The sequence below is a fragment of the Larus michahellis genome, chromosome Z, assembly GCF_964199755.1.
Source record: "Larus michahellis chromosome Z, bLarMic1.1, whole genome shotgun sequence".
In the NCBI taxonomy this organism is placed as follows: Eukaryota; Metazoa; Chordata; class Aves; order Charadriiformes; family Laridae; genus Larus; species Larus michahellis.
This window is the reverse complement of record NC_133930.1, coordinates 45,648,000-45,792,178: the sequence shown is the minus strand read 5'-3', so window position 1 is coordinate 45,792,178 and position 144,179 is coordinate 45,648,000. Positions and strand designations below refer to the sequence as shown.

General features: G+C 39.0%; 1 protein-coding gene across 3 annotated transcripts; it reads right to left on the bottom strand.

Annotated features, from left to right (window-relative positions):
* Nucleotides 1-41,901: 41,901 nt before the first annotated feature.
* LRRC2 (leucine rich repeat containing 2) lies at nucleotides 41,902-107,945 on the bottom strand. 3 transcript variants are annotated; one of them, XM_074569852.1, is made up of 10 exons: nucleotides 107,812-107,945; nucleotides 98,380-98,525; nucleotides 88,382-88,592; nucleotides 80,716-80,872; nucleotides 68,810-68,946; nucleotides 65,095-65,148; nucleotides 48,628-48,773; nucleotides 46,304-46,459; nucleotides 44,354-44,490; nucleotides 41,902-42,910 (listed from the first exon to the last, which is right to left on the bottom strand). In XM_074569852.1, the coding sequence occupies exons 2-10, from the start codon at nucleotides 98,502-98,504 to the stop codon at nucleotides 42,861-42,863; spliced, it is 1,173 nt and encodes a 390-aa protein (XP_074425953.1). In that variant the 5' UTR covers nucleotides 98,505-98,525; nucleotides 107,812-107,945; the 3' UTR covers nucleotides 41,902-42,860. The 3 variants fall into 3 exon arrangements, with proteins under 3 accessions (XP_074425953.1, XP_074425954.1, XP_074425955.1); XM_074569853.1 differs by having other exon boundaries at nucleotides 107,816-107,910; XM_074569854.1 differs by lacking the exon at nucleotides 65,095-65,148.
* Nucleotides 107,946-144,179: the final 36,234 nt, after the last annotated feature.

Sequence of the window (144,179 nt, the reverse complement as noted above, 5' to 3'; positions counted from 1 at the left end):
TGCTATGGTGTTCATAGCTCTCAGCACAGGCTGAGAGAGTTGGGGTTGTTCAGCCTGGAGAAGAGGAGGCGCTGGGGAGACCTTACAGGGGCCTTCCAGAGTCTGAAGGGATCCTACAGGAGGGATGGGGAGGGACTCTTTATCAGGGAGTGTAGCAATAGGATGAGGGGTAATGGTTTTAAACTGAAAGAGGGGAGATTTAGATTAGGCATTAGGAAGAAATTCTTTGCTTTGAGGGTGGTGAGACACTGGACCATGTTGTCCAGAAAAGGCCACTTCCCTGGAAGAGTTCAAGGCCAGGCTGGAGGGCACTTTGAGCAACGTGGTCTAATGGTGGTGTCCCTGTCCATGGCAGAGCAGTTGGAACCAAATGATCTTTAAGGTTCCTTCTAACCCAAACCGTCCTATGATTCTATGAAAATTTCCTCATAGTGTATGTTTTCCCCGCGACACTATTTATTGCAAAACAGCTTCTACTTCTTTAGTCTTTAATAGAACAAAACTTACTCAATTTCAAATATTTTATTTATGATATAAAGAAAGTTTAAGTACAATGGGTACAAAACAACAGCAATCCTGTTTTTGTAAAATACTGACAATGCATTGAAATGTTAAAGTACAGGTCAGGCATTGAGTACATATTATACATTCCTAGCATTCCTGAAAACATCTGAAATGCTCTTCTGTAAAACAATACACCCAGAGAGGCGCAGGAATGAAAACTGCCCCCAGACACAAGCACTGCAATTTTAAGTTCCAGAAAAAAAAGTGAACTGCAGCATTGACAGAAATGAGAATTCATGGGAAAACCACATGCTACAAGAAAAATAATAAGAAAATAAGAAAAATACAGAGCTCAGGATAAACATATCTATGGATAGACAGATAAAAATACGCATATATATATATGCATATATTAATGCTGACAGAAAATGTAATATATAGTTCTGATGTTTGTTTCAATATTTATTTGACAACTGTGGTGAGTTAGGACCTATTAGATTACAGTAGGGTATTAAATTTGTCTCCCTGTAATGTTCCACAAGTAACACACAGCATGAAAGTAGAAATTAACATATATCACAACTACTACAGTGTTAAATGTTAATTAGGTTTTCTATCACAACTGCAAATATTTATTGGCCAAAATTCATGTTAGATGTGCTTGAAAAAAAGATGGGAAGAAGTTGTAGAGGTGTTTCTGTTTTTCAAGAAATGACACGGTCATGGGAGTCAGCACCTGGGAGAGGGGAAGAGAGGGAGGGAGGCAGAAACAGAGAAATTGGTGAAAAAAAACTTGATAACAAGGAGAAAGAAACAAAAAAGATGCTGAGGCCCTGATCCAAACAAACATGAATTCCACTGATGGCATCTCAGACATTTTAAAAGCTGTATTAGTTCAAGTGATTTTGACATGAACTACAGAATTTGGCTAAAAGTTTGGGTTGTTTTCTTTTTAAAATAAAGTGGAACCTTTTACACTCCTGATTTGCACTGCCCTAACAAAATTACAACTAGTCTTGAGATGGTGAGCAAACCAGTTTTTTACATTCAGATTTACACTTGAACTGTAACAGTCAAAAGTTTAAAGGATAAATATAAGACATAGATCCAGGCTTAGTACTTCAATAGTCAGCTCTTTTGTCTCTTATCAGAAGGCATCATTATAAAAAAAAATCTATTTGAATGTAATTACTTGTGAACAGCTCATATAAAGTGCGTTTTGAAGATGTGATAAATAAGTGTGCAACACAATTAAAAAAGATTTTCACAAACAGATTTTTCGAGACTAATTGTGTCCACAGAGACAATAGTTATCAAAAAAATCACCAGTATTTCATGGAAAAAGTATTTAATTTTACCTGAAACATTTCTGCTTTAATTTTCTAATTAAAGTTTAAAAAAAAAAAACTTTTTTTTTATTTTACATTGTGACATCATAGAATCATAGGGTTGGAAGGGACCTCTGGAGATCATCTAGTCCAACCCCCCTGACAGAGCAGGGTCACCTACAGCAGGTTGCACAGGAACGCATCCAGGCGGGTTTTCAACGTCTTCAGAGACAGAGACTCCACCACCTCTCTGGGCAGCCTGTTCCAGGGCTCTGCCACCCTCAAAGTAAAGAAGTTCCTCCTCATGTTTGGGTGGAACTTCCTATGCTCAAGTTTGTGCCCATTACCTCTTGTCCGGTTGCCAGGCACCACTGAAAAGAGCCTGGCCCCATCCTCCTGACACCCACCCTTTAAGTATTTATAAGTGTTGATAAGGTTCCCCCTCAGCCATCTTTTTTCCAGACTGAAGAGACGCAAATTCCTCAGTCTTTCTTCATAAGAGAGGTGTTCGAGTCCCCTGATCATATTGGTAGCCCTTTGCTGCCCCCTCTCCAGCAGTTCCCTGTCCCTCTTGAACCGGGGAGCCCAGAACTGGACACAGTACTCCAGGTGCGGCCTCACCAGGGCAGAGCAGAGGGGGAGGATGACCTCCCTCCACCTGCTGGCCACACTCTTCTTGAGGCACCCCAGGATGCCATTGGCCTTCTTGGCCACAAGGGCACATTGCTGGCTCATGGTCATCCTGTTGTCCACCAGGACTCCCAGGTCTCTTTCCACAGAGCTGCTCTCCAGCAGGTCAGCCCCCAACCTGTACTGCTGCATGGGGTTATTCCTCCCCAGGTGCAGCACCCTACACTTGCCCTTGTTGAATTTCATAAAGTTCCTCTCTGCCCAACTCTCCAACCTGTCCAGGTCTCTCTGTATGGCGGCACAGCCTGCCGGTGTGTCAGCCACCCCCCTCAGCTTTGTGTCATTGGCAAACTTGCTGAGGGTGCACTCTATCCCCTCGTCCAGGTCATTGATGAATATATTGAAGAGGACTGGACCCAGTACTGACCCCTGGGGAACACCACTCATCACTGACCTCCAACTAGACTCTGTGCCCCTAATCACAACCCTCTGAGCTCTGTCTTTCAACCAGTTTTCTACCCACCCCACTGTCCATTCTTCTAACCCACTCTTCCTAAGCTTCCCTATGAGGATGCTGTGGGAGACCGTGTTGAATGCCTTGCTGAAGTCAAGGTACACCACATCTACCACCCTCCCCTCATCTATCCATCCAGTCATGCCATCACAGAAGGCTATCAGATTTTCCTCCACATGCCTTGAGATGTGGAGGGCATCTGAACGCCCAGAACGAGCTGTTCCATTATCTTTCCAGGGATGGAGGTGAGGCTGACCGGCCTGTAGTTCCCCGGCTTCACCTTCTTGCCCTTTTTGAAGACTGGAGTGACATTGTCTTTCCTCCAGTCCTCAGGCATCTCATCTATTCTCCAGGACCTTTCAAAGATGGTGGAGAGCAGCCCAGCAATGACTTCCGCACAAATAAACTTTAAAACGTGGCTGAAAAAGCATCTGGTCTAACAAACTAACATAGTTTGCAATCTTTTACAGGTACACATAGCTTTAAGCATCAAAAGAACAAAAAAAATATATCTAATTCATTCACACCATGTATGCAGATTTGTATTTCTTGAGTCAATTCACAGTTTTCTCCTGATTTCACATTATTTTCTTAAATTTCAACATAAATACAGATCTAGAAATTTAATTGGATTATTCCAATAGTCAATTTTATCTCTTGAGCGGTTTTAGTAGTTTCAATGAACTTAGACTTCATCAAGTGGGAAATAACCCTTTAGATAGCTCATGAAGTCATACTCAAGAATATTTTTTCTCTGACATATTTTAAAATTAATAGATACTGACCACTGCTTCTTTGAACAAATTTTGTGTCTTTCTTTATGCAATCATTTTAGACCAAAGCATGAAACACAAAAATTAGGCACGGCACTGGAAAGCAGACTTCACAGGTGGATTTCTTTACTTTCAGAATACAAGTCGTGATAATACTTTAATACGATACGGAAACATTCCTACCAATCCATGCATTTTTTATAAAATAGATATTAAGTGTATTATTTAAACAAGTGTGTTTGTTGAAGACCAAAATATAGCAAGAGCATCCTGGTTTTGTATAGTATCATATTGGCCCTGAATTAACTCATTGTTTAAAGAGAAGTCCAGGCTTAAAAACAAAATTAATGCCAAGAACTTTAACAAAATTATGTCCTAAAAAACTTAAGGTTTCAGTAAGACAGGAGTCTCTAACTGCATTTTTCCTAGATGGTGTAACAGACTTGCCAAAAATAGAAGTGTGCAAATTTACAGCAAGCTAACACAGAAAAAAATCATAAAAATGTTTAAGAACAGGATGGCTAGTGATCTGAATGTTCAGAAAAAATCTTCCGGTCCACTTCTGACTCTAGAAATTTGTTTTACTGAGTTTTTTACTATCCCAACAAAAGTGATAGTGCCAACAAAAACCTGAGCTCATTTCAGAATTCCCTTCAAGTTTGTAACCGTAATAACTTCTTGTTTCCAGCAAACATGGAAAAATGGGTTAGTACTTTGACATGAAAACAAGACCAAATACTACTCTAAGCATGACAACTGACTTTTTTGTGTTAAGCTTTACGTTACGGCAATAACTCACCCAGACAGTTTTTCAAATTATACTTTAAATACAAATAAGGCTTTCCCAGAGCAACATATAAGTCGTGTCCTTTCTGAATTCCCAGGAAACCTCAAGGAAAAAGCTATCTGTATTAAACAAGTATTCAACTCTTAGAGTTCAGCCAACCTACATAATCAGGCAAAAAAAAGCTTTTAAAGAATTTACAATAAACTGGGAGACATCTTACATTCATGGAGGAAAGAAAACTTAAAAAAGCAGAAGAATATTAGGTGTGAATACTGACGATTTCCAAGCTGTACATGCTCTCAAAATGGACATTAGGCAATCTATTACTGGCATATGTTTCATGTGTGGACATACATACGAATGTATGTATCAACTGATAGAACAATACCGGGAATAAAGCTATTAATAGGCACTGACAACCTACAGAAGCAGAGAATCATAGAATCATAGAATGTGTTGGGTTGGAAGGGACCTTCAAAGGCCATCTAGTTCAACCCCCCTGCAGTAAGCAGGGACATCTTTGACCAGATCAGGTTGCTCACAGCCTCATCAAGCCTGGCCTTGAGTGTCTCCAGGCATGGGGCCTCCACCACCTCTCTGGGCAACCTGTGCCAGTGTTTCACCACCCTCGTTGTAAAGAACTTCTTCCTAATGTCTAATCTAAACCTACCCTGCTCTAGTTTAAAACCATTGCCCCTCGTCCTATCACTACATGCCCTTGCAAGCAGCCCCTCCACAGCTTTCCTGTAGGCCCCCTTCAGGTACTGGAAGGCTGTTCTAAGGTCTCTCCGGAGCCTTTTCTTCTCCAGGCTGAACAACCCCGACTCTCTCAGCCTGTCACAGAATAACAGAATCACAGAATGGTTCAGGTTGGAAAGGACCTTAAAGATCATCTAGTTCCAACCCCCCTGCCATGGGCAGAGACACCTCCCACTAGACCAGACTGCTCAAAGCCTCATCCAGCCTGGCCTTGAACACTTCCAGGGATGGGGCATTGACAACTGCCCTGGGCAACCTGTTCCACTGCCTCACCACCCTTACAGTAAAGAATTTCTTTCTGATATCTAATCTAAATCTACCCTCTTTCAGTTTGAGGCCGTTACTCCGTGTCCTATCTTCATTCTCCTGTCTTCAGAGGAGAGATGCTCCAGCCCTTTGATCATTTTCGTGGCCCTCCTCTGGACCCACTCCATCAGGTCCACGTCCTTCTTGTGCTGAGGGCTCCATAGCTGGACGAAGTACTCCAGGTGGGGTCTCAAGAGAGCAGAGAGATAGAATCACCTGTCTCGACCTGATGGCCACAGTTCTTTTGATGCAGCCCAGGATGCAATTGGCCTTCTGGGCTGGAAGTGCACATTGTTGGCTCATGTCCAGCTTTTCATCCACCAGTATCCCCAAGTCCTTTTCTGCATGGCTGCTCTCTATCACATCATCCCAGCTTGTATTGATAATGAGGATTGTTCTGACCCAAGTGTAGGACCTTACACTTGGCCTTGTTGAACTTCATAAGGTTTGCTCGGGCCCACCTCAGTAGCTCGTCGAGGTCCCTCTGGATGACATCACATCCCTCTGGCCTGTCAACAGCACCACTCAGCTTGGTGTCATTGGCAAACTTGCTGAGGGTGGATTTGATCCCACTGACTGTATCGTTGATGAAGATATTGAACAGCACTTATCCTAGTATGGATCCCTGTGGGACACCGCTTGTCACCCCTCTCCATGTGGACATCGAGTCATTGACCACTACCCTCTGGATGCCACCAGCCAGCCAGTTCCTTATCCACTGAACAGTCCACCCATCAAATCCATATCTCTCCAACTTAGAGAGAAGGATGTTGTGGGGGACCGTGTCAAAGGTCTTGTGCAAAGAATAGTGCAGACGAGATTCACAATTAAAAACATAACATTTATGTATGAAGTACCATACCTTGTAGCACTGGTGATTGCAGACAGAATATTAATTTGCAAAGGGGCTGAGCCTTCAGGATAATTAGAGATAGAAGCAGACATAATTGACTGCGTTATCACAGAAACAGAAGAAAAATCACTGTGAAGTGGAAACCATAGATATAAGTGAAAAATTTATCCAAAAAAAAAAAAAGATCAAAACGAAATCTACTTAAATATCTTTTGCACAAAGGTATTTTAAAGCATATTTGAGTAGGAGTTTTAGGAATATTAATACGAAAAGAAAGTTTTTACTCAACAGACAAAAATCTCTCCAAACCTGCAGATAGTTTTAGGCCTTTTATTGTTTAAAATTATGTGATGTACTTTTTTTCACTTTTTTATATTCTACACAAAAAAAATGTAAGATACACTGTAGAGACTTCCTTTTTTAACTGAACTAAAATAAATGTAAGAATGTAAGAATACAAGTATCCTTTTTAAAATTCCCTCAAAAAATGGTTCTCCTTCTACCATCTTAACATTAAGACTTGTCACACTTTGTCCTCTGTTATGAAAGATAGACTTAAAAAAACCCAAACCCCTGCACCCCAAAAAAACCCAAACAAACAAAAAAAACCCCACCCAGACCCACTGGCAGTGTTGCTAATAGTATCCACACAACTTTTTCCAGGGTGTGGAATTCTAGGTTGAATTTCCCTTTAAAATAGTTTAAAATAGTTTCAAGGTTAGAGACATCAATCCTACCATTCATTGGATTGCAATTGTCATATCATTCATAAACTTGTCACAAATTTTCCTCAATGAGATCATCACTTCTTAAGGCACATTTATATCATAATCCTCTCATAAAATAACCTCCCCTCAACAGAAACATGTTCAATTAAACAAGTTACCTAAGCAGTAAAAGACATTACCCAGAACACCATGCTTGCTGAAACCAGTTTTGATATCCACATTTCCAAGACTCTGGATTATTATAATTACTCTTGTATTACTTTTATCCCTTCCCCCCAAAGGCAATGACTCATTCCTGTCAGAAGTTTTAAAATAACTTCTTCTGGATCTAAAAGCAACTGCTGTCTTTAAGATCTTACAAATTTGGGGATTTAAATGGTTTTTGAAACAGACAATATCCTGATGACTGCCTGTAGCCCAGCAAGGCTCCAGACAGTTTGAAACTGACCAGGAAGAATCACACCTGGGATAGCTAACATGGGACTTATTACGTAAGAGAACTTGAAATAACTCTAAGAACTTGAAAAAACTCTAAAACCTTGAAAGGATTGTAATCGTTCAAGTCACCTGAGCAAATGAGCAAATGAGTTACCTGAGCAAACACAGAACAACATATTAAAACCTTATCCAAACTAAAATTGTGTCTAAAGAGTAATACATTCAAATGGGATACAGCCATTCATAGTGGTAGAAACAAATTTGTAACAAATTCAGAAAAAAAATATACAGAAAAAGATAATCCAGTTGACTCCATTGGCGACAGTCATAAACTCCTGAGGATAATTGTTTCAAAAATATTCCTCAAGGAGATTAAATGACAGATCCATAGAGGACCTTAGAGCAATTATACTTTCCACAAAATCAGAAACACAAGCCTAAAAACTCTTGCCCAAGCTCACGAATATTTCATTTTAGGAGACAGATTCCACAGACATCAGAAGATCTGCTCAGGTGTATTGTTAGATCTTCTGGGTTTTTAGTGGGGAATAGATTCTCTGAGACTGACACAGTTCCCAGAAGTATCATCCCATACCGTAACATCTGGGGAATGAAAAAATGAGGCCTTGGCCATCCCATTTGTTTTAGTTTTGTGCAAGGGAGTTTAGATGTCCTGCATCAGGGTAAGAAAGAGGTCTCTGTACACTCCCAACATTGATTTCAATACCAGTTAGGCTATTAAAAGAATGGCACTTGTGACTGGGCTGCACTCAGCTATTTAAAGTGATGCAACAGTATAATTAATCCGTCTTAATTTACAGGTTACATTTGGCTTACACCTATACTTGTTACTGACGGAAACTCAATTTGTACTGCAAGTTTTTTAGATTAGAGACTGTCTTTCCCACTGGATATTTTTAACAGGCAGGACTAAAAGCTTAAGCTTCAGAACAGAAATGACTGTAACAGCAGCAGACAGAGCCCACTTGTGAATCAGCTTGACATTTGCTCTAGACAGCTATTTCAGAGCACTGTTGTTTAACTTTGGGCCACATGATTAGAATCATAAGTACTTACAGGAAGAGCCTCTGTCCAGAGCAGATAAATGACAGATATTTCTGCATCAAATTTACAATGAAATATTTTTGCAGTCTTTGGAGTGATGGAGACAAGGGGAAAGAATGAAAATGCCTGTTCACGACCAGTTTCTCCAGTCTTGCTTTCAATCATTTTTGAGAGTTTGACATTTCATTATCAAAAGTGCCAACTATGATTTTATTAGTCAGCAAAGCCTCAGTCAGCAAAGCTAGTCTGGTAAATTTGGCATTATGAAGAGTTAGATAGTGCTTCACCTTATGGAGCTGTAAACATCAATGTTACTCTTGCCAGTCTTTTCTAAAGTGAATATGACAGCTGTGATTTCTTTATATGAAGTATAATACAATAGCAGGTTGAACAGCTGGATAGGCTAGAGCTTTAACTGTTGACAAGGTTCTCTGAAATATTAAATGAGAAATTTATTTATAATATAGGCTACTTTCTTTCCAGATGTAGCTAAAAAATCTCAAAACTAATGTTTTAAAACAAATATATACTTGGGGGGGTTGTGTGTATATGTGTACATACATTTATAACATATATGATGGATGATTTTCTTCATTAATCCATATATACAGGGGTGCACGCACGTGTGTCTGTATACAGCCTCTCATATACATACTGGCATTGTCCAAATGACTCTTTTTAAGGCTCTGACACACACGGGTCATTGACCACCTCTGTAGGGAGCATCTTCACTCTTGACTACCCTCTTGGTAAATAAATATCTCCTAATATCTAGTTCGAACCTCCCCTGATGCAGCTTTGAACCATTCCCACTGTGTCACTGTGTCACTGGATCCCAGGGAGAAGAGCTCAGCACCTCCCTCTCCACTTCCCATTCTCCCATTCTCAGAGGGAATTCCTCTCAAGGAGGTAGCCCCTCAGCCTCCTTCTCTCCAAAACAGACAAACCCAGAGTCCTCAACTGCTCCTCACAGGACATGCCTTCCAACCCTTCCACCAGCTTTGTTGCCGTCCTTTGGACACATTCAAGTACCTTCACATCCTTCTAAAATTGTGGGGCCCAGAACTGCACACAGTGCTCGAGGTGAGGCTGCACCATCTCTAAATACAGTGGGATAATCACCTCTTTTGACTGGTTGGTTATCCTGTGCTTGATGCTCACCAGGATGCAGTTTGCCATCTTGGTTGTCAGGGCACACTGCTGACTCATATTGAGCCTGCTGTAAACCAGCACCCCAGATCCCTTTCTGCAGAGCTGAACATCATGGGTACCTGTAAATGGTCAGTCAGAAACATAAATACTGTCAGAAATTGCTCCCTGGGCAAGGCTGTTTTACCTCTCTAAATACCTGCAGTAGTAGTAGATGGAAACCCTTTTACAGAAAAACCCAGAACTAAAATACAAATCCTTCTTCCAACAGATTGGAAAATCACTTTCCAATCTTCCTTTCCCTTTCCAGTCTACATTAATACAGGACAGCATTTTTCATCTTCAGTTTTGAGCATTAGCAAATGCTAGAGGGAAGGGATATCATCCCGGGGGAACCTTGACAGACTTGAGGAGTGGGACCTCATGAATTTCAAAAAGACCAAGTGCACTGTCCTGCACCTGGGTCAGGGCAATCCCTAATATCAGTACAGACTCAGGGTGAAGGGATTGAGAGCAGCCCTGCACAGAGGACGTGGGGATATCTGTAGATGAAAAAATAGATATAAGCCTTCGCAGCCCAGAAGGCCAACCGTATCCTGGCTGTGTCAAAAGGAGCGTGGCCAGCAAGTCGAGGGAGTTCATTTTTCCCTTGTACTCTGCTTTCATGAGACCCTCATCTGGAGTACTGCATGCAGCTCGGGCATCCCCAGCACAAAACAGACATGGACCTTTTTGAGTGGGTCCTGAGGGGAGCCACAAAAATTATTAGAGGCCTGGAACACCTCTCCAATAAAGAAAGACTGATAGAGTTGGGGTTGTCCAGCCTGGAGAAGAGAAGGCTCTGCTCACGTTGCAGCCTTTCAATATATAAAGCGGGCTTATGAGAACGACAGAGAGGGACTTTTTACCAGAGCCTGCAGTGACAGGACAAGGGACAAAGTTTTTAAACTGAAAGAGGATAGATTTAGATTGGCTATGAGGAAGAATTTTTTTCCAATAAGGATGGTGAAACACTGGAACAGGTTGCCCAGAGTAGTTGTGGATGCCCTATTACTGAAAATGTTCAAGGTCAGTCTGGTTGTGACTTTGAGCAATGAAAAATGTCCCTGCCTGTGGCAGGAGGGTTGGACCAGATGATCTTTGAAAGTCGCTTCCAACTCAAACCATTCTATGAATCTAGATAAGCAGACCCTTGAGAAAGAGATTTGAAGTTCAAAAATTCTAACATAAATAATTTGCTAATCAATTAGGGAAACTGCAAAAATCCATACTACTCAAAGTTTTCTCTTCCTTTTCCTCTTCTCTCCAATGTGAAATTTGTCAGCTTAAAGAAAAATATTCAAAGTGTAATTCTGATTCAAACAGGTCAGGGCTACTTATACAGCATATTCTGGCCTGTGCCCAAAGCATAAGCACATTTTGCCTAGATCCCCTAAGCTTGCAAAGACTCCTCCACGTCCTTCAGGAAATGTATTTTTTTTCGTACCTTCAGGCCTGGGAGGACTTGATCTCTCAGTGGTGCAGGCACCACATGACACTTGTGCCACTTGCAGGAGTGGCAGCTCGTAATCAGTTTCCCACTGAGCAGGGAACACAAGCTACCCAACAAATTCAGTGTGCCACGAGCAACAAACAAAGGTCACTTGGGAAGCCTACTTTTAAGGACATTTTTGTTGGGGAGGTGGGGTTAAGGAAAAGAAAGAGACTGACTGAAGCTTTAGACAGCTTCGGCACATCCTTATCCCAATACTACATGATTGAAGGACTGTATGTGTCATAAAAGGCAAGTATTACATGGTTCCAGCTTCAATAAGCATATAAAAGGTGTCTACAAGGAAATTAAAATCTATAGTCCTCTAGTTTCATGACAAATTTCACTGCTAATAGAAAATCTTACACAGAATTAGAATCTTTTACTGAATATTTGCACCCCCTGCTAACCTTGGCCACATTTACCAAGGATGATCATCATACTCACCTCATAAATATTTACGTGACCTATAAAAATGTTTATAAACTCACTCTCAATTCCAGTAGCATCTTAGAATACATTCTGCAAAACATCTTAGCCCATTTAGTGCCCTGTAGCTTAACGGCTAGCAATGCAAATTCTTGCCAACTATAAAAAGTACAGATAAAAGATAACTGAGCAGTACAGCTGTGCCTGTCACCAGAAGAGCATAAAGAGTTTTATCCAGATGGTGTCTCTGAAGATATTTTGACAGTCATGATCTCACTTAAGACATTCCCAGACTCCTCAGTGGAGAAACTGGCCAATTATAACATGGGAATTGTTAGGAAAAAAAAAAGAACAGAAGTTAAATAATATTCATGTAAGTAAAAAAAAAAAAAAAGAACAGAAGTTAAATAATATTCATGTAAGTTTTCTAAATATAAAGCTAACTGGTGCAACTCCTAATGTGGTTGAGCAAAGCTGACCAACTTTCTTGGCTTCAGAGCTGCAGAGTCAGTTTGTTGGCCCCAAAAAGGTAATATTGCTTTTGTAGCACTAGAATATCAATAAGTATGGGTCATCATAGACAGCAGTTTTGCTCCTGGAACCGCTGCCAAGAAACTTGCTTAGTAAACACTAAGTCCTTTGATGCAAATCCTTCATAGTCTTAGGTGAATGACCATCAGCAATTTTGAGAGAGAAGAGATTTTAAAAAAAAAAAAAAAGAAAAAAAAAACTAGAAAAAATAAAAACTTTCAAAGCACTATTATTGCAAATCAGACAATTATATTTGAAAAGAGAATGATATCTGAACTATTATTTTTAAAGTTAATTAATGGAGCACTGTAGCAGCAGCTGGCAAGGGAAAGCCTATGGAAGTCAAGTTTAAGACTGGCTTGGTATCTTCAAGAGAGATCAGGAAGTTAAATATATAGCTATTAGACAACTTACTTTGCATAGCTGCAGCTCTGCTGGACACAATCTGGCTGTTGTGCATTTCATTTTCAAGAACATTTAAGAACAACGGTATTACCTATGTCATTATTTTTTTTCAGTTGCTGCAGTTCAAGTTAAACATAGATAAACTAATAGCTAAACAGATCACCTACCTGTAATTTTTTTTTTTTAATTTATAGCCTTAAATCACACCAAAAAAAGAAGCATTTATTTTCGTACCCACAAAGTGCCTATTCATGCCTCATCAGTAGAACAGAAAGATTAAGGGTAGCCAATCCTGTAATTAACAAGCACAACAATCACCCTGATTTTCACATTTGTTAGAAGACATATTCCAGATGGGCTCAAAATTAATGACACTAGTTAATAAGTGTACATCAACGTGCTCTTCTATTCTAGTTTTTTTCATAATACCTCAGCCTGTTGCTATATTCCTGCTTCTTTCACTGAGCTGCTGGGATGCATTTTCACTTCTGTACAACCTGTCAATAACATCTTAAGACTTTTTTCTTTCTGCTGTGAATATCATCCACAGCTTCATTTCAGTACCATCTGCTATACACCTTAGGACTCCCCCAAAAAAAGCCTTTTCCTTCAAAACAACAATAATTTGGAGGCATAAAATCCCCTACTGCATAGATATAATTTGGAAAACGTCACACAATCACAGATTTCATTTAATGCTTCTCCACAGACTATTTTACTTACCTTTTTTTTCTTACTTTTTTTTTTCCTTTCCTTTTATTAGCATTTTGAGCCAAAGAAATCTAGATAGAATTGCTCTCCCTTACCTGCTGATTTGAAAGTGATAAAACATGAAGAGACAGCATAAGGACGGCATGTTAAATTTTCTGTGTCGCTGATACTCTCTGTTGTTCGGGTATTTATGAAGGATGGCCTTCTTTCTGGAAACCTTTGTCCTCAGTTCTCCGGTTTTTAAGGACAAGCAATGAGATAAGGGTAAAAATTCTGGTGCTGAACTAGCAACTGGTTTGAAGACAACTGAGTGATGACAAGGATAGGTAAATTATTTTTTATGTCCTTTGAAACAATGTTTAGAAATATACTCAGGTTTGAGGGGTCTGAAAGGAAATTATCTATTTCAGAAATTTCCCTCAAATCTGAAAAACAACCTTTCACAATCCTCTAAGATATTCTATATTGGAGAAATAAAGTATAGTCACATCTTCAAAAATGCTTCTGGGGCAGCCTTTTCATGGCTCTGGGCTAAGGCAAAACTAAGCCTCATGGAGCCAGAGGCTCAGCACAAGGCTGAGATATCTGTACTTCAGGTAATGGTACAAGTATATAAATTGTGTCTGAAGAAGTGAGTTTGAACCAGAAACATCTAGTAGTTGTTGCACAGAGCTTCATACAAAAATCAGGGTAAACCAACCTGTAAAAGTAAACCAGACTGCAAAAGCACTGATTGATTCCAGTATACAAGGTGGCTCAGCTAGATCTTTTTTCTTCTGCACTCTGCACTATAACGCATCCACAGACAAACTGAGGACTTGGGAGCTTTGTTTAGTTTTCATTACTACCCAAAGCATATTCTAGTGTTGTATCTGTGCCCATACGGAGTTTTTGCCTGTTCCACAGTTCAGCATTACAGAGCACAAATACTCACTAGACTGGATTGCACTGGTGCTAAATTAGCAGTGTTGCTGGCACATGGCACTTCATTGTGGCCAAATATCCCACACACCCACACAATTTCATTTTCTTTCATTTGCTTATTTATGTAGTAAAGTACTAAAGGAAAAATTAAATTAAAATAGAATCATAGAATCATAGAATCTTCATGGATGGAAAGGACCTTTAAGATCATCGAGTCCAACCAAACACACACAAAAAAAACCCCCTACAATCTCACTCACTAGAACATGCTCTGAAGTGCCAAATCTAGACGTTTCTTAAACACCTCTAGGGATGGTGACTCAACCACCTCCCTGGGCAGGCTGTTCCAGTGCCTGAACACTCTTTCAGTAAAGTAATTCTTCCTAATATCTAATCTAAACCTCCCCTGCCGCAGCTTCAGACCATTTCCTCTGGTCCTGTCATTATTCACCTGGGAGAAGAGGCCAACACCCACCTCTCTACAACCTCCTTTCAGGTAGTTGTAGAGGGCAATGAGGTCTCCCCTCAGCCTCCTCTTCTCCAAGCTAAACATGCCCAGCTCCCTCAGCCTCTCCGCATATGACTTGGAAAATTAACTCCAGCTCTGCTGAAAACATAACTGGATTCTTGATTGTTCTGTCAAGTCCTGACTGAAAGTACACTGTACTTTTTGTATATTATAAAAAGAGAACAGCATAACAAGATTATGATTTAATGCATTGTGTGAGGAGATATGACTGGCTAAGGTACCTTGTCTGCTTGAAAATAACCAGAACTGTGGTTACGGTCCAGCAAACGTACTTTCAAAAGTACGTCCCAACTGTCATGATGTAGAAATAAAAAAAGGTATTCCTCATTGGTTTTTTATTCTCTTTTGATTGGTTGGTCTGTTGGTTGGTTGGTTAGTTGGGTTTTTTTTTTTAGACAACTCTACTACAACATAGACTTAAGAGTTTTGTACTTAATCTTGATCTGTACCATGTCACATACAGGTTGGTAAGTTTGAATAAGAATCATAGAATCGTGGGATTATTTAGGTTGGAAGCAACCTTAAAGATCACCTAGTTCCAAACCCATGCCACCGGCAGGGGCACCGTCCACTAGACCAGGTTGCTCAAAGCCCCATTTAGCCTGGCCTTGAGCACTTCCAGGGATGGGGCGTCCACAACTTCACTGGGCAACTTGTTCCAGTGCCTCACCACCCTGACAGTAAAAAATTTCTTCCAAATATCTAGTTTAAATCTACCCTCCTTCAGTTTAAAACCCCTCATCCTATTACTGGACTCCCTCCCTATCTTTCCTGTAGGCCCACTTTAAGTACTGGAATGCTGCTATAGGGTCTTACTGGAGCCTTCTCTTGTCTTCTAAATGCCATAAATTTAAACACAAAGTGGAATTTGTCTTGGTTAGACATGCACACAGAGAGTTACATTATACAACCAGCTTTAAAACAAGAAGTCATTTTATTTGCAGCTTGGTTTGAAAAAAAACAAAGTTCCCTTTGATCAACCGTTCAGTTTGTATCAGGCAATTTTAAGGCCTACAAAAAGTAATTTTATAGCAAATGAATGAATATGGCAACTTAGTCTTCACAAGAAACATGGCAAGAGTTTCCTTGTATCCTTTACAAAGGAAGAAATGCAAACAAGGGATCATTTTGTTATCTTCCTTTCCTCTGCCTTTCTTATCCAAAAGATGTAGGACATCTCTAACATACAATTATAAAAAGGAAGGTGAAAGAGTTCAACCACAATTGAAACATGCCTTCCCTGAAACCACCACAGAAGTCTGAGTGCCATAGCTCAGCTTTGTTTCTGTAGGCTTGTTCTAAATTTGCTGTATGCACACACATTGACACTACAGGATCTTCTTTTTGCTAAAGAGCCTACTACGTGTTGTTAAACTCAGTTTTGTAGAGCTTACTCATTTTTTCACATTTTTTTTTTTCTTGTTGCAGTATCAGTATATCTTCTAGCTTAATCTTTCCCATGAAATGTTTCATTTCTCTTTAGAGCTTTCATCCTATGAAACAGGAACACAGTGAGCTACAGACTTGCTTCATTATTTAGAAAGCACCCTACTTCCAGAAATTGTCTGGAAATAGATTTCACAGTTACTTCAGGCTTTCCAGTTTGGCATTGTTCTTTTTGCTGGGTTTCTTTCTCCCAGGAGATTTTTCCGTTCTGCTCTGCAAGGAAACTTTGGGCTAATGGCAGGGAAATGGAAATATAAACTAATGCTGAAATTTAGCAGTACTAGGTACTGAAAGCTTGGGGAATCAGCAATAGGAGATAAAACATTTAGCTCCTAGGTAATTTTTTAGCTTGCAAAATCCAAGTCAGCAGCAAGCCTGAAAAAGCTGCAAGAAAGTAATGTTTATATTAAAAGCACATGGGTTGCACAGGTAGTTTTCTGACAATCCAGTCAGTGCACAGTACAGAATACCCTTATCAGATACCATAACTGAAATTTGGACCCTTGCTGCAGCTTGAGAAAGGCCACTGGGAAAAGAATTAAGATTTCTTGTAGCTTTCAACAGAAGAGAGGAAATCAAACACTGCTACATTTTCATTATTAATATTTGCCTTTTGAAGTTGATAATTATGTCAGCATTCATGAAATAAAATTTCCAGAAATATATCTGTATTTCATATTTGATAGAAGTGCTGCTCAGCTAAATAAGTGTTTACATATCAAGACTTTTCTCAGCAGAGGGTTTTTTAAAAAGCTTCAGGACTTAACAGTTCACCTTTTAATTTGATGATTTTTCAGAAAGCAAGTTGCTGCCTCGTGTTCTTGAAATAAGTTGCAGCCTTGTGCTCTTGGGCAGTTTCATAGACATCTGTGTCCCTTAACATTACTTGCCCTTTATCTCTCACTTCTTGTTTCAGGGCAGTAATATGCTTCCTGTGTTGATTCAGTAGTTCTTTCTTTCCACATCATGAGTAAATTTTTTTCTCTGCAGAGAAATACTTCTTGTTTAATCTTCCTATATTCCTAATAAATGAAGACACAGCAGGAGATAGTAGAGAAATAGTGAAACTGCATGTTAAAATCAACAACAAACAAAATTCTCTTTGATGACTGCATTTGAAAGTATTAAGAAAAGGATGGGGGAGGGAACTAAACATAAGATATTTTGGTCTTTTTTATGCAAAGAATTAATCTTTTTAAATTCTATGTTACACTATTACCTAACTTGAATTTTTTGATAACCCATTAACCTTTGCCTGGTTTAGTGGAAACTTTATAAAAACGTATCCTACTTTCAGCCACAGTGCCAGAAAGAAGCTCTATCACTGCAACCACATTTAGACCATATGTTTTCGGTATATGTATTACACGTCCTAAGTAGATCCTAAACAGGTGCTATATAAGGTGTCAGTTTAAAACAATAAACGAACTTATTAACTATAAAGCTTCCCTGAAACATATGAATTTCTCATACTTAGCATCTGAAAGCCACTGCTTGAAGCAAAGAATGCACTAAAGTCAAATTTCATTTATCTGAAATTGAATATGAGTTTATGTTTTAATCTTTTAATAAATTGAAACAGTTATGTCTTAGGTGGTAATTCTATCTGACCTCAGAAATCACAAGCACCTTTGCAAGAATTCGAAACAGGTACCCACAGAATCCTGTACGCAATAAGGCAAATCATCACATTGATAAAACACGAGTCTCATCATTTCATTGATGAAGAATATAGGAGTTCCTGACTGAAAATAGAAGAAAATTGCATAGAAGAGTTTGAAGAACATTTGGAAAATAAAGAAGAGAAAAACTAACAAAACACGAACACAGAAGACAGCTAAGTTAACCTATGACTATAATTAATGCTTGAAAACATCAATTGACTTGCACACTTTCTTTTTTACTAAGTTATAAATATGGAAATCCTGTCTAAAAAGTTGGCCACCAACAGAGTAACCAATTCATTTTATGATGAATTCTGCTAAGTAATAACAAAATCAGGAAACATTTATTTTGTGTCAGCTTCAGAATAAATATAAACTCTTCCATCATGTGCCCTTAGTTAGTCTGGCTCCTAGTACAAATAAATGCTTGTTGAAAGTGGGAAGAGGAGGAAGAAAAAAAAATCTCTTGCTAGTTGCAAACAAGTCTCTCTGCTCAATTAAAATTTAAACTAAGTGGAATAACTGTACATACGGTACGCATAATAACAACAGTGGTAACATCCTGTCCATTTCACTGTAATGGAAATCTACTACTGCTGCTAATGGTATATAATAGCACCAAATTAAAAGAATTGAATGAAATAACAGGTAAAAAATCCAGTCCCTCAAGAAGCCTCATGCAAGCAGAGCATTTGTACCCAACAGGACCTCAGAAAATAAGTTTGTGACTGTAAAATGGAAGAAGATTTAGCAAATAAGGACATCCTTCATTGCACAGGATGTGTGGAAATGGAGGAACTAAGGAAACCTTAGTTTCCTAGTCTTTGCAACAAAATTCTCCCAACATATAGGGCTCAAGATCCAATTACAACAGCGCCAGATTTCTAAGCTTCTTGAATTCATGACGGCAACACAGTAGGAAAGAACCACAAATTTTGAGTCACGTCAGATTATATTGAATATCATGAGCTCTATGATTAAAAGATTCATAATTCTGGGCTGCTCATGAGAATCTGACACCAAATTTTATTGCAACTCTTGCTGACTGACTAGCAAAAATAGCTGTGATTCTGCCATAGATAATATATTTTTTTAATTATTATTTGAAACATCAGTACCTATATTAAAATTTTCAGCCTATTTTGCAAACCTGGGCAGTTCATTTCCCAACAAAAGACAGCAGTTCCGCATCAATTAGAATGCTCAGAAATTATACTTACTGCAAAATTAATGGACTTAATCAACGGATATCTCATTCCTCAGTATGCGATTAGCTGACTAGTGTGATCATGCATCCTATGCCATTAGGCCCAGGCATCTCAATATTTGCTTCCTTGATGTCCATTCTCTCTTATTTATTTAGGCCTGGTAATACAGGTTTTAGAAAAAGCTGATGGTCTTTATGTCTTTAAACAGCTTTCAACTGATTTAAACCTATTTTTTTAATAGGAAAAATATGTTCTGAGCTACCAAGACACACTCCCATCCACAAGACAATTTACAAGCATGACCATAAATTGTTTTTAACCAGAGTTAGATGCAATGTGAAAAATTATGGGTTTAACCATAGTTAGAGGGGTTGTGAAAAGGAATAAACCATTTATATGGCATTTTTCATTAGATTTTCCCATCAGTTTCCGCAATGTGATCAAAACCATTTTATTTTTTTAATGGTTTCTAACATTCAGACTTCTAATCACATCAAAATTGAAAATTTCAACTTCCATAATAGGATTTTATTACAACTCGTAGCCAGCTTGCTTCTAACCTGTAATTCGTTGGTTTCACAGAATCATCATTTTACATTGATTATTTAACTCTAATTCTGTATGTAGAAAACCTGTTGCCCTAAACTTGTTTGGATAGCAATTTGTTTTTATTCTTATTACCTCTTATATTTTGCTCTGGAAAGGGTTTTTTTGTTTTGTTCAAGACTTTTCGTGTACAAAGCAGTTACAGCTCTTCAAATGCATAGCATGGTCTTCTAGACTGGAGGGCTGAAGAGAGGGAAAGAGGAAAGGAAGCAAAGAGAGAGAAAGAAGCACTAAGGCATCAGCCAGTCAGTCTTAATTGATTAGGTTACTGTCAAATCTTTATTTCTTCTTCCTCTTCTGAAATAGTGATTTCTTCCTGAAGACAAGTTGCATTTACATTTGTGAGGCAAAGACACAGTAAGCATGGAAACAAAAAGTTCTGACATGGCTTCAGGAGAAAGAGTCTGCTGGCTGTAGGAAGTTAATGTGGAAATATCTGATAGACACTTCATAGTTATTCAGAAATAAATATCTAATAATTATGCAAATCAAACTTGCCTCAGTCAGAGTGCAGGGATTTGAATAACTGAGAAGTAAACATACAATTATAGGTCAGTAGTGGCAGAGCATTGAAGTACTTGAGGGGAAATGTTTCAGTATCAACTGTATTTAAACCAAAAATTTGGAGTAATTGAAGGCAATAGATGCAGCATGCTAAGCCTAAGTCTACTGAAATATGAATCCTATGAAAAATTTCATTTTACACATCAAAATACAGTACTAATCCTCAGGTGCTGAAAGCCTGCATAGCTTCACTGATTGAAATGGAGCTACACCAATTTCTATAGCTAGAAACAGAGCACTGATAGAATAAGTCAGTGTGCTGTGAAATCAAGAAGAAAATGACATGGAACCAAGGAAAAAATTCTTAGAGAATTACAGAAATTTTTTTTTAGCTTCCCTGCAGCATGAAATGTGGTTTGGAGTTGACATCACCTCTGGTGTTGTGGAGTTCTGGTCAATTCCCTACAGTATCAAAGCTATAAGTATTGGCATCATCCTGGTCTCCCCAGTTCTCTGCTTGTGCTACACACCAGGGTTCACAGGACTTACATGGTTCGGGCTTAGTGGCAGATGTTTGGGCAAAATGTTTTGCCTTCACAAGATGGGATTAAATAATTTAGTAATGCCTTCTGGTATAATCTTTCTGCAGCTACAAACATAAGTGCCTGGACCATTTAGTTCGATATTAAGTTTCACAAATGCATAAAAAGAAAGTTTGAAAGATAAATATTATTTTTACTTGCATCACAGTATCCTTCCACTCAAAGAAAAGAAAGTAGGAAAAACACAATGTACCTGCCACTCTTTTAATTTTTATTTTAATTTTTTTTTTAAGTGACTAGAGCACACCTTGTTACAGGCCCCACGACACTGTATGTGCTAATTTTCAACTAACTACTAAAGGATCGTATGATCTTTTGAATATCTCTTCAGACCCTGAAAGCTTGGAACTCAATTCCTGTTCATGACATTTAGATTTGTCTTTTCTCTCAGCAAGATCTTCATTAAGGTTTTCCAGCTCAAATATCCTACTTTCTAAATTATTTAGTTTCTTGCCAAACATTGTTTCCATCTCTCTTTCACTGTTCATGCTGGAATTGATGCTAACCTTGAACGTCAAGCAGGAAAAGGGAATTAATGAAGTCACGTAAACATGTTGGATTTTACAGACGCTTCTGAAACCATCTAGTAAAAAGAAAGAAAAGCATGCCAGACTCAAGATAGAAAAAAAAAAAGATTTTAAATACCACATACATACTCTTTATTTGTTCATTGGGACAGGCAACTGGCGGACAGGGAAAGATTTCCCTGAGTGAAAGATAATAACCTTTGTTGGCACCTCATACATCATACTACAGAAAACATAGGAATTCCCAGCATGAGAAAAGTGACTTTGTCCTTACCATTAACATTTTTTACTTTTCTGTTGAAAGTTCTTGTGTGTACTTAGCTAATAAAGAGGTCTGTCCTTTTGTTTGTTTATTTGCTTGCTTGCTTGTTCGATTGTTTTGCAAAAGCCTAAATAAACTTACAGGATGATGTCTGTTTATATAGCTGAAATACGTCTAAGAGCAACAGAAACAACATTATCATGTCAATTAACAGTGTAGTATCAGGTTAATCTTGTTTATTTACTCTATGAAGGCTGTTTCCTACCCGTTGGGTTTCATCTTTCTTCTCAGTTTCTCCTCCAATACACTGCTATTCTGCTAGCAGTTAAAAACACACAACACAAAAGCATCACAGAAACTACACTTGTTAAACATTTCAACCAAAATGTGCAAGTTCTCTCATTTATCAATATCTGAAACATACACTTCACAATTATAAACTATTGGTTAAGATACAAATCCACTATATCAAAATACATCTGTAAGGTAGGGTCAGAAAATATAGCAAATATAAAACAAACGAATAGTAGAAAATGCCACATTAAGTCAGAGAATATGCACCATACACCATATAAGTTATACTTTATATCAGCACTGATTTTGAAAAGAAAATATTTTCTTTTCTTAAATTGAAACAGATTTTTTTTAATAGAAGAAAGAATTTAACTACAAGAAAGATATTTTGAGCCCTGTTATTCAGTTATGCCACAGTATCTTCTTTTCCCTTTGACCTCATACTAGCGTTTTCCTACTCGTGCTTTCATTATAGCAATTAATCCTACTATGTGGAACGTTACTGTCATAACATTTAGTGCAGAAGCACTAAAATCAACTTTCACACTCATCTGAAAGCTAGTATAAAACACTGGGCCTTTTTTTCCTTTCATTCAAGTTCATTTTAAAAAATAAAATATTGAACTATATGAACAGTAAATACTGAAACAAGACCTAGCTAGTATCTTCTGAACTAACATTTGGCACCTGCAGTGCATTGGCTGACAAAAGCGTAACTTTAAATATGCAGTTTCAGGCCTTGCTTCAGTAATTAGGAATGTCTCTTAAGGTTTAGAAAATAAACACTAGACCACATACAAACAAGGGCAAGGCAAACCACATCAAACATCACAGTGTAATGTGATGTTGGGAGCCAGAGACAGTCTCACAATTGCAGTGCACAGCTCCACATGTGTGTGTTAGGAATGACTTGTGAGTCTCCAGCCTACAAGGAGATTTTCAGTAGTGGCTGAAATGCTGTTCTGAGCATTTCAGTGGTGGATGAAATAGGAGAAGCTTTCCTTTGGTGAAAGCAGAGGGATATAAGATCCCTCATATCTTTCCTAACTTGAGCTATTTTTATCAACTGTTAACTCAAGTTCATTAGCACATTTGTAAAAGCTCTTCCTGAACATCATAATCATGATGGTCATCAACTACTTGTTGTACATCTAGGACAGAAGCTTCTGTTTATTAAAATAATATAAATGGGTCACCTGTATAGAACACAAACTCGTCTGACAACTGAGGAAGACGCATTACGTAGATCTCCAGCAGTGGTAAAATAAAAGTAAAAGCCCTCAGCCTTTGGACTTAAAGCAAAAATAGCTTTATCTTTCATTAGTGGAAGAAGAAGGCTTAGTTGCAATGTACTGTGAAGAATTCTCTGTAGAGGGACAGACATTGCAGATGACCAAAAAATGACTGCCTGTTGCCAAAAAAGCAGGAAGGAAAGAGTTGAGAAAAGAGATTTGTTAGCATATGGAAATAGAGTGCAGGAAGAAAAAAAATCAAGCCTTTAGCATGGTACTGGTGTGAGGACAGAGCAAACAAATGCTGTAAACCTGAATTACAAGAAAATGCAAAGGACAGAGGAAGACAAATGTGAGATTACAATAACAGATTTGCCTGCATTAACTGAGATCTTTATACTATATGACCAAATCTAGATGTTGCATCTTCAAAGAAAAAATTCTATTTCTTTTTTGATAACAACTCCCAGCAAAGAATGAAACTGATCTTAATGAAGCGCTTGATTATCATGTTCTTGCATTACTGTAACAAACTGACGATTTGCTGTAAAGTGCAAAACTGCACAGGGTGCCCTTGTTATTTTTCAGTTGGAAAGGAAAAAAAAAATCTAATATTCAACTGACTAACAAAATTCATTCTGAAATGTTGAGAGTCCACAAAATTAACATTTCTAAATGGTATTTGTATTTATCATTGTACTGGTTCTGGCCAGGATGAAATTAATTTTCTACGTAGCAGTCCTTACAGTGCTGTGTTCTGCATTCATGGCTCCACCAGTGCTAGTAACGCACCTGTGTTTTGGCTATTGCTAAACAGTGTGTGCTTGCGTGACATTAAGGCTTTCTCCCTTCTCCCCCTGTGAGTAGGCTTGGAGTGGGAAAGAGGCTGGGAGGCATGTAGCCAAGACAACTGACACATATGACGTGCCATATGACATCTTGCTCCGCAATAAAAGCTCAGGAAGAGGAGAAAGGAGGGACCTTTGTTGTTCTGGCATTTGTCTTCCAAAGTAACCATTTCCCCTGCTAAGGTCCTGCTTCCCAGGGAGTGACTTCTGCCAATGGTGCATGAAGTCCTCATTTTGCTTTCCTTGCTCATGCAGCATTTGATTTTCTTATTAAATTGACATTGTCTATATCTGTGAGTCTTCTCACCTTCCTTCTATTTTATCCCCGACCTGCAAGAGTGAATGAGAAGCTGGGTGGGAGTTTGAGTGCTGACAGGGATAAACCCACCACACTTATTCTATGATTTAACATGATTTTTTCCACTGTCCGTTTACTTTAATATCTTGTACCATTGTTTATTTTCTCTGATTTAAATTTGAAAATACTTTTTGCCTTTCCTTCCCCTTTTTATTTGTCTCAGGAAGAGTGTGCTTGAAAATTTTAAAAACACAGGATAATTCAATGAGATAAATGAAACAACAATATATATTTGTTTTGACCACTCACAAAATAAATAAAGATTCTTGAACAGAATAATAAGTTTCATTTTTTGTTTTGAGGGTGGGTGAAGGCATATGTTTAAGGTTTAAGAAACATTTAAAAACACCCGTATAGACTCTTTACAGTATTACAAACAAGCACAAGGACTTACCTTTGACCATAACTCAAAACTTTGTAGCACTATCATCTGTGTTTTTAAGGTGGAATATTTCATGAGAGAACATACTAGACATGCACATTATTTTAAGAGTCGTTGCAATAATATCCCTTCTTTTCATAAAACTTTTCCTAAAGCAAAAAGAGATCCTTTGAAATGAAGCACGTTCATTTTACTTCATTGCAAATGAATGGATGAAGTACTTGTAGAAAGCTGAAATTGAGAAGATGGAGACTAGCACTAGTTCTGTGAGGTAAGGAGTTGGTTAAAATGGGAGTCATGTGGCTTCTCTTTGATCATTTCCAACATGATAAGAAGAATCCAGATTTGTCAGTAAGCAACAGCATGATGATAAGTCACTAGCCACAGAAAACCAGCGTATTTTTCTGGGTAGCTGGCAAAATGTTAATGTTGCTGCACACAGCAGTGCTGAAACATAGATGTTTCAGCATATGTTAAACTTACTCTGTTATTCATCAATGAAAAAAAAATAGTTACCAAACAGAAAAAAAAAAAGGTTATTCAAAACAATCATACAGAGTAAAGCTCCTAAGATCACTGCAAATACCGTGAAGGGAGAGCAACAGATCTTATCAGAGAAAATGAGAATGGTTTAAGAAACAATGTTCCTGCCAGTGTACATTAGAGAATAATATACAAGGAGTTACTGAATGCCTTCTTTCTTCGGTCTTTACTGCTCGGCCCAGCCCTCAGGAGTCCCAGACTTTGAAGAAAGCAACGGGGAAAGAGGAAGGCTTCCCCTTGGTTGAGGAGGATCAGGTGAGAGATCAATTAGGTCAATTAGATATTCACAAGTCCATGGGCCGCAATGGAATGCACTCGAGAGTGCTGAGGGACCTGGCAGAAGTCATTGCCGGGCCACTCTTCATCATCTTTGAAAGATCCTGGAGAACAGGCGAGGTGCCTGAGGACTGGAGGAAAGACAATGTCACTCCAGTCTTCAAAAAGGGCAAGAAGGAGGAGCCGGGGAACTACAGGCCGGTCAGCCTCACCTCCATCCCCGGGAAGATGATGGAACAGCTCGTTCTGGGCGTTCAGATGCCCTCCACATCTCAAGGCATGTGGAGGAAAAGAAAGCTATCAGAAGTACTCAACATGGATTCACCAAGGGGAAATCATGTCTGACTAATCTGATAGCCTTCTGTGATGGCATGACTGGATGGATAGATGAGGGGAGGGTGGTAGATGTGGTGTACCTTGACTTCAGCAAGGCATTCAACACGGTCTCCCACAGCATCCTCATAGGGAAGCTTAGGAAGAGTGGGTTAGAAGAATGGACAGTGGGGTGGATAGAAAACTGGTTGAAAGACAGAGCTCAGAGGGTCGTGATTAGGGGCACAGAGTCTAGTTGGAGGTCAGTGATGAGTGGTGTTCCCCAGGGGTCAGTACTGGGTCCAGTCCTCTTCAATATATTCATCAATGACCTGGACGAGGGGATAGAGTGCACCCTCAGCAAGTTTGCCAATGACACAAAGCTGAGGGGGGTGGCTGACACACCGGCAGGCTGTGCCGCCATACAGAGAGACCTGGACAGGTTGGAGAGTTGGGCAGAGAGGAACTTTATGAAATTCAACAAGGGCAAGTGTAGGGTGCTGCACCTGGGGAGGAATAACCCCATGCAGCAGTACAGGTTGGGGGCTGACCTGCTGGAGAGCAGCTCCATGGAAAGGGACCTGGGAGTCCTGGTGGACAACAGGATGACCATGAGCCAGCAATGTGCCCTTGTGGCCAAGAAGGCCAATGGCATCCTGGGGTGCCTCAAGAAGAGTGTGGCCAGCAGGTGGAGGGAGGTCATCCATCCCCCTCTACTCTGCCCTGGTGAGGCCACACCTGGAGTACTGTGTCCAGTTCTGGGCTCCCCGGTTCAAGAGGGACAGGGAACTGCTGGAGAGGGGGCAGCAAAGGGCTACCAAGATGATCAGGGGACTCGAACACCTCTTTTATGAAGAAAGGCTGAGGAATTTGGGTCTCTTCAGTCTGGAAAAAAGATGGCTGAGGGGGAACCTTATCAGCACTTATAAATACTTAAAGGGTGGGTGTCAGGAGGATGGGGCCAGGCTCTTTTCAGTGGTGCCTGGCAACAGGACAAGAGGTAATGGGCACAAACTTGAGCATAGGAAGTTCCACCCAAACATGAGGAGGAACTTCTTTACTTTGAGGGTGGCAGAGCCCTGGAACAGGCTGCCCAGAGAGGTGGTGGAGTCTCTGTCTCTGGAGACATTGAAAACCAGCCTGGACGCGTTCCTGTGCAACCTACTCCGGGTGACCCTGCTCTGTCAGGGGGGTTGGACTAGATGATCTCCAGAGGTCCCTTCCAACCCTATGATTCTGTGATTCTGTGATTCAGTGACAGGAAAAAAAACTATTTAAGGCCAGCCTTGGTACAAGACTAAACAAATACTGACTGGATGAAAATAAGCAGGGAGAAGGAAGTTTCTAACTGTCAGAGTACAAGGCTTGACAGCAGAATTTGAGAGCACTGGTAACATATGAACTCAGGAAAAGGGTAAGGAAATGAGCTCCTGCAATTTTCAGCTGGAACATGCTCATTTCAAAGAGAGACTTTACAAGCATTAGTCATGAGTGAAGTAGGCCTGGACTTGAAGGATATGCCTTCCAGTCCTACATGTCAAAACGCCACACTGCCTCTAGCACAAGCTATAAAGGTCTTTTAGAAATAACAAACTTGACGAGACACACATCACTTGGATATTAAAACAGTTTGCTGTTTCTTGGAGAAAAGGAAAACAAGTATTTTACTTCCGAAATATTCTTTTGTAATTACAAATGAATACAAAAATAATGAATACCCATAATCTGAAATATGCACTGCAAGTTATTGTCAAAGTTAAATTCTGTGCACCTAGCATTATACAGAACAACACAGTCTCTGCTATTTTAGAAAGTTAACGTGTGCAGTGATAAAGAAACCTTTTGCTAAGGAAATACATTACAGTGTGACTATGAGATGCTATAAATCACATATTGGTTCCAGCTGAAAGAAAAAACATGTCATTGTAGTAATAAGGAGCACAGTATGCAAACATTAAAAGAATAAACCTGAAAACTTTTGCCAAAGACTGCAGAAGGAGAGAGAAGAACATTAAAAACATAAAATTTTTGTCTGTTGAATTGTGTCTGTGTAATAAGCTGTTATGGTATTTCACGTACTGCTTGGCAAAGGAAAACATCCATTCACTAATTATGTAAAAAGTTATATCCATCAGAAGACAAGCTGATGAAGCAATTTTTACAATAAGACATATCAGTCTTCCCACAGCATCAACAACAAAATGTTATTAAGAAATATGTATACTGAAATGTTAGCATAATTATATAATATAAAAAACTATAAAGCCAGACAATTTTATAAGTATTTAAAGTGCAACTTGTAAAATGTTTAAGATGCCACGAATGACAAATCTTTCAAAACAGTCAATGAGCAGGCAACTTACTCAACGCTCAGTTAAGAGCAAGCACTCAAGCCTAGAAATAAAATTATTAATGTGGAGAACCAAGTCCAAACTTCATCAATACATTCACTTAATGACTGGTAATTTTGGAATGACATCTTAGAGGATATTTTTTTAAAAAAACAAAAATCATTTGGCATTTTACATTAACACCTATGCTGGTTTACAAAAACACTAAAAAGAAAAACAGTTCCAATATCCAGACAAAGTAGAAAACAGCAGCTGCTGACTTGAGCTACCTAGAGAACTTTTCTGCCACTACCCAGCCACCTAATTCTCTGACTGCTTTCTTTTGGTATCTGCAGAACTCTTCACCAAACATATCAATATATTTATTATATATTAATAACATCAATTTATAATTTCTGTTGTGAGGAAGAACTCCATTTTCAACATCACAAATGGCAAGAAAATATATTTGATTTCTAAAACGGCTAAAAATATGCTGTAAACATCTGTAAACTTAATAAAAAACAATGAAAATAGATCTGATCTAAAAAGCATGGTTGAAACAAGGAAAATATAAATTTATTTTTTTTAAAACTGTCAAGAAAAGCAATATGATACCCCTGTGAAATTTATACAGCCATGACATAAGTCAGGCTACACCCATAGTGCATTAAAGCTATAGTAATTAACAGGGTGTACTCCCCTGCCCTTTTGCCATCATGCTATAATTTCTGCAAAACCTTCCATGTAACTAGGGTGGGGTAAAGGGGGAGCAGAGGATTGCTTGCATTTTTAAAAATAAGTCTCAGCTTTGAAGTTAAATCACCAAGCTTCAAAAACTTCATTAAAGGACAGTCAACAAGACTGATAATTCCAGTATTCTAACAAAGGGTGGCTTCAACTGTGTGAAACACTCCACTGAAGCAAGAAAACAGAGAAGACACCCATTTGTGGGGCAGGGGCATCTGTAAGGTAGTTTGGCTAGAAATCAGTCACAGGGTACCTACATTAGGAGTTAAAATCACTATGAACCCAGGAAGAACCTAGAGTCTGCAGGATATTTATATCTTGCAAATCTAAAGAGATTGCCCCATAGACCTGAAGGAGACAGTAGTAGCAAATGCACAAGCCAGAGGGAAAGTGAAATATTTGTCCTGCTCCAGGACCATTCAAAATCATCTGATCAATCGCATGTAATATAAGCATTATACTGTGAATTTACCTTACTTTTTGATTTTGTCATTTTATATAAAAATTCTGGGGGAAAAGAAAAGCCCTACTTATCCACCCACACAGTGCATTTGATAGTCTGTTCCACAGTGATGGATGTTGCACCTAGATACCTTAAACTTACTTATGTTGCCAAATAATCCCCTTCAATCAATTTTATTGCTACAGTATACTCACTGCTGTAGTCTGCTTCATTCAACAGTTCTACTACAAATGTCTGATTAAAAAAAAATTACGTGAACGTAAAATTCATGCAATTTTCTTTAACTAAACTAATCTGGACAGACATTAAAATTCAGACACGTGTGTAGTCTAAGGCTTGTTAATGTAAAAGAAATTAATGTATATAAGTGTATGGAATTTCCTGAAAAATTCTACTATAACTTCAGAAGTCAATGTAGATCTTGGGAACCCACTGATTTCCAAGGCATGAATTATATGAAATCAAAGTAATCACCCAATTTTCAGATAGCTTCCCTTCTAATAAGCCTTTCTACATCTAAAGTATGACAAGGCTATAAATTAAAGTGCTAGATACTACAGTAATCTTCAGTAGCAGTAACACAGGGGAAGAAAATCTTTGTGTTCTACAGTGTACTTGTTAAACGTGATTCCTAACAATTTGATCAAAGCCTCCCTCAAGTAGTTGTGAAAAAAGGAATAATAAAAGTATGCAACACATATTTGTATACCTCTAGGCCATAACGCAAATCCCAAGGATAAGGCAGATGGCGATACACCTAGCATTTGTGCTCCACAAGACGCTTTCAGCAGCTGCATGCCAGTCCTGGGCATACAGCTTTTCTCTAGCCAAGGAAAGGACATGAAATGCCAATAAACTGAGGTGCCAGCAACCTGCTCTCCCCAGCCTGTGCTCATACCAGTGCATGTTGCAGAGCCACAACATGCAGGATAAAGTAAGAGATATTAGGATTACTGGGTGGGCTGGAGTTCTGCTTTGTGAATATGAGGAGGTGTCTGGGGACAGGTAGCCAGTCTCCCACGGCAGGAAAGAAGACAGAGCAAGGTATAGAGTAGGGGTGGAGAAAGGGGCTGGAGACTTCCACTTGGCTCCTACACGTGGCAGTGGCTGTCAGCTTTGGCTCCTTGAGCCGCTTCTTTGTTCATGCTGCGAGTCGTGCCTAAATATGTCACATTTAGGAATCTCTGAACCAGACCGGAAAGCAAGTCTCCCCTGCACTCTACTGTCATTTCCTCAGTGATCTGTTTTCAGGCAGAAGACAGGAGAGCAGCTAGTTTTATTGTCACCACAGAAGTCATCCAGATACATCACTTCTCTCACTACCTGCCTTTACAGTCAGCCTCTATGCTCCCACCCATGTTTCCTACAAATCGTGTGTAGCCTGCGTCCAGCTGAGCTGGAAGTGGTCCTGTGTTCACTCTTAGCACTCCTCATTCTGCATCTGTGCGTGTGACATGGCTACAGCAGTAAATGTCCTCATCACATTACAAAAGACAGGAGAACTATACTAAGTCATGGAAATTTCTACCAACAGAGGTGGTTGCCACACTTTTTATGTACAAGTACAGCCTGCTGCAAAATTAAAATGGAAATCTCTTTCCCACAAAGGTGGGTGCACAGAGATTCAGGATAAATTTCCTTTCTGATGCCCAGTGTGTACTACGCCTTAATATAAAGACTTGTTGAAAGATAGCTGCCTAAATTGTATCTCAAAGTGACAGAAACAAGAAGGAGAAAGTAAGTCTTCTGGGCTAAAAATCTGTCTGAAACCTCAGAAAACAAAGCTCATATAAGTTTGGAGGCATGCTATTTTTTTATAGACCACTGATAAATGGTAAGTTAATAAAAGCCTTTTGTGCTGAATGTAGAATTTAAGCTACCCTGCCTAGAACAGATGGCAGACAGTCTTTTTTACAAGAAAGCGACAACCTATGCGACTGTGAAACTTGGCACCGTTCTCAAAACTGCACAGATCCTACAGCCTCTACTGTCCCTACATTGCAGTGCTTCTGCTAGCTAGTCAGTCCTTGTTATTTGCCAACAGATGCTGAAATGTTACCTAGAGAAATAGCCAGATAAAACCAAATTCTAACTATCTGGCTGCACATTACGTTTTGCCACAGTTGTTGCTGCATCTGGGCACAGGCTTCCAGGACGCTTCTTTTGGTCATAATGAACAAAAAACATTTTTCCAGGGAGTTGTTTAAGAAATAGCTTTATCCCTGGTTTTGTTTTTGAAATGTAGCTAATGTTGCAGGCTAGACATTAAAAACATTAAGCAAATAAAATAATTTTTTTTAAAATTTTTTTTTTCTTAAATTGAAGTGTATTTTAAAGCTATATAATACACAAGGAATAAAATAGTAAGGGTGCAATGTAGGGTGAGGCATGATGAAAAGGTAAAACAAGGAAAAAACATAAAAACCATATCTGATAAAGGTGTTTGATAAGGACTAAACTGGACTGAAATAGCCAACACAGCTTCAAAGTACAGTAGCTCATCCAGCCTCCGTTAAGCTGTTGTTTTGGTTCCTCTATCATTTGGTTCAGTTTTCATAAAAAATACCTCTGTCGGTAGGTTAGAGGAATAAAAACTGTGCTTGCATTTGTAAAGACCTACATAAGACATGAAGCTGGAGAGCTAGAAAAATAATCCATTTCTAAATAGAAATTTGACAATTTAGCCAGAGCAATTATAGGGAGGAAAGAAGTACATAACTTATATCCGAATTCCAGTGCATCTTTTAAATAAAAAAGCTTTTTGAGGTATTCCAATATGTACTGAGAACCCTTTGGACTTGGAAGAACACACCTGTTTAGGTATTGCAACATTAATAAGAATGGCAGGTCATAGGTTCATGAGCCTTACAGCATTTTTCAAGGAATAGATCCCAGCAAAAACTTACACTCTTGTATCAAAATAAAGAGTGGACAATTTTTCCCACTTTCCCAAGGAAACTATATCCAGAGACTGAAAAACAGCTCCAACTACAGTTGCTAGAAATTGCAATGCACTTCGAAATGGAAAAGTCATCCTGGATAAAGATATAAATTTCTGATACTTTTTGAAACTTCTTTCTCGGGTATCATGCAGCAATTATTTCTCTAACAATTACAGCCACCTAAAAGAACAGTTGCCCAAAAAACAAGTGAAAACTTTGAAGCCTCAGACCGATGTAATATATCAATATAAATTGTTTCCAGAATACTGAAACGTACAGTCATACCTTCCAAACACTAGAAGCTTACTCTGTTGTAACCTATTTGGACTTTCCCTCTCCCAAAGTCTCAAGCTTCCCCCCTCCAATCATTTGTCCTGCAAATACCTCATATTGCCTCCCAGAGATTTAGAAAATCAAACAGGAGAAAAATACCATAAAACTGGAAGATATTAAAAAAAGCAAACATTGCACTTTGGATTGCAGTAACACATTGAACCATGATCTAAAAGCTCCTCATATTTCAGACTGGGTTTTAATATTTTTATTTTTAATACCAAAAGAACAACCTCTAATAAAAGCATAGCATCCAAGCACACCAAACCAATTGTCCAGTTAGACACTTGTTCGCTACCTTTACCTGAAAGCCCTGTAGTACTAACAATGAAGAAGGGAGTACTGTAAAATACAGGACATTTGGCCATTTACTGTGCAGTTTCCAACAGTCTAGGCCAATAGCAAATAAGATGTAGTCCAGAGGTCATGCATTAGCAGGAAATCCAGGGCTATGCAGGCCTTCTCACCGTGCAGCACCAAGGGGTACCCAACAGAGGCCTGAAATATTCCCATAAGGGTGCAAAATGACAACATCATAGCAAACTTCTGCTGAATTTCCTTATGATACTCACATGTATTAATCCAAAAATCTGATGCACAGTACAGCCATACTGGTTTTCGCAGATATAGAGGGAAGCAGTTCTAGCACAGAGGAAATTGCTCTGTTTATTGAAGTAGCTTGTAATATGTACAAATGGTGATGAATGTCAGGTAGTATTCACTCGTGACTTAAGATATTATTTCAGTCTAGTTTTCCTGAACACTAGTGCATTATAGAAATATTCAGTCAGGATTTATATTCAGGGTGTTGGAGTTGACAACATAGCAGATAACACTCTTCCATTAAATCTGCCATACTGAACCTACACCCAGGCCATACAAACAAACTTCCAGGAGTGCTGAAACATTACAGCTGGAATTAGCCACATGAGGCAAAGCAGCTTGGAGGGCATCCATTCTGTCGCTGGGTCACAGAATGGTTAAAGAGGGAAGGGACATCTAGACATCACCTGCTACAACACTTGTACTCAGGCAGGGTCATCTGGAGTAGATGGCCCTGGACTATGTCCAGAGAGCTTTTGAATATCTCCCAAGCATTGACAGTCTAGCATCTCCCTGGGCAACCCGTGCCAGTGCTCAGTAACCCTCATAGTAAAAGAGTGTTTCCTAATGTTCAGAAAGAATCTCCTGTGTTTCCATTTGTGCCCACTGCCTCTTGTCCTGTCACTGGGCACTACTGAAAAGAGCCTGTCTCCATCTTCTTTGCACCCTCCCTTCAGATATTTATATACATTGATAAGATCCCCCCGAGCTTTTTCTTCTCCAGGGTGAACAGTCAGCTTTCTCAGCCTTTCCTCATAGGAGAGGTGCTCCAGTCCCTTAATCATTTTAGTGGCCCTTCATTGGGCTATTTCCAGCATGTCCATACCTCTCTTGTAATGGGAAACCCAGACCTGGACACAGGACTCCAGGTGTGACCTCATCAGTGCCAAAGACAGGGGAAGGCTCACCTCCCTTGACCTGCTGGTAAGACTCCTCTTAATGCAGCCCAGGATACCATTAGCCCTCACCTTCCTGTGCCAAGGGGACATTAACTTAAGTTCAACTCGGTGTCTATCAGTACCCTCAGGGCAGTTTCTGCAATGCTTCTTTCCAGCTTGGCAGCCCACAGCCTGTAGTGGTGCATGGGGCTGGTTCTCCCCAGGTGCAGAACTTTGCAATTCTCCTTGTTGAACTTCATGGAGTTATTGTCAGCTCATTTCTCTAGCCCATTTCTCCAGCCCATTTCTCCAGCTCATTTAGGTCCCTGTGGATGGCAGCACAACCCTCTAGTGTATCAACAACTCCTCACAGATTTGTGTCATCAGCAAACTTGCTGAGGGTACTCTCTGATGAAGATGTTAAAACAGGATAAAACCCAGTATTGACCCCTGGGCTGAACCACTTGTTACTGGCCTCTAATTAGACTTTGCACCACTGATCACCACCCTCTGGGCCTGGCCATTCAGCCAGTTTTCAGACCACCTCACTGTTCATCCAGGCCACATGTCAACAGCTTGACTATGAGGATCATATGGGAGACAATGTCAAAGACCCTACTGAAGTTCAGGTAGACAGTATCCACTCCCCTCCCATCATCTACCAGGTCAGTCATTTCAATGTAGAAGTTTATCAAGGCAGTTCCTGATGATTTTCTTGTTCTTAATACGCCTAGAAATTGTTTCCAGGATGAGCTGCTCCATCATGTTTCCAGAGATCAAGGTGAGGCTGACTGACCTGTAGTTCCCTGGCCCTCCTTCTTGCCCGTCTTGAAGATTAGAATGACATTTGTTTTCCGCCATTCTTCAGGCACTTCTCACAGTCACATGATTGATCAGAGATTATTGAGAGTGGCCTTGCAATGACATTAACCAGATCCCTCAGCACTCATGGGTGCATCCCATCAGTGCCCATGGACCTAGGTATGTCCAGTTTGCTGAATTATTCCCTGACCTGATCCTCATCCACCAAAGCTTTGCTCCAGCTTTTCCCCCTGGTCTCTGGGACTTGGGATACCTGAAGGCCAGTCTTGCTAGTAAAAACTGAGGCAAGGAAGGCATTCAGTATCTCAGCCTTTTCCATGTCCTGTGTAAAGGTCCCCACCCCATTCAGCAATGGGCCTACATATTCTCTAGTCTTTCCTTTGCCATTTATATATTTATAGAAGCCCTTCCTGTTACCCTTGACATTCCCTGCCAATTTCAACTCCAGGTCGGCTTTGGCTTTCCTAGCCATGCTTTATTCTACATGCTTGGATAGTGTCTCACTATTCATCCCAGGTTACCTGCCTCTCCTTCCACCTTCTGTGTAGTTTTTCATCTTTGAGTTTTGCCAGGAGCTCATTGTTCATCCACACAGGCCTCCTGGCATTTTTACTTGACCTCTCACTTACTGGCATGAACTGCTCTCGAGATTACAGGAGGTGATTCTTGGAGATCAACCAGCTTTCTTAGCCCTTTATTTCTTCCAAGGCCTTATCCCATGGGATACTTTCAAGCACATTCTTGAAGAGGCCAAAGTCTAATTTCCTGAAGTCCAAAGTTTTGAGCTGGCTTTTTATTCTACTCCCTTCCCTCTTAGAATCACAAACTCCATTATCTCATAGTCACTGCAGCCAAGGCTGCCTTCGAGCTTCACATTCCCAGCAAGCCCTTGCTTGTTTGTGAGTATGAGGTCCAGCAGAACACCTCTCCTAGCTGTATCTTCTATCATTTCCATCAGGAAGTTTTTGTTGATTTTCTCCAGGGAACTCCCGGATTGCTTATGCCCTGACGTCTTGTCCATCCAGCAGAAATTGGGGTAGCTGAAGTCCTCCACAAGGACCAGGGCCTGCTAACATGAGGCTGCTTCTAGTTGTTTGTAGAAGGCCTCATCCCCTTGTTCTTCCTGATCAGATGGCCTATAGCAGACACCCACTACAGTGTTACCCATAGTAGTCTACTTGTTAATCCTTACCCATAAACTCTCTTTTTGCTCCTCGTCCATCCCCAGGGAGATGTTCATGCATTGCAGCTATTCTCTCACATAAGGGGCAGCCTCACTTCCTCATTTTCCAGACTGTCCTTCCTAAAATGCCAGAATTCTTCCATTGCAGCACTCCAGTCACACAAAACACCCCACCACATCTCCTTGATGCAACCAAGATCACAGCCCTGCAAACACACACAGTTCTCTAATTACTTATATTTATTCCCCATGCTGTCTGTATTAGTGTGTAGGCATTTCAAATCAGCATGTTGATTTCCCAGAAACAGTCTGGGAGGTTTCCCCATAGTGGTGTCTTTTAGGCATTTCTTTGCTTATATGCAAATACTTCAGCCCTGTTTTGTGAATTTTGTTCCCTTTCACTCACACAGCTCCAGTCCTTTGTACTTCAGTGTCGTCCATCACTCCACAGTGCTGCTGGTAACTCTCTCCCTCTCCTGTCATTCTCAGTTTAAAGCTCTTCTTACCAGGCTAACCAATGTGCTGGCAAAGATACCTTTGCCTCACTCAGTTAGGTGGATCCCATCTCTCCTGAGCAGATGTTGATCATCAAAAGGGGTGCCATGGTCATAGAAACCAAACTCAGCTGGCAATGACAGCTCTGCAACCAATTGTTACCATGTAGTCATCCATTTTCCCTCACCAGCAGGACTGAGGATCCCACCTGGGTCCCACAACCCTGACTATCACCCCCAGAATTCTGTAGTTACTTTTGATACTCTTGAGGATATCCCTGCTAGTATTACTCATACCCATATGGGATAAGAGTGGGGGTAATAGAGGGTGGGATAAGCTTTAGCAGTCTCTCCACAACATCCTAGATCTATGCCCCCAGGAAGCAGCAGAAGTCTTTGGACAACAGGTCAGGCTGGCAGGTGAGTGCCTTAATCCCCTTTTAATTGTTAGATAAATCATATAGATTCTAGAATCATAGAATCATAGAATCTCATAGAACCATAGAATGGTTTGGGTTGGAAAGGACCTTAAGGATCATCTAGTTCCAACCCCTCTGCCATGGGCAGGGACACCTCCCACTAGACCAGGTGGCTCAAAGCCCCATCCAGCCTCGCCTTGCACTCTTCCAGGGAAGAGGCATCCACAGCTTCTCTGGGCAAATAAGAGAGTGAAAGAAAAAGAAAGAGCAGGAAAGGAAAAGATGGGTGGATCAGAGTCCTGAATTCTTTCCCCATCTTCCCTGAGCCTGAAAGCTCCAGATAGTCTGGCTTAATACATTATAACCTTACAGTAGTCCAAAGTAAGAGGAAAAGGAGCTACAGGACATCTTCTGGGCAGGAGCTTTCCTATAGCAAGACCTTCCAACATATGCAAAACTTACTTATAGCATAAAAGCAGATATATGCTAATCATTGTCAGCCATATCATAGTGTTGTCAAGGGTCACTTTACTGCAACTAAAATACTACTGCTTTCTTTAAACCCCCATTCCTTAAATCATGTGCTACCTTGAAATGCCAACCTGTGCTTTGATGTACAGCTCCCATAGCTACAGAGAAAGGAACCCTGGTGATATGGACTTTTAAATACATTTTTTAAATGTAAAACCAAAACCAGAAAAAAAAATGAAAAGCTCTATCTCCTTTAGCTACCTGGTTGCATCAAGTGTTGCCACTCGTGGTTCCTGCAGTTGCCAATGTCTAACCACGGAACTCACCTTCTCTGAATGCACTCTGAGCAGACAGCTGACCTCCTCTACCTCCCTGGGGCCAGGGCAGACCACAACAAACTTTTTGACCAACATATTTTCAAATAGTTATCTTGATAGAAAGTAATACAAATACCACGGGTTGACATACCATTACGGTTTTTAAACCAGGAAACACAGAATAAGAATGAAACATTGAATAACCTTTCATGCCATTCATAAACCTGTAGGGAGCCAAAGAAATATGTTGTGGTGTTCCTCTGTGCAAAACACCACAACTAGTGTACACATGAAAAAGCTGACATGTCCCAGGCACAGACAGCAGCTCCAGTAGCTCAGAGGAGTACCACATGTATTTATCAGCTTAAGGCCCTGCAGTGTAACACATTATGTCATTACACAATACACATGGCCAAAGGCTGACTCAGCCTCAAATTGTCCGGACCTGGGTAACAAATGAAAAAGAAAATGTAGTGTTGTATATGTAAATCTGGATTCAAGTGTTGCTCTTGTATAGCCTATCTGAGCTGATATCCATCCTTACAGATCTACTCACCATGTTTTGACAGCTAATTTAATTACTTCATAAATGTCACTGTTGATTTCAGGAAAAGGCTGGAAGCATTAGTGGAAAATAGAAGCTCTGAACATAGCAGAGGCAATACTGTTTAAGATGTAATTTCTTTTTAGATATAAAATGCATCTTTACTAAGATTTTGCTGAACCTCAAATAGTTTTTTTAGGATTTGGCAAGGAGAAAACAGAAAGTTCCAGGGAGAGGTAAGAGAGATTAAAGATCCTTTCATATTAATGCCTGTCAGCACATAATGAAAACACCATGTAGATCCCCTGTTTACATTAAGCAACACCCACAGCTGTTAATGGACCAGTAAAGTGAATAAGAGAGCAAGCTGTAGGATAGAATATAGTCACAGCTGCAATCAGCCCAAGTAACAGATTCAGCTATTGGACAGACAGGAAGCTTTTCCTGAACTGCTCAACATATAGAAAGATTACCCAAGAGGTAGATAAACAGAGTTACAGTTCTTCTATTTATTAAGGCTAGTTCAAATGAGGCCTCAAAATGAGGAAAAAAACCACCCTGCTTTCCAATCTGCTCCCATCCTCTATGAAGCAGGAGCTACTCTGTACTGAAATTATCCACAGATCAGGATCTAGCAGGATCTAGCAGATACTGAAATCAAGTCACATCATCAAGAAAAGAGCATTCCCTGTTTATTATTTTGCTCATTGCTTCCTTTGCAGAAAATAAACACAGTAAAACAGTTCCAATGGTGTGTAAATGTTTGAGGGGAAAAGAAAGAAAATGTTGTCCAATGTTAACTGTAAATTTTAAGGCAATATCTAATACAAGACTATGTTATTCCTAGGTACCCACTAATTAAATTTCAGGTTATTTGCTTTCATTATAAGTTTATCTTACTACCTTATACTTTGCTATACTTAAAAACAAGGCCAAAACAATGCAGCACAAGGAAAAGGAACACAATGGAAAGTAATTATCTGATTTACTTTTACACATTGAGCCAGCGAGTATTCTGTAACACACATTTCAATTGCTCCCAGTCTTTCTGCGTTTGAATAGCAGCTACTTGCGAAGCAGAAGGAAATGGTTGAGGTTTAGTGACTGTCATATTTGGCAGCTTGTCACAGCCAATAAAAAGGCGGTACAGAACACGTGCATGTTCATTTTGCAGTTCAGAATTAAAAACACGTTGTTTTCTTTTAGGTATCTAAGTGTCTGTCATAAAAAGCTTGAAAACAGCATAAATTGCCATTAGTACACATAACTCCTTTCATTCATAAAATGATTCACTTCCAAAAATTGAAAAAGAACATATGCAACAGGTCAATAACAGAATTCTCTTATCTGGAAGTTTGGGGTTTTTTTATTAAAAGATAATACTTTTAAGTAGAACTACCAGTAAAACAAGCTGGGTAGAAAACCAATAAAATTAGATCAAATTCAAAATGAAGCATCTTTTGGCACACAGATTTTGTACTGCAATGGATGACACTACTAAAACCGTATTTAACAGTATGTGCTAAGTATGTTCTCACACTATTTTTGCTGTATAGGACATAGAAGTAGAACTCAAATGCAGTTATGCTGAAATTAGGAATTTCAGTTATAGCTGACATTACCCACTGGACATCTTAGGTGTAATGGAGACAGTTGTATGTGTACACCATCTTCCCCTTAAACAGAGGTACTGGACAAATTCCGTCACAAAAATAATCCATTCTTTCTGCGGTAAAATTTTAGGAAGTAATGTTCTACAAGAGCCAGGAATAAAATCTCTTAGCCCTGCAGGGAAGTACTTGGGGATACTGGTGGATGAGAAGTCGGACGTGAGCCAGGAACATGCATTCGCAGCTCAGAAGGCCAACTGTATCCTGCATCAAAAGGAGCATGACCAGCAGGTCAAGGGAAGTGACTCTTGCCCTCTACTGTCCTCTTGTGAGACCCCACCTGGAATACTGCATCCACATCTAGAGTCCCCAGTACAAGAAAGACATGGACCTGTTAGAGCAGGACTATGAAAATGGTCAGAGGGCTGCAACACCTGTCCTATGAGAAAAGGCTGAGCGAGTTAAGTTTGTTCAGCCTGGAGAATAAAAGGCTCTGGGGAGACTCTATTGCAGCTTTTCAATGTATAGGGGGGGGTTATGAGAAAGATGGAGAAAGATTTTTTTACCAGGGCCCATAATGACAGGACAAGGAGTAGCAGTTTTAAACTGAAATAGGATAGATTTAGGTTCGATTTCACAAAGAAATCCTTTATGATGAGGATGTTGAGACACTGGAAGGTTTCCTAGAGAAGCTGTGGATGCCCCATCACGGGAAGTATTCAAGGTCAGGTTGGATGGGGCCTAGAGAAACCTGACCTAGTAAAAGATGTCCCTGCCTGTGGCAGAGGGTTGGACTAGATGATGTTTGAAGGTCCCTTTCAACCGAAACCACTCCAGGATTCTATGAAAATTAGATTCACAGAGGTTCAAAGCCAAGTTGGGGAACACCAGTTTGATCTCCTGTATACCATTGACCTTGCATTTTCTGTGGCTTAATTGTTACAGCAATTTTTAAATGAAAATGTTAACCTGGACTTAAATAATTTATCAGTGTTTTGTGAGTTATCCCATGGTTGCTCTTACTGAAACACAGGCCTTTTTTTTCTAGTTCAAATCTGTGAATTCAAGTTTTAGTCTTCTGCCTTATGTTTGTCTGATGCAGTAAAAAATCCTGTTTCGAGACTGTGATTTTTCATTGATAAACATTGACAAGCAAATGGATTTGTTCACTGTTCAATGAACTTAAAAATGCATGTTTTCTATTTATGCTAATGGTTTTCTGCTGAATGTTCCCCAGTTTATCACTGTTATTTGTGAACAGCAGAAATCTTTCAAGTAAGACTAGCAGCTAATACAACTTCTCTATTCAAGTACCTTCTGTTTATATATCCAACAATTTTGACACTAGAATTTGCACTGGGAACTTTTATTTAGTTAATTACATTTGCACCCCTAGTTTTTCTTAAAGTTACGACTTTTTGAAACTTTCTCTTTGTTCCAAGACTTGCTTAAAATCAACATTAACACCTAGAGACCAACTCAAGAGGGTTTCAATTAGGATAGTAATACGACTGTAGGAGTTTGTGACTGGAATAAATAACACATCTAGTATTTACAAATTCTCTTCTTTCAAAAGAATGAATACTAAAAGGTTAAAAAGTAAATAAAATGTCGAAAGTAGTATTTTTTATATGGAAATCTGGAGGAAAACATCCTTTGTTGCTTTACTTTTTAAATATGACTCACTTAATTGGCAGTCTACTGCACAAAACTCATAAGTTTAGGACTATTAAAATTCTCTACTTTCAGTCTAATTTGAGTCTAAATTCTCAAAGTCTCAAGTCTTTTTAGATTAAAAAGTATTGTTTTATTAAACAAAAAATAGTCTGATTTCTGAAACTCTACAGTATATACAATTATGTAATTATACGTAAACATATTATGAAATAGCAAGCAACATAACTTCAGCAAACTCGTTGCTACACAACTTGGAAAATTTCAATAAATATCCACAAAATCCTGTAATCTGAAACCATTAGTAGAAGACCTTTATCATCATTTTGCTGATGGTATTCGTTCACGCTGCTCAGTCCTTAAAATCTTATTTAATACACTGCTATGTTATAAGACTGTTTAGCGCAGAAGTTTCAGTCACGTTGGTACTTGAATTCACAAACAAGTAAAAGCTTATAATATGCCTGAAAAAAAACCAGCAGAATTGCTACAGTTTCTACATATAAAATTGTTGATACTTATTTAAACTGAAAATCCTGAGGAGGACAATTTCCTTGAAGAGCAGAAAGTAAATGCAAACAACTATGTATGTGTTTGTACTTTAAATATTGTAAAGAATTTAATGTGCTACTTGGTCTTAAGAATGCAACAGATGACATTTGTTTTCTAAATTAATCCTTCCCCTTTTGTAAAATAAAATATCTTTTTAAGATGATGATTTATGTTCCACTGTTTCCACTACAATGTATAATGTCTTCATCCTGAGGGCATCTATCCATACTTTATTACAATGAATGGTTACTTTTGGAAGGAACATACGTAAATTAGTGGCTGTTGCTGTGGACTTGAAAATAAATATGTTGATTTAAAAGGTGAAACAGCATCTTATGAAGGCTCTTCTGTTCCTTCTTTTATCTGAAGTTACTGGGAGCAGCTACAGTAACAAATAAAAAAAATTGTGATGATTTTTAAGTGCTTCTGGCCATCTATGTTTTCCAGTGTTTCCTATTCAGGTGGATAAAAATAGAATTATTCTGATATTCACTTGTGATTTAGAGATTTTTGATCTTCAGAGCTGAAGACTGAGTAATACTTTTGTAGTGTAGGAAGGGGTCAAATCTGTGAAAAGAGAAAAAAGAAATACATCTCAGATTTCAGCTATCTAACCCAGCACAAATAAATGGAGCCCTTACCTAGAAAAAGCTAGGTTTCATTTTATTTCAAAGTGATCTCTGTGCTGTCTTTCAGAAATTCTGCTGGCTTGTATTATACAGAGGTTGTTCCTTCTCCAGTCCACTTTTCAAAAGCAGGTACTGGCATAATCTATAGCACAAGAATTCAGAAGCAGGAAGTGCAAGAGTGATTCATGATCCAACCTCATCATAAAAAGCATGGAGATAAGTTTTGTCTAGGAAGGCAGAAAAGTGTATCCCTGAGCTGCTTTGCGCCCAAGGAGTATAAAGTTCACCTGTGCTTGACAGGGCCAAATGCAGTTTTCAGGCAGCCTGGCAGCCATTACCTTAGACTCCACATTTCACAAGTATGTAAATACAACTCCATCACTACTTATTTCATGAGTATCTCTAAAGCCAAATTATGATTTCAATTTTTCCTCCATTCCTTCTCTCCATTTAAACTGCTATTTCTACCATTATCAGAATCTGGGACTTTTATAGCAGACTTCACTTTACAAGGAGAGTCTTGAATACTCAAGCATGCAACTTATGGACATTAAGGAACAAATGCCCATTATCAGAACATGAAAAGTATTCTGCAGCCACATCCTGTGGCCTTTCTTTACATTTCTTTTTCACCAGGTCTTGTAGGACCACTGTACAGACTACTTACCTGAAATGCAAGAAAGGAAGATACCATAAGATTCATTCCACAAAAATTCATTTCTACACACAAATTCTCAAGGAGATTTAAACAGACCCTATAGGGTATTTTGGCTCACAGGAAATTTTGCCTTTGTTTCCTAACACATTTTACTAAAGAGGACTCAAGAGGTTGCCAGTAAATATAGGTTGGAATAGCAAAATAAAGTAATATTTAAACTTTCAGGTGCTGTGCAATAAAGGCAAAAGCAGTGATTTTACTACATTAATTTTAGAGTGGTTAAACAATTAGAACATTGATATAGATGCACTGTTAAAGAACGTTCTATCAATCCAAAGAGCATTTCATATATACGGTCTGTTTCATTTTGAGAAGGAGAAACATTTCTGCAGGAATTCAAAACCGCTAATGCCAACCCCAAGAGAGGTAAATAAATCTGGAGAATGACAGTAGTCATTGCATACATTATCACTCAATTAAGGTTAATGCATATACAAACACACCATTAATTTTGTATGAATTTTTTCAATATCAAGTGTTTTATTTGGGGCCTAAACTTTTAACAAAACACATTCAACATTTTAATTTTTAGTTTTATTTAACACCATAACAGACAATTACAGTTTAAGGGTTTATTGCTTGTACTCTTAAAAATTAGTGTTCCTAATGTATGTCTACGTTTATACCCAAGAGAGAAGGAAGTTTGCTGCAAGTTACACATACCCCTTTCCTTTAGGTCTTCAATGTATGCTTTCATAAATTCTTTCTCAAACTGCTCCCTATCACGTTCACTTTCTATGATTTCTTCAGTGTCTTCACATACAATAGTCTCAACTGGGCTGTCCTTGAGACTTATGAATCTAGAGAGATATTAAAACAAGAATACATGCAACAGGCTTCTGAATATCATTGGCCAATATGAATGACATTTTAGAAGTTGCTACTATAGCCAAAAGGGTAAACATAAAGAACATTTGCCTAATTTTTGCATTATGGCATTGTTAGGATTGTTATTATTAGAAATAAAGATTTCAAATGGCACCTTCTCTATACTCCACTTTCCATATAAAAATGATCATATTTATCTCTTTCTTTTTGCCTATCTACATAAATAATTCTTTGGAATAACAGATATATTTCTTTATTACGGAACTTCTGACAGACTTCACTGTAATTTCACATCTGTTAATGAGCAGTATGAACTCCATCCTAACAATATTTCCTATTAATCTGGAATATTGCCAGTAACACGAAGCTGACAATATGTATCTCCATTTTTGGGTTGTTATGTAACTTCTCTTTCACAATGCATGTCTGCATGTGGATTATGTTGTATTTGCAAATTTCCTAAAGCTACACATTGCCGGTGAAAAATTAGACATTTACATAAGCAACTTACATAACGTGCAATGTTGTGCATACAGTGCACAGTATTCTGAAAATCTCTGATGATATTACCACTCCAAGAAGGAAAAAAAAAAGCAAACCATTAGAATTGTTACTTGCAAAAGAACAAATGTTACAACAAATCATATGGCTTTTTAAAATCTCATGAATTGCTGTGAGTCTGTGGCGGGTTGACCTTGACTGGCCTGGTGCCCACCGAGCACCTCACTCACTCCCCCTCCTCAGTGGGACAGGGGAAGAGTATAAGATGACAAAATCATAGGCTGAGATAAAGACATCTTAATGAAGAAAAGCAAAAGCCATGAGGGCAAAGCAAAAAAAATTATCCTCTATTTCTCATCAACAGGTGATGTCCAGCCACTTCTGGGAAGCAGGAGCTCAGTACGTGTAGTGGTTGCTTTGGAAACAAACACCTTAATAACGAATGACCCACCTCCCTTTTCTTTTCTCTTAGCTTTTATTGCTGAACAGACACCATATGGTATGCAATATCCCTTTGGTCAGTTTGAGTCAGCCGTCCCAGCTATGTCCCCTCCACCTTCTTCTCATCCTCAGCCTACTGGCCTTTATGGGGGAGGGTTAAAGAGACAGCCTTGATGCTGTGGGAGCACTGCTCAACAGTAGTCAAAAACCTTGGTGTGTTATCAGCAGCATTCTAACTACAAATACAAAGCCCAGCACTATAAGGGCTGCTATGGGGAAAGTTAACTCCATATCAGACAGACCCAGTATTGTGTCAAATGGTTTCATAATCAAAAACCTGAGCATCGCCTACAGAAATGCAAGATCATTGTAACTGCAGACTAAAAGGCCTTTTAGTCTTACCCTGCATGCAGCAACAAGGTGCTGTTTCACAACAAAGAATGTATGGACTACTAATCTCATGGGACACAATTTAGCCTTTTAACTAGCCATGTCTCCTACTCCCAGCAGCATACTTTTGACAGCGCTGAGCTTATCAACAGCTAACTGCCAGACTACTGGTGCCACACTGCAGCATGGCTTTGTGACTACAGAGTTAGAGGAGGATATAGAGGAATAGCAGTTTAGGCATACGGATGCACAACTGTCAGATGAAAATCAGAAAGCTGCAGCTCCTCTGCAGTTTCCAATCTCTCTAGTACTTCCTTAAGGGGTCTCATATAAATTGGGCCAGAATTTGACCAGCGGGTATGGTAGAAACTTATGTTTGTGACAGTATTTCCCCTGGGTGCATCTACCTTACCTTCTTAAGAACAGATTCCTTTCTCTCTCACTTTTACTTACTTTAAACCTGTAGTTGATTCACAGATGGCTGTGGGTATCTCAACCAGGTCATCACCACTGACAATTAGCAAACTGAGCTTTGGCATATTGACCAGAGATCGTGGAAGATAAGTCAACTTGTTTTTCTGTAGGAGAAGCGTCTGAAGTTGATCTAACCTGTAAAAATGTAAAAACTAAAGATAACTTAAAATATTTGTTTCAGAGAGGTGCATCTATCTAAAATAGCAATACAGAATTAATCTTGTGTAAAAGAATAACAATTACATGCATCATCTTTGGCTTCTCAAAAATTACTCATACCACACTTTCAGAAATTGTAATCAACTTTAGTGGAAATATCCAGTCGTGGCTCAACATTACAGATATTAATAGCATACCTCTGACAAGTACTCAGAAGCATGCCCAAGATAAAAGGTTACAAAAATTACTGTGCTTTCATACGGAAGATCTAGACATAATATGATACAAAGCCTCGTCATGTGTATACCAGAACTAATGAAAAATACGGGTCACCAGCCCATACCTTTGCCCATATGCTGGTTTCTGTGAATGAGATACATCCATGCAAGGCAGTGTATTCCCATCTACTGTTTTTCACTAGTAATTAGTACTGTGGGGAGCAAGAGAAAGACCAGCTCCTGGTCATATGGCTCTTGCAAGTTGTCCCACTGAAATCAATTTAATGACAATGTTTTGTGGAGGAATGCATTGGGCTTCTTTTCCTTTATTTCCCCTGGCTTTTCTTAATGCAATGGTAATTTCTGGCTGAGCATTTATTCTTTGGAGTAGATAGAAGATGAAAAGCATAGCAAACTGATGAAACAAGTTTGTATCATTCGACTGGAAGCCTCCATTCCTAAAACAGTGTTGCAAGCTATTGCTTATCAGGCCTGTGTGGTTTGTTTGAATTCAGGGAAAGATGTTAAGTAAGGTTTCAGTTTACTGACAACTCATCTTTTTTAATCACAGACTTCTTGGTAGTTCATTGAGGTTCTTCAACACTGCAGGCATTGAAATCATGAGTCTGAATAAGAGTATCAGTTTACTGGGAGGGTGGGGGATATCCTGAAATATTCTAGTCTTCAGAATGCATATGGGTCCAAGTGATCTTGAAATTCAAAATCCAAAGTCAAACAAAGAAAACATTATTTTGTGGTGTCTGATTATGATGCTTTAGTATAGATCCTGGCAACTCAGTACAAAATCAAGAAGATGAAATGTAGAAAAGGAATATTTTGGAGATAGAGAAATACAGATATATTACAGGGGAAAAAAATGATCCTTAAGTTGAGCAGGTGTCCTTCCATAAAGTGAAAATACCCTCTTAGAAGCTCTTTGAAGTTAATCAAATCTCTGCTCAGATCCCCTGGAAAAAAAATGGCAGGTTTATGCTGTTGTGGATAGAGTATGTGAATTACTAAATCAAATTAAGTCTTCAGCTCTGCTGTCAGAGAAATCTGTGATTACACAATGTCTCAGAAAATTCTTTTTGCCCAGCAGCAAAGCTCTTGCAAAAGTTAAGGTTGAATGAGTTTTCTGTGAAGTCTCTTGTGTCTCAGGGATCTCTATTCCCAGATCAATAAACAATCCATATTTTTTTTACTAAACTTTAGTTAATATGTGTTTCGGTTTATTTATGGCTATGCAAAGTTTTGTAAACCAAGTTACAACAGGACTCCAGAGTGAATAAATAGGCCCAGAGATAAGAAAAGTGCTTTCTCAGGCTAGTAAGTCCCATTAGAGGGATCAGCATGAGTTTTTTTAAAACTAGTTGTAGTGTATCCCTAAACTGAGAGACTGAGTATATACGTGCACTTGCATATATACTTCAGAGTAGAAGAGGAGGATTGTCAGTGGTTTTTTTTAATCTTACCGATATTTTTCTGCTTTACTGCCAAAGTTTATCAAGTGCTTTCAGTAACTTAGATATGCTTTAGTTCATTTTTCCCTTCACCCTATCTGTCCTCCAGAGAGATATTGCTGACAATTCCATATGGTGAGTCCCCTTTGCTGGAACTGGGGAGTTCTCTTTGATGGAACTGGGGCATTCTCTTTGCTGGAACTGGGGCAGACTATGCCCCATGAAGTTCCCAAATAACAATGCCTGAATATAATGACAAATTATTGTGAATGTGGCAGAAAATGTAATTAGTTAACTGAACAGGAAAGGCACTGACTGTGCAATCTGCCATCGACAAGATAGAAAATGTAGTTTCTGTGACTTTTTCATGTGATTTTTCATTAATGGTATCCCTTTGAAGCTTGTTATTTCTAGATTTGCTTTATAGTTCACAAGCCTGTCAATGAATTAAAAAATAAACTACCTGTCTATGTCTTCTGGGAGATCTTTCAGGTTGTTGCTGCTAATATCCAACCACTGCAAGTTAGACATCCGGAGTACACAAATTGGAATAGAATGGAACTTGTTTGCTGACACATCCACAACTGTGACTTGTTTCAGGTTACTTAGCTAGAAAGAAGCAGTGCTTTATTTTAGTTACATTTTGCAAACACAAGAAGACATTCCATTCTTCAAACATTCTTATTCCTCTCAAAGCACTTAGAAAAATATGAATTGCACTATTTTTTTACTCAACTTTTTGGCAGCCTTATCTTTTACTCATCATTTCATAGGAAAAATGATTTCAGAAATAACTACCTCCCAAACTGTTCATCATGTTTGTACGACTGTTATGGTATTGAATGAAATTTTCACTCTAAAAAAAACTATAGTTTTAGATAACACCAAGGCTGGAACAAGACAATGACTTGGTTCCTTGCTAGGTTACATATAAACTAAGCTCAGAGGTGATAAAACACAGTTTTGGTAATTAAAAGATGCCAGGTTATCTTTCTCAGAATCAGAGATTTTATAACTCCCACCAAAAATATGTAGATTTCCTTTGCTATAACTCTGTTATGCACTGAGAGTATATTGCTAGGACACCCTTAGACAATGAAACTGCCAACATAAGCCAACAGAAAATTTGGTCCAATATTTTTCAAAGATCTTTAAAAATACATAATCCATATTGCAAACTAAATGCATAATAAGGTGCACTAGAGCTTTTTACTTGAATACTTTTCAAAGGAATTACATTTTTAAGTTAAAAACCTTTACTGCAATGAAAGTTAACCACAAATGTAAAATACACCTGTTAAAGAAATAAATGTGTTAAATAAAGCTCTCAGTGTACTGAATCAATTATTCACAATACCAGTGTTCATAAAACCATGCAGCTAGCTAAAGTGAATGTCAAAGGAGTGTAACTGTTAACCAAAAAAGTACTTTAGAATGGAAATTATACATCTGAGCTTCTAATCATATGTCACCATCACCATCTAGCTCTATAAATTCTGATACAGACGAGAAAGTAGCCAAAAATTTTTATTGGTCTTTGCCTGAAGGTTTCTTAGAATGTAGAAAATAATCAGGAAACAAAAACCCCAAACCCCATATATTTTCCATTCCCAAAGTAAGCAAAATGCAAGCAACGGCACAAATTATAAAAAAACTAGAAAGTGATAAAATACATTGAAAAATCCTTGAGAAGGATTTTTTTATTCTTATTTATTAAGAATCAAGTCCTATTTTGTTACATTTTATGGCTAAACTTCTTCTTACCTCAATACTATCAGAATTCCCTCTTAATTTGACCCTTGTTATTTAAAATGCTCACATTCATAGCATGGTGCTGTGTCAAAGACAGTTTGGTTTGGGTTTTGTGGTGATTTTTTGGGGGTTTGTAGGATTTGGGGGTTTGGTAGGTTGGTTTTTTGATTTGTTTTGTTTTGTTTTATTTTGTTTTGTTTTGTTTTGTTTTTTCTAGATCTAACTTTATATTGCAGCCAGACCCTAAAATTTGGGGAAATTTTTTTAGGGAGATTTACTGAAGTTATCATATTACAACTGACTACACAATTAAATTTACCTTTCAAAATGATAAAAAAAAAAAGGTTCAGAGTTTCTCAAGCCAACGATATGATTTCTAAATCTGCCGACCACTGCATTAAAACAGCCTTGGTGAGGCATTACCATGAAAATGTCTCACTTCTGCTTCAGAACAGGCAAGCACTCCTATTGTTCTGACACTTCTCACTTCCAAACCATTTTGTCATTTTGAGGACTGACTACTAGCAATGAACACTCACTCCTATACTGTAAATTTTTCAAATACTGAATCTTTTTTCCAAGAAAACAGAACTTCCCTTTGAACAAGGAAAGCAGAGTCACTCTTCTAGACTGTAGCAATGAGAGAATAGAAAAAATAATTGGCACCATCTTTACAATGCATTTATTTTGTTGTTTCAAATTATTGTCACAATTCCAAATCCTAAGCAATATTTCAAGTTTCTCTGCACTCAGAACAATTTGCTAAAACTGCTGACATATTTCTTTCAACAAACTCTCCCAAAAGGAATTTAGCAGGCACAGAATTAGAATAAAGTCCTACAGGCTTAAATGTCACCCAAAATGTTCTCAAACCATCCCCAAAGAAGAAAAGCCACCGTCTCTAAACACCAAGCAGCAGAGTATTTTAAAATAAACTGACATCACTGTTCACCCAAGTTTCTAAACACTTTGCTTTCACATGCAGTCACCTGTCATGCTGAAACAATGTGGTAACTTTAACACTAGGTAGTAAATATTGTCAACAGCAGTAACTAGTTTTATGTGTTCACCTGAAATTGCTTTATTGGGTTAAATATTAAAAGTAACATTAATATAGCAGTATTATTTTTTTAATAAACAGAACTGTTTCTGCCATTTTTCATATAGTATGGAAAATTGATTGTTTTAATAGTTGATTAGATGAAAACATACATTTTTCAGGAGTTTGTACTCCCATAAAAATGTACTAACAAAATATAAGGCCATAGACTCATACGATATAAAGTTTGGTTCAGCATACTGCAGAATGTATGGAGCCATGGTTATATTGTGTAAGCTGCAAGCCCTCCGTGCTTGTTCTTTTAGGCTAATATTTAACAAAATCTGTCCATTTTCTATAATATGTTGAAATCTAATGGAGTTTTTATTTAATCTGTCTCTGATATGTCACCAACAAACACCTATGATATACAATGCATTGGAAATTATGGCAGCTGTGCATTATACTTTCTGAAGAAAATCCTGTGCATTTTATTTCTTCTTGAGACTAATGGATTTTTGCACCTTTTATAACACTTCATTTTCAAACAAGCATGGCTACCTTATCATTTTTACGTTATTGCTGCTTGATGTTGTTTTTTGCTGTTTTGCTCTATAATGTGACTTTGAATCAATCAGTATATAGGCATTATGCAAGTTCCATTTTTAAAAACAGCTATATTTGACAGTCCAGGTACCTGGACCCGCTAATTGTGGTCCTTATGTTCAATCACTATAGTCATGTTTATTTTACAAACTGCCCCATTTTGCTTATCTTAATAATTCTGTTCATAGAAATAGCCCAGATGATAACATTGTAGGACTCCACTGCTTCCCTTTCTCTCTGACATGAGAAGGGCTGAACAAGTTATTTGATTAATGGGCGTGGTTTTATTTCTGATCTGCTTTTTGTCCTGAAAGGGATTTACTGATAAGGTTGCATGTAACTTTATCATGAGTTGCCTACTATTTAGCACCAACAAATGAAGAGGTGTAAAGACATGTTAAGCCTTACCACAAAATATGCTGTATTTTTCAATTACATGTAAACATTCAGTGACAGAAACAGCATCCCATCAAAGTCAATGTATGACAAGACATACAAAGGATTAACCCAGAAATGTCTACTGTTGCATTACAAACATGCATTTTCTCAGAGATTTCAGACTCCATGAATTCAAAGAAAATTTGTACCACTTCAGTAGGATCAGGTTATCACCTATGCTGTCTCCCAAAACACGTAGATTGGCACTCAGCATCTCATTAGCTTGCTGAAAGCAGTACAGTATATATGACAAAGGGGCACCCTAGGTGCCAACTGCACAGTTGCCCGCTTAGATCTCATGCATTCAAACCAAATCCCCAGCTTTTCTTTCACAGAGCTGTAAATTTAAGCTCTTCTATAATCTCATTGACATTTCTAGAGAAAAGCATCAATTAAAGAAACAGTGGACAAGCACCTTTAGAGGTAGAAGGTATCTTTCATGAAGATATACTTGTACATTTATAGCCCAGTCCACCATTGGACTTCCAAACTGGGCTCTTAAACTTGAGAAGGCAAAGGTATTTAACAGTCATACCCACCCCTTTAGTAACAGGGTACTCACTCACGTATTTTGTGACAAAACCCTCTGAAGCATAAAAAAGCATGACTTCAAACAGCACTTGGTCTGATGGTAATGTGATAAGCTAAATCCAAGAAATATATGTGGAAGCAAGTCTTCACCCAAATTACATTATTCTCATTTTGCAATGCTGAAATGCTAAATCTTTTGCACAGTTAATCCACAAATAGACACTGTTATTTTGATGACAAACTGTCTCCCTGGAAGTTTAACATTATCCCCTTTCATCTTTGGAGCATTACCTTCATTCAAATACCTAAAGTTTAAAGTCTAATAGAGTAATTACAGCTATGATGATCAAGCATTAAAAGTTCATAGACAGGGACTTTGCTTTTTATTAGAGCATTATGAAATATAAATATTTCATCCAGTCTGCAAAGAATAAGAAAGCTGGCTGCAATATTCGCAAAAATATTACATTCACAGGTATTGATCATTCAAAGTGATTGAAGAACCACATAGCAACAAGAGCAGGACTATCTTCATACAGTTAAAATCCCTAAGAATGTGGATCATGTGTTTAAATTTGAGTATAGGAGTTTTTCCAAGCCAACAGATGAGTCACGGGCGTGAAATTAAGCACACAATAAATGATTTTCTGGGCTGAAGCCAAAACAAGTCTACTGTCTCTAAAAATAAATTTATGTTGATTAGTTACACTAAGTTTTCATAGTATTACTCCTGCAAATACACAGTCTGCACTTTGCCATCATAAAGTCACCTCATCTTCAGATCTCCAAAACTTGTAATTTAGGGGCACATATTAGAAGGAAAACTAGGCTCTACCAAAAGTCCATTACAAGTTCCTTCACCAAGAGATGACCAAAATTGCTCCCTTTCACAACAGAACAGAGACAAAGCCAGAAACTTTCTTCATTTCTGCTCCAAGATGCAACAGTAATTGAAGAGATACTATTCAAATGGTGCCATCATAATTATCATTTCAACACATACAACAATTCTGTTTTGCCATGACTATACACAGTGGCCTGTGAAGTTACTCTTCTGATTTTAAAAACTGAGTATGTTCATTTGAGCTCATTCTGAAACCCACAGCAAATCATTATTTGCCAAAGTGGGGCAAGGGGGAAAAACCCAAAAGAGAGGGAAATTTTATTCTGTAGCAATTAAAAAATGATATTATAAACAAAGATGGTAGTAAAAATAAAGAATTATAACACAGTGGTTGATGGTTTTGTTTTGCATTGATAAAACAGGAACCATTGACTTAAAATTAAAAAAAAATATCAAGGATATTTGAAGAGACATCAGTAGAAGAGAAGCAGGTAATGGTGTAATATTGACAGAAATAAAATAAATAATGAAATTACATGAGAAAAACATTAAAGTGAAAGTAAGAATTTGCTCTTATTGCTCTAACTTATTACAGTAGCATCATTTTGATGAGTGATGATGAAATCATTTCACCTTATATACATTGATGCTGGGCAATGACAACAGCTTTCTACACCAGATTGAACAGATACAGTCTGATAAACCTGGAAACAAGGCTTTCGTGGAATGTTAGACAGAAATCAACTTGCTTAAAAAGGTAAGTGGAAGACAGAATATTAAGGGGGAAAAGACATTCCAACTTCAGCAGTGGAGGGCCTTCTAGGATACCAGGAATAAGCATCTGCATGGTTTTTTGCTTTACAAAGAGGAATGGTAGAACTTTTCACCTTGGCACAGAGTAGCTTCACTAAAATGCACAAGTTTCTCACCTGCTGTGGTGCTGGGCAGCAGAGCAGTTTGATTAATACAACTAATTGGCTCACAAGCAGGACAACCGTGCAACTTGGAACTGCATTTATCTGCTCTTGAAGCAAAGGTTTCTTAAAGAAAATCCTCAAATTCAGGGAGGTCACAATGGAGATAAGTCTGTTTTGCACCCTGTGACATATCTGGTCTGGAATTAGACCTTATCTAGCTGAGCAAACTGTTGCAAAATATCTATCATCAAGATTGTTTTTCTTTTAATGCCACAAAATATATGTGCACGACACAGATAGTACACAAACCCACAGTGGAAAACACCGTCAACAATTGAACACTACAGTTCACAGCTTTGTGGCTTGTCAGGATTGTAGCAAATTTTCTTGCCCTCCTCTTCTTTCCTTTCTCATAGTGCTGTTAGATACATGTGGGGTTTTTTTATATACTTTCTCTGAGGTGGTGATAAACCTAACGGGAAAAAATATAAGTTAATCTCTTTCCAAAAGATTCTTTTCTTTCTATATTGTAATAGTATTTCTAGGATGCTTTATGTCTTGCTCTGGTACAAAAATGTAAGAACTGGAAATACAGCTAATATTAGTAAAAGACGCAGATATCGGAGAGATCTTTTCCTGACCTGGACAAGAAAGCTGAGGATTTGCACATATTCTGTACACACAGTGGGTGGGCTTTTTGCACAAATAGACATTTGGCTGCTTGTTAAGAAACGGATGGTGCAATTAAGAGCATAAGGTTATGACTTCTTGTAGGTTTTTAGTGCTTCATTGTTATTTTGCGCTACTCCATCCAGGCTGTGTCCAAGTAGCCGGGGTGTGTCCAAGTCATTTAGGGTATTAAATTATTATTGTTCTTATTAAGTGTCTCCTAGTAAAAATATAACTGAAAACTTATACTTACTTATGAAAGCTTATAATGAAGCTGGACTTTCAAGACTCATTTTACAGGAAGAATTCCCCTACCATGGAGTTTACAGAGACCTGGTGCAGGCACTGGACACATTGCAGCCCTCCAGTGTTACCACCCAGCCATGTGATCTTTGATACTGCCCCACAGATGAGAACATAGCAAGCCTACAAATCTCATCTGTTTTTTACTGGAAATCCTTTAAAGTTTCTTTTCTTTCCTTTCTTTCTTTCTTTCTTTCTCTCTTTCTTTCTCTCTTTCTCTCTTTCTTTCTCTCTTTGTTATACACTAGTGAAGCACTGGTTCAAATTGCCTTTTTAAAAGGAAAAAAAAAAAAAAAGCCTGCATATAAAATATCTGGCCAGGTCCCTAGTTCAGCCAAGAGGCTCCTATATTTCAGGCAGGCTTCTAGGTCTACATTACATCCAGAACTCTTCCACCAAGTCTGAGTACCTCAGGAAGAGATAGTCGCAAATGTAACTGAAAGCTCAGTCCATAATGCTTCTTGGATTGCTAAATTTTGTTCTGGGTCTCTTAAATAACAGGGAAAAGATGACTAATAAAATCAGTCATCTCATCTGTGCCAGCATAGTTACTCAGAAGATAAATTGTGTAGATTCAAGTATAAGCTCAGATACATTTTACACTTTTATGTCCCATATCAAAATCAGAAGCTTCCAAAGAAGTGTTTTGCTATCCAGTACCCTTCAGATTGTGTCCAAGCAACTCATCTTTGCTTAGCTACACATTGGTGCCGGAGACATATATTCCTGTACTATTTTTTTAATAGTAAACAACAAAAAATTTCTGCATTTTTATGTATATCATGTGCAATGCCAGATAATATTTTCTGTGAATATGACATCTTACAAACGCCTATTAATTCTTTGAGCATATAAAAACATTAATATAACAAAGGAAACTGTGACTATGGAACAAACACTTAGAAGTAACATTTATTATTAACACATGAATCTAAAACTGCCAAGATTTTCACAACTGCAAATAAAATCTAATATGGAGAAGTACAAGCTAATATAAGAACAGTGAACTGCACACATTTCTTAAACTGACTGAAACCTGGGAAAATATGGAAAGATGAAAAAAGTAACTGCATATAACTCAGTGAAAGTCTTGTGTTCAACATGCACTAGTGGTCAAAAAGGGCAGATAAATAGTTGGATATATATGTAGTACGAAACCAGTAATTAACCCCAAAATTACTTGCCACTAGATAAAACAATCGTACACGTATATACAAAACACCATACTTCTTGTCAGTTTTTATCAAGAAAAAATACAACAGCAGATGGGAATCAAAAATGAGCAACAGTCATTAACAGAATGGAAAGACTTTATTATTTTTGTTAATTTTTTGGTTTGCGGTAGTTCTGAAAGGCCTACATCTATGTCTTCCTAGAAAGACTAGGAAAGACTGTAAAAAATCAAACTGTTGAGCAAGAAATGGTAAATGCATGGTGCATTCTTCTTTCACAATACAAGAGCAACCTAACCAAAAAGCATTGCACTTCCTGATAAAATCAAACTTCTATACAATTAGGTTATAGAATTTGCAACAACATGTTTTTCAGTTCAAGAACTTTGCAGGATTCAGGGGAAGCTGACATTCACACAAATAATTAAAACCTCCATTTCTATGTCCCAGCTCAAACAAGCAGAGTTCAGATTTTTTCAGCCTCAGAATATGGCACAAACGCCGCACTGATGGTCTAGTAGAATAATACTGAACACTCTATATTCAGCTTGTTTAGTAGCAGTAATACTAGTAATAGTAATACTAGCTAGTAATACTAGCATCATTGCTACCAGAACACATAGAACTGCAGATAAAGCTCTGTGATGCTATGCTGTAAAAACACATTGAGAGATCTCTACCATGCAGTTTTAATATCATTAATACCTATAACAAGGAAATGGGAGAAACTGAACAGAAACACAGTGGCAAGAAGTCACTTACCAAGGTCAAGAAATACATCAGAGAAAGTACAACACAGGCTTCCTGATTTCTAGTCTTGAGATAGTAAGGATGAATCCAGGTATGTATTATGAAAAGTCTCAGGCACCTATCAAGACTTTCTTTGATTATGAAACTAGTGGGGATTAAGAGGCTCTATATTTTTTATAACATCCTCATTTCTTTCCTTTTTAAAAAAAATATACTCCAGTATTCTACAATGCTGAAGCATCATATTAGGTCCTTGAGTCTAGTCAACCTTTTATTGCCTCTAATTGGCATTTCAAAGAGCATTTTGTATTAGTAACCTGAAGATTTAAAGCCAGCTTCTGAGAATAAAAAATATTTCAACTATATTAAAAGAAGTTTGGGGTAACCTGGCCTCTTCTTAATCATCTCCCTGCCCTGCAAGGAGTGTATTCAAAGAGAAAACATCACCCACCCCCCCAAAAAACCACATCAATAACAAAAACAAATAAACAAAAAACCTAACACCAGCAACAAAGGCAGAAAAGAACAATGAATCACGAAATGGTGACGCCCACATGTGATCTTGACACATGTATCTTCTAATTCATTGCAGCCCCTCTGTCGCCACAATCATGTGGGTCAGACACAACTTTTAACTGACAAGCTCTGTATTTTAAGATGAGACAAAATAGCCTCAAGACAGCTTGGCAGCCAGCATACTCCACCTAACGATTAAAATTAGGAGTCATAGCCCTCTTCAGCAGTCTAGTGATGCATTCTACCCAATCATACTGCCATATAACCACTTATCATATAACCAGACACTTATCATATAACCAGACACATTCCCCAGTTAGGGGAAGTTCTGTTGCATAGTCACACACATTCTTCACGCAAACTCTATGTAGAGGCAAGCATTGGCCGCATATACCCAGCATCCATACTGTCCATGTAAACCCATACATGGAGTCTCCAGTTTTGGTTCAAGGAATTTGGCAAACTAGGATTAATGGTATCGCCTCAGATTAGTCCACAAAGAAATTGGCTGATGTGGCTAGAGTAACGCAGGTGATGGGGAAGCAAACAAAAGGTAAGTCAATTAAAAATATATAGAAACAGAAAAATTACCGAGATTGATTTTGCAAAATAAAAGATAAGGGAGGTCTGGGAAATCTTATTCCTGCAAAATTGCATTTACGCCATAAAGCATGAAGTTACTTTAACCTTACCATAACCCTTGTTATTTGTGTTTTTATTGTTCATAACATTATCCACCTCCTTCTAAAATCCATCAGTCACAAGCCACAATAGTGAATTAGATGGATAGTCTTAAACAGCAGGTGAAAAGATGCCTCTTTTTTTATATTTCTTTCGAGTTTTCCAGCCATTAATTTCTTAATCTGAAACTCATCATGCTTTGCACTGCAGTTCAGAAGCGTGACAGAGGCCCAGGTATGTGAGCTGGCATCTCTTCAATAAGAAAAGCAGGAACCACTGGGCTATATCCTCCATTGAACTCCCTTGCAATTTCAGTATCACTTCCACTTCACATTGGGTATAATTTTACACTCTTTTGCCCAGCACTAGTAGAGCAGAGATCTTACCTGGATGAGCTCTGTATGAAACAAAAACATAAGATGTTATCTGCTTTCAACTGATAGGGCTGTTTCTTGTCTTTATGCCTTTCCCACTGATCAATGATGATGAATAAAAATCAATCATCAGCCTTATCAGGTGTTGTTTACAGTGTGAAGTGCTGATCAATCATGTAACTACCTATAGTTAGTTAACAATGATAGGAATGTATTCAGTAATAAATTAAATGTATTAACTCCAGTTAGACTCTCCAACTTTATTCTCTTTACAGAATAAACAATACCTCTCATAATAACAAATAACATGCTTTTCTCCCTTCACCTACTACTCTCTTCTGATTCTCATCAATCCATATATGTGAGCACCAGAGATATTTTTTTTAAACTAAAATATGCAAGTGTGATAGTGCTATGTATTTGTTCTCCTCTCTGCTTCTCTTCAGTAGTTATATAAAAACTGCCTCAGATTATGCCACTAATGAATGGAGGATATACAATTATGATTTTGAAAGCCTATTTTGCTATTGCACTCAGTAACGTTTTGACCTGTTTTCAGAGAAAGCAGAGCTAGAAGAGTAGCACTCTTTGCTACCACAGAATTCTTTTACAATGAGATTCATGCTTTTTGTAACAACATAGGCATGTTGGAGTGTTCATATTATGGCTCTTTGCTCATTGTTAAGTCTTCCCTTATGCTGTAAAACTACTTCTCTGTCATTTCAGACTGTGCAAGGTGATGTTACATTTATTGGACTCGTGAAAGGTAAAGGAAAGGTCACTGGCACACCAGCATGGAGGCAAGCATGGGTTGGTTCTCCAATGAAGTGGGCTGTTATTATTAGCTGTTGATTTGCTCTGATAGTGGAGTGATTTTGAAGCGATGCTATATTAATTAGTAGATTTTGGAAGCACAGTGTAAAGAACAGGATCAACTGACACACTTTCCTGAGCCTAACTGCACAATCCTGTTTCCTAACATAGACACATGCCCTGCTTTAGCCCCTTGTCTATTAAAACATTTATGAGAGCTCCTGCAACAGTAAGGCTTCCATGAATCTCCTCTGACACCTAACACCTTTGCACCTGCTCTTTTGAGTTTCACACCCCTCCTGCTAATATTTGGTGTTACGTCTTACACCAGTTCCATAAAGCAGCTGTTGCTCTGCATGGATTGACAGCACTTTGGCCAACTGTATCGGGAAGGAACTCGTCGTGAGCTTTACACAAATTCAAAGCACTGAGCAAAGAAGGGTAAGATGACAACATGTCTAACAGAAATGCATGCAAGCCAAGCAACTGGGAAAACATTTCTGAGACTGCAAAATGTACATGTAGAAATGCTGGTTTGATTAAAGTCAACCAGACTTTTGCCAGTAATTTAAAATGAAGAATTTCACCAGAGGTTAGTTGGTTGGCTTAATGCTGTTGGCTTCGCAGTATCAAGTTAAGCACTTTATTACATCACTTCTCTCTGCTTTGTGGTCCTGAAAAAAACCACCAAAAATATTAGTTTTTAACAAATCCAATACATGACTCCTTTGTGTCTTTCTAAAGATTCTACAAATGTGAAGATTTTACAGGTCCCTTATAATCCCATTGCACGAGAGAGGAAGGAGTGGAGGGTGAGTTCTTCCAGTGCCTGACTGGATAGTGAAACCCCCAGGAAATTAATGTTCTGTACATCCCCCTGACTGTGTTTTTCATTTTGTAATTGTTACACACATAAAAAACAAATGGCAGAGGAAAGAAACAGGTTTGGAAGCTTCCAACAGTTGGAAGCTTTGAAGAATAATGTGCTGGTAAACCAACCTGTCATTTTACGTTTCTATTGAGACTGCTGGTGTCCTGCCTGCATAACCAGGGTATGGCTTTTGGAAGTGTGAGTCACAGATCACAAAGACAAGAAGTTACATGGAAATGCCCAGTGGGGATTTATTTGAAGTCTCCCCACACTTGCATACAGCTTGTGCCTGCTCTTCCTGCTAAATGTTTTCCTTTGCTAAATAGGACTAGTCAGAGAAACAGAACCAGACCAAAAGAGACCAAAAACTTTCCAGGTGTTAAACTTCATTGTTAAAATATCTTTTGAAATTGTATTAATGTAAAAAAGGTTATTATGTCTCTTCTGGATAATGCTGTGATTGAAAATCTTAGGAGACTAATGTTAGCGCTTAATGAATCTTTAATCACATCTGCTTTTTCTTTTTAGCGTCACACATGTTAGCACTGTTGAAAGATGCAAGAGACAAGTAATTATAATAATTTTTTTTCAGGTAAACACAGCAGAGAAATTGCACCAGCTATAATTCCTGTGTCTCTAGACAGCCCTACCAGAGGGGATGCAATACTGGAGCTGGTGATCACCGATGCAAGTGAGCTAATCGATGACATCAAGGTTGGAGGCAGCCTGGGTTGCAGTGATCATGCAGTGGTGGAGTTCAAAGTCCTGAGGGATATGGGTTCAGTCAAAGAGTCAGGACCCTGAATTTTAGGTAAGGAAAATTTCAGCTTTTCAAGGAGTTGGTCAATAGGACCCCAGGGACATGGGAGCAGAACAGAGCTGGCAGATCTTTAAGGACGATTTACACACAGTTCCAGAACTCCCAGTCCCCAGGTGTAACGTGTCAGGAAAGGAAGGCAAGAGACCAACATGGCTGAGTCGAGACCTGCTGGTCAAACTAAAGGGCAAGGAGGAAATGCACAGGCAGTAGAAACACGGACAGGTATGCTGGGAAGAGTATAGGGACGTTGCCCAGTTGTGTAGGAATGGGGTCAGGAAGACCAAGGCACAGCTGCAGCTGAAGCTGGCAAGGGACACAAAGAATAATAAAAAGGGCGTCTACAGGTATGTCAGCCAGAAAAGGAAGGTCAAAGAAAGTGTATACTCCCTGATGGACACAACTGGCAAACTGGTAACAACAGACAAGAAGGTGGCTGAGGTACTCAACAACTTCTTTTCCTCTCTTCCCACACCTCTCAAGTGGATGAATCACAAGGCAAGGATCAGGGGAGCAAATTCCCTCCCACTGTAAGAGAAGATCAGGTTTGTGACCACCTGAGGAATCTGAAGATAGAGAAACCTGACAAGATGAATCCCAGAGTCCAGAGAGAATTGGCCGATGGAGTTGCCAAGCCACTCTCCATGATATTTGAAATGTCATGGCAGTCAGGTGAAGTCCACAGTGACTGGAAAAAGGGAAACACTGCACCCATTTTTAAAAAAGGGTAAAAAGGAGGATCCTGGAAACTACCAACCTGTCAGCCTCACCTCTGTGCCTGGGAAGATGACCATGGAACAGATCCTCCTAGAAGCTACGCTAAGCCATGTGGAGCACAGGGAGGTGATTTGAGTCAGACAGCATGGCTTCACCAAGGGCCAGTCCTGCCTGACCAACCTAGTGGCCTTCTGTGGTGGAGTGACTACTGTAGTTGACAAGGGAAGAGCTATGGAAGTTGTCTATCTGGACTTCTGTAAGGCCTTTGACATGGTCCCCCCACAACATCGTTCTGTCTAAACTAACAGATATGGATTTGATGAATGGACAGTTTGGTGGATAAAGATTCCACCTGGGTGGATTCCTTGGGTGATCACATCCAGAGATTAGTGGGCAAGGGCTCAATGTCCGGATGGAGATCAGTGACAAGTGGTGTCCCTTAGGGGACCATATTGGAACCAGTACTGTTTAGTATCTTCTTCACTGACATAGACAGTGGGATTGAGTGCACCCTCAGCAAATTTGCAAGATGACACCAAGCTGAGTGGTGCAGTTGACACGTCTGAGGGATGGGATGCTATCCAGAGGGACATGGACAAGCTTGACGAGTGGGCCCACGTGAACCTCATGAGGTTCAAGAAGGCCAAGTGCAGGGTCCTGCATGTGGTTCAGGATAACCTCCAGCATCAATACAGGCTGGCGGATGAAGGAATTGGGAGCAGAAGGACTTGGGGGTACTGGCAGACAAAAAGCTGGACATGAGCCGACAATGTGCTCTTGCAGCCTCGAAAGCCAACCATATCCAGGGTTCCATCAAAAGAAGCATGGCCAGCATGTTGAGGGAAGTGATTCTCCCCCTCTACTCTGCTCTGGTGAGACCCCACCTGGAGTACTGCGTCCAGCTCTGGAGTCCTCAGCAGAGAAAAGACATGGACCTGTTGGAGCAGGTCCAGAGGAGGGACCTGCAACAAGGTCTCCTGGAAACCTGGAGAAGAGAAGGCTTTGGGGAGACCTTACTGCATACTTTCAGTACTTAAAGGGGGCTTATAAGAAAGACAAGGATACACATTTAGTAGGGCGTCTAGTGATAGGACGAGGGGTAATGGTTTTAAACTAAAGGAGATTACATTCAGACTATACATAGGGAAGGAATTTGTTATGATGAGGGTGGTGAAACACTGGAACAGGTTGCCCAGAGAGGTGGTAAATGTCCCATCCCTGGAAACATTCAAGGTCATGGATGGGCAACCTGAGAAACCTGATCTAGTCGAAGATGTCCCTGTTCATTGCAGGGAAGGTTGGACTAGATGACCTTTAAAGGTCCCTTCCAACCCAAATTATTCTATGATTCTATGATTTTGAAAGCTCCCCAAGTCTGTACTTGCTTGAATCAGGACTTAGCTGAAACCTTCCATGCATCAGAAATACAAAACAAGATTTTATTTAATCTGTTGAAAACACAGTGTGCTAAAACAGCCAGGTAGCATAACCTTGCCATTTCTCTGAACTTCAAAGATCAGTTTATGCAGGATTGACATGGAAATGTAGGCATACATACATATGCTCTTTCTTTGACAAAGTATTTGTATGCTGTAACAGTCTCTGTCTCATTCTTTCACTTTGCATTACCCAGATCTCACAAAGGATACAGAAAACACTTCAGATCACTTGCTGGCACTGCTCAGATGTGGTACTGAACACTGTTCAAAGCAGAAGAACTTTGCAAAGCCAGTTTTTAATTTATTCTCAATATCATAACATCTATCTGTAAGCATTTCTGTATTGTGTAGTGACTTGCCTGTCCTGTGACTGACAATATGTGCCACACAGAATGGTGGAGATGGAGGAAATGAACATTTCTTCATCTTTCCTCTATTCTCAATTAAGTTCCTTCAGATCCCATCGATAGATGCTCTTGGCTGATGTAGCATTATTAGCAGAATTTTATAGTATGGAGGAAGAACTGTCCCTTCAACACAGCAAAGCTGTCTCTGAAAAATCAGCACAAAGCAGGTATTCTGCCATGCACAGGAAATGTTAATTGAGTGATTCAGTAAATAACTGTAAAAAGCAATACTTTCTGAAGGAAGCACAGCTCAAAATAGGGTCAGAGCAGTTTTTCTACAAACCTATATCAGAAAACACATTATTTATAATAACATTTTTATTCCTAAAAAACAAATCAGTTGCATAATGCGTATGAAAATAGCAATAGGAACTCTATCTAACGCTGAAAATACAAATACCAGTGTGAAACCAATTCTTAAATTCACACACAGAAGGTACAAGAAATTTAGAAACAAGTTTATCTATGCCTCCCCTTCTCTGTGCAGCTACAGAGTATGGTACCCAGTATAATCCCACTATGCTAGGAGAAGGACAGGATAATATACAGGGCATGTGGCTCCTGAGCATCTTAGCTGGAGGAACAAATTCACCTCTGCAGAGGAGTCTTATCTGCTATGTGTCATCTCAGGGAAGAATGTGCCCTAAACTTCATAGTGCATCTTCCCGTCCTGAGCCTGCTTACTGAGGTCTTGAAATATCTATTACAAACTGGCTGCATAAATATGGCATGTAGGTTGCCTTTCCTGACATATACATTTGATTTCAATTTATATTTTCACTCATGTCCAGAGAAAGGCATTCTTAATTTACAAATGTGGCCAAAACTGATTTTAATTCAACTGCAGATCCATAAATCTTTTCTGCCAAAGGACCTACTTTGCAACTAGTACTAATCTAATATTGAAGATAAATAGAAATATTAACATCTAAAAATGTTAGACATCCACCAGTAGAAGAGAGAAACATAAATTGAAACGCTTTTCATTAGGCCAAGCTGAATGCTAAGGTTCGGAGTGGGGTTTTTTCCACACACTCTGAAAAAGGTGGATGTATCACTACCAGATATTGAATCTATTAACAGAGAATGAAGATTCCCAAGATTTTGGCTATGCTAGGGCATCTCAGTCCTAGCATACCTCATCTTAACACAGCTGCATTGAAAATTGAAACTGCTTTCAGAAAAATAAAAGTAAAAAAATAAGTTTCAGATTAAAAAGGCAAGAAATATAGTCGGTATACAAGCTGGAAACCTCCTTAACAACTTTAGTTTACCTGAAAAGTAGTACAAGATAAGGTGCTTAGTATCTTGTCTTTCCTGAAGTTTCCCTGTTTACAAAAGAAATTAACAGACTTAACAGACATCATAACAGTCTGTGAATTTCTTACCGGGCTGACTGACAAATTCAGGCACAGAAACAACTGATATGCCAGCAAAAATTTATACACATATATGGTAACCATCTTCACAAATTAGGAACTTCAGTTCAAATTGGGTATTTGGTTTTGTGTAATAACAAACGTTCACCCTCTACCAGTTCTATAACTGTCATGTATTATACCATATACCTCTTTCAGATTTCTCCCACTAAATTAGCTCATTGCGTAATATTTTGTGTCTATTTAAAAAAAAAAAAAAACAAACTCAATTGAACCCTTTTCCTAAAAAAGCAAACAAATAAATAGCGAAATAAACTACAAGCTTCAAGACTTCTCTATTTTTTGCATCTGTCATGAAGAAAATGGATAGAAAGGGAACAGGGAAACTGATTACTGACGATGTAATTCAGTCTCAGAGTTCTGATGATCTCATAAACCTTTATGGGTCTGTCAACAATTCTTGACTGAATTATGGGCATGTTATCAATCTCTTTGCATCCATTTTCGTATTTGTTATCAGCGTCTCCCTGGCCATTATTCTATGTACAAAATCAAGGTAAAATTAGACTTTGATCATTTCTGCTGGGCTGAAGTTTGCTTTTATTTCTTTTGAGTAAGTTTTGCACTGGAGAATACTGTTGCTGTTCTCATGCTTTTCTTTAACCTTCCCAGAAGAAACTTTTAAGGACTTGAAAGTCAAATAAAAATTGAACTTCCTAAAAATCGAACAGGGAACATTTTTAGCAATTCTCTACCTTATTCTGTGTATCAGTTGCCAGGTTTTTAAAGGGAACTCATTCACCTACCAAAACACAGCTTGCATGTACTTGTTCATTTACACTCTCCAGTTTCCAGTACTCACACCACAGGAGAGAACGATGACCAACTTTTGTGAGCATTTCACTGTATTAATAGATGTTAGCAACAATTGTATTAGCTAATAATTGATCTAATATGTCTAACTTGGGTTCATAAATACTTTTATTGGGTGTCCATGGCAAGGTTCTGGCAGCTTCCCCATGCTGGACTCAGACAGTTCCAGCTGGCTCCAACTGACCTGCCACAGGAAAAAGCTGAGCCCCTCAGCCACATGTGTGGTGTCACTCTAAAAACTTATTTAAGAAAGGGAAAAAAATGCTGGAGAAAGGGGGAGAGAATAAAAAGAGTGAGAAAGAGCAGAGGGAACACCAAGGTCCAAACAGGAGGAGGGGGAGGTGCTCCATGGTGGATCAGATCTCCACACCACGACTTGTGAAAGACTCATGCTGCTGCAGATGTATATTCCTGAAGAAAGTGCAGCCCATGGCAATCCCCACCCTGGAGCAAAGGAAAAGTGTGACAAGGAAGGAGAAGTAGCTAGAAACCATTGTGTACTGGCTATAACTCCGCCTGCCTCCCTGCACCTCTCAGGGCTGGGAGATGGATCTGGAGTGAAGGAGTGAAGCTGACCGTGGGAGAGGGGGGAGAAAAGATGTTTCAAAGTCTTTGTTTCTCACTAGCCAAATATATATTGGCAAATATTAAATTAATCTTCCCCAAGTACAGTCTGTTTTGCCCACAATAGTAAATGGTAAACAATTTCCCCATATTTTATCTCTACCCATGAGCTTTCTTATCCTATTTTCTCCCAGTGTCACGCTGAAGAGGGGGAGGAAGTGAGCAGCTGAGTGGGTGTTTGGCTATTAGCCAAGGCTAGCCCACCACAACATTTCACAGTGTCTTTCTGTTTTCCCTTTTAAGACTGTTCAGACTAATTCAATATTTTAATTCATTAAATAGTTACCTGCCAGTGAGTACCAGCTTTTGTCCATCTGAGAATCAAACATCAGACACCTATTACATTAGAAAAGATACTGATGCAATTGCTCTGAGTAACATCAGCCACACTGAGTACACCGAAGGCCAAACACTTTGCAGCATTTTAAATTATTTGAGAAAAGTGCTCCTTTAATTGTATGTTTGGCTTCCAAAGCTGCCCTTGAAATGTTGATTCTTGAAAACTAATTTTATAAACTGAATCAGAAGAGTTTGTGTAGCCTACCTTCCACGTCACTGCAAGTATAAATTAAGTGCCAGCCTCCAGAGAAACAAGGAAACACAATAGACAATCACAATTTTTTTTCTTCTTGACCTTTTATACCATACTGACATGATGTTCTTCCAGTTTTTGCTGCTATATAAAGGTCATTTGCACACCTCCAAATTTTTTCCATAGATTGTAAGTGAACCATTACGCAGTAGCCTACGCTCAGTTTTAGTGGCTTTCAATCCCATTGAATAGGACACTGCCAGAAGGGAACAATATTTTTGAGCTTTCCAGGAGAAAATTGTCTCAGTGTTTCTCAGCCCTCAAAAGACTTACATGCACAGTTAGGTTTACTTGCAAAGGCTACCCATAATGCATAGACATAGGCCTTTAGAAGCAACTGGGAAAATATTAATTGATTTTAGCATACCAACAATTGAGGCTAATTTCACCATTCTAGTCCACAGGTTTGAATATACTTACTTCTCCTAGATGCTTATATTTAATTCCTTTGCCTGTTCAGGATATATTTTTTTCTGATTCCATTATGGTTTTTTTTAACCAGTTAAGTTTCATGTGGTTTATCCCCTATCTTTGATATCTGAAGGAGTAGGAGAAGAGGAAAGGAGACCTGCGCTGTTTGTGCTGTTGCTAGCATTTCCATACAGTGTTCACTTATGATGTGAAGCTAATGTTCATCCTTTGTTTCTGTTTCCTTCACATCATTTTTTAACAATTCTTTTCAGATAAACTACCTTACAGTGAAAAGTCAGAGGGAAAATTTAATTGCTGTTCACATTTTCTCAGAACAGAACATAAGCATGGTCTAACCAGGTCTCACATAAATTTAATCCACTCCAACATCGCATCGGTAACAGATGTTTAGAGAAAAAGTAGGAATCAGTAAAGAACAGCCTGACACATCTCCCTAAAGCTCCCCAACTCATCCTCTAGGAATCAGGATATTAAGAACTGAAAAATACAGATGACATCTGAAACAGTGGTTAGGTACCAGCCTCCGTGAACAGTAAGTCTCAGAGCAGCTGAGGCAGAGAGCAGTTATGCATCCAACACAAGAAATAATGTTGGTTCATGCCTGGCAGTCCTTTTCTCAGTCTTTATTATATATTCATGCTGTGCCTCACAAGTAATATCCCTTTCAGAAAGGTATTTATGCTCACAGCAACATGCAGTGTTGTTTATAGAACTCTCCCTGTTCTTTTTAAAGGAAAACAGTGGGAACAAATGAAGGTTAGTATATCAATTTGACTGTCAAGATGCACTTCACTTTCACAGAAAATAGCTATTTGTAGGCTTCTCCTTATCACCACTGGCCAAATTCCCTTTGGGATCATGTCCTCCTTCATATATCAGAATAAATACAAGCAAAATTTAGTCACTTGAAAACCAAAATAAAGAAGCTTGGTCCTGTTTAACTGCTGCTAAGGCATTTCCAGTGATATTACTACTAAAACATTATTGCTAAAAACTGCAAGGAATGTGATTTACTCTGTTAAGAAAAGATTTTAAGACTATGATAAAATACCTTGTAAGCAAAATAAAAAAGATATTTTGTTATCTTACTTCAAATGGGAGTTCTGTTATTTCCATATTTCCAGACAAATCCAGTTTTTCCAGATTCTCACAATCACCCAATTCTGGAGGGATTGACTTCAAATTATTGAAACTCACATTGAGCACTTTGAGGTTTTTTAAACAGCCTGTGAAGGAAAGGTAATTAAAATCAGTGCATTTGAAGGAAAAAAAAAAAAAAAAAGAAAGGAGAAAGTAAAAATAAAAGGCATACTTAGTTTAGCAAAGATCACTAACATTGTGTGAGTGCAACAGTGCTGTGTGGCACTCGTATGGACTTCCCTTAATCAGCAATGGTTTTGGCAAGAGTTTGAAAGGAGGGAGCAAAGACTTGCAAAAATCTTCATTCTACCGGGCATGAGATGCCTATTGACCTCAGTTGAAACTAGAAAAGTTGGCTTTTGGTTTGGCCACTGTAGAAAACTGCCTGCTAACTGAAAAGCATCTTAGTATTTTTTATAGGACTTTTTCATTGTGAACAATCACTTCTGTTAAACTTATTACATCAAGAATTGTCTTTCGTATCCAGCATTGCATACTTTTGATTATAAAATATAATGGACATGTCCATTTGCTTCACTATTTTCTTTATTGCAATTTATTATCTTTGTCAGCCTAATTTTAAGGCCCTTGTAATATTCTAGGCTACATATAGTCACATTCTACTTTCTGTTTCTTCAGCTTATAGAATTACATAATCTACACAAAAACAGGTTTAGAAATATCATTACAATGCAAAGCGTATTATACTGAAAAAATGCAAATTATATTGTGATATAATCAAAGGGGAAGGAAGTAAGGAATTTGAATGTATCACATAGCTGATGTGTTAGCAAAGGAGTCCTTAAATACATACATAACAAAATGAGAACTTTCTATGGACAGCTGTGCTGTTGTATTACCTGGGTGATGATAGAATCACAGAATCACAAAATTATTTCTGTTGGAAGGGACCTTCAAAGATCATCTTAGTGCAAAGCCCCATTCAACCTAACTTTGAACACTTCCCATTATAAGGCATCCACAACTTTTCTAGGAAACCTACTCCAATGTCTAACCATCCTCATCGTAAAAAATTACTTCCTTATGTGCAATCTAAATCTATCCTCTTTCAGTTTAAAACTGTTACTTCTTGTCCTGTCACAACAGGCCCTGGTAAAAAGTCTCTCTCCATCTTTCTCATAAGCCCCCTTCATATATTGCAAGGTTCCAATAAGGTGCTCCCAGAGCCTTCTCTTCTCCAGGTTGAACAACCCCAACTCTCTCAGCCTGTCCTCATAGGAGAGATGTTCCAGCCCTCTGACCATTTTCACTACCCTCCGCTGAACCCATTCTAACAGGTCCATGTCTTTGTTGTACTGGGGACCCCAGAACTGGTTGCAGTATTCCTGTTGTAATCTAACAGGCATGGAATGTAAGGGGAGAATCAATTCCTTCAACCTGCTGGCCGTGCTTCTTTTGATGCAGCCCAGAACACAGTTGGCTGCAAGTGCATGTTGCCAGCTCATATCTATTTTCTTTTCCACCAGTATCCCAAAGTCCTTCCCTGTGGGGCTGCTCTCAATCCATTCATCCCCAAGTCTGTATTGACATTGGAAATTGCCCCAGCTCAGGTGCGGGACCTTGCATTTGGCCTTGCTGACTTTTATGAAGTTCACATTGTCCCACTCCTCAAGCCTGTCAAGGCCCCCCTGGATAGCATGCATCCCTTCCCACAAGTGTATCAACCACACCACTCAACTTCATATAATCTGCAGTATTCCCTTCAAATCAGTGATAGAGCATTCCAAAGGAAAAGCAGCAGTAAGAAAATTAAATTCAATTCAGCAGCTGGAAATCAGGAAACAACAGTATCTTGTGTCAATAGGTTCTCAGAGCAAACAAAAACTTACATTGGCAAACAAAGACAAGACATACACAAGAGTCATAATTTTATGTTACATCATTCTTCTATTTATAATCTAATTTTTAAAAATAATCTAGTGTTTCATGGGATTTGGACGACACTGGAGAGACTCTCTCTACAGTACATCTCAAGAGTTCCAGTGTCATAATAATGAGCTTATCCTCAAGGCACCAACGCTTAGCTAAACTCTCTCCAAAGCAAAAGTTGTTTTAGAGCTTCTCAGCTTTTGCAACATGTGGAAATCCTTAACGGAAGTCAGATGGTGCTTCCACAGAAAAGGGCAAAAAAGAAACATAGAGAATTGAAAGCTCCACGTTTTTCCCCTGAGAAATTTCTGTTGTTAGAGGAAGAGGCATGCAGTTTGATGACCAATACTAGGAGCCACCAAATCTCACAGCATTTTAAGCATTTTACACAAACACAAGTTTCCCTTGTACAAAACATTGTCTTCATTTGATGGCTGGACCACTCAAATCTTTCTTACAGGTGGCAGACAAACCGTATATGGTTAGAACTCCATTATAATAACCTCTACAGCTTGCAACAGAGAAAAATATAGAAGTTTCCACTCAGCTTCCTCCCAGTTTTGGCTCTGCTAGAAATAGAAACTGCGATGGCATTTCAAAATGCAGTGTCCTTTTAGGAAGGTAACCTTGTCTTTGCTATTCGCTGTGAAGTGCTCTTTTAGTTAAAATAGCAGAAGAAAAATTTTCTGTAAGACTACAACAGGCATTGTTTTGGCAGTACATTACTGCCCCGCGAGGATCACTGGGGATGGCGCAAGAGAGTAATAAAACTGACTTAATGCTTAAACACATGAACCGCCTTATTTCTGGATTTTTAAGCACATAAAAGTGGTAAAAGTTTAGCCTACCTATGATGAAGCCTCACCAGGTTTAATACCACAATGCAGACAAATTAAGATATTACATCTTAATGTATGTAATGCTAAGCTACATAAACATCAACTTACCACCTCATTGCAACAAAATAATCACTAAAGCAGAAATGCCTTAAAATAAATAGAGAATCAGAGAATCGCAAAATAATTCCTCATCCAATTAATCCCTCAGTGAAGGAGAACAAATCCCATTGTAACAAAAAACAAGCTACTCACTCAGTAGCACTGGAATGTTTTGTCTTTTCTTTTAGCAATGGCATGTTGTACTGGGTCTGTCTGGAATGGAGTTAATTTTCTATATAGCAGACCATGTATTGCTCTGTTTTGGATTTGTGACAAAACAGTGGTGATAACACACCAATGTTTTCACTATTGCTGAATAGTTTTTAAACAGCATGAAGGTCTTCTCTTGCTTCTCACTCTGCTGCCCCAGTGAGTCAGCTAGGGGTGGGCAAAAGCCTAGGAGGGGACCGGGCCAAGACACTGGACCCAAATTGACCAAAGGAATATACTGCAGCATGTAACGTCACATTCAGCAGTAAAAGTTGGGAGTGGGGAAGGAACTGGGGGGGGGTCCAAGGTGGCTATTGCTCAGGGACTGGCTGGGCATTGCTTAGCTGGTGGTGAGTGATTGCTTTTGCATCACTTGTATGTTTGTTTGCTTGTTTGCTTTTCTTCACTTATTAAACTGTCTTTATGCTGATGCTCACTTTTGCCCTTCCAATTCTCTCCCCATCCTGCTGTGGGAGACTGAACAAGCAGCTGCGGAGTGCTGAGCAAGCTGTGTGAGGCTTAGATGCCTGTGAGTATTAACCCACAACAGATGTATTTGCTAACTTTTCAGATACTGAAATTTCTACCTCTCAGTTCCATTAGTAGCTGGAGAACTAACGCAAAGAAGGCATCTATCACCAACATCCTCGTCATCCTCTTGTCTAACTGCTCAGATGATGCATCTCTGGTGCATAACTAGGAGGCATGTAGCAGAATTGCTTACAAAAAAAAATCACAAAAATTCAACAGCCTTTCTGGGCAGAGTGATGGAGTCAAACACAGCTTCCCTTTCTGACTTTCCTGCCTTCTGAAACCATGGCTTTTCAAGATTTTTTTCTCCTTTCACAATTTCCAACATGTATGTCAATATTCATAATATGGTTTGTCTTAGTTTGCAGGTATGAGAAAGCAAGGAAATAGAAGACGCATCACATTCTTTCTTGTTATATGTAATCTTTCTCTAACTTGACAAAAGCACACTACAGAACCTACACTCAATTGCCAGTAATTGCTGTGGCTAAGACTATGAAATTTACTGGAAAAAAGCCATGAGTCTTAGCACTGGATTTAATTCTGAGAACAAACTCAGGACAGCATAGATGAGTGTTCACCAAGACCTGCCTGCCAGGAGCAATCTCTTGGAATTCTGTATAATGGCTGTTTTTTCATCTTTGGGGTCTCCAGTGGGTTAAGTTATGCCACCTGACAGCTGAGTCAAGAATTCTGAGTCAAGAATTAACCCTCCCTCTAGGACCATAAGACATACATAGGACTCACCAGGACCTCCTGGATAAAACCTTTACAGCCCCGCTTTACATAATCCCATTTTTTGATTTATCACTTGCCGCCTTAAAAGTAGTTTCTTTTTTTACATCCACTGCTCTTCTGGAAAAACTAACTTACTGAGTTTCATCCTTTTCATGATCTGGAATTGTCTTCAGATTGCCAGTCTGAATTTGTTCATAGAAGTTTTATAACCGTTAATTATTTTGCTAATTTTATCTTTACATAGCTCTTTTCCTTCCCTGGTATTTATTTCTCTGATAGGTACCTATTTTCATAGGTAGTAGCTATATCAGAATTTATTTTACTAGCCTGAATAAGTCAATTCTCCTAATCTTCTCACAAAACAAAAATTCCCCTCCCTGAACGGTCCTAATAGACTTATTTTGCATCTCTTCCCATCTGAAATAACTTTTCTTGAATCTGGGTGACCACAACTTTATGTATGTATCATACTGGATTGCCCTTCTGTGACTGTTAGATTAGAAAACTCGTTTCTTCAACTATTTGCATTTAATGAGCTCATGACTTGCTGCACAAATTACTGTCTCCTGAGTACATGACCTTGAACTCTGCAATCATGAATTTAATCTCTCTACTTATTTGAAAGCCCACCTGCACATCCAGCTTTTCATATTTCCTCCTGTTTGTGCAGTGACAATAACACCCAAATTGTGTCAGCAGAAAATTTCAGTAGCCCAGTTCCTCAAAAGAATTAAGAAATAAACTCAAGACTAATCCTTCAGAAACTCCACAAGTGATCTTCCTCCTGACCACTAGCTTCTCTTTGCAAATGAGTGCCTTGTTGCCTCTGCTTTAACAACTTCCTTGTTCATTTTTATCATTGTTGCATCAAAGTCCAGTTTCTTAGATTCAAACATTCATTTTCCATAATTCACTGTATCAAATACTTTATGGGATGCCAGATAGACAAGATCTAGTACTTGAAGCTCAATCTTTTTCTCAAAAGAAAGATAGAAACCAAATGAGTTGGGCAATACTTGCTTTTCCTTTATAAATTTTTAATTTCAACCTGTTTTCCATTCAGCTCCACGTATCTAATTATTCCTTCCTCTAAAAAATTGTTTAAAATTCTTACAAGCAACTATCTACCCAGGGACAGAATTAGGTTGCCTGAATGGTAATCCAGGTTACAGATGGAAATCTTTTCCTTTCTCAGACAAAAGGAGTAATACTGTCACTCTCCTTTTCCCCTAGACCTGTTAAACAAGTTTGCTAGGCTATTTTTGTGAGAGAAAGACCGCAAATATACAACTATAAGATAACACCTAAGACAATTCAAAATTCTCAAATGCAGGTATCTTGGCTGAAGGAGTGCAAAATTGGGGAGCAATGAGTCCATAAGTAACCTTCAAATGCTATAGGAATTGTCAGTAAGATTCCAGACATTCTCACCCACATTTGGAGTTTCTTGAAATAACAGCTGGGAGATTAGGCGGGGCTGAAGGGGGTGGTAAAGCAGTATGACAGACCTTCGCTACCCTGTAATCTGTAATTATGGGTTTATTTGTAACTTCTTAGTGTAGAAGTTCTCCACTCTCTTAGGTATGGTCCCCAGCCACCACCAGGCTTAATGAGCATGCAGTACAGCCACTGAGGCAGCCTTAGGAGGGGACAGAGGAGGAGACACCCTCTTCACAACTCCACAAATGTAGAGCAGGATTTGAACACCGCACCTGCCACCTATACATTCAAATAATACTCAAGCTCAACTTCTCCATTAAAAGTAGTAATAATAAAATCGCTGCTGATACACCGCTCTTGTTAATTATGCTTAATGGCACTGAATTTTCAGTTCTATAAAAAACGCATATTAGGGAGTTAAACAGCTGAAATCTCTGTGTTTTCCAAGGAGAGGCAGTAAAAGCAGTAATGAAATCCGTCGCTTCCATGGTAGTTTCACAATTAAGAATATTTTATTTTTAAGTGGGAGTTAAAATGCCGTAGTTGTCTAAGATAGTGTTTATTCCCACTTTAAATTTTTAATTCATTATATGAAAAAAATTAAACCAGTAATTAAACTCTATGATTTCTGATGAACAATGCAGCATAGTAATAATGGTAATGCAACTTCACCATTTAGATAAGCCCACATTAGTGCTCTTGACAAGGTGTCAGAGGCAAAATACAGATGAGGCTACAGAGGGCCTTTATTATCTAAGAAACCCATTCAATGCAAATGCAAATCCACTTGTACAATCTGGAGTAAAATGCAAAGCAAATTTTTGCATTGATCTGCAATGATCTGATAGCAGCTTCCTATAGGCCAAGACAAATAGTCTCCTATTTCCAGTCTTCTATGCTGAATCGGCAATATTGCCTTTGTCTGAAAGGAGATATTGATGTTCAAGCTTACAGGTAGTAGTTAAAACATCAGGTTTTAATTTTTTAAACCTCTGCTCAAAACATCCAAGCAAAGGAGGAATGAAGAATTCCTGACCTCCTTTTGCATAACAAAGTTGCAAAAGCTTTTTTTGCCACTAGGGCTTATAAAAGCTGTAGCACAGTAACAGGTTGACGGTGGGCTAGTAAAATTTCATTCTTTAACCAACCTTCATGTGTTCAATTAAAAACATTTAAATATGCTGAGAGAAATTGTGAGTGACTACTACAAACAAAAAATAAAAAGGATAAAGCTTGGGATCTTGGTCTGTGGTCAGAAGAATATTAGTACAATATAAGGAGAAAAAAAAAAAGAGAAGGTTTTCTTGTAGCAAAATAGAGTTAGAAAAACATGAAGAAGTTCCTGTGGGCTGAATGGTAGATTGAGAGACCTTTGGGGGAAAAAATGTAGGGTGAGGGTCTACTGAAAGGGCTGAAAAGGAAATTAACAAAAAAAAAAAATGCAATGCATTGAACTGAAGATACTTTGGTAGATCAGAAATTCTATAGAAAAGTATGTGACTTCCTTTTTTCATGTGAGCAGATAAGCTGAAACATGGACTCTGAACTCCATGGGGGTCCCCAAAAAAAGCTGTATGTCCCAAGGGCAAAGTAGAGTATAAGTTCAGTGCCTGGGCTGGAAAACACTTTCTGAGCATCAAAAATAGACACAGAGTAAGCTGTTTGGGAAGGGTAGAACAACACATTTTGATCACTTTGGAAACCGAAAAATCTACTTTTTGGATAAAACTTTTCCATCATATGTGGTGTGCACAGCCTTCAACATTCCCGTTGTGACCCAAGTGAAGACAGAGGAATAAACCATAGGTTGTTAATACCAATCTGCTGTGTGTAGAAGGAGCCTGTTCTAAGATTGTTATATATAATGTAGTTACATGAAGCAATATGTCAAAGTAAATATATAGGTATCTTTTGGCAAAAATAATTTATGTAATGAGTGGTTTCCATGGCAGTGTTTACAGTTTGAGCTCAGTACCCATTGGCACTATTTAAAATCCTTTCACGAAATTCAGCTTAGTAAAGTACTGGCCTTTGCAAGATCCAATGATGTTGAAATCTGTTAAAGCAGCATGTTTGTATTACATTTTAGTAAAATATTCCCATTTTTGATGGCTTAAGCAGATGAATAAAAAATTTCCTCTCTAGTTGGTCCAATAAAAAGTAAAATTTTGTACTTTTGTGATACACTAACCAAGGGTTAAATTTTGGGGAGCTTACCAGCTGTTCCAGTAGGAGCAAGCCACCATTTGAGCCACTAGCCTTAAAGCAACTGGCATCCTGCAAAAATCAGTCAACTTGCAACAAAGGTGTTTAATACTTCCCCTTCAAATGGGGAATATAAACAAAATTTTCCTCAATTGTATACAAGATGGAGCTGCTGGACAGATAATATTCAAAACTGAATAAATGGCAAGGGTAAGAGATGAAACTGCAACTCCTCAGAACTAAACCACATTTAAACTGAGAATATGTATTTTCTTCTTGGAAACTCACACATCAGCACACTGTGAATCTTATTAATAGAAAAAGCTATTTTAGGTATCCAGAAGTCATTTAAAACTGTATTAGTTATAGTTTTCCCCTCTGATTTCTAGGAAATTGGATTAATGGTATACACAAAAGAAATTTTATAATGTGAGGTAGGGAGGAGACAAAAAAATCCCTGTGGTTTCTTATTAAAATATGTCTCAATTTTTCCTCTTAAATATTTGGCATATAAAAAAATGTGAGAGAACATAATGAGGTACAAAGATTTTACTAACAGCTTTCTGAGATGTTTCATGAATAATTTGTGGGACAAAAAAATCCTGATATCACTATCCCATCCCAGCCAAAATCTTTGGTATCCCATGAAAATGCAGTTCACTACTTCCTATGGGAATATATTGGATATTTTCAATTATAGCAATTGCTAACATACTAGCAGTAACTGGTATACAACGACTGCACTGCAGCCATGCAGTCAGAGGCAGAACTGCCATCTCACCCAGAAGCCATTGCCAAAGAAAAACCCCTGGCTACACCCCTGCTCATGATTTTTTCTGTTATTCCTGGGAAAAACAGACCTGACAACTTTGTGACAGAAAACAAATCCATTTTGCAGTTTTCTCCATTTTTGTTTACTTTCTTTCTGTGAAAATATTTCCTATTCCACAAAAAGAATCAAATCAAAAGTATTCTCATCTGTCTTCTGATCCAAATTTGATCTGTTCAGGTGCATAGGTGATTATAGCTAAGAGTGTAATTTGAAATATCTGAGAATAGATTCAAGTCTTTCTTCTCTCTGATTGAGAGTCGAGCATTCCATCCTAAATCAGGTAAAACAGGAACATGAACTTCAGTTCCTGCAGACATTTTAGTCCAGAGACTGCTACTGCAGCCATGCTTTTTTTTCAATGAAAACATTCTTAGCATTTCCTGTTCTCTCACTGTTCTCTCTTAAAGCCCTCTTGTGAGAATCAAAAGTAGGCCAAAGATGGTGCACCAGTTTAGCTTCTGCTGGATGATTTGTTGGTCTACACTTGGCTTCAATTCTATGTGAAGATTAAAGACTCAGTAGCATGTGTCACTGCCAACTTCAACCATCTGTCATTACTCTTAAGTATCTTTCCGCTGTGATATCTACCTACTAGCTGCTGTTTTGCAAACAAAACACAAAATGATGAATACCTTAGCACTTAACCTTTCCAGAGACCTTACCTTCTGATTTAATACCCAGTCCTCACTCCTTGCTTAGATAGAGCCCCCAAACCAAACCCACATAGATTATTTTTGCTGTGATGATTTAGCAGCTAGACAACTAAAGTATGAGAGGTTTCATTTTGAAATAGAATTCAAAAACTTCAAAATATCCAAGACCTTCATAATGTCTTATTAAGATAATGAACATTTCCAATACATACTACTTTTTATGTCTGTGCGCATATATACTACATGAAATAAAAGCACAGCCATTTGCAAGCATACCACCTTACATGTCAACAAAGGGAGTATTATACAAATTGAGATCAAAACTTCTCTGTAATTTATGCCATAACAACAAGGGGAGCTCCATTGCGTTACTAATAGGTGGTCTATCAACACAGGACATTCACTAAGACTGAAAATCATTAGGCAGCTTTGGCAAAAAAAGTGCTGAACAGTTCAGTTTCACAGTCCTGGCGTGGGTTTTTTTTGTATTATTTGTTTTTAAACTACATCAGTGAATCTGTGTCTTTCGATAGGCTAGAAATGACTGTTGTGATGTAGAATTACTGTATAAATAGCATAAACGGCTAACCAAATTTGCTAATTTTGTTACGCAGTGTCCCAGGTTTCCCCAGATGAGCATTTAGTACAGTCATATCTGCTCTCAAAAAAAATTCTATACAGGCGTTTACTGTTAAGAGGAGGATGGTGAGTACTATAACATTGTGTCTGAGGCAGGACCTCCAGCAAACAGTTTTCTAATAATCACTATGCCTCTCAATCAAACATTTACACAAAAAAGCAGCAACAAAAACAGTGAAAGGAAGAAAGCAACACCTTGAGTATATGCTGGAGGGATGAGTATACTGGAGGGAAAGTGAATAAATGCAAATAACATGAAAGCTACTGAGAAGCAGAAATCACATCACTTAAAATGCAGTTGAAAGAACAGTGATTGCTACTAGAAGCACTTGAATCTTTCTTCCTTGTTTCCCAAGAAAGGTCTGATATGGCTTCTACATTATGTTCTACAGAGAACTGGTTATGTAATCATTTGGGTTTGTGCCTTTATTCAGGAAACAGACTTCATTAGCATTTATAATCACTCAACTGTTAAGCAGCAACCTCTTAAAAACTTATGTCTAATGGCTTAGGGTAGCCTCTAGAAGAGAACTATGTAATTTCCCCTTTCTTCCACACCACCTGGTAGAAGGTGTTTGTCTATTAAACTCTATGACCCATCAGAGTTCCACGGACAAAGTGCTGACAAAACCATTAGTGTTTATTTTGTCTCCATTATCTCCTTCTCGTGTCTTGTTTATAATTTATTAGCGTATTTAGCTGCCAGGTTGAAACTATAAATTATATCTCGATGTCAGTGGGAAATTCTGTGTGTAAAATATGATGATAGTAAATAAATCAAAAGCATTACTAATAGAATAGAAAAAGAGTAGAAAAGTCTAGCACTGATTTCTGTGTTTTGGGATGCTCTCCCTCTTCCTGGTTTTCTTAGTTAAACCTATGGTAACTACAGACATGCAGGTTTTAGTCTTTACCTTTTTTTCGAAAGTTGCTAGCTTTTAGCGAACATGAATACCAGTCATGGGGGAAGCTTAGGACTACTGTACTTAAAAACAAAGGCTGAGGTATTAGTACACCTGGATGCGTGGACTGAACTACAGGTGCCTCATAGTGAACCCAGCTTCTTCACCTTTCAAAGATAGCCCTGGTTACAGCAATACTCTTCCTTCTCAGAGCAGTAAATCCCTCTCAAACCATTACAGTCTTTCAAACAAGCTTTTTATATTGTAAGATCAGAAAACACAGGAGAGCCAAACACTAAGATTCTTGTTATTATGTAGCTTAAAATAGCAAAAACTGAAGTACGTAAGCATTAAGAATTTGTTTCTTTAAAAACTCTGATGTCATGTTGGATATACCACTTTATTAAATGAGGATCATTACTAAACTCATTATAAAATTCTAAAGATGGATTTTATCCAGCATTCTATTTCTCATTCCTTTTTACCACAATCTTATGTTTCAATTCTTCTTGTTTGAGGTTTACAATTCTGCAATACTTCTATTTTTATTAACCCGTAAGGAACATAAAACACCACCTGTTGTCAGAAAGAACTCTCCATCTACTTGAATACCAGCAATAACTGCCTTATAGTCAGATAACAAAAATGTGTCAGTTTTTTCCCATGTTTGAGCCATACTCCACATGTGGTATTGCATACAATTCAGCAAGTACAATTACAGCAAGAGAGCTGTAAAAATTTAGAGGGGACTGTTCACTGAAAACAAGCGAGAAGACAGTTACCAGCAAATGAATAAGTATATCCATGGATGTTCATTTCCTTGCAATATAGTTAAAAGGCATAAGTATTAATAGCTGAATATCTTGAACCTACTTACCAATTTCCACTGGGAGATAGCTTATTTGATTTTTTGACAACTCCAGTACTCTCAGATCTTGAAATAATGCAATGTAGGCTGGAATGGTTTGTATCAACGTATTGTACACATGCCATTCTTTCAGATAGATCTGTTCTTTCAGAGAATCTGGGAATTCCTGTAAATGAAATAAAAACAGGTAAACAGAAAGCATCAAGTTAGAATTTTGTTCTACCATGATTCTAAATACAGCAGGGGGAAAGTTCCACAGCCAAACCTCATCATTTTGCCTTAATTATCTTGATGTAGAACAGCAGTTTGCCAAACCCTCATAGGAGCTGTTTGCTTTTGAAGAACGTTGCAGCTGTCTGTCACCACATATTCGTTTTTTAACTGTTAACGCAATCATTTTGCTCTAAAGCTGAAACCTATCTGAAGCACTCAACCTGTTCAGTGTCTCCCATATTATCTCCTTTTTCCAGATGGAGAATTTCTTTTTAAAACACATTTCAGTGCTTTAATTCACACATCAAGATGTAGTAAAATGCAACATGGTACAGAAGAGTGGGTGTATGGGGAATATCTAAATAGGGTTTGCAAAAAAAAAAAAAAAAAAGAAGTGTGACTATGTTCCTTATACCTATCAATGTTTCAAAATTTGTTTGCCAAGATGAAACACAGTCCAAGCAATAGAAACATTTCAGATAGGATGTACACATATCACCTTTTCAAAGTCTTTTTTCAAATAAGTGACTTAACTTCCTAACGTATTTCAGCAGTGTTTGAAAATTTTTACCAAACTTCTTTAGGAAGAATAAAAATAGTCATTTTAAATCAGTCCATAATTACAAATAATTCTTGCTTTAGCCATACAGAATCTTTTTCTTTAGGAATTCTAGTATTGTTCCAAATACACAGCAAATATATTTGCTTCTCAGTAATTTTCAGACTATTCTCTTTGTCCAAAGTCTCCAATGTATAACAGTTACTGAAACTAAAAGTTATCAAAGCCTTTAATTCTTACAAAATTACTTTAGTTGATTAGCTTTCAGTTCAGATGTACACATCTTTGTTTGAATTATGACACCAAATTCCTTGAACTTGAAACAGACAAAAACCAATTCATTAAGTCGAAGGTCAGATCATTTAAACTCCACTTTCTAAAGCAGCACGTAATTTACTGGTCTGTCCTGGGTTTTATACCACTGTGCATTGGTAACATCTGGAATAAATAATCTGGATGAGGTGTTATTACTAACTGTGCTTCATAAGAAGAGATGTAAGAGTTTCAGCCTTTAATTCCTTCATAACTACCAAATTTGGTTCCTGTGCAAGAAGAATAGGACACGGTAGGAATTACCGGTTTTTATACAGAGGACATTGTCCACTTTTTTTTTTTCTTTCTAGATTTCGTAAGTCCCCAAAGACATAAACAAAAGTGATGCATTATAATTGTTTTTTATTAATTCTGAACTTTTCAACTACGAATAGTGCTACTTAACTCTTAGCTAAATTAAAACACCTAATCTAATTGTAGTTAAAGATATACTGGACTTTTGATCATAAACCGTTCTTTGTTTGGTTGTTGCTGCCTCTCATTTCAGTTCTTTTCAAATTTACACATGCAGACACTTAGCCTGTATGTGTAGTTCTGCCTTGCTACCTGCCCTTCCATATTTGATATGGATTGTGTCATTTCTTGCTTTATTTTCCCACCCAATGTGTATTGCATTGTCATCCATCTCCTATATTTGTCAGTTTATGGTGGTTAAAAAATAAAATGCCCGAAATGCCTCAAGGCTGGTAATGAGAAATCTCTCCAGCTTTCTGGAGTGGGTTTCCACTCCTCCACCTTCAGTGCCGCACATTTTTCTGCAGCAAAATAAAAGAATAAATACCAACTGCAAATTCAATTACTATTGTCTTTCCACCTGTACAGAATTGACAATTCAGCACACAGGGGATAGCATTTAGCTGGAGTGTCATAAATGTCACCATAGGGAAGAACCCTGATTCACAGAGAAGCAGATGCAGAATAGTCATACTGGAGGGAAAAAGAGGTCTAGGTAACAGATACCATTTGCCACTCTATTTCTCCACAGCCCTGGTCTGTCTTTGTCTTTCTACTGACTTACTGGTGTTTTGCTCCCTGTTGTAACAACAGACCATCTCCAGCTCCTTACTGGCAGATAGAACAGGGAGCAAAGGGGAGCAGTTGCCCCTCTGAAGCCAACAGCCTTGCTGTTCCCCCAAACCGAAGGGGGTATCCCACAAACTTCTCCTTGATACATTGAAAACTGTGCAGCACACAAAGCACTCTCTCAGATTAAGATCAAACTCCTTCATAATTTTAGAATAATTAAGCCAAAAATTTTTAAAAATTATTTATTATTGTTAAAGTGAAAAAAAAAAAAAGATTTAAAAATCTTTACTTTTGTATTAATGGTAGTTTAAAACACCGAGATATTCTTGTGCATCAACTGAAATAAATTCAAACAGGACTTCAAAAGAATGGAAGGAGGTTCCATTCTTCTACCAATTGCCCTGATTGACTTTTCTTTCTTGAGATTATTTCTTTGTATCTTATAATCATATTTATTTATTTATTTATTTATTTATTTATAATCAATTTGCAAATGTAAGTTTACAAATTTTTTGCTATAATGTGTTTTTTTAGCATTCTCCATCTTAGAATACATTCATTTTTGTTGCTGAAACATAAATTGACATGATATTTTACTTCATTTACAAACTAGATAGGGGTGGGAACTGAAATTTGCACAAGCTTTACATTTGCTTTACTCTCTGGTTCCCTTGTGTTCTTTTGTAATCTTCTACTGCCATGCTAAAGCTGACAGTCTGCTGATAAATTGCTCCACAAAGACTGACGCTTGGAAGATAGCCAGTCTTTTGCCTTTAACAGCAAAACAATGCCTCAAACTCCTTTGATTTTTTTTTTTGGGGGGGGGGGGAAGTATTAAAAGGAAATAAATAGCAAACCTACAACCATTGCTGAGTATACTACTTCTAATTAGGAGAGAATTTACCTGCTAGACATGAGCCTGAACCAAAAGCGCGATCAAAGCTCTGAGAAGTTTCAATTTTGTTTCTTTTACAGCTCTGTAGTTTTATCTGTCATGGGCCAACCCAAAACCCTGGATCCAAATCTCCCTCATCTTTGAGAAAGTTTGAAGCTAGTTCCGAAGCTAGTTCCAAAACTGGTATGTCTCAGGGCCATGTGTATTACCTATCTGGGTAAGGAATTTTATATTTTTTTGGTGGAAAAAAAAAAATCTCTGAAAGTAAATAAGTACAATACACAATACAGCAATTCTACTTGACCCTTTGTGGCAAGAAAATACCTCACTAACAGCTGAAAATAACAAATGGAAACTCTTTGTTCTCTGTGAAAATATACGGCATGTTAGAAGAGAGAATAAATACAAATGTAGTGATTAATTTGCTGCCTTTTTTCTGTGAAGAAATGACATGCAAGAAGGTCATAATTTACAAATAAAGAATTTGACCATCAGTTATTCATTTACTTGTTGTGCACATTTGACATTAAAGTTTTTGAAGCTGGTGTGCATCCAGATCCTCTGCTTCTGTAAGCAGCACAGCCAAGAGCAGTCCTGCTCTGAATTTGAGTGAACACCATCACCTTTCCTTTACCAATATTAATATCACAAATTAAAAAATTTGTCTTTCCTGGATATTTTCTGAAGGTTGTTTAAAACTCATTGATCCCCTAGAGAATAAACATTCATTAGTTACGAGCAGAAAGTAAACACTCAGAGAGGAAAAACAGAACTAAAGTAAATTCATTGAAAAATTCACATGAATATTCATGGCATTATTTTGCCACAGTTTTCATTCTGCTCTAATAGCAGTGCTATTTCTCTGAAGAACTGATTTAATTCAGTAGATACATGTTTACATGTACAAAGGATCTCAGTTAAGTGTTTCATCAACTCTCCATCATTCTCTCCTAGGCAACTGATTTGAACACACAATTCAAGGGCCCAAAGTCCTTATACAGCTCATTTTCCTGGTGGGTTTGCCTGGAAAACTCTCAGATAAATAAGAAATTTTTCTGAAACATGGCTTGAGAACCTCAAATTACTTGTGGCAGAGTACACCATTCTCAGGCTGTCAAGTCCCGAGGGTTTTGCAAACACAGGAGAATTTAGGACACTCACTGCTGGGGTAATACAACTAGGTTCTGCACATTTTTCACAAAGAGAAGAAAAAAGCCTGTCTGATTTCATTCACAACATCGGATTATGAGACTAGCCCATTTGATATTGTAAGACCTTTTCTTTCCTTAATACAAGTATTAATTCATTACTGTTCCCAGCTAGCAGAAATACATCACACAGGTATGTAGACACTTGAGTCATAAATGTTTAGTTGGTATGTAAAAGAGGAATCAAGGACCACTGAAGCTTAAGGATGTTGTCACACAGCTTCTTCCAGTGGAGGTCTGACAGACAAGGGTAAAACTATCTCATCACTGCAGTTATCAGCCACTGTCCACAGCCAGAAGCTAACCATCCTGGACAGATACGGCCAAACCAGTACCCAAGTTACAGGATGACTTTCAGATTCAGAGGGATTCACTGAGTATATGTTCTTCAAACATAAAGTCTTGATACTAATCCTATTTACAGCATTGTAGTTCAGATTTCCACTAAGTTAGTGTGACCATGCGGTTAGAAAACCATCGTGACTTGAGATGTGCTCAAACTGCATGTCTCAAAAAATTAGCTTAAAACTGAAAGATAACTATGGATCTGCATAAACAGAATTGAATTCCTCAGAATTCATATACTGTAAAATCAAGCCCTACTCTCTTTAGTTAGTACTCTGTGCCTATTTACCTACATATGGCATGCATGAGCTTTTTCTTTCCTCAGATATGTTAGAATAATTACTTTACAAGTACAAGAAACAGGGGGTCTCCGCCTAATGAAAATACATTATCATTTCAGTGACATTTGAGAGGTGGGAAAAAAGTGGCACAGAGATCCTAAAGGAAGAAATTCATATTAGGAACGCAAAATGTGTGATCTGCTCTGTTTTTCTCCCTTACAAAGGTTCTCAGAAGGGGATATGAGATGATTTCCAAAAAATAACTATGCAGGTGAGTTTCAAAATAATTGTCCAAGCTATCCCAGTATATGATGGACTGTTTTACAAAGTCCATTTTTAACCTCATATTTAAAAATGCAGAATCATTGGAACAGATTCACTGTTATGCTGAATGGATATGCAGCATGAGACAACAGACAGCCTGGGCACTGCTTAGTGCCCAACACAGGCTACCATTCTAATTGACTGCAACATTGCAAATAACACCATTAGTTGATTTGTGGACTCAGCTCACTTGCTGCAAAGTTTCCAACGAGAGCCCTTACATTGAGACCTATGGGAGCAATGTGGTAAAGCTACTTGCTTTGATCTTGAAAAATCCTTATGCTGGGGATTACTTCTCTGTGAGACTTAACTTCACAATACCCAGAAAAAGAACTGACACAGCCCAGAAGCAAGCCCAGTTCCCAAAATTAAATCTGTAAGTCATACCAGCAACCTACTTGGATTTAGCTATCAACTGTCTAGAGGATATATTACTGCCTCATTGATGAGAGGAAAGGGGAAACATAATGGAAACACTTATCAGCTAAAAGCCAGTGAGACAGGATTCAGCAGCTAGCTCCCAAATGGACACTTTATAGGGCTGTGCTGTTTGCTGCTGCCAACGGTAAGTGGCCAGCCAACAGCAAACCAAGCCGGTTTTGTGCCTGTGAAACTGCACAGGCAATCCTAGCTCTGACTTCTCCTGGTGTCCAAGTGCTTAATCTTCTAAACTTTCAACTCGTAGATGTATGTGTGTGCAAAACACTCTACAGAAACTAAACCACAATTAATAACACAGCTTTCAGCTACATAACCTACAGGTTTCTCTGAGAAAACTGTCACACGTTCACAAATCTTTTCACATGCAAATTGCCAGTCTGTGCAGCTTTGGTTGCATAGTCTGTAAATTCATTTTGCCTTAGTGCACCTTTTCCTGAGAGAATAATAGGGCAAAGAGTGTCAGGTCTGATTCTGTCCTTGGTTTAGAAGGAGCAGTTGAGAGTCAAAAAAGCAAAATAACTGGTAAGATTTGTATAACCAATGTAATTTTTACAAAATTTCTGCAATAAGGGAAAATACAGTTCTTTCATAACTTTGTTGAGTGGAAAGTTTCCATTTTTAATTTTTTTTAAATAATAACAGCTGTCAGAGTCTGGAAATATTCTCTGATTTTGAAGGAGCATTGGTCTTCTCTAAATAAAGCAGCTTTTATTTTATCTTTGTGTGCATACACCTGAACTATGTCACAGTATCTTGTTGAAACAGGAAGCCCACTTTAACCAGGCTAGAGATGGACAATGAGGCACAGTGGTTGTGTGATATGGCCACAGTGAGCATATGATAAGAAGACAGAATCAAAGCACATGGTGGTTAGGAGTGTACTGCTCAAGGTGGCATAACGTTCCCTGATGCACTGAAAATATTTGCAGTTGCTACTATATCAGGGCCTAAGGAGCTGTAACATCTCATGGCTTTTTCTCCTAATTTAGCACCACACCGGTAGGTGTACAGTATAAGACTACACAACTTTAACAACATTTTCAATATCCAAGGTTCTTGAAAGATGAGATATGATAGCCCTCCAGCAACTAATCTAACCACATGAATGATTAGCGTCAGTTGAAGAAATAGTCTCCTTACTAGAGCTGGATGGGAAACCAGGGTTTTCTATTTTCCAGAAATTTTGTCTATTTTATGTTTATTCAGAAAAGAACTAAAGCAAAAAAAAAAAAAAAAAAAACCACAACAAAAACAAAAACCAAAAGCTGAAAAAGAAAATGCCTTCATATTTAAGATCAAATCTGGGACAAAGTTACATTTCAGGTTTTAGTAAAATTTAGCCACATTAATGATTTACTTTTTAATTTGCATTTTCGTTAATGACAATCTCAAAATTGTGTTTCAAAATTTGCATTTTACTTTCTAATTAATAAAGTAATGCATATCCAAAATACATTTCAGTCAAAGCTTTGACAGCTCTAGAAAACTTCAGACCAAGTCTAATCCACCTTTAGCTGAATTTCAAAACAGCATTAAATCAGAGCTTACTTCCAAACCGATATTTCATATCAAACACAACTGCAAGTAAAAAGTGCTTTTTTCAGCAAGACCATTGCGGATTGATGCTAATATCAGTTTTGATTTGAACAGAGATGAGAAAAAAAGTTATCACACCATTAGAGCAAGAAGACAGATCTCTGAGTAGTAGAACACATCAACAAGCCAACAAAGCTGAATATTATTTTCATCTCTTTCCATCCATTGGGGAATTCTAGAGAAAGATAACTTATTGCAATATGATTGCTTATACCAAATTTTTTGAGAGGGCTAAATTACATGTATCAGTAGAGAATTTAAAAGAAGCATATTTGAAAACTAAACCACTCATTCAGAGTAAGGTAGGAAATGTTTTCATCCCTTCTAACATCATGAAAAAGCATCAGTTTCATATGCATTGGCAAAAAACCAAAAAGTTTTGGGGGACTAAAAGTTACAATGCCAAGTTACCCAACCTCTTTAACAATAGAAATATATTTTCCATTATATTTACCGTCCACTGCTCTCCAGAAAGACGAAAAATAAACTTATTTTTTTCTTTATTTGCTTCATCTGACAAAGCATGCCTCTTCTGGGGCTGAGGATTCTTTCCGTAAGTGTCCAAGATCTTCTCATCGGTGTCTACAAAACCATTCTTGAGGTATTTTGATTGAGGAATACCTTTCTTCCGGCACTCTAGTATGAAATTCCATTCCTGCTTTATCCTGAAATAGTGCCAAAAAAGGGATTTATGTGAATCAGCTGAAACAATATGACAAATACTTAAAGCTCAATCTTTGCTTGCACAGTACTTAACAAAATATAATTATGCACCCAATGTATTGACCATTTTCAAAGAAAAGAGCAAAAAAAAAAAAAAAGACGTTTCTGGAGCCATGCTTAGATTTTCTAGACTTACACACAGATTTCAGATAAGCAGGGTTTCATTTGGTGGCTATAAAACAGTGACACCCGGGGACTAACAGAAAAGTGGAGACTGAGTGGGCTGTCATAGAAAACAGGAAGAATGATGCCCTTTATTTCAATAGGATAGGAAATACATTTTCACAGAATAAGTCATATGTATAAACAAAAACAAGGACCTGGTAATATATGCAAAATTTTTCATTTGGAAAAAAGTCATTTTAGAAAGCAAGAAGTTAGAAACATTCCCTTTTGCCTGTCCATTCTTATTCAAGTATAATGATTTTTTTTCATCTTTTACACTTTATCTTCCAATGTCATCTTAGAAGGTGCAGGTAAGGGTCAAAGTTACCACATCCCAACTAATTTCAGATTCAATTTCAGTGTAACTTTAGGCTCACCTCCAGGGCAAACTTTTATCCATATAACTTCAGGTGCAAATTCAATTTGCTATAATTAAGCATTGCCAAAAGAGAGAAGTATTTCAGCCTAGTCAATTAAGGAACAGGATGATTAACTGAAGCAAGCCTTCCTTATACTAAAACAGGACACTGCAGAGGCCCTTGCATCATAAATCTAATCTCATGCTTTGAATGCTAGTTTTTTGTGGGTTTATGTGGTCTTCACCCTCTGGCACAAATTTTAAGCTAAAGACTTGAAGAAAACTGACAGGTGAAGAAGGGCACGAAGTTCGGGATAATATGCCCCCTAGAGAAAGTCAAAAATGGCATGTCCTAGAAAGAGACTCAGATCCAAGTTTGTAAAGTTCCAGTAGTAAATAACAAAACCTGTACAAATATCCTCAGCCAAGTGTGTAATCTTCTCTAAAACGCCAAGATATTAAAACAATGGCACATGAAACAGAATGTCTGCTTCTAAGTCACATACAAGAAATGAGTTACAAACTTAGGTACAAGAAGTATCTTCCAAACTTGGTGTCAAAACAAGTAATTTTTGGACACTCATAGGGCAAGGTAAGAGACTGAAACTGCAAGGCAGAGTATATTTATAGGAATATGATACCACAGATTAAAAGTCAAATTTGACTCAATGGTATAAAAATAAATCATAAGGCATCAAAACTGCATGCCTAAGTAGGAAAGGTATTACTGAGACAGCTCTAAACTGCCCAGCACAAATTATAGAATCATAGAATCATTTAGGTTGGAAAAGACCCTTGGGATCATCGAGTCCAACCATGATCTCCACTCTACAAAGTTCTCCCCTACACCATATCCCTTAACACCACATCTAAACAAGTCTTAAACACACTCAGGGATGGTGACTCCACCACCTCCCTGGGCAGCCTATTCCAGTGTCTGACCAGTCTTTCTGTGAAGAATTTTTTCCTAATGTCCAGCCTAAACCTACCCTGCTGCAGCTTGAACCCATTCCCTCTTGTTCAATCGCTAATTACCTGTGAGAAGAGACCAGCACCAACCTCTGCAATGTCCTTTCAAGTAGTTGTAGAGAGTGATGAGGTCTCCCCTCAGCCTCCTCTTCCTCAAACTAAACAGTCCCAGCTCCTTCAATCGCTCCTCAATGGCACTTACTGAAACCTTAGAGGGTGCTAGAGACTTAAAAGCAGAGAGCACAGCAACAGCAGGAGACTTGAGGTATCGGCATACATGCAGCACATTGACACACTGCAGACAATATACACGGTTGGAAACTATGTATGACTTTATCAGAGTAACTAGCCTGAGAGACCACAAGAGGCCCTGATTTAGTTTCAAGGAGCAGCACACTATACATGGGTCATCAGAGAATTACAGAAAGTTCTTTCTGTAATAACGGCCACAATGTTGTATTCCCATGCAGCGTCTTTGTAAAGACAAAATAAGGAAGAACATCTACAAATATTTCAGAAGATGAGCTCCATATAACAGTGAAGTTGGTTAAAAGTACAGCTCACTGGGTAAAGTGTTGGCAGACTGCATGAAGATAGCACAACCTCAGAGTACGTACATTCTAATGAAGCCACTGTAAGGATCTCTTTCTTCCCTCATTTCCAAAAATGGGGGGGGGGAAAGATAAAATGAGATTTGGAAATGTGAAGGCAGTATAAGCTCTGATAAATTAAATGTAAAAACACAAAAAAGAAAGTGAAATCACTTACTGTAGGTATACAAATTAGTAGGAAAAGGATTTATAGCATATCAGAAGCAGAAATCCTCTGAGAGAAACAGTGGGAGCAGTAACTTATCAAGGTATGAAAGGAGCAGTGAGGAAAGAGTTAAAGAAGTTATTGAGAGCTCCAGAAAAGTTACTTATCCTTGGCTTCAGTTTTCATTAGGAAGATAAGCATGCTCTTTACAAGTAGACATCTGGAGGACTTTCTGATATTTAAAATGTCAATAGAGGAGGACTGAGACTAAAAAAATATATATATGAAGCAAATCTCATAGTTTCTCTCAGTATCTAATTGTGAACTGCTTTATACCACAGCAAGCTGTGATATGTAAATGAGTTAGGAAGAAAAAGACTGGACAGACAGAAAACACATCCAGCAACACACTCAGCTCAGGGAGTCCCTAGAGGAGTAGTGAACCTGCTGGTACAGTCAAGGAAGAGTGCACCACCACCCCACATCATCTCAAAATCTTTTCTGAAGCTACTTGATATAACAAGGACAAGAAAACAGGTCAGAGCAGACACAGCTCCTTAGCCCTTTCAACATTCTGCATCTGATACTTCTGGTTAGAGAGGGAGAGGCACCCGAGTACCTCATCGCTAGCCCTACCAAAGGGTATCCCCTCCAGCTGCAGGCTGGAAGCACTCAGATAACACAATTTTCCATACCAGCAGACATGAAACACCTCTCTCACATATGCTTTGACACATGAGCCAATTCAATTTTTAGTGTTGATCTTGCCTAATTATTCTGTCATTTAAACCAAGAAGATCACCAGCACAACAGAAGGCAGACAACACAACGGCAAGAGATCCCTAGGAAAAGCTAGAAAATAAGACTTTCATATACTATAAGAAAAATAAACAGGCCCAAACCACCTACTCATCCTTTTTCCAAAACTCATCAACCAGTGAGCATAGCTAATTAGCTATAAAAGCTCTGGTCTACTGCAGGTGGGAGGTAAAGTGGGCGGGGCGGGGGTGGAAAACTGAATTGAATCCCCAAGGAAGAGAACAACAAAAGGCAGCAACTGAAAAGGACCAAAACCCTGGCATTCCTTTTTTTCTAAAATCTTCTAAATAATCCTAGCTTTACTTACTACGGCTGTACTGCTGTTTCTCACATCCTCCTCCAGTGTTCCACATACAGCTTTTCTCTCCCTCCGTGAAGCTTAACTCTGCATTACTGCCCTCTCATTTCCATGGAATTCCTTCATTTTCTAGCAAAGTCATAAACTTCTCAGAGCATAATTTAATGCACTGAAAAATCTTGCCCCCAAGATGCTTTTTTTGCATCATTGCTCTTCACTTAAGCACAAAAAATGGCTGACCTGTTCCTTGCAATATAAATTCTAAGAACGTTAGAAACTTAAAAAACAGAAAGAAGAGGTCAAAACGTCTAACTCTGGATAAAAAGTAAAGCACTGAGCCGCTCTGCCACACCTCAGTGCTGGCTCTGTCAGGTAGACCCCAGGAACACAAGGACAGAGGGCTCGGATCTAAAATTGTACTCTCTCACAAGGAATATAGAAAACGGTAAGAAGGGAGCTACATTGAAGATGAAACAATAAACTATCCTCTCACACTTTGCTGATAACATGCACAAAACACAACTCTCAGGAGGTCATTACAAATAAAACAAAATGCAAACAACAAAAACTGCTGTTAATCAAATCAGTCAGTGAAATATTGACCTCAGAAGAAAGATGGGCATTAAAAATTAAACCTGATAAGGAATTCAACGTGGATATCACACAGTGGTGTGGAAATCCTGTGTAAAATTTCTTCTTTACTCATATTTTAAATGATGGCAACATGCTCATTAAGCTTTTAAAGAATGCCCGCTTATGATCATCAGGCTAAATGCTATGTACAAGCACATATTGAACAGATGGAAAGTGAATTAATAATGGAGCAACAAACATGCATAATTTTGTACCATACATCTCAGAATGAAAACATGATATATCCCAAGGGCAAAGGGTCTAACAATTTACAACACCCACTTTTACCCTTGGAGTATACATTCACCAAATGAATCAATATGAGCCTTCCTGGCCTGGAGGTGTGACTTACATCAAGCTGGTGCGTATCATTAAGCAAAGATTACAAAGCTGTAATTTGCAGGTTAGATTTGGGATCAAACCAAAGAGATCTATTCAGCTACATGGTTGTCACTCAGCTCTGTCATTGGCAAAAAAAATGAGATGATGGTACCCCTGAAGGATCTTTATGAAAATAAAGACCATTTTAAGTCTTCCTTTGGCAAAAATCCTCAAATAAAATAGAATTACCACCACATTCATTGTATCTGGGGGTTATTGCATGAATCTTCAGCAAAGATAGGAAAGGTATCTAAACCAGTGTGGCAAACAGAAAGAAAAAAATCCACACAAATAAATGTAATCATTCAGGTAATCATTCCCCAAACATTACTTTGTTATTGGAGTATATCTGCAGCAAAGACAGAGATATATTTGACAACATATAATTAAAATTTTTTATTATAAATATTTCCTTTTGAGGATATGGGTATTCCTTGCTTGGCATTTTAGATTCTCCAGCAAAATCACAAATCTAATTAACTTGACACAAAGAATTACTGTAGAATATATTCAATGATTGGACCCTTCAAAGGAGCGACCAGCTTGGAAAACAAGTTTGCATTAGTAAAGGTTTCAGAGCCGTTCCAGTAAAGGAGGTGTAGCTGGGTTTCTTTGAGTGGTTCTTCCTTCTGCAGCTATCCACTGCTCAATGTCTGATCAGGAGGTCTTGAGGAAAAGCTATGCTTCTTAGGTAAAGAAAGGAAGTTTCATTAGATGGCACTGTTTCCTTTAAATCAGGATGGAAGAAATAGCCAAGACACTACATGGTGACACCGGTTTAGTACTCCTGAGTGATGTCTAAATCAGAATCACTAGCCACACAGGATCATTAAATAATCCTATGGAATTTTTATGAGAGCCGTACGGTTAAACTGGAGTTCAGCCCAGACTAATATTCCTGATGGTCAAGTAACATTTGCTTCAAATTCAATTGGATTAATTTAATTTCAATCCCTCTGCCAGGGTCTTCCATGCATTGTAAAGGATTGTGGCTGAACAGCAGCTTTTCTCCTTCAAACCCCTTTGCGTGCATTATCTTAGATGCAAGGTCTGTATGCACAAGTGCCTAGGAACAAAAGCAAATAACTTAAGTCGTTATTAGTGCTGCAGATCTACTCCCAATTTATTGCTTATAATTTGTGTTTGGGGCTCAGGACTCCCAGCCTGAGTTTCAGTCTTGCTTAGAAAAATTTCTGCACTGGGGAATGAGTGGGAGAATAAAGATAAGCATCACAAATAAAATCTTGGTTCAGGTACAAACAGAGTTATAACACTGAGGTTTGGCAGAGAGATAGAGACAAATCCATTCAATTAAACAAACACACAACCTCTCAGGGAAAAAAGTCACTGTCTGACTGTAGAGTGAAAGTTTTCTTTTAATATTAAAGAAGTGCATAGCCCAGAAAAGTAATATATGCACATTTAGCTAGCCAGATCTTGAGAAGAAATTTTTGGAGAAGAGAGGCACTGGAAGGGGTGGCTGAGCAAAGTGTTATCTTTGCTGCATGTTTGTTTGCCGGACAGGGGATGCTGTACCATTTCACAGCAAAGATTTAGATAGTTAATCTGGGCAAACAGCTCTGGCATTTCCTCACTTGACTGCTTAATTTGTCAGCCTTCAATTTTTACCTTACCTGCATTTTACACAGAAGACAAACATGTTGCAATCCTCAAAAAAAACCCCTAACTGTAAATGCTCACTCTCTTTCCCTTTCCAAAAAAAATGACACGTAGAAAGCGAAAAATAATGAAGGAACTCATCATACCACATTAAGTTAGTCTGACAGCATTCAGGATTTCAGGGTACAACATAAAATTGCTCAGCACTATCAGAATCTAGAAGATGAAATATAAAAATGTGCTATAAACACAAACTTCTTTCCATAATACAGACTTTCATAAAGATGTAGATAACCACAGAACAATGCACATTTTTTGTAACAGTTCTTGTTTCATATCTCATATGTGAGATTCAGAATGGGCTTGTCTGATGGGATTAAGGACATGGAGTAAAATGAAATTACTCCTGCACAACTCTGTACTGTCTCTTTTTCTTTTATACTCAGTTGCTGGTTTATATGTGCCACCCAGAAATAGGGGTTCCGTAAACTGGTGTACTTCCACAGTCCCACAAAAATCAAAAAGGAAACAGAGGACTGAATTAATTCCACACAAAGTGATCTGATGCCAGTATCTCAGAAAGCCAGATATGAGCCTCTCACAATATTCTCAATAGACTCTTCTCCAGAAACAGATTTCACTGGCCACCTGCTTAAACATCTGTTCTAGACCTGTAAATTCCCAAAATCTTTACAAGACCTCACAATTAATGCAAACACGGTTCAAGCTTTGCGTCTGTTTGTGAGGTTTTCCTCTTAGAAAACCTTCAGTCAAAAAAGAGAAATATCTTACATATAACCGCTTACTGACCCTGCATATACGAAATTACCTTGCCCCAAGGCAAGCAAAGTTCCCGAGAGGTTAATTGGGAGTTTTTCCTCAAATAATACATACTTTATTTCACTATGTATTATCAGGTCATTTTACATAGCAACACCGCTGATAAGGATCTGCACAATCTCAAGGGCATTAGTGAATTTTAACCACTTTGAGAAAAAATGGATTTTGTTTAAATAAAAAAAAGCTATGCAGCCTCAGCAGGCAAGATTTCAAAGGCATGTGTTACACAAGTATATTTGCAGAGAAACTCTATTAATTTCAGCCCTACTTGGGAATTCACTCGGGCTGCTGGCAAAAGTAAATGTCTAGAATCTTAAATGCTAGAATGCAGTCCTTAATTCAGGAAACTGCCTTCTTTGAATGTCTTTTTGTAGTTATAATTATGGGTCACAATCCTTTCCAAAATGGTTTCTTACTGTGACTTGACAGTAAATACTGTCATTGATTTCAGTAGGCCTACCTGACAGTGGTAAAATTTTAATCTCTAAGCAGAATACCAGAATTTCATCACACGCAGAACTCCCTAAAATACTGAAATTTATTTTTACAGGGAAACATTATTTCTATCGAGCATTTAATTATAAGTACAATTTTATCTATACTTTCAAGCTAACAACAAGGAAAATCTCATCCTATTTTTGGCCCAACCTTTGGAAGCACTGAAAAGCATCTAAGAAATAACTTGAGATCTGACCTTTAGGACCTAAAGGCCAGTGGTCACTGCACACCTCATAAAACAGAGAGGATTTTTCTTTAACTGAATTTTGCATTTCGTTACCAATATTTTTATTCTATGAGGCCTATGAGGCCTGCATCATAAGAATGAACATGAACTTTGACATTCATTTCAGTAGGTGAAATACTGGTCAGTCATGTTCAGGAAACAAAGCTGATGTATTTCCTCCTTTTTTCCAGGACCTCTAAAAAAAGTAGGACTAACTGGAAAGCAATCTGATTGCATGAAGGCATGCAACAAGACAAAGTACCGTATGCAAATTGCAAGCCAAAGGAAGAAAACAAAAATCCTTTGTGAATGCTGAAAGTGCATTTGGAACCTTCTACTTCTCTGCATCAGATTCCAAATTCCCCAGCTCCAGTTGGTGCAGGAAGATAACAGAATGACTTTGGACCTCATTAGTGGAAAACAGCAGAACAGGCGGTCAAGCTCCACTCTTTCAGCTAGAGAGGTGGTTACAGATAACTAACTACAGGCAGAAACAGCAGGGAGAATGTATAGTTCTTACGGAAAATAAAAGTCACAGTAAGAAATGAGGCTTAACATATGCAACTGACAAAAACATGGGAGATGAAATTAGCTACACCAGAGCATGTAAGGTTAGCCTCTTTCCCTCTTCCATACCAAAGTTGCCCATGCCAAAAAAAGTTCTGGTTTGCATTTGTACTAGCAAACTCAGAAGTTATCCTCTGCACCACAGAAAACTAAAAAACAAACAAAATGTGTTAGGGGGATGTTGAGATTTAGGTCTCAGGACATTGGGACTGATCTTTTGTCAGTTCTGAAGATGACTGCATGTGCCATTAGCAGCTACAGATGTCTATTCCTAGTCATAATATTTTTTTTATGAAGAATGATGCAGTGATACCCCAAGAGCTACTAGCTGACACAGACAGCAAAGTAGAGAGTTGTCTGCTTTATCTGCATTAGAAAAGCAGAAAGTATCTAGGACAGAAATAAGGTTTAATTGAGTTTTATACCAACACCTTTCACTTCTGTTTTCCAGCATAAGGGTAACACTCACAACAGCAAAATTTTTCTACCCCTCAGCTCACACCAAAAAAAAAAATCTTATCCTTGCTAGAAAATTTAGTCTGAAGGACAAGCTTCATTTTTCGTTTTTTTTTTTTTTGGTTGGTTGGGGTTTTTTTGTTACTTTTATGGTTTTTAATGCAGGCTTTGAGTAGAGACGGGAGAACCAAGACTGCCACTATGGATGTTTTGAAAAAAAAAATCTCACAGTAAAGGCAGTCAGACTTTGTATTACCCTGATCTCCTCTTAGCCCAGCGGCTCTGTTGTCAGTGTAGCTGTAGTGGCAGTGAGAATCTGTGAGTGGGTGTCTCCTGAGATGGCCAAAGAAGGTTTAATGCAATGATAGTCTTTAACAAGGGCACTGTTTAACTCCATGCATTATATTTTAAAGCAGAAAGTTATTTTTATTGCTTTGTTCTCTTCTCAGAGGGGAAAAATGACAAGTCATATGTTTCCAACATTTCCAGCACAGTATAATATTTCACTGTTTCTAATGGGAATGAACATAAAGAAACCAAAATATTGCTTAAAGAAACCAGAAATTAAATATAATAAAAATAATATGATTAGTGGGTGTAAGTATTATAATCAAGGCTCTCTTTAGTATTGAACAAGAAAAAAATTCCACGGTAATTCGTTCATTCTATCCTCTCTGTCCTATCCAGAAGCCATTGTATGTGTCCATTTATTTAATTTCTTTTGTTTCTCCTGTCTACTCAACAAAGGACTTAAAGTATTTCTTAGTACTGAATTTTATGAGTATGTTTTCATGAATTCCACAACAAAAAGCCATATTTTTATATAGCATATAAGCAATAAAAAGGTAGAAAATATGTTATTTTTCTTTTAAAATTAAATCTACACAGTAGACAATCAAATACACCATTAGTAAATCACAATCTACATAGGAAAGAGCACGGACTAGTGAAATACAAGCACAGTTTGTGCTGCATTTCTCTTACAATCATCTTAAAACTTTACAGGAAAGGAGGTGAGAAATCATTGAAATCAAATGAAAAAAAAATAAAATTTGAATCACATGATAATGCTTAGTATATGGCAATGTTAATGAATAATAATAAAGGATTCATATAAAATGAACAGGAAAAAAGCTGACTTACTTCTCCAATGAGCTTTTTTCTAATCTTTCTTTCTCTTTCCTCTGACGTTCTTTGTTCTTCTTAACTCGAGTTTCCCACAGTCCTCTTATGAGAGAAAAGTCAAATATTATCACCTGATGCCCCATACTGTCAACATTAAGATTCTCCTGCAAGAACAAGCCATCATGAACACTTCAGGAAAGAAACAATGAGAAAAATGAGGAACTAAATGATCGTGTTTCATTAAAATTATCTAGGAAAAAAAGCTGAAGTCGTAAGAAATATTAACATAGTACGTTTTCCATCTTACCTAATTTGTCTAGGGTTTTGTGCTGGCAGAAATCAATATGGCATACAATTGACTTCTACATAAAATGTATGGCAACAGCTAAATGTTGAATTTTTTGTATTCCTTGCACATTTCCCTTTCCAAGATAAAGACATAGTTGCAAAGGAATACTAATTTGATTAAGTAACACTGATGGAAAGAACTTTAAAGACTTTGTATTTTTAACAATTATTTTGACACGTTATGTAACTAATATTAAAATGAGAGGTCACAAAGAACTTTTTCATTGTAAATCATGCAAAAGCCCTTCATCTTGTGTTGTCATGTACTGATTTTTATGCACCCAAGCTATCCTGTTCCAGTGGCATATAAGAATTTCCAGTGTTCGCATAAGTAGGTGCTTATCTGTGAAAGGCATTGAAAGATCAGCACTGTAAGATACAATGAAAACTGACCTAAGTCAGAGATAAGGTGAAGGGTTTTGAACACATGGTCCCCATTTATTAATATGTAGAATTACCTTCCAACAATTGAAGGTTTGGTAATGTGCAGTTAAGAACTGAGCTGAACTGGACCCTAACTTGCCAAGTTTTCCATATTCAGTTAAAACCACAGAACCTTCTTGCAGGAACCTTGCCCCTACTGAGGTCCCTGACAAAGTTCTCTTCCCCTTTAGCAGCAATTATGCTTGAGCTTGACCCAGTATGAATACTACCTTCTTTTTACTTGAGGCAAAGACTACGCTGTAGTATCTTTAATAACAAGAGATGAAGACCTCGGATTTACATCTTATGAAACGCAGCATGACTGGCACCATGGTGTTCCTTACTAAACTGTAGCAATGGTTGAGTACCAACAAAGGAAACAAACAACTTACTAAATCACTGACACAAGTACAGATACAAATCTCGATAACATAGTACTCTCTTGCTTGGAGTCACTTGTGAGGGTGTAATCATCAAAACACAGTTTTTCATGAAATGCAGATAGATTGTCTACAGAGGACTTCTGTCATGCTTACTTCTTTGTAAAATGGTTTGCCGAACCACTGCAAACAAGTCTTATAAAACAGAAGTTTGAAGCCTTTTAAAAATAATTGCTTCTACCAAGATAAAAAAAAAGAGAAAAGGAAAATTGGTTATTTAAATTTTGCTTGAGGTTTCATTAAATACCACATTTATTATACGATTCATAAGCTTAAAAAGAAAACCTCACTGAACTGTCTATCGATCATTTAAAAACAATCTGCTTCTTCCTTTTCTGGGTGTTTTCAAGCTTGTATCTATTACTTTTTCCTCAGACCTTATTGTGATCGTTTTTTCCAAGCTCTACGCTCTACGTCCTTCAACTGGGCTATTTATTATCTGTCCTTCTGTTATAATACTGAGAAGGAAGGGGAAATTATTCTCCTCTCTGCATTTTTCCGCGCGTAACTTCGTAACTGTCCCTTTCTCTTTCATCCCCTTTCACCTATAGATACTTCTGTAATATGTAACGCATAAAGGAATAATTTCTTCTGAGCCAGCAAAACACCTTCATGTCCTCTGGAAAATGCGCAGCATAGACTAAAAAGGATTATGCATAGGTACACCAAGAGGAAAGGTTCCTACCTGTCAACATCTCCAGCCAGAGGCCAATATTTTTCTATGACATAGTCTCCTGTATCTTAGGATGTTTATATAAACTGCTGTCTTTGCTGTTCATAAAGTTGCTCTCATTGCTGGTTTATCTTTATGGGCACTAAAAATCAGGCAAAAATAGTTCCCAACCTATCTGGAACCAATTGCTGACAACAGCTGAGTCAAAACCCCATTAATAGCAATGTAATGAGAATGGTGACCTTATTCTCAGTGGAAAGGTTTATCTATAATCAGCTGTACACTTCTAAAACATATTCACTAATAATTTACAAGAAACTCTTTACTGCATAAAATAAAATGAAATCCAGTTACAAGGACTTCCCCCTCACAGTAGCTGCAGACAAGGAGTCACTCTGCAGGATCTAATTCATTTTAATAGACCAATTCATAGCAGTGTGTTTTGGTAGAAGGGCTTTTGCAGAGCTGAATTGATGAGATACGGTGAAGTGGCAGCTGGACACTTGACCTCTGTTGGAACTAGATGGCCTTAATCAACACAAAGTCTGAATAAACTGTGAAAATACTCTATTTCCTTGATTTGTTCCCCACCTTCCTGTCTCCCAGGTTAAGTCATCTGTTCTTTATTGAGACACTGATTTATTAGGTTGGAAAAGTTTGTGCAGCTTTTATCCACATATTCATTTAGGTTGCAATGCATTGGGGTTTTTCTTCAACGGTAAAACCAAGCAGAGGAGGAACGTGGATGGGAGGTGAGAGGTGCCCATCATACTCCTCAGGACTAATCTCTTCAGAAGGAGCAAAACCGCAAACCTGATGAGAACACAGAGTGGCTAGAGCTTTAGAAATCTTCATCAGGACAAACATGAAACTTTGTTGCTATCTACAACTCCAACAAGGTTCCCCAATAACTTCCTCAGGGCTGTTGCTTCACCCCATATCCTAGTCCAAAAAACAGACATGAAGTATCAAGCGTGATGGCAGAATGTGTATTTCCCAAAGTTCAAATGCCACCATTTTCCTGATGTTGATACGTTGCCCAGAAAAGAGAGACTAGCAAGGTGGCAGAAACTAGACTAATCTGATCCTAAGAGTAAGTTCTTCCAGGTGCTTACTCATGTATGGCAAGAATTTGCAACAGAAGAAGCAATAATAATTTCCATTTCTAGAAATGCATAGTGCTGTACCTGTTCAAGTTTACATACAGCAGTTGCTTTCTTCCAATCATCAGGGCCTCCACATGAAAACCCAAAGCTGTCATCTGTTAGTCACAGGTGGGTAGTCACATTTGGGTAGAGAAATGCCTCATTATAGACTACTTTCTAATGACTTCTCTTCAGCTGGCATTCAACACTTGTGTTCCCTCCCACACATAGACTCTTCACAGACAATCACCATTAGCATTTCACCCATTGTCAGAAATTGAAGAACCGGGTGATGTTGAAAGGGCCTCTGGAAGTCACCTGGTCCAACTGCCCTGCTCAAAGCAGTCACATGGTTATTCATCCAAATCTACACATAATGCAGCCCCCTTTCTTTTGCAATTTCCCCATCCTTTTGTAACTCAGCATTGCTCCTTTCACACCCCATACTTACAGATGTTCATTAAGGACAAGCTTTGGTGACATTTGTGAGGGTACCCAACCCACGAGTATGGCAGTAAGTGAAAAACAAAAGAACATACTCAAGTTACTTCTCACACAAGAAACAGGCCACCTTGCTTTCATTAAGGACAAGTCCTGACCACAAAAGCAACCATCATGTGCATCTGCAAGGCCCTACTTCATAACTACACTGAGTTTCCAGCTTTATGCCACCTTCCTTGGGTGACATCTGCATCTAAATTATGCTGTAGATCATCAGCACACCTTTCTTAGATGATGCATGGTTATAACACTCATTCAGTCTTACAAATTACTAGTGAGACAGATCACAAAAGCAAGGTTCTTCAGTAATGTATGACAATGAAAACACAGTGCCTTCCAGGGGAAAAGGGATTCAGGAGCATAAAGAGAAGGCAAAAGTGTCATTTACAAGAGAATCACTTGTGGAGAAAATAGTTCTCTCTGTGTGTCTATGGAAGCAAATATTCTTATCCCTAGCCATTTACACCTCCCAAGAAGTAATCTACAAGGCCTTAATCAATATCCTTAAAAGGCAACATACTGGGAAGTCAGTCTGATTTCTTATCTTTCTCATAGTTAGCTCAGAAACAAAGCTGGTCATTCAGGATACCTTTCTTTTTTTAATGATTGCAAGATTTTCCCTACATAAGCAGCTACACATCTTAAAAAGAAGACAACACCGTTCCTTTAGAGTCTTGCAAAAATTTTATTTATTTAACTTTATTTATAAATAGGCCTATTAAAACCACACAGAATCCTTATGTGTATAAGGATATTGACATTCAAGCATTTGGAGGATTAGGTGGCAAAAAAGCAAAATCTTAGTGATGATACTCATCATATGTTTTCATTTAAATGATACAACATGTTATTGCTAGTAAAAGCATCTGCATGGATTATTTTTATTTTATCATTTATATGATAATGTTGTCCAGAGAAGGGCAACAAAGTTTTTGAAGGGTCTGGAGAATAAGTTGTATGAGGAGCATCTGAGGGAGCTGGGATTGTTTAGCCTAGAGAAAAGAGGCTGAGGTGAGACCTTATTAGGGAGACCTTAGAGGGGAGCTCTCTACAACTACCAGAAAGGAATCTCTTCTCCCAAGTAACAGGCGATAGGACAAGAGGAAATGGCCTCAAGTTGTGCCAGGGAAGGTTTAGACTGGATATTTGGAAAAATTTTTACACTGAAAGGGTTATTAAGCACTGGAACAGGCTGCCCAGGGAAGCAGTCGAGGCATCATCCCTGGAGATATTTAAAAGACAGGTGGATATAGTGCTTAGAGATATGGTTTAGTGATGCTTTTTGTCAGAGTTAGGTTGATGGTTGGACTAGATGATCTGAAAGGTCCCTTCCAACCTAGGCAGTTCTATGATTCTGTGATTTATTATGCTACCCCTTAAATGCCCTTGCTCCCTTCAGCTCCACCTTTTGTTTACAGCTCTGCCACAGGAGTGCCAGGTGTTCCCACAGTCAATTTTGACAGCAGCCACTGATTTCATGCCCACTCTTTTTTTTTTTTTTTCCTTTTTCTTTTTTCTTCTTTTTTTTTCCCTTGGGCTTAGTAAAAAGGGGGGAAATGATGACTTGAAACACATCTGGAAGTGTAACCAACCTGGCATATGGAGGAACTCTCAGGCAACTGGGTTTTAAAATGGGTCTGCCTTTTGGAAGCTCCTGGTGCTTAATGCTGAAGAAGGTTCATCTCAGTTACCTGTGTTTGCATGACAAGATGGCATAGTCTGCCTGATCTTCGAGAAGCAAACTGTTTAAGGATACATAAGCTAAAAGTAACACTGAATTCCAGACAGAAGGCCTTCCACAGAGAAGTACTCTTCAAATCATCAGCTTCATTGAATGAACAGTTTTCAGCCTTTCTTCACTCTTATCAGCTTCTGAGATATATCAATGTATAGATGCACTGAGGAGCATACTACAAAAAATTAAGGGTAAGGCAAGGTCTTCTTTGGAAAGAAGGTAACGGAGCACAGGGGAAAAAGTGTTCTTAATATATGATGACTGTGTGGCCTTCCAGGACTAACTGTACTACCCCTCTACGTCTCCTCCCTATTTACCAACATTATCTCTGTCTTGTTTGGAGTGGGTTGAATACAGCCAGTCATAAACCAAAATTATATTGGCGTTATCATACTACAGTCTAACCTCCTCTGAACATAGCTGGCATCAGTGTTAATGCTGGCCAACTTGCCTATGCACAGTGCATTCTGTAGAACAAGACCTGTGTCTTCTCTTGAGGCTGGAATATGTCCAACATAGTTTTGATACTACAGATACAGTCAATACTAGTCTCTGTTACTGCTTTCCTGAGTTCATATGGAGCCTGGTTGCCTTCAATAACAGCACTGTGTATACTTCCCATTGCTGCTTTACATGAGTTACCAAATTATTAATGTTTTGGTTTCTTCAATTTGTTTAACAGCCTTGTTCACTCGGGTCCTTTTTCTTTCCAATAATCACTGTGGGAGATCTGCTGCAATCTTATGAATATTACTGGCAGGATTACATAGGGGAAAATGTGGATGAACATATTTCCTACCAATCCTTCAAATAATTTCTTAGGAAATAAGCTTGCTCACACTGTGTTTCAGAATGATCAAGTCATTTATCTCACGAGTCTTTAAATAATTCAAAGGAAACCTGACATTTGGATAGCAACTGAACACATTTTTTGTGTTATCAAGGGAAGATTAAATTACAGAAACCTGCTGTGACGGAAAGAGCAATAGAAATGGTGACAATTTTCATAATATACAACTTTATTGCGCTACTGTGCACAGTTTGTAAGTGGGGTATTGCTTCCCTGTGACACTTGGGGAGTGGGAGAGGACTGCAAAGCGGGAAGCTGCTCTTTCCTACCTAGTCTTGCTGCCACGAACAATCTCTTGTTGTTCTACACCAGCAGAGAATTACTGTCCCTGCTAGTTTGGCTGGTTTATCTGTGTCTAGACTTGCTGAATGTGCATATTTCACAGTCAGAGTTTTGGGTCAGGATCAAAGTTAGATTGTGCTTCGGACCACGTATGCATGCGCGTGATGGCTGGGTCCTGGGGAGCATGTGGGCAGTGCAATGCTGTGGATCACAGACGGTGTGGCCCTGAAGGCCTGGGTCTGCAGAGATCCAGAAAATGCAGCTGCACCACGGAATAAATAGAAGCGGATAGGGACAAGCTGCTCCAGGGCTGGAGAAAGCAGTCCTGACACCTGGACAAGAGCCCAGATGTTTTGGAAGTTTGAAATATTCCCTCCTGCTCTCTCAAGAGCAGTCTCAGCCAGATGGCTCCTACATAAACAAACACAGACAGACAGTGACACTTTCAAGCTATTAATTAGTCCAGCTTTCACCGAAGTTAATTTCAGAAATTAGTGTATTTGCATATCATGGAGCTTAATCTGAATGCTCTAACGAATCAAGTTCTTTTTGAGTTTTCTGCTTTAGCTATTTCATAAAAGAGGCATTTACGAACAGAATCTGACATTAGCCTCTTTCACATACATATAAATAACTTTTGCATTGTTTACATACCATGGCGAAGACAGCAAATATGTCTTTTCTTAACCTACTCCTTATACTTCAGGTAGAAATAACTATGAACATCATAAAATTTAAAAGATATGTGAATATAGATATGCAAAGGCTGAGCTCGGTTCACACACATTTTTATGTGTGTATTTCTCTTTGTCCAGTGCTGCAGCACAATGTTTTACTGACAGTTTTCAATAATGAGTTCCTATTCTAGGTGTAAATTAACTAGTCTCACAAACAAGGCTCCTCTTTACCACCGCAGTCTTCACATCTTGATTTTTAGACAATTTTTAACAGAGTTATTCATTAATTAAGTCTTTAATTATGGATTAATTAGCAGCTGAATTCCAACATTCCTTATACTTCTTCAGCTCTTGTAGCACTAATATGTTTGCCATCAAGCATGATAGATGTTACATATGCAAGGGGATTTATTACAGATGTATTCCCCTAGCACTTCGGAGAGCTAAGTAAAGATTCAAAGTGATTCTTCCACTGACAACGAAGCTAATGAAACACTGGACTGATGTCTGTGACATAAATCCACTGGGTTTTTTTCACGAGGCGTTGCTGAATTCTCATAAGATCAAGAGAAGGCTGACGTATTTGAAAGGGGCATCTATTTTAAGGTTGTTTCTTGTCAAAGGAGAAACAGTAAGCTCAAAAGTGTATTACAAATTTTTAAAAGTGGTTGAATCTACAAACATAGCTGTAGTCAGCAGATAAAAATAATTGTTTTAGGTAGTAGTTAACAGAGTCCTGGGAAAGGCAGAGGTTGTGCTAAGAATTGATTAGAGAGACCCCACTTAATTACTCGTACAAAGACCAATGGCAAATAAAATTGCACTCACTGACACTGAACAAAACATGGAGGTTTTCATATACAATTAGATGATTTTAATTAAGCATAAAATTACAGTCTAAGGTTTCTCAGAACTGTTTTATGCCACACAGTTTTTTTGCACAATGTTTCATTGGCTTATTGTCATTTGCCTTAATGGATCGGACCTAGACTGTCCCCAGGAAGTGAGGCCACTACTGTTACCTTTCATGTACAGCTTCTAGCCTCTGCAGTTATCTATGGAGATGACAGCATCACAAATGTTATTTTAGGCTCACTGTCCTAATTAAGACAAACCAAAAACACTCAAAATTTTGATCATTTCCTTTTGCTCCCAGGGGCCCATTTTCCATGTATTGATCAAAGAATCCAATCCTATCATCTGTGTCTTCCTCTACTGCAGAAGGAGAGCAAAAATCTATGTCTGACCTATGACATCAAGGCTCTTAGTCCTATTTCCCATGTTAGATACTAGATCATTTTAGTCATATCGTGACTAAAATGCTCATAGCCACTTCCCAAGCAGTCAAATTCTGTGATTTAAGAAGATACAGCAGGCAATTTAGATAAGCAAGAGAAGATGCTGCTTTCAACTGCTCCAACAGCCTAGTTATTTTAGCTCAAATGGTCCAAACCCCACCACACGGTTATGAGGTGTATTTTATCAGCTTTCTTCCCACACCACAGCTGTGTCTTTAGCCTTTCCCACAAAACCTTCACATGCCTGTGGATAGGAAACACAAGTGGCATGGACAGCTGGACATCCTCCTTGGAATAATTCTCCACCTTCACCTTGTGTCTGAGAAGAGCAAAGTGGATAAAACTGTTTGGTAGGATCTACCTCTTTGGCTAATGGGCATTATCATCCATCACTGATCCTTGAAATGGTGTTCAGTTAACTACTATTGAGAGGGAGAGAGCTGGTCAGTACCTTTTAGCTTACAGAAAATAATATGTCAGTGATAGCACATAAATACTTATGGTAGCAACAACAACAACAATAATGACAATATTTGACTTGAAATAATAGGTTTTGTCCACAAAAGATTTAGCAGGCTAGATTTCCTATACCAGTTAGATTAGCTGTAAGTGGCCTTCAGAAACTGAAGTTGTATAACTCTTTTTAAATTCCACTCTAAATTTTGACAGACAACAAAGATAAATGACCAACCTCTCCAACCATTTTTTATTGAAAATCATTCTCACACCAGCATATGTCCTTGAGATGTAATAGCAAGGGTTTATTACAACTGAGTCATGAAGTGAGTCTTGAAAGCTTTCCTAAATTATAAAGTTCGGATTTGTCACAGGTATAAATCTACTTAGAGGAACTATATATGGGGTGAATTTTACTATCTATAAAGGTATCCAGCAAACACACCACTTTAGACTAACACTCCATGTTTCAGCTATTTTTCCCATATATATTAGCATTTAAAAATCCACAGCACCGTAGCAGCAACGAAGACCTGATAACGATTTTTCACTTTCCCTGCTATTTCCCACCTTGACCCCACACATCTGAAGAAACACAATAATCAGCAAAACTGTCACTTACCTACTTCTAAAGAACACGAGTGTCCAGAGCTCCTGAGTGTGCTCTGCAGTTATTCAATTTGGGACACTGAGGTTGTTTATAGCAGCAGCATAGCTCATGGCCAGCCAGACCTGTTTGAACCCCACAGTGTGACTAGCCTTCCAGATGTACTAATATGCTATATTTGTAAAGTGATAACATGATCTGTGGTCTTACAGCAGAGACACGGGCAGGATAAAGTATCTACACTGCATGACACAACACGGGACAAGAAACAACAGTTCTAGGGCAGCATCTCATTTGCACCAAAGAAAGTCTGATAGAGCTAATGTTGCTCATGCTTATGTATTTTCCTGGGAAAGGGCAAGGAGAATAAAAAAAACAGAACTTACGTCTGTATTCTTCTGGTACAGACTATCTCTTCCACCCCACATCTGTGCAAGTGCGAGAGATAAATAGACACACATGCACACAGACGCTCACTCTCAGTGCAGTTGCCATGAGTGATTGATTTACAGAAAATTCTGCTTTTACCTCCTGATGGTGGCTCACTTTTTTAATGCTCACTGCTTGGTATTGATGGCAGTATTCCTGCTCACCATTAGTGTTGCCCCATGACCCAGCAGGGTGGGGCTACGGGGAGCTGGAGACCATCCCTATTGTGGCATTGGCATCACTGGGGCAGTGGCCAGTAGTCCTGGGGGGCTGACATGGGGTTCTGGGCTGTAGGCAGACGGGGAACTCCCTGGGGTCGGGGCTGGGGGGGCAGAAGGAGGATGCAGGCAGAGATATGGAGGAACGTCAGGCCCCTGACAATTCAACATGAATGGCTGATGTTTTCTGATTGTACGTTTGATGAAATAAGCACATTCATTCCTGGTTGGAAAATCTTTCTTTGTCAAAAAATAACTGATTTACACCGAACGAGAGAAATAAAGAAAGCACTTTTAGGACAAAATTTGGGGTCTGATATTTTAAAAAAACAAAGTTTTTCATCAGATTCATTTCCAAAAACTGCTTTTGATTTAATTTCCTTTTAAATTCAGCTTTTCAATTAATTATATTTTTTTATATATATAAAAAAATTGGTATTTTTCAGCAGTCTCTGTTTATTATTCATCACTGCCGGTAATAACAAGAATTAACTACAGCAGCTGGGCTTTGCTGAAACTTCAGATACTAGTTTTTCACTGCTGTATTTTCAGTGCCCTTGCTGAAATCACATCACATTGGAACCAATGGAAGGAGAAAATAATGGAAAACCATGAGCTGTGGATTTAAACATTCGATTTTGTCTTCAAGCCTGCAGGAGATAATATCAACTTTCACTTTGATCTTTTTCCGTGCAGTGTGCTTCAAGGTATGGTGACACACCTGAAGGATGTGCATCACAAGTCCTTACTGTTTGGTCATCTAATTCATCACAACCGTTGGTGATAAATAGTGTATTGATCACCTCTACCACATCTGAGTTGCTTAAGATATTTTTGTCACCTGATACACCTGCCACCAACATGCACATTTTTACCAAATAGTCATCTGGGTTTCCTGTAGTAGGGATGCATATCAGCCTTCAGCTGCAGGAGCTGATGAAGAAATCGATGAGGGAAACAATACTTTGGAGCAGAGAAAGTGCATCCTTTGTGTGATCAAAAGCACACTCCATATTTTTGCTTTCTTGTACACTGCCTAGAAAAACATGTTCCTATATTTTTGTTCAGAACACAATAACATGAAATAATTCCTAATTAGCAATTATATTAAGAGATATGTGATCTTCCATATCTGATTTTTTCAGGGTCCATCAGTTGCTGTACTGGTGTTGATTTTGGCTGAGGAAGGTAAGAGGTCTTGTGCTCTTTAAATGTTGAAATTCTGAGATGTGTCTCCACAAAAGACAGCTGACATTGCAGTTACTTCCCTGGCCCTAGATAAAGAGTCATAGATCAGCCAGTCTTCAAATTACAACCATCCCCTATCCATAAGAAGGAGAGACTGGGGATGTGTACTGTGAAGGGAATGAGAAAAAAAGATCAGCTGGTGAAACAGATATCACCCAATTGAAAAAAAAAAAAAAAGGCTTAAGGCTTTCCTATGAGGGAGAAGACACAAATGAAGAACAACTGAGGAAGCATGTCAGAGATTTAGAGGAGGTATAAAAAGTGACTGAAGAGATGGGGAGAGAGACAGACAGAATATATACTCTTGTTCAGTGGTGGATGTCAGTGTACTTTACATAAAGTGATTAAGGAAAATTGTAAGTTAAGTCAATACCTAAATGTGTCTCCAAAACCAGGTTCATTCAAAGAGTATCTTGCACCTAAGGCTGCACAAATCCAGTCAAACTACAGCCCACTCTCGGAGCTAAAGGGGGAGCTGCTACACCAACAAATAGTAGGAAAAGCTTGGATAATATGGATAACACCACAAACAAAGTAGACAGCACAGACCAGTGAACAGACAGAAGGCTTGTCTGCATCCAACCAAATTGGATTGGCAGGCTTGGAACCAATTTAAGGCATGATTGTTTGACAGAGGCAGTGTTAGTCTGCCAGAGCCAAAGTGTCCTCAGCAGAGTCTCAAACACAGTACTGCACACCTGCCACAGTGCACTCCTGGGAAGTGTTCCTCATCCAGCTGATCCAGTAGACCAACTAGGGTCTACATACTCCTGTGACACTGCAGTCTACTGAATTATCTTCCTGGATGAGAAGCACTGCCTGGGAAGCAGTACCAAAGCAGCCATTTCATAAAGAAGCAGGTCCATTTTGACTGCTGGAGCAGCCTCACCAAACTGGAGCTATTGCCAAATGGACAGGGAGCCTGCACTGAAATCCCTGGCATCCCAGTCTTGGGAACAACATGCAAAAATGTCCAAGCTGTCGCAGTGTGAAGCCAGCTGCTCCATGAGACAGCAGCTATATGCTTCCAGTGATGAGCTCACCCTGAAAGCAATACAGCCTTTCTCATGAATCACTGTACTTGTCTAACCCTGCTACTGTCCTAAGATAGCAGATCCTCTAATCATGACACTGATAAATCCACAACTCAGATAATCCAGCTGGGGTAACTGAGAGCTGACTATTAACAAACAAACTAAGGGATGTTTCTTTTTTCCACTTCTGCTCTAACTGCAGCACAGTCCTTCTACTTAAACAATCTCTTCTGGTGTGCCACTTTATAGAAAACTCACAAAGTAAAGGCAATGAAAATACTAACAACACAATTTACCATGTAAATTATAAATGACTGCTACAGCAAATCAATTGCAATAGATATGCTTATTTTTTTGGTATCTCTTCCTTGTTTGTTCTACTATGGATAATAATATGCAATTAAATTAAGGTCGGTAGAAGACTTTGGACATTCAGGTGAGTGTCTGGGTAACACAGGCTCCAGCCAAAACCCAGCATGGGTAGAAGTGGGAAAAGCTTTTACTGTAGACAAGGCACCTTCACACTAACACTTCAGACAAAAAAAGACTGACAACAGAAGTGCTTCTAGCATAGCTGTCATCAAAATCCCTACTAGAAGGAAATATATGACAATTAACAGCTTTTTAGGGACACATTTCCCATAAACATACAACAAAGCAAAATGTCTGAGAAGGCTTATGCAAAGTCAGGCTCAAGAGGGGACAGAACTTGCTATACTGATTTATCATGTCCTGAGCAGAACTCTTCAGCAAAACAAAATATTTTTGCTTGTTGCTTTGTTTTCATGCTATCCATGTGGCTTTCAGTCTAGAGCTGTCAGAGCTGCAGAACAACTGTAATAATACTGCAGAATCCATAAGTCACATTACAAATCACTTCATCAGGGCAGAGCCTGTGACCTTTCAGTCTTGAAGGGTCAGCCCTTTCTGATACAATCTCAGTATGCACCAAGGAAAAGATCCAATTTATAACTCCTGACAGAGCTACAGCCCAGAGGTGGCTGTTCTGAAATGTGCCCAGAGCATTAGTGTGATGGGGAAAGTCTCAGGCAACGTTTGTAATTCTGGGCTGAGTCACACCATCTTGCTGTCCTACCTGTGCTATGAAGCCCTTCGTACAGACTTACCTCTGCTGTCACACAAGTACTTCAGCAGGCTCTGATTATGTTTTTTGGTGAGGTTGCATAGCTCTGCTGAAAACAAACCCTTCCTCTGCTGTTGTTTGGGGATTTGATCAGGCACCCTGTTGACATAGTAGGTAAGTCGTCAAGAGTCGTAGCTCCCAAGGGACCTGGGAATAAGCAACTCTCGACGAACCACAAGATACCTTTAGAGTTGTCCCTGGTAAGTCATAAATGGCTTTAAAATAATTTCAGCTCATTGTGGCTGTTTGTCCAGAGGCAAATCACCTTCCCATGAATGTGCAAGGACCTTAAAATCATGACAGAAAAATGTCTAAGTGTTTCTGAAGGAGTTTGCAGGCACTGTGAGGAAGAAATACAGCACTTAAAATCAAGAGTTGGATAAGACACCACAGACTTTGCCAGTATCTCTGAGTAGACAAGGCTGTGACTGGTTGAGTTCTTCCCAGGAGGCTGTTAACAAGGTCATAAGGTATCCCAGGATGACACCATAGCAGCACTAATATTAGCATCAGCATTTGATGATCAGCCCTCCATGTGAAAGATGCACAAAGATGTAAGTGGAAGCACAGCTTTACTCCAGGCTTCTTTTAGAGATACTTACACTTGTACCTGACTTGAACTGAGTGACCTCATTTAAGAAGCATTTTCTGAGCAAAATAATGGTCATGTTATCTATTGATCTCTCTCTTATTAGATTTAATTGTGCAACAAATTAAAGTCACCGGAGCCCGCTGGTGGGAATGAACAGAAATGAGATGTATGTTACATTTGATTGACCAGCAATTGCTGAGAACAGGAGGCTTTTTGGTAGGAATCAGGCTCAGTAGACAGCCGCATTAGATGTGTCATTAAAGGGAGCGAACCATAACTATTCCTCCACCCTGACCAAGTCAGCGAAGCAGCACAAGCTCTGTCCAGGATGCATATCTTCATCAAGGTGTAATAGGCCACTATCAAGGGACACAAACTCATTGTTTTCCAAGGACAGTTAAACCTGGAAGAAGAAAGGGAAAAATAGGAAAGCTCCGTTCCCTGTGTAAGTCACCCTTGTCCACCCAGACCACAGGAGCAAACAGACCACTGAGCTATCAAATGCAACACCCTGCCATGGCAGCCTATTCAGGTAATATGTCTGAGAGGATGAGGCGACTGGCTGGTCCTGTGAAAACCATGTTGCACCGTAGATCCCAACAGACTTACGACTCATGCCCCGTTGCACTCTGCTGTGTTACACTAGAGAAAATCAAAGACATTTTCCTACTCTGAGCCAGCTACAAAGCAGGACACATGTTGTTGCCACCCCCCTCCTGCAGACCAGCTGCTTTACAAAACCACAGCAAAAGAAGATGTTTTTAAGAATGAAACAAATGGTGCCATCTACTGTTCAAATGACAGGGACGCCTAGCTCATCATATCTATAGCATTGCACCTTGAGGTTTTTCTGCCTTCAAACTGCTAAGGAGACATGAATAGAAATATGTGCTTTTTCCTTTATTTCTGTGTATCACATGGAGCCTCAGACCTAAATCTGCTTTGGCAGTCTGTTTTGCAGAACACATGCAAGAATATGTTACTAGAACATGTAATGCTCTGGCATGACTGCCTTGTCCCAGTAGTCCCACTGTAGTCCCGTATACAATGTGCAGTACACAGGAATCTATGTCTCTATTACTAGGCTACAGGCAGTAATTTTCCTGGAGGACCAGTATGTATGAGTACTAGGTATAGACAGAAAAGAAAGAGAGAGAGAGAGAGAGGCTTTCTCTGTCTTCTAATCCATAAACATGTTTCTATTTTTAATTCCTGACCTGCTGCTAGTAAGCTAAAAAGTCCTCCAATAAGCAACCTTTGATATTTAACTTGGTTTTTTGCAGCCAGCATGCCTTGTAAGCATTCCTTAAATACCTCCTGCTTGGAATTAATTGCCACAAGAAGACACAAAAGCAAGTAACAAAATAGAAATGCCCTTTGTAGAGCCTCAAATCCAAGGGCAATGAACTTGAATTTGATTAAATAAAGAGACACCAAAGAATTTAAAAAAAAAAAAAAAAACCAGACAAAAGATTATTGTATCTTCCTCATGAGAACTCATTAGGCTGTCACATGGGTCAAATCAGCAAGTGAGGAAAAACGGTGACATCAGAAAACAAATTTGCCCTGGAGTGCCAGATCCCCTTAGACTCTTTAGACAGTAAAAGATGTAATCTGACCTCATACTGCCACCTTGTGAATCAAAGGAAGTTGAACTGAAGGTTCACAGTGAACTTTGGGATTCTAACTCATGACCAAAAATGGCCCACCAGGTCAGGAAATACCCTTATGGCACCTGCTTCCCACCAACTGTGCTGATGTAAGAGCAGATCATGAAGGGGGTCTGAAGCACATTTGCAGACAACGTTTTGAGGTTGGCTGGCAACAGTTTAGATTTACCTAAAAACACCAGGTAGTTTTAATGTTTTGCTGTCTCAGGAGTGAACTCTTGGATTACGTATGAGACAGAAAAAAGAGTTAATTACAGTAAAGTTGTAACTCAGGTGGCTTAAATAGAAAATTTGCCTTGGGAGTTTTTAAAACTTATTTATTGCTCATATGCAGCCAGTCACCTCTTCTGCCCCTACCTGAACAATATTTTTGAACATTTGCCAAATTTTTATCATAAATTTATAAGGTAAGATAGAGAAATGGGGAAAAGGATTTTTAATCCATACCTACAAACTATGAGTAGAGGGAATGGAAATCTGGACATGATCTTCTCCAACAGGAGCAACTTTCAGAAGCAACTTTCAGATAAGCACAGCAAAAAAATTACTGAATGACTTCTCAACTCAGTGTCATGGTACTGATTATACATTAAATTTAGATCACACTGGTATGACCTAACAAATATGACAACAGTTTAGGTGAATTTCCTATGCTTGCAGCCCAGATGAGAGGGCCATCAGACAAGGATAATTTCTAGTTTTGAAGTGACACATAAGAAGCTAGTTCAAACTTAGAGCAATAAAGCTCCATTTAGGGTACTAATGAAAAATTTACGGTCACTGTAGCCCTTGTGCCATCAGAGTTTAGCTAATTTTGTAGTGCTTCTCTCCGCGCTTAATTTCCTGCTCTATACTGCAGATGGAGTTGAAAGAAATTACTCTGAATGAAAGTTCAGCCTCAAAAGACACCATTTTAACACTGCAGTTGTAAAGTCTTCAAGAAAAGCCCTGAAAGGAAGAGAAATAACTTAACTGTGTCAGTCTGATGGGTTGTTAATGGTTTTCCTTCATATAGAGTACTGGGTTTTAACTTAAGAGGAGAGAGATACAAAGACCAAGAATAAGAATGGGGTCCTGGAGGTGGCTAAGGAGGAGATTTAATTTTATGAACATTCTTAGCACACATTAATATTGATAAGGTCATTCACCCAGAAACAGTCAGGCATCTCCTCTACACATGACTCATGGGGCTAGTTAACAGAAGGTGGATTCCACTAAATAAAATATTTAGCAGGAATGGAGTACAGTCTCTGGCAAAAGCGACTCTATTCTGCAAGGACAGAGTTGCCAAGTCTGCTGACACCACAGCCTATAAATCTTCACATGGCCAAAAGCCACAAGATACATACCCCCATGCCATGGAGAGATGAGGGCCTGGGGAGCTCTGGGCATAGTACAGAGGGTGGAGGTGACACTGAGTTCCAGGGCTTCCACCACTCAGCTGCAGAAGATCCAGGACGGGGTTTGACAGGTGCTTTGGTTTGAGAATGACTACTGTCACTGGTCCTGTCAGCACTTTCTGGGTCCCCCTGCCTAGTCAGATATATTATTTATTTCTGTGCCCACACAGACCCGCCACCAGTTGTGTGCCATAGTCACAAGATGAAAGACACACTTGAAGATCTTGACAGCCATGCAGATTAAAAGCTCCACACCAGCCAGTTCTGTACTAGCAGCTCACTGGCAACAGCTTTATCCATTACCAGTACAGGTTTAAGCAGTTGAGCTTTGTATTGTCGACAACAGCAAATATTAAAGGTGCTACAATCATTAAATATATGTTACCTTCCAGTCAGTCGAGCAAACATTACAGGAGGGGCAGTGGCAATTACAGAAGGTAATTACAGGTGGAGACACAGCAGTTTATCACAGCAGATGATCAATTGCAAGAAAGGATGAAGGACCCTTGTTCTGTCTGGGCAATTCATACAGATTGAACAATAACTTTAAAATAATTAACCTAGTAGAATTTAATGATTTTTAAAAACAGTTTAAATGGTGTTTAATTTGTTTAAATGAACTATCGCATTAAGACCCAAATTCATCATTTTGATTTGGAAGGGACGTTGTAATAAGCCCAACCTTTAGCACGGCTTTAATAACTGTATTACAGATTTATAGATGAATGTCTGTGGTGGAAAAATCCTAATACAATGAATTTATAAGTAGGGCTGGTAATAATTTCTCAGAAAGTTTAAAATCAGAGAGATTGGTAATAATTTTAATGGAAATATTTTGCTATGTTTTTCACTATTTCCAACAACATATAAATGTACATTTATACTAGGACTGTAAGACATTATGATCTGTAGCAAGAAAATTACAGGCTTCTAACATGGATATTCAAACAAACATATGAAGTACTTATGTACTACAATGGAAGTAACAAAATACCCCAAAAATAAGAGGCATTGTTCAAGTCGCATTATTCAAGTAGCATTGTATAGATAACGACTGTGATGAAAACATCTTTTAAGAAGGTCCTTTAAGCTCCAGGGTATTTTGAATTTGGTCCCCTACTACTGCAAGCATCAGTTGGCTGGTGTTTTTCACCAGCTGATCAAACTCCAGCAGCACGATTGAAAAAGAAGCTCCCACATCTCATTTGTTTGGAGGTGAGGAGCCCTCTCCTTGTGTCCTGCCCATAATTACTCAAAGCCAGCTTGTGCTGGGACAGATTGCTGGGCTGCGCAGAGGCTTGCACAGCACTGACCCACAACAGCACAGGAGCTGAATAAAGATATCTTTATCAGATTCTTTGACTCTGCAATAATTACAAAATAACACAGGATGCCAGGACTAAAAGAACTAGGAAAAATACATACTGTGTGGAAAACAGAGCAATTAAAACGTAAGTTTCTCCGTAAATGGGAAGAAAAGGAATTTAAGCCGCACTTTACTCTGTATCCACAAGTAATGAGTGCCAAAAAGAAAGGGAGACAATAGGTTGTTTTCTGACAGTCATTGATTCTCAGGTAGTTCAAGTTTTAAATAGCTTTTCATTAGCTCTGATAAGGCTAACTGGAAGACTATTTCAGAGATTTGAGATCTGCATTACAAGCAAGTAATGAAGAAACGTGGAAAATAAGATAAACGTTTTTTAAAAGGTGAAAAGACACTTTGTGACTGATTCAAGTTTGGAGAGCCTGTTTTTTCAATAGTGGAGGGCTACATGAGACCCTGATAGGACACAGAAGAAGAAGCTGAGATAAAACCTGCCAGAAGAAGAAGAAAACCTACCGGCCCTGCTTCAGTCATCTTATCTTTTTCTCTGCCCTGGACATGTACGTCCTCCCTTCTCATCTGCTGGCACTGGTACTTGCATTGGTCCAGAAACAACAAGATTGGGGAACTAAAGCATTTGGGGGAAAAATCCATCTCTTTTTGCAGTGTTTGTTTCTTTCTGGTTAAATCTCCACCTGACAAACCTCAGTCTCAGGTGAGCACCAGCTGAAGGAAGGTGTCCCACACAAGCACACCTCTAAGTAAGTAGGACCACAGCAAAGCCAACTTAGCTCAGCTCTTGGGGAACTGAATAATCAGCACAGTCTAGGACAACCAACCACAACTGTTCAGACTGCCGACAAGAGAGCTAATGACCTTGCTGCTACTGAGCAGATTTTAAAAGAGACTTAAGGGTCTTCAGAAAAGTCTCAGGGACATCAAAGACCTTTCTGACCTCTATCAAGAGACTTTGCATAGGTATTTGAAATTTTATATTTTTAATATTGACTGTTAACTGTAAATATTGATATGTTTGGCTCAAGTGTGGATGACGGTATCTTGAAGAAGTTCTAGTAAAAACCAATGAGAACCACCTACTCTGCTGTGCTTGTCCTCTGCAGTGATCATCAGCTAAATGCCAGGCAATGAAAGCATCACATCTTTGCTTTGCTTTGCTTCAATTAATGCCTGATCAGTCTATCCATAGCATCTCTTAGGAGCCATTATTTCCCTGTTTGTGCTTGATCTACATGGACAGTAATTGGCTGGTTTAAGATTTTGGGATCCAAAATCAAAGTTTTCCCTATATCTTCAAAGATCTGTTCTGGAAGAGAACAACGTATGCATAGCAGTTTCTGCCTGCAGACCTAAGGACTGAGTAGCATGTGCATGTGTCTGCAGACCTTATTTCTCTCTAATGGCATGTAGTTCAAGTCTGAATGCAGGGATTAGGACAAGATTTCATGAGACAAGGTGAACTGGCCCAAAGCTCAATTTCATTAAAATGGAGAGGTCTTCATGTCCCTTTTTAAGTCCTAATTCCTTCCCTGCTCCAAGCTGGATACTCCCACCATTTACCTTGTGCCAGCTCTAGCAATCATCAGTTCCTCTCTGTGAGCTTCTTATAAACTCAGAAGAAAATTGTTCCAGCAAAATGTATCTATCTGTAGCTTTCTGAGAGACAAATGAGTTTAGTATAGGGTTTCTGGATCTAACACATACCAGCATAACTGGGCTGCTGGGCTGGGAGTAGAAAAAATAACCAGAGAGACAGAGGGAAATTTCCCCCATCAGAGGCAGTAAGTTTTTATATTTGGTTCAGCAGGATGGGAAACTATTTTTTTTTAAAAAGCAGGAGGGATGGGAGGTGAAAAAGAATGTCTTGTCTTAAGCTATAAATGCTTGGTACATTCTTGGAAGAGGTGGCATTCCCTTTCTCCTCTGGAATCACATTACTTCACTATCTAACTCATTTAACACTCCATGTCCAAATCATCTCCTAGGATTTAAACGTATTTACAGTTAGACAAGGGAAAAACTCACAGTACGTTCACTGACACAGATTATTTTGCCTGGTTTTATATCCTGATAATTGCAAATATAACTCTAGCTAAGAGAAGACATAGATTTGCAGGATGTCTAAGTTTGTGTTTAATACATTCATGGCACCCTCTATAAACTGTTTCCTGAAAACATGCAGAGAAAAACATAGTTTGTTCTATTCCAGTTTATGTAGCTAGGAACTTATTTTATGTAGTTTCATTGACCTCAGCACGTACCCATTTATTAATGACTATCAGGCTAATGTAAAATGCTAATATATCTTTACAGATATGAACCATATAAAAACATGCTGTTGGCCTGCTGGCCAGTCCTTGTCCCAGCGTACTCACTGCGAGGTCTTAATAATTGTGGACTCTCATCACATTGCAGATGAGAGAGGCTGTGATGTTTCTGACCCAACTTTTAGGATCCAACATTTCATATTTATATATTTAGCCAACTCTATCCCCAAAGTGAATTTCAATGGGATTGCTGAGCTGCTGGTGAGCCATGCTTCCCACTCTTTCCTTTTCCAATTCCCCTTCCCACCTTCCCTGCTTTTGACCAAGAAACACTCAATCTGGTATCAGCTGAGCCAATTCAAGTCACAGGCCGAAGAAAGAAAAAGATACTTTTTCTTGTTGTTCAATGTGCTTTCTATCTGAAGGGATAGGAGAAAGTGATCAGCCAGTGACTAGAAACAGTTCACTGCACCGGAGCAGCTCATATATTCCTTATTAAACAGCATGACCTTCCCTGTCTAATCCAGAAAAAACTGCATCACATCAATAGCAAGAAATACAAGGGAAGAAAAAAATCTCTGACCTCACTCACACACCAGGGATCTTCTGTATTTTCAGAGCAATATGAACAATTTTGTCATCAACACGTTGGCTTCACTGGAAGCACAGCTTCTTCCAGTTCTGGCACAACAGTGAAATGGTGAGAACTGCATGCAAGGTAGTATAAAAACGTCCAGTCCAAAACCGACTTAGCTGTTTGAAATCATGGTTCATCTTGGGAAAATTGGGTGCATTCAAATGTAAACCTGTCTGAAGAGTTGTAACTTGCAAGCCTACACAATCTGGTTCTTAAACAAATACATATCCATATTAAAAAAAAAAAAAAAAGGAACATTAATCCCTTTTTAATCAAACTTGGAAAGGTTCACACAGCTGGAAAACTCGGGACATTTGTGTGGAGGAGCTGATAACTGCTATCACTGCCTCCTCATTGACTCTTCATTGGCAGCTTCACACTTCTTGCAGTTCTGCAAGCATCAATTTAAAATGGCCTGTAACACTGCCAGCTAAATTTAACACCAAGAAGACAAAGCCAGTAAAAGAAAGTAAGGAAAAAAACCACGTAGTGCTACAAGGGAGTCTATGACTTGATGGCATTTCTCAGTACATCCTGGAAGAGACATTGCTGCTCCCTTACTGTAGATTTCTCTTTTTGCTTTATATGAAAACCAGGGAAATGTATAAGCATACAAGGAATTCTGGTATCCTGGAGGAAAATTTTAATAATAATTTATTTATATTTGACCTTTAAAGTTCCATTTCCTCAAGCTACTTAGCAAGTCATTTCGCAATTTGCTCACGTAGATTTGCACATGAGAAAAGGAGATGCTTGTTTTTCCAAAGACCAGAGTACAGTCATTCTGTTGTGCACTCAGGAAACTGCAAAAATTCTGTGAGATCCATCCCAAATAGCTGCAGATGACAGTGAACTCAAAACATCAACAGAGGTTACCCGAGGAGCCCCCACTAATTTCAACGGTATTGCAACTGGCTGATCATTACCCCCCATATGAAATGACATTAACATTTCCTTAATGAAAGTATGGCTTCTAACCCTTTATTTTCTATTACCCTGACCTTGTATTGTGCCTTTGTGTCACAAAATGAGTGCATAAATCCATATTGCCATACCATTTGTCCCAGAGGGCTGGCCCTTTGACTTGGGAATTTATGTATAATTTACAGTTCCCACAAAGCTCCATTGACTTGTGTTAAACCTAAAGAGCCTTGGTGACCTGCCTGACATTCACCTCATGATTTGTTCAAATTTAAACTTTACAGGTGCAGATTTCCTTGAGGCAGGCACCCATCTGCATTCAAGGCAAGGTTCACATACAAGGCTTTCCATTTTGTAGTGGCTTGGCAGATCCTTAAGCCTAACTAGAGATAACTGTGATTTCATGAGGCTTTAACAGGACTAAAGACTTGCTAGTTTGTAGCAGCTTCCAGTTCCATGACCAAGTAATAGCCAGGGCTCCTGCTTGGGAGGGAAGGGATTCAAACAACTTTCAAAATTGTCTGCTACTGCATAAGTCAACCCTATTTAGACATCCTAGAATTAACATAATTAGGATTTCTTTTAAAGATGAGAAATCATTCAACTCATTGTTGCCGTGTTTCAGGTTTTAATTAGATATTTCCTTGAACATGTTACAGATGATTTTTTTTTCATTTACAAAAATCTTTCTACATTATCTGCTGGCTTTCCAAAGTGTTCCTGGGGCAATTAAGGCTGCATAGGTATAAATAAATTTTTATCCCACATATATCCGTGAAACCGCATCTGCCTCTGACACCTGCTGCACAAGGTGTGCAGTACTGGGGCAGTAAGTGCCAGAAAGAGGCTGTGACATATCTGCTGTGGCATATCTGCTGTGACATATGTTCATTCTGGTGAGCTGTAGTGGAGATGTCCATACTGGGGGTCGGGGGTAGACAGATGATAATTGTCTTTCAGTTGCTTATTGACCAACTTGCTAGGCAGGAAAGCAGAAGTAGCAGCTTTTAAGTCTTACAGGGCACGACCTGGAAAGCTGTATCAGGTTCTTACGCTGATTTGTTCGTGAAACAGATGATGGTAAGCAATGGCTAGAGGGACTTGAGGACAGAATATGCTGTTATTTCTTGCTTGGTTCTGAAATGCTACAGAAAGATAATGAGTAAGAGCTTCCCTACTAGGCTAGAAAGGTCAAGATCTTTACAGCTCTGTCTGTGTACTTGGCTGATTTTTTTACTAACTGAAGGGAAAAGATTTCCCTGTTTTCCCAATGTGTTGAATTTAGTTAACATTAAATTTTGCTAACTAAATTTTTAAAAATCATATGTATACCTGTTTTGAGGGATTCCTCCACCTTCCCCACCCATGCTGCAACTTAGACTCATCCTTCATGCCTCTGCTGAACCCCCTTTTGTGTCTTAGATCTCTTTAGGTTCTGCTTCTGTTCTCTAACACAGTGAAGCTGGGACCAGTAACTGGTAAGCCTTTTCAGTGTCAGTATGCCAGGGAAGATTTGAAAATATTTCCCCCCCCCCCCTTTTATTTTTATAATGTATTTTCACTTTTTAAAATTTAGAGCACAACAGAAGACATCCACAGAACAGTTGGAGACAGACAGTTGCTTTAGGACACACCTATACCTGAGATATTTTGGATTCTCCTTAGAGTCAACTAATGGAACAAATATATTTTCAAAGGTATATCCTCAACTGCCTGTCCTTGGCCTCACAAACAGTAAGTTCCTGTGCTATCCTATAATTAAGAAATATGCACCAGAGCCATCTTTCTGCCACAGGAGTTGTGACAACATAGCTGAATAATTCACACTAACTACCTTAGTGACTTTTGCCTCTCCTTCTTCTTTTGCTAATTGTGTGCTAAATCTGTGAGCAGCTTTAATTCCTCTTCAACTAGTTATTAAACAACTAAGCTCTCTATCTGTATTTAATTTTTAAAGTTTTGTTTGACCACCATACTTGCTTTGCACGTTTCTAGTCCCTAATTCAGTTGACTTGCTCTTATTTTAAAATCTTTCTAACATAAATGCTCGGGATTTCTGGGATTATTCTTATAGGAAAGTGTTTCTGCTGCTAGTAAATTTTCTCACTTCAGAAAATTTACAATAAAGGAGGAGCACCAGTTATGACAATTCAAATGCGTAACCTTGCTATGTATTCACCAGCAGCTACTTGAAGCTATTAAAAGTCTTTCACAGTGGAGGCCAGGGAGAGCTGCTGTTTCAAAGACCCTGTTTTCTGATAACTTGAAGCTAATATTTTTTAAAAATGAGAAGTCATGTAGGAAATTAACTATACATGTTGTGCTTTGAAAATAATGTTTTCTATATTAGAAGAGACTTGGTCTTGATAGGGAAAGGCCAGTAATGGGTGAGGCAATCAACTTAGCCTTTTCATGATCATATTTTAAACCTTTGGCAATATCCCAAATTTCTTTTCTCAAAATAATTTTTTTAGGTTCAATCTTACTTGAAAAAAAGACACACAAGTTTTCTCTGTATTCTTGCCAAAGTGATGCTGGCAATAAATTAATACAGCTCCCTGACTACTGCAGACTGGGATGATTTTTTACTAAAAATCGTTTTACAGAGCCATTTCCTCCTTTCACCCTGACTTCAGTCTGTGTTAGGAAATAACATGAGGAAAATATAGTACTGAAGGACAATCCAGTTTCTCAGATTCTGCTGAAAGAATATCAAGCAATTACAGAGCCACAAAAAACAGGGAGGCAAGAAGGGGTCACCTTATCATCCTGCCCTGTGGTCCAGGACAGGATGAAGAATACCCAAAAGAAATATAGTCCTTGTTCAACTGACATTTCCAATATTTCTTTGTTTTAAAATATCTTTTTCTTTTTTTTCCTAGTTCATTGCACTTCAATACAGTTGAAGGAACATCACTATTTATAACTCCCAGATGATGGCAGATGTAAAAACACATGCATATGTTAAGGTAGGTTTTAGGAATATAACACTGCTTTTAACAAAATTTCACAGGCAAATTGTTAAATTTGTTAAACTTTGCAGCAAAAACGAATAACTTGTGTCTTGGACAGTTTTCTGTGAATGACCTAAACACTTCTGTGGCTAATACCAAACCTGATGAACAAAAAACGGGAAGGAAATTTTTAAAAGCAGCCTATATTATACCGGTTTACCAATAGGCTCATTTTAAAAGCACTGTATTTTTCTGTGCTTAACAGAGACTGTGATGCTGTTATCCCTGGTAGAAAGGAAATAACTCCTCTGTATACAAGTCTGTTTGTAGGGCTCTGCATAGCATAGCCCATATTTCAAGATGACTGTGGTAAGTAAATTAGCTTCAGAGGCTGAGATAGCAGATACATAGTGTGCATTTTCTCACTAAGCAGGATCCTAAACTGCTAGGTTGCAGAAGGCAGCTGACATCAACATTACAACTAGGACATCAAACATGTTAAAAAACATCTGAGAAACCTGATACCATAAGATAACTCTCTAGTTGAGGGGGGAAATGCTAAATCAAAGGTCTGTGTTAATAAAACAACGAAAAAGGAAAAATCTAGGTTTACAAAAAGATGTTTTTAGTAAGTCACCTGGAAGTCCAAGAATCTGACTTTTGCCTAGTAGGTAAAGAACAAACTGCTGCTCTAGCTTTTCTAGCTTCCACTGTCTTCTCTCTTCTGAATGCAACTGTTCGCAGCTATTCACAGCTCCTTTCAAGTTTCCGGTGCTCCTGAGTGCCCGCCAGAAACGCATTCCAATGGTTCAAAAAGGTTTTTTGAACAGAAGGAGAAAATGTTCATGTTCACTGCTGAAAGAATTCCTCCTTCTGATTTATGTTTTCAGAGGAAAGTAAGGATGAAGAGGAGATTCTCAAAATATGTCTCCAGAGTTACCAGCAGAAAACATCTGTGGTTCTTTCACACTGCTCATAATCTGCCTTACAGTATGGAAGCAGGCCAGAACACGTCCACTTGTCTTTGAGTTTACAAGTGAGATTTCAGGGTTGAGCTTTGTTCTTTTAACAGAAACGTTTCGTAGACCCTAACTAGCAATATCGGCTTCTCCTGGCCTTTTTAAAAGTCCTGAGAAATGGAAGGAGATATTTCTTCTAAAGCCGTGGCTTTCTGTACCTGCAGGGATCTGTTTCTGCCACCGTGAAAGATGTAACACAGAAATCAAGCCGACTCTCAGAACTCACGTCACTATCCTGGGATCTTTACGCTCTTTTGGGGCGGGGGGGGGGGGGGGGGGGGGGGGGGGGGGGAGTGCGAGTTGGGGGGGATTTACAAATAAAGATTTTGACACAGGATGTCGTTTTCTAGAAATGTATGGAGAAGATATTGGTTCCGTTAAATATCTAAAGGTTTTGCACGGACATCTAGGCAAATCTGTTAGGGACATCTCTAATTCCACAAATTATCTTCCTTGAGAAGAAAAGAATTTTTTAAGCTGCGTTTTTTTCTCCCAGGTACTGCAAGGTAGAAAAGAATATATCTTTTTTAGGAAAGACTCTAGGGGTGTAATATATCAGTTTCAGTGACTGATATGAACATTAAAATGACAAATTAAATAATGCAGTACCCACTTAAATAGTTCAAATAACTATTTATCAAACCTTTTTTCCTAGTCAACTATGTGACTTTTCTTATGACTGTTCTTCAGATAACTGAGGTGAATATTCCTCACACCTTCGAAGTTTTCCTTTCTCTGTCTCATCAAGAAGTTTAATTTGAATAGCACTTAACCTTACTTTAAGCTTTTCTGCGTATACATGTCTCCTGCTATGGTCAGAACCATTCCTGCCATACATAGGCAAATGCAATAGAAGAATTATAAATTTAATTGTGTTATAACCTGCTATCTTAGGTACCTCGATTTCTGCACTTCAACCATGGCAAAACAAAGCAAGCCCATAATATTTTCCCAGGGTCTATGTTAAATCTTTTACCTCTTACCAGAAGCTTACACTTTTAATTAAAAAAAGTTTTATCATCCTCAGAGACTTATGTTTCCCCTGTTACTCCTTGAACTATTTACAATTTTCAAACTTCACATTTTTCTACAGTTGGTACCTACTTCGTACTTTGAGAATATCTTCTATATAAAGGCATTTTTACAGTGTAATACTTCCTGGACTCTTTGCTGAGCTGCAGACTTTTAAATAGGGTTGATTTTAATCTCAGTGTGGCCATCTCCTGATTTGCACAGTCCAGTGAATCAGACTTTTCCATGTGCATGCACAGGCAGCCTCTTCTAAGAATGGCTGCAATGGGCAATACCTTGTGCTCACAACTGCTAATAGGCTGTGGCTTTCCATGAAAAAAAATTCCCTCCTGCTGCTGGGCTGTAGGATGGCCATTCTTTGTTTCAATTGAAACAATGATAAAATATAGCTACAAAGACCTACTGTGGAAGACCTCTGATCCCCCGATTCGAATAAAGTCCTAAACTGCTGATTTGAAGGGATACTATGCAAATTAGCAACTACAGATTTCACATATTTGCTTTACAATCACATCTCCTTGTCCCACAAGCAACATGAAGATTTCATGAAGATAGGTCCACTATAAAGAGAAACAGACACTACCATTGGGAAGAAGGCAATTTATATCAGGCAAAAGCAACAAATTAAGGATAAAATAAAATTCATCACCATTTTAAAGCTGTAAAACTGAGATGAGACAAAGTAGCTCTGGAACAAAGTGTACTTTTGGAGAAAGCAGCACTATATTTTCTGAGGCCCAGAATAGTGCCTCTGCCCTAGAGCAGAGGCTGACAAATTAGGATCCTGGTTGAAATTTAATTGCTGAAGCAGGCTTACACTCAATGTCAACAGTGAGTTTGGAAAGTACACCTTTCAGGTCTTTGCAATCCAGAAAAACTAGCTTTACTGCAAACAGAGTGCTCCCAAGAGCTACAGTTAGTCTGTGAGGAAGTGTCATTGGAGAGAAATGCAGAATATCTTCTAACCGTTTTGTATTATCTGGGCATTAGCCTCATTCAGAAGCTAGCTAGTACATGACTGTATTTACAGGATTACCTCATATCGGCTGGCCGGACTCACCTGTGGGACAATATGACCCTTATTTCTGGTGCTTTCATTAAAAAAAGTACTAAAATTTTAACCTGCTTTTGAGTTTCTTGACTTTTCTTTATCTCCCAGTTTCCTTTATAGTTTCTAATCTCATTACTACTGCAGATACTATCTAAATAGGTTAATAGACTGCTGCTGTGGAGCACTGAAAATCCTTCTAGGCAATCAGTCTTCTGTTTAAAGCAGTCGAATGAAACTTTAAATTAAAGATGGGGCCTGAATCAAAATGTTAGGTCTAAGCACCTTTACCCGGTGGGACTGACTGGATAGAGGGTTATGTTTCGTGGCCCCTTTCTGAGCTGTTCAGCTACCTCACCTCACACACAACCAACAATGGGAGTTTCTCACTTGCTGTTCAAGTGTTTCTAACAGAAAAACAACTATTCAAACAAAGGCGTATTAAATAGAAATGACCACTGCTAATTAATTAATGGCAGACCTAATCTTTTCAGGAGGTGAACTGAAAAGTTCAACAGCCTGTTTATGCATCACATGGATAACTAGGTCTAGATACTCTTTGGTGATTAGGCATTGGTCCCCCTTCAGTTCAGGAGGAAAAGTAAGACGCGAATGCCCTTGTGTGACCCCACCAATTATGTCAAAGAATACAGTAGGCCAAAAAATGTGAAATATAAAGGTGTTGTTCCTAGAGAAAGTTTTTGTGCAGTGGACACCCTTGAAAAAGGAGCAGACACACTGACACAAAGGCATTCAAATACCACTGTAGGTTCAGACTCAGCTTCCAGATGTTGAATGATAGCAGGTGGAAGAGCAAAACGGCAGCACTGTTGTCCAGGCAACCTTGCACTGAACACCGAGGGATGTGAAAGCCTTGTCTGAAATGACCCAGTTATTAACAGCATCCCTGACTTAAACCAAAACAAAACCAGTTTACAGTGACAGGATGACGGTAAGCCTTCCTTCAGCAATTCCTTCTGGGAGACATAGCTGTAGCAGGAGGTTCAGGCTATGATGCACCTCATAAGAGTCTTCATTAGGCTGTGATAAACTAGAAAAGAACTTGGAGGAACTCCAACTAATAACTCACATAAAATCTAACCTTTGTGAGTCCCAAACCTGAACAGGACAAAAATGGCTTAGAGCCAAAGTCTGGGCCAAAGCCAATCTTTTCCCTTTGCTCTTCTCCAAAAGTATAACAGACACAGATAACATCAACAAACACCTAGAAGCAGCAAGAAAAAACACTAACACCACCACTATAATCATGAAGAAGTGACTGCAATGACATCCAACAGTAGCACAATGTTGATCTTAAAGGCATTTTGGTAGTACAGGTCTAGTGAAAGAAACTCTTTCAGACATTTCTTATTCTGACCTGTGCATTTTTTTGCCTGTGGAAAATTACCTTCAGCAATACCTATCAACTTTTCCACTACAACTCTGACCACACCATGGATTCTGTATTGCTTTATCTCTCTACAGAGGTAGCTGAAAATACAAGAATGGATTTTGCTGACCCTTAAGGGGAAAAAAAGGAGTATTTTGCTGGTGTGTTTATACCCACAGTAGCTTTTTCTCTTTTCCACATTTATATGAAAAATCTGTGCATCAGCAGAACTTTTACATGGAGAAAAAGAGAGAAAGAAAGACAGAAAGAGAGGAAAACATCTTTACAGTGCTTTGATTGGTTTTGGTGTACTCTCTTGGGGCTTTGGGGACAGTTTTTGGCTACCAAAAGTCACAAACAGCATCTTTAATACTCAATCTCTGCCTGACTTTTTCTTATTTTTGTTGGCTTTTTACAATCCCATTTCAGGATGTATCTACAGCCTAGTGACAAATCCAGAGGTAATATGTGTTCCTCAGGGAGGGATCAGGAGAAATTCTTATCGTCTTTAGTGTCTTGTGAGTATATGTTCTAGTTTGGAGGGGAAATGCCTGCTGTGCACAGCAGGAGCTGGTGCCAGGCTGCAAGCTCACAAGATAGGTAGTGACAAGGTCTGTTTTTTCCCATATGTTTAAACTTAACCCCCTCCCTGCAAAACCTTGGCAACTAGCTTCGTCATTTTAAATTTTTCATTGTAAGCGAATGACATGCTGCTATAAAAATTTGCTGTCTGAGTGGGGTTATTTTTCTTTCTTTCTAATGGGCATGTACAATTTTTTTTGTTAATGAGTGGCAACTTTTTCCAAAATCATCCTACAGACAATATCATCCATCTTACAAGTTGACTACCTCTTTGAAGAGCCCGCGTGATCATCTTGAACTGCTGATGCTGGTGTAAAAACTTAGCATATATTGTTTGCTTGACCTTTTTAAGACTGAAAATCTTATATTTTTTTAGGCTTATAGCAATGTATTTATTTTGTGAGTAAAGAGAAATCTTCTCTTCCCATTCACCCATTCTTCCAGAATGAGAAAAAGGGATATATATGCTGGGGTTTTGTAAGTTATATCACTCTAAATACCTCATTATGGATTGCTTCAGGTGTTCCAAAAAAGCAGTCCTTCTTATGATACTCACTATCATTTATCCTCCAGTTTTGAAAGAGGTGCCATATTAACTACATAGTTAATATGTTTGTGTTACCTAGTCTGGTAGGCTAAAGCAGTACCAATGAATTAAAGCAGATAAAGATACAGCAGTGAAAAAGTGTTTATAATTATTCTTGAGCAATTCTGTAATATGAATTATCTTTACTGCAGTACAAGAGCACATTCACATAAGGATTTATATCAGGATATCATACCCCTTGCCAAAGTGATTGGAAGAAGAAAAGACTTAAAAGTTTAGGCCAGTTAAATTTATCTTGCCGAGATGCCTCATATATTTCTTCTCTGGGGGAAGGTTTCCTCAAGGAGTGCAGGCTTCTCTTGGGAAGTTATATCTAGTGGAATTAGGATTCACCAGGCATTATTCCATGCAGTAGCATCCTAAGTGTGGAAATGCTACACCCCATTCATTGAGGCTGATGTAAGGTGCATTGTTCTTTTCCCTAAGATCTTTCATACACCTCAGGTTTGGGAGGAAGGTAGATGAAGTTATTCTGTGCCTCAACTGCAAAACTGGCACATAATTAAACAGCAAGTCAAATTGACTTATGTTTTATGCTTTTACTAACGCCAAACTGAGTGCCAGTTTTCAATACAGAAAGAATAGATCATAGAATCATAGAATGGTTTGGGTTGAAAGGGACCTTAAAGGTCATCCACTTCCAACCCCCCTGCCATGGGCAGGGACACCTCCCACTAGACCAGGTTGCTCAAAGCCCCATCCAGCCTGGCCTTGAACACTTCCAGGGATGGGGCATCCACAACCTCTCTGGGCAACCTGTTCCAGTGCCTCACCACCCTCACAGTAAAGAATTTCTTCCTAATATCTAATCTAAATCTACCTTCTTTCAGTTTAAAGCCATTACCTCTCATCCTATCGCTACACTTGCTGATAAAAAGTTCCTCCCTGTCTTTCCTGTAGGCCTCCTTTATGCACTGGAAGGCTGCTGTAAGCTCTCCCCTTATAGCTTTCTCTTCTCCAGGCTGAACAACCCCAACTTTCTCAGCCTGTCCTCATGGGAGACGTGCTCCAGCCCTCTCGTCTTCTTCATGGCCCTCCTCTGGACTCGCTCCAACAGGTCCACGTCACTCTTATGTTGGGGGTGCCAGAGCTGGACGCAGTACTCCATGTGGGGTCTCAACAGGAGTGGAGAAGAGAGGTAGAATCGCCTCCCGCAACCTGCTTGCCATACTGCTTTTGGTGCAGCGCAGGATGTGATTGGCCTTTTGGGCTGCAAGAGCACATTGCTGGGTCATGTTGAGCTTCTCGTCCACCAACACCCCCAAGTCCTTCTTCCAAGGGCTGTTCTCAATCTGTTCTCCACCCAGCCTGTATTTGTATTTGGCATTGCCCTGACCTGCATGCAGGACCTTGCACTTGGCCTCATTGAACTTCATGAGGTTTGCACAGGCCCACCTCTCAAGCCTGTCAAGGTCCCTCCAGATGGCTTCCCTTCCCTCCAGTGTGTCAACCACACCACACTGCGTGTCATCAGCAATCTTGCTGAGGGCGCACTCAATCCCACCATCCATGTCACCAAGATGTTAAACAGTGCTAATCTCAATATTGACCCCTGAGGAACGCCACTTGTCACTGCTCAACATTTGGACATCGAGTCGTTGACTGCAATTCTTTGAGTGCGGCCACCCAGCCAATTCCTTATCCACCGAGTGGTCCCTCTGTCAAATCTATGTCTCTCCAATTTAGAGACAAAGATGTCATGTGGGACCATGTCAAATGCTTTGCACAAGTCCAAGTAGGTGTTAGTTGCTCTTCCCTTATCCATCAATGCTCTAATACTGTCATAGAAAGCCCCCACATTTGTCATACACGATTTGCCTTTAGTGAAGCCATGTCAGCTGTCACTGATCACCTCCTTATTTCCATGTGCCTTAGCATAATTTCCAGGAGGATCTGCTCCATGGACGATCTTGCTGGGCACAGAGGTGAGACTGACCGGCCTGTAGTTCCCCAGGTCTTCCTTTTTTCCCTTTTTAAAAATGGGCGTTATGTTTCCATTTATCCAGTCAGCAGGAACTACACCAGACTACCTCGACTTCTCAAATATGATGGATAGTGGCTTGGGAACTTCATCCACCAGTTACTTCGGGGACTGTGGATGAATCTCACCAAGTCCTATGGACTTGTGCAACTTCAGGTTCCTTAGATGGTCTCAAACCTGATCTTCTCCTACAGTGGGCAGTTCATTCTCCCAGTCCCTGCCTTTGCCTTCCGTGACTTGGGCGGTGTGGCTAGAGCACTTGCTGGTGAAGACTGAAGCAAAAAAGTCATTGAGTACTTCATCCTTCTCTATATCCCAGGTAATCAGGTCTCCCATTTTCTTCCAGAGAGGGCTCACATTTTCCCTCGTCTTTCTTTTATCTCTGCTGTACCTGTAGAAGCTTATCTTGTTGCCCTTGACATCCTGGCCAGATTTAATTCTGTCTTTCCTAACCTAATCCTTGACTGCTCAGACAATTTCTCTGTATTCCTCCCAGGCTATCTGTCCTTCCTTCCACCCTCTGTAGGCTTCCTTTTTGTGTTTGAGATCTGCGGGAGTATTGGGTTTTGAATGAATGGGCCTTCACCTCTGAGCAGAACCAATCTCTTGGAGCGGTACGTGTAGAGTAGAATAGAATAGAATAGAATAGAATAGAATAGAATAGAATAGAATAGAATAGAATAGAATAGAATAGAATAGAATAGAATAGAATAGAATAGAATAGAATAGCTCCAGTTGTGAGGGACCTACAACAATGCTGTAGTCCAACTGCCTGACCATCTCAGAGCTGACCAAAAGTTAAAGCATATTTTCAAGGCCATTGTCCAAATGCCTCTTTTTAAGGCACTGACAAGCATGGGACATTTCTAGGGAGCCTGTTCCAGTGTCTGACCACCTTCTCGGTAAAGGAATGTTTCCTAATATCAAGTCTGAACTTCCTGCATCATATGGTCTCCAGAGAGAGACCGTGTCTTGCCCCTGTGTTCTCCTCCCAGGGCAGACCTCTGGCACTCTGTGCAGCCCCAGCACAGTGGGGCCTGGCCAGCTCTCGCTGCTTTCTGCCTGCCTGCCTGTAAAGCCTCACCCCACTCCACTTCTCTCCAGGTTCCTGCTGCATGCCTGAGGCATGCGGGATCACTCATGGCCCTGGTATTGGGACTTGAGTCTTTCAATGGGGACAGCAGCAGCTCTTGGTGCCAACCCAGCAGATGGGCAGCCTGTTGCATGGGTGGTGCCTTGCATTGTCCCTCCACAGGCGCAGGACTTTTTATTTCCCCATGCTGAACTCCTTCGGTCTCCTGCCTTGTCAGACTACAACCCTGGGGTTATGCAGAGAGCAGCACCAAGTCAAAACTCTGCACAGGAGAAGGAATTTGATCACCATCACAGCAAGGCTTCTCTGGGCAGTACAGGCTGGTAGCAGAGCAGAGCCCTGGGACATGGGGGCAGACGGTGCGAGGAGGAGGAGACCAGGCCTGGGGTGATGAACGATGGGGCACAGGCTGGCCCTGAAGAGCCCACGGATGGAAACATCTGTCCTGGACCAGCTGCAAAGGTGCAGCCCTGTTGCAGTGTTGCTTGGCAATACGGATAAGTTATTGGATGAACGTTGCCATGCAGTTTTGGACAGAAAGCCCAGCATCCAGACCAGCAGCTCTTCATCCCATGGATGGTCAGGATTAATGAAGAGTGCATGTCAAGTCTGAACCTCCTCTAATGCAGTTTTGAATCATTCCCGTGTGTCCTGTCACTGGACCCCAGGAAGAAGAGATCAGCACCTCCCTCTCCACTTCCCATCCTCAGGAAGCCGTAGACAGCAACGAGATTGCGCCTCAGCTTCCTTTTCTCCAACTTACACAAACCCAGAGTCCTCAGCTGCTCCTCACAGGACATGCCTTCCAGGCCTTTCACCAGCTTTGTTGCCCTCCTCTGGATGTATTCAAGGACCTTCACATCCTTCTTAAATTGTGGGGCCCAGAACTGCACACAGTGCTCAAGGTGAGGCTGCACCAAGGCTAAATACAATGGGATAATCCCCTCTTTTGACTGGCTGGTTGTGCTGTGTTTGATGCATCCCAGGATGTGATTTGCCCTCTTGGCTGCTAGGGCACCCTGCAGACCCATATTGAGACTGCTGTCAACCAGCACCCCCAGATCCCTTTCTGCAGGGCTGCTCTCCAGCCACTCTTCTCCCAGTTTATACTTGTGCCTGGCATTACCCCATCCCAGGTGCAGAATTTGGCATTTGTTCTTGTTAAGTTTCATGCCATTGTTGCTCTAATCCTTCTAGGTCCCTCTGCAAGGCCTGTTGTCCCTTGAGACAATCAACAGCACCTCCCTGTTGAGTATTGTCAGCAAGCTTGCTATTGGTGTATTCAACTCCTGCATCCAAATCATTGATAAAATATTGAACAGAACTAGCCCTAGAATTGAGCCTGATAAATTCCCCTAGCAACTGGTCACCAGCCAGATGTAGCCCCGTTCACAACAGCCCCTGGAGCCCTCCCTGTCTTTCAGCCAGCTCTTCACCCAAAGCACCATGTACCTGCTCATCTCCCAGTTGGACAACTTGACCAGAAAGATGCTATGAGGGACAGTACCAAAAGCCTTACTGAAATCGAGAAAAACTACATACACTGCCTTCCCTTCATCAACTAGGCAAGTGACCTTATCGTAGAAAGATATCAAATTAGTTAACCAGGATTTTCCCTTTGTGAACCCATGTTGACTATGCCTGATGATTGCATTGTTATTTAAATGCCTTTCAAAGACTATGGCAGCTGCATAGTGACATATCTCAAGATTTCAAAAAGTAATTGGGAGTTGAAGACTAACATTTTTTCAGCTTAAACTGCCTTTTCTTCCTTTGTTTCTGCTGAATTTTGCAACTATGACACATATCCTGTTATAATTCATTCAGTGCCTCTCCCTGATAGGCAATGAACTGAAAATGGCAAAGACTCAAATGCTGAATTCTACTCCAACTAAAAACTTTTCCTATAGCACCTATAAATATAAGCTCATTGTGGTTTAACACCAGCCGGCAACTAGAACTGCCCAGTCACTCGCTCACCCCCTCAAGAAGGGTAAGGAGAAGAGGGAAAAAAGGAGGGGAAACGGAGACAAAAAAACCTCGCAGGTTGAGATAAACACAGTATAATAAAAACTGTAAAAGATAAGGAAAAATAACAATAATAATAGGAATAATAATGACACTTTCACCACCCAGCGAACTGGCACCATCACAAGCAGCGTTTGCGGATTCCCACCCCCTGGTTAACCCCTATTTATATACTGAGCATTACATCTATGGTATGGAGTATTTCATTGGTCATTCCATAGTTTTGTCTATGCTTCTACAGGAAGCTGAAAAAAGTCCTTGAATAGTGTAAACATCACTTAGCAACAACTAAAACCAACAGGTATTATTGACATTTCTTTCACAGCAATCACTAGAAAGAAAATTAACTCTTTCCCAGATGAAACCAGGACAAAGCTAGTTATAGATAACAAATTGGTTGTCTAGTTTATCCTTCCAAATTACTTTTTCAGAGATCCGAGCTATTACACCAACATAAGAATCCAGACACTTGCCATTAATTTCAGCACTCAGGCTGTACATCTACAAAAAGGAAGCAGAATTTGGTCTTTATACATCCAAAATTTACACTGATTACAGTAGTAAGTCTTTGGCCTTTTGGAACATTGAACTCTTACACCCACAGAATTTACAAGTGTTTCTAGTTCTTTCTACGGTGTTTTTTCTTATTCCATAAAAAGTTTGATACCTATCTTCAGAAAGCAAAGCTTAAGTCCACCAAAATGAATAAATGAGAAATTCAGAATTTCAGTTTTCTGAGACAGGATAAAGACAACATAATCTAGCTACACAAGATTTTGACTATGTAAGTATATGTATGTAAAACAATACAGAAAGTAAAATTTTCATGCTGCTAGTGGAACATTTTTAAAGCATATTTACTAATAAAACCTTTAAAAAAAAAAAAACATTTGGTTTTGACCTAAAGCAAAGAGGAGAAAGATTTCCGCAAAGGGTCTTTGTTGATTTTTCACACCAAAGGGCAAAACAGGTGTTTCAGCACGTCTTCAGTTGCATTCAGCTAGATTTCAGAAGGTGCTTAGGTAAAAGAACAGTCACTCCACATCTTTCCCACTACTTGAGACCAAGTAACTTCTACAGAAGTGAACCAAGGGAGCTGAGACCATGGGACATGTCATTTAACAAGCACTAATCTCTCTAGTTCAAGACAGGCTCCTCTCTAGGAAGATTAATCTACAATGAAATTATGGATGAATCATGCTGGTCAATAAAGCGTGAATATGAAAAATTACACGGATGTAAAGAAGAGCTATAATCCATAGTGTATGTTACCTGCAGTTGACTTCCTTGTCATTATTCATAGGCAAGCACTACCTAGATCAATGCCAAAATTGTATTCTCAGTCTCTATCTACCACATCTGTGTGTACAGCTAACACAAGTGCGCAACAGTCTTTAAGGAATCAAGTCATCATACCTCTTCAGCTAACTAAATTAAAATTCTTTTCTAATTCTGAGCTGATGCCCATCTTTATTCAAACAGCTGCTCATCTAGAAATGGAAAATCTGCTTTTCAGCATCAGCAACTCCCATCCGTCTCTCTCACTCCCAAGCTGAGAGCTGTAAGCACCATGTTAAAGCTTAGGTATCAGCAAGGGCATCTTTTACCGCTGCTACTGAAGCTGTGCCAGCACACAAGCGCGCTGGACTAGAGAGAAACTTGAGAGTTATGTTTTTGATTTACTCTGGTGTTAAGGGCGCTTATTTTCAAAGCAGAGATCTGGGCTGCCAGTCTCCATTAACAGATTTCCTTCTGATTTACATAGAGACTGTTGAGATAAAAATGCATACATTTGTCACTGCGCAAGAAGTACAGATTTATGTCTCCTGTTCTCCATAGCCCATGGGGATTTTTGCTACATAAGAGTATATCTTCAAAAGAGCAGTTTACAAGTTTAGACCCACTCTGATATGAATTTAGACTGTAGTTAGGTGGTAAGGTCATTCTCTCCAGATCTAGGAGAAGTGAGTTTAAATTGCCTTGGACTAGAATACATGTCTCCAACTACCTACTGTCTAAAACCCTGGTATAATAACTCTTATCAATAAAATATTCAGAAAGGGGGTGCACAAAAGTCACACAGATCAAGTGTGTTGAATCTGACAACTCATGAGACACAAGCAGAGCTATGCTAGGAAAGCACTTTGAATACCCAAGCTGTGTGTGTCACTTATAGGAGCAAATAAAGCAGAAGAGTACTAAAAGTCCCTCAGTACCCTCTGGTATTTAAAAGAGCAAGATATTTGTCCTTTTGCTTCATAGTCATACCTTGTCTCATCCTATTCTTTTAGACACAAAAAGGAACCAACCATTGCCTTAAGACTGGCAAGAAAGAAAAGCTGAAAACAGACATTTTACTTTTCTGTGGCTTTTAATAACCTTGCTACAGCTCCTTCTCCTTGATGCAGCCCTGGCATATCTGAGATCTGGTGATCCTTTTGTATTATTAGCACAGATTTTGTTATTTCTGTGATCAGTTAACAGAAAGCTATTCAGCTCTCTTTACTGCAACAAGGAAATCTTAAACCTTTCACTAGGCAAGGCAGCAGCTCAGGCTCTATCAGGAACTACCTCGGTAGCCCCAACAGAGGAGCTGCTGGGGGGGACGTTCTGTCAGAAGAGACATTCAGACAGAACCTTTTCCTGTGAAGGGACAAACTGGTGTGACAGGCTTTGGGTATTTTGTTGAATACTTTGTAACCACCCCAGCTGGAGCAATAGCATTGACAGGATTCCATAAAATATGGAAATCCTTGAAAGGCACACACTAAAATCCATTATCCTTTACCTGTATGTGATATAGGGAGCTTTTATTATATATACCTTGCACCCACCACAGATTGGTCAGTTTGTCCCAGGCATTTTACACTCACTGTGCTTATATTTTGTGCAGTAATTTCCCACACCAAGATGTAGGAGCCCTAAAAGCAGTGTAACAAGTAATCACATGGTAGTTGTTTCACGGTAATTGCACAGATACTTGTTCTGATTATGCAGTGAATATGAAGTTCCCTGACCTCCGGTAAAAAAAAAAGACTCATTTTCAACTCCATAAGGTAATAGTTTACATATAACCCTGTCTGTACCTCACAGTAAATACTAGGGTATCCAAGGCAATGTGCATTTTGTATGTATTTAACTTGAACTCATTTAGGAAAAGAAGCTATTATTAATCAACCCTGAAATTTCTGGTGCCCCCACTTTCAGGAAAATCATGTCTTAGAGTAAAATGCTTTACAATGCATTGCCTGTGTAGAGCTGCACGGGTGGAGAATCTGACAGCCTGGTGAATTCAGGTCTTTAAACTGAGTGCCCAAGCGTGGTGTGAAGATTATTATAATAAAAGACAAGTTCTACAGATAAGATTTGTCAGGACAGGCCAGGCTCAAGGACTCAGAAAGGCATTTACAGCATGTGCAAGGGGTAGCACCTCTCCTGCTTTCCTCTTCTCCTTGTATTCATGCTGGGCTCCCTCTCAACTCAGACTGCCACTTACAAGAAGTAGCCTCAGAGCTGAAGGGGCAAGGAGAAATGCCCACTACAAACTACACCCCACTTTGTCCTGGAGTCTGTGCTCACTTGTCCAAAATACAGTTGCCTAGAAAACAACAGGGTGGTTTCAAAGAAGTCCCAAGGCTTTGCAATTTGCTTCTGTTGCACTTCTTTATTTCCCTGGTGGGAAAAAAAAAATATCCCTGGGCACCTCCAAGTAATCTATAGAGAATCTATACAGTGTGGAAGTAAAGTTGCATGACTGGATTCGAACACAAGCTTTTCAAATTTCTAACAAGATACTTAAATTTCCTTCTTCCCCCCATCCTCAGGGTATTTGTCATCTATTGTTTTGTCCGAACACTTTCAAAGGGAAAACAATATGAAATTAAAAGTGCTAACTTCAATTAAACTTTTTTTCCCCAACTCTTTTCCAAATATCCAAATATGAGATGAACGTGGATTTCAAAATTTTAGAGGTTTTACTGTCCATAACAGTAAAGCTCACTGAGCATATGTGCATGCACACACACCAAAGTGCACAACTGACATATTTTTTAGTGATGGGAGCAAAGGAGCCTGGTGGTTGCAAAATAAACAAACTAATTAACAAGAGTTAGTTTTAAAACTCCATCCTTGGAAAGCAATATGACAATAACAGAGATTACACTCCAGTCCAGAGGTCCTGCAGAGAAGGAAACAAATTAGAATTAATTTCATCGCCTCTAGGTTTTTCTTTAAGCCTTTTTTCTAAACTTCCAACCAAACACCATCCCTCGTTTCCCCTGACAGCTTCTGTTGTTTTTCATTATTTTTTCATCCTTTTATCATGTGGTTTCAGAAAAAAGTTCAGAGCCATTTTTGTTTTCACAATTTGTTATGTCCTGGTACAGTGGGTAAAAACTTGAGCTGCGCTGACTCCAGCCACACATTGGAACCATGGCCTGGAACTGTTCCAGCGCTCACAGCTGAGGCATCATTCTTGGCTTTTCCCAAAACCACTGCCAGGGTTTGGTTTGAGGGCCTTGAGGGCCAGATGCAGCCCTATCACAAAGAAGTCACAGCCTTGGCCATCTTCTTCATGCTCAGCTATTACACGATAGAACTGCACGTTCTTTAACTGCTGTGTCACACTGCAGTTTGCCTCCCTCCACCTCCACACATCTGCACATGGGAAACAGAAGAAAGAAGTGGCAGCAACGCCAAAACAAGGGCACCAAAAAAGACCCTTCCTGAAATCTGTCCCTGAATGTGACCTGGCCTACTTCTGTTGGGTTCGTTATGATTGCAACACACTGCTTGCATCAAAGCGCTTCACTTCCAACAGGAATATGAGCAGGTATTGCTAGCTGTTAATGAAATACTAACTTTCGTCTGCATTAGGTAGTTCTGTAGGAATAAAATGAGAGAAGAAAAATTAAAATCTGCTCAAATACCAACAGTTTAGTTTCAGTTAGCTTCTGTGGGAAGAACTAGCTTTCACTAACCCAACAAAAGAGCTCTGCATTTCCGTCAAACAAATGTCTGTCATGACTGCATACATGGGCACAGCACAATCATGATCACAGCCTTTTTTTACAATGGTAAAGTAAGTGGAAGTGATCATTTTTCCTCATGTTGAACATGAAGAAGAAACAATCTACCAAGGTGCTTGACAAAGACAATATATCCATAACCCATTTAATTATGCACAAAGCATGCTAAAACAGACTGAATCCAAGTACTGTGTTACGTATGTGTTGGATGCCAGACATGCTCTGACATCAGAAATGAAGAAGCTTAGAAATGGCCTAGATGTGGCCAAGAACTCACATCAGATGTAAGTCCACACTCTGAGTGACTGTATCCTACCCCCTTTCCACCCCTGATTTCTGCAGCCATTCAGCAAAGCAGTTAGCTCGAATAGCTTGGAAAACAAAACCAAACTCATTATGTAAACAATTGCAGTCAGTGCAGTGCCCTTTGCTGGCTTTTTTCCTACATTCTGATTCCAAAGTGGGCATAGAACCTATTTGTGGCTTTATGCTGCCTCCATTTCTCACATTTTAGTCCACAACAGATCTTTTAGCCATCCAGTGTGAACGGGAGAGTAGAGAGTTAGAAAATGTTTGTAATCAAATGAAAGTCAAAGGATACACTGGAGACTGTGAAGAGAACAGGAGAAGTCTGGATTTTTGCAGCAGAAACATTGAAAAGCTTCTTTCCTTCTGCATTCAGAAAAGAAAAAAATAAATTGGTGCCACCTGATAACTGTTATTTTCTATCAGTTTCTTTGCCAGCATTTACACAATAACAAGCAGACATGGGTCAATAAAAGGATCAATAATAAGAATTAAAGCTAAGGATATTAAAATTGCTATAATTACATTCCAGACAGAGGTGGGCAGAAAATTGATTCCCTGTCCTGCAAATGTTGAGACAAAAATATATTCCTGTTTTGCATGAGGACAAATCCAAGGCTTTTCTTTCTTTTTTGTCTTTTTTTTAGTAAAAAAAAGGAAAGAAAATCTGCAAGACACAAAAGACAGAGAAGGCAGAAACAGATAAACACAGACAGGCTTCGAAATAGCTAATAGACTTTTGGCTAGGACACTAAAATTAGTTTGTTGCAAAAACCCAGGTCCATTCCTTAGGTTAAATCAGAAAAAGTAGGAATTCAAACATAGGTCTCAAAAACCCCAGCTGAGAGCTACAACTGTCAAGTTATTTCCCTTTTTTGAAGGTGAGTCCCTGTTACTGAAAATGCTCTGTCAAAACAATACATTTCCACAGCATTTCATTTGGACATCAGGCCTTTTCCAATTTGTCAATGTTTCCAACCTGCCATAGTTACAGGACTGCATCCTCTTTATCAGACTTACAGAATGGTTGCCTGAGGCTACCTCTATGCAAGCCCAGAAATTCAACCTGGCATAATGACAGAGGATTTTAATTATTTTTTTCTTTGCATCCAAAGATGAGTCTTTTTTTTTGCTAAATGGACATGTGGGAATGGAGACAGTTTATGACAGAGTAAAACCTTAACACAGAATAATCTATACAGACAGCAGGACTCTGCTTTTAAAACAATATAACCAACCCTTTATTTGACTTTTTTACAACAGACTATTTTTCAATGTGGTTCTGATTTTTCTGTTCTCTACTCCCTAGCAGAGATTCAATTCCCCCTTCGGGTGCAATAACAATTTACAATATTCCCATTTCCTCTTCTCCTTCCTCCCGTCTTCACAGCAGGGTACACCTTCCTCTCAGAAATGCTACTCAAGTGTTTGAGAGGCTATGCTGTAAACTAGATGGGAGACTGAAAAATAAGCTCTGCTACAAAATCTTTTATGCATCTGCCTCCCTTTTTTTTGCTACAGATTGACAGGCAGGTCTCTACAAGACAGAAAGTTAAACTGGAGTAGACACCAGGAGGTTGTAGCTCACGGTTCCACTGATCTCTAGGATGGAGTTGTTTCATGCTTAGTCTGACTGCTCCTTTAGAGGCAATGTAAAGTTCACATTCAGTCCCCATTGTCCTACAATAGCATCACACCAGCAAATCTAGCTTTTCAGAACTGCACTGAAGTGCAGTGGAATCCTGTAGTGAAAACAAGCCTGCAGTATTAATGCCACCCACACTAGCATTGTCCTGTGTGGGGTGAGCATCACTCACCTAAAACACACAAATGGACTATATCTAACTTATGTAACAGTACTGTATACAGCCTACACGTTTTGTCACCTTGGTTTCTCAAGGCTTGTCTTTGGGGGGTGTACATTATTTTCCATTTTCTTTCTATGCATCACTAAAGTCGTCCCTGTGATTATTTTTTTTGTGGGGGGGTAAGTGTAATTTCTTCATAAGACAAGTCTTATTGTCTAATATTGCAACGCAGTGCTAAGACTTTCTAGACAGAGTCTTTCTGAGATGGCAATCTATGCACAAGGAGTCTTTCCACAGTTGAAGGAGAAGGGAGGTATGCAAAGTCTGTAAAGCAGCAGAAAAACCCTTCAGGATAACCTTCTAATAACAAATCCCCCGAAATATTTTTTGAGCATGCTTGGTACTTTGTCTTGTTAATGTAAATACACATAAAAGTCTCCTGTTAGCAGGAAAGTGACAGAGTGGATGTAAGGGAACAGATGTGGCATGGCTCATTGAAAGGGTTTTTTCATAAAAAAAGATATATTGTTCTGGCCCTTTGATCTGCAGACAGCTGTAGATGCTTCCCTGAAGCTCCTAATGCGGCAAAACTGTCAGCTACTAATGAACAGTTGACACATCACAGAGTAACTCTGTACACTGAGAACTGCCACTTGTCCCTACTCGGCTGTGCTCCTCTGCATAGCCTGCAGGACAGCAAGTGCAGGTATGCACCGACATCTGCATTCCCATGCTCAAGCCTATGAAATGCAGAAACAGAGAACGCCCAGGAGAGGCTGACCAGGATGAGAGGAACACACCATTACATTAAAGGGTTAGCACTGGGCCTAACAGTTTGAGAGAACAGACACACTCAATGCTAGAGAAAGAAAAAACACTAGACTGAAGATCAATCTTAACATGTAGTAGAAGTAGTCAGTGGATAAGTGCTTTGAAAAGTAGCTATTCATTCCCCTTTTTCTCCTTCATTAACTTAAAACTGTGAAGCTAGGAGTTACTCTAAGTACTTAAGTGATCCATTAGCTTTATGCAGTAGACGACTTCTTCCTTGTCAATATTTGGTTACACCTGTCCAATGGAGTATTAGATAATGACAAGGCCCTGGCTGACAGCCACCAGGCTGAGCAGTGGTAATGCCCATTAGAAATATAAAACACAATTGGTGAGAGGTTAGCCTTGGCACATCCTCCAGCCTCTGCGATAAATTCCTGCCGATCTGCCAGCTCACTCAGTGCAGGAAGAGGTAAAAAAGCAAAATGATCCCCAACATAGTTCTTTCCCCTCTTTGCACAAGTGGAGGAAAGCAAGCTTGCTTTGAGAGCTAGTGTGTGCAGGAAGGTGAAGACTAGCCTCTGATACCCACACAAGGCTAAAGATGGGGTATAGTCCATCCTCAAGGGGCAAATCCAGCTCTGCAGAAATCCAGCCAGTGCCTACAGAGGTAACATAGCATTGTGGCTTCACCTCAATAGATATGTGTGTACTTACTTGTGGTATTTTTAGGGAAAACACAAGTTAACTGGAGACAGTTTTCTCAGAGTAAAATCACAGTGAAGACAAGACACATAAAAATTATTGTGATGTGGTGACTCAAGGTCAGGCATGCATAGACAGGCATTGGATCAGATCGCTATCTGGATGATTAAGTATGTCCCGCAAAGCAGTGCTAGACTAAATATTCATTAATGTAGCACTCCATCTAATTTTCAAATTACCTTGCCAGATGTTTTGCCATAGTTTATAGATAGCAGCCATAATTTTAATAAAAGCACATAAGACGTGTGCGTGCAAGTGCAGATTTGTCACTGTGGGATTCAGTGGTATTAGCCCCAACTGCACAAGCACTATCCCCAGCTAATACAGCACTCCCATACATCAAAGGGTGCATCATGATGACATGGTTCCTTCACCTAGATCAGGGGTTGTGTTACTCTCCTACTAATGTTTCTAGTTCCACTCTTGTGAACAGAATCTGCCCTGTTGAATAGATTTAACCATTACAAATACACACGTAGCTAGAGAAAGGACTGTGGAAGAAATTTTATACCACTAGGGAAACATTAACACAATTTACTAAAAGAAGAAAGCATTTTTTTCCTGTCAATTTTTATGTGGAAATGAAGGTTAGTTTTCCAAGTTATAAACTGTCACAGGCCCCTGGAAATCTGTGCCCCTGTAAAACAGGAAGATTTAGCAGAAAAAATGGTAGATTTTCACTTAAAGAGGAAGGTTATAAATGTTCCCAGAGCAAGCATGAAGCACCAGTTGAAATGAATTAAGCTAGGCGAAGTTTCACCGTAAATGTTAAACACATACTCATCTAGAGCTGTAAAGGTGTCCCACATTCAAAGATATTTTCTCTGCTGTCATTGCCTGGGGTGAAGTTTACTGCTCACTAGAATTCCCAAACTATTTCTTTTTCATCTTTAGCCAAACAAAGCTGCATTAACAAAATGCTCACAAACCATGTTCTCTTTTAAGGCCTCTCTGTCCTTTGGAGACTCAGGACATAGTGGTAATTTATTAAACTGGTTCAATCTTTTTTCACCCCTAAAGGCGGCTAAAAGCAAACACTGCTGAAAAATCATCATATGCACAGAAGTTTA

Excerpts from the sequence above, each read along its gene's own strand:
- LRRC2 (XM_074569852.1), bottom strand. The coding sequence starts at position 98,504 with ATGGGGCATCAGGTGATAATATTTGACTTTTCTCTCATAAGAGGACTG. Across the intron at positions 80,873-88,381 it reads TTTCTGGAGAGCAGTGGACG|GAATTCCCAGATTCTCTGAA; the intron begins GTAAATATAATG and ends TTTCATTTACAG. Across the intron at positions 46,460-48,627 it reads CTCCCAGAAGACATAGACAG|GTTAGATCAACTTCAGACGC; the intron begins GTAGTTTATTTT and ends ACATTTTTACAG.